The 144,179-nt window shown below is 42.8% G+C and overlaps 2 protein-coding genes across 4 annotated transcripts; both read left to right on the forward strand.

Annotated features, from left to right (window-relative positions):
• The first annotated feature begins 19,305 nt into the window (after positions 1-19,305).
• Positions 19,306-21,045, forward strand: LOC147890996 (uncharacterized protein At4g28440-like). 3 transcript variants are annotated; one of them, XR_015542590.1, is made up of 5 exons: positions 19,306-19,388; positions 19,523-19,582; positions 19,696-19,946; positions 20,108-20,494; positions 20,658-21,045. XR_015542590.1 is itself a non-coding variant. In XM_087389463.1 (4 exons), the coding sequence occupies exons 3-4, from the start codon at positions 19,718-19,720 to the stop codon at positions 20,296-20,298; spliced, it is 420 nt and encodes a 139-aa protein (XP_087245589.1). In that variant the 5' UTR covers positions 19,306-19,388; positions 19,523-19,582; positions 19,696-19,717; the 3' UTR covers positions 20,299-21,045. The 3 variants fall into 3 exon arrangements, 2 of the variants coding, with proteins under 2 accessions (XP_087245589.1, XP_087245590.1); XM_087389463.1 differs by having other exon boundaries at positions 20,108-21,045; XM_087389464.1 differs by having other exon boundaries at positions 19,312-19,388; positions 19,709-19,946; positions 20,108-21,045.
• Positions 21,046-46,154: 25,109 nt separating this feature from the next.
• On the forward strand, positions 46,155-111,409 carry LOC147890997 (GABA transporter 1-like). Its single transcript, XM_087389740.1, has 7 exons — positions 46,155-46,324; positions 46,479-46,709; positions 53,273-53,370; positions 53,690-53,876; positions 110,178-110,308; positions 110,484-110,717; positions 110,915-111,409. Exons 1-7 carry the CDS (start codon positions 46,192-46,194, stop codon positions 111,293-111,295), a joined length of 1,395 nt encoding a protein of 464 aa, XP_087245866.1. The 5' UTR covers positions 46,155-46,191; the 3' UTR covers positions 111,296-111,409.
• Positions 111,410-144,179: the final 32,770 nt, after the last annotated feature.

Genomic DNA, 144,179 nt, shown 5'->3' on the forward strand with positions numbered 1-144,179 from the left:
GGCTTGAGTCTTGCTCCATCACAGTATTTACTCAAGGAAGAAAGGTATGTTTGAGCACCTGTGTTGGCAATAGTCACAACATGTCTTGTATGCTTACGAACAGCTTGATGACATACTCAAGATTCCCTTGTTTAATGGGAATATATATAAAAATTATAACTTAAGACATTGTTCAAACATGTCGTGAAATACTGTGTGACTATCTATTACTTTGCTGTAGTAATTTTTGGGATTTCATGGGTGAATTTCATTTGTAGTCTAAGTTCTCTAGTAGTTTTGGAAATTAATGATGAATTTAATAGATATGAGTACTAGATCTAGATATGTAAGTGATTGAAAAAAATTTGGGACTCTATTCCTCATGTAATTTTATGGACAACAAACAAATGAAGAAATAGGGATTTATTTTAAGAAGTAATAGAAAGAGATTTCCTTACACATTCCTGTTAGATTAATCTACTATTTAATCTCCCCCCTCCCACCCCCCCTTGTGTTTAGACCTGATAATAACTAAATTTGGAGCAAGGTAACCATTCAGAATTTTGTATATACATTTTTTCCTAATGTTTTGGAAGTAGTTCCAAAAGTACTTACATTTTGGAATGTGGAATAAGTTGGAAAGGAAAAATGAGACTATTCAATTATTAATCTTTCCTTAACCTCTTATGTTCATATTGGGGTTTGTACTATGTTAAACCCAGAATAAGAAGTGATCTATGGGATAAGCATGGGGTTGTCATGTACATTATTAATATTTAAAAAGGGAGACTTATGATATAGATATGGCATTTTCTCCTTAAGACAAAGTACTGAATTCTCATTTGAAATTTTGATATGAAAATGTTCTATTGCTTTTTTATCTTAAATTTATTCTAGTTTTGATATATTTATGATGCTCTTTCAAGTATCATAAATTTGCAGAATACGTAACATGTAAGGATTTAGTCCTTCAAATATCTTGTAGCACTCCATGGTTTTAGTGCCAACCTTTGATTATGTATTGAGTTATATATGTGCCAAATATTTTCAATGCTAATATGAAACAGTGACATGGATAACAACAAATGTGTGCCAGTATTGAAGCCTGGCTTCCGTAACAAAAGTACATTGTTCTAACTTGTTTTTTTGATGTGATGGTGCCAGGTGAGTTGGTGCAGTTGTCAACTAGGTTTCACAACAACACAAAGCAACTATAGACGCACTTGATAGACGTGCAAAATAGTAGGTGCATCTATAGGCATTGCTTGAATAGAGAAATTACAAGCGCGTCTAATAGCACGTCTAACAGCTCGTCTATTTGTGCATGTATTGACAAGTCTATTAGCGCATCTACACTGAGAAAATATGGGCCTGTCTAACACTACGTCTGTCAGCGCATCTATTTGCACGTGTATTAGCGCTTCTATTAGCACATCTACACTGAGAATTAGATGTGTATTTAGACGCAAAACAGAGAATACAGAAAGTGAGATTTTGGTGTACATCACTACTTTCCAAACATTGCCCATGATTACCAAAGCACATAATTTTAACAAAAACATCAATGCTTTTTTGCAAGCCCACATATACAAGAATTAAGTGAGGTGAGGAGAATGAGACAATATGTAAAATAGTTTTGCCAATATCAATGATGGGCTACAGTTCAATCTCATCCTCAATGAGATCAACCCTTGCCAAACTATCTACTTCAAAATCCAAACAAGTGTTTAGATCTACAAATACATTCAACCCACTACTACTTGTGCTACTCATGTGCTCATCGAAATCAGCATCACCAATGGTAGGCTCGTCCTCATGAGTAATGGCCTCAATATCTGTATCTCCTATCTCATGATCATCCTCCTCTCTCGTATCACGGTCATCATCACCTCCATGGCCATGATCATCCTCCATACGCTCCATATTAGTAAATGTACTATACATCACTTTGGAACGTGGCATAATAGGTATGACATGCTACCATCTATTATTATCCACCATTGGTTGATAGACAACCTAATTCAAACACAAATACAATCATGTTATTTTCCTTGCATCGAAGGTATCAAATATTTGAAAGCGAGTATTTTTATATGTGTGCACGGTACCTATTCACCCTGTTGCGGTAGTACTAGTGTGTCCTTCCTACTTTGCTAAAACTTTGGCTCCCTCAAAGCTAGCAATGACGCCGCAATCTTGTGTGTTTCTCTTATCATCAATCCGTTGTGTTCGAAAATGCTTGCCCTCACACCATATAGCATTGAACATAGTGCACTACACCAAGAAAAAATCAATTAAATAAGCAATCTAAATTATTGAAAGCTCCTAACTTATGCATAACATTCTATATACCGACGTTGCTCATGCATCCCCTACATACTCCCATTCTTCCATTGTGATATGCATCCCCTCGTCTTTCTCTGCTTTCTCGATTTCGTCATGTAGCCAATCCACATGAATATCCTTTGGAAGTGCTCTTAGATACTGAGGGTATGGCACATGAGATTTGTGGTGTGTACGAAAGAGGGCCCTTTCTTCTTGTCTTCTTGCCTTTGCATCCTCATATCTTGTCACCCATCTTTTCATCACATCACTATTAAGCACGCAATAGAGGTTGATATTATTAAGCAACTCTGTGTCTATTACTTTGTTGTGTCCTTTCCCTTCAGGCACAATAGAGGTCATCCTTAGGTCTTCATCATCTCTCCATAGTCGTGGGAGAGAGCTATTCACATCAACAAGAAACTCAGAAATGTATACAAGTGACTCTTGTACCAACCAACCCTCGTCCATGCTACCTTTGGGTCTTGCATTTTGTCTCACGAAGCCCTTCAAGGTCTTCATGAAACGCTCGAGGAAGAACAACCATCGTGCATGTATAGTACCGCATATAGCAATCTCATCCACCAAATGCACTATGAGATGTAGTTGGCTTGTGAGAATAGAACGTGGAAATGTCTCCTCCACTAAACAAACCACCTCCACTAACATAACTCGAGCATTCTCAAGCATGGTGGGATCTATTTACTTTGAGCTCACATACCTAGAAATGAAAAAGTACACCATATTAGCAATATGAACACCTTGCATGGAGCATTGATACGCATCATATTTTCTATCATGTAAAGTACCTCACAAGCTCGCCCATCTTGTAAATATAATCCTTCATGTCCTTCGATGCAGTACGAGAAATGCTAGTAGGTAGTATGAACTGAACACACGAGGAGGTGGTTGATTAGTTGCTTATAATTCACTCACAAATTTGAAAGGAAAAAGATATTATGCACATAAAATACTTACTTGGAGCATCTTGTGCCAATCATGAGATTTCAAGCCATATAATTGCTCTACACCTCTTTTCTTGCTCTTTGTAAAGGACCCCTTCAAACACCTCATGCATCCAGTGGGAGTACGAATTGTAGTAATAGCGCGCTTCACCGCCGCCATCTCTAGCTTTGATAACCTTCACGGTGCATGAGGTAAAAAAACACGCCCATTTGGTCTCTCTTGTGGCCAAGCTTCACGCATCCTCCCTGTGGTACGTAGATCCTCCCTTATGCCTACGGAATCTCGTGTCCCATTCAAATGCTCCCAAATGGTAGATGCCACATTCTTAAAGATATGCATGGGATCAAGCAGGTGATTGATCTTGAGGTGGGACCAATATGGTAAATGATAAAAGATGGAGTATCTAAACAAAAGCTGGTGTTAGCGGGCAATCTTTATTTCTAGCCAATATAGCACACAATAGTTACAAACCCTTACCGGCTCATGCCAAGTGGTGGAGGAGTCGTGGAACCATCCCAAATTCTCATCCAATCTCCCGCAGTGAGTGATTGTGGGAGGACTTCATTCCAAGGGACAACGTCTCTAGGATGATCAGGTGGGAGAAATCGATCGTGATTCTCATAGATGACCTTATTTAATACATCCGCTCGTGAGGCAACAAGCGAAGGACCACAAACATTACATGCATGGTAACTCGATGTAGTGAGACCTGAACAATAGATGCAATTCCTATATTTGCCTCTCTTTCCTTCTCTCTTTTATCCTCTCTTTCCCTCTCTTTTCGTAATTTTTCTCTTATCTCCTCTCTTTTTTTCTCCTCTCTTTTCCTCTCCTTTCTCCTCTCTTTTATTCCCACTTTTTCTCTCTTTTTCTCCTCTCTTTTCCTCTCCTTTCTTCTCTCTTTTATCCCCACTTTTTCTCTCTTTTTCTCCTCTCTTTTCCTCTCTTTTCTACTCTCTTTCCTTCTCTCTTTTTCTCTCTTTTTCTCTTCTTTTTCTCTTCTCAGCTCATCAGTAATCTTCTTTTTTTCTTTTTTTCAGTTCATCATGTGGCCAAGAAGCTCTTCAAGCTCACCTGATCTTCGGGAGACCATCTTTCGGGAGTTATATAACCTTTTGGGGCACCCTCCCAATCCTGGGGAGTTATACGGCTACATGACGGGTACTCTAAACACCCCCCAGGAGTCCGCACTACAGACTCCAAACCACCCCAACCCCACACCAGCTGAGATTATCCCAGCAGAGTCAACAAAGCCCAACCGGCTACACAGTCAAGCCCCTTCCCCCATGCCATCAGGAGGTCCTTCTATCTCGTAGAGCCGTCGGCGTACTCCTATGCAATCGAGACTCGGTTCTCCAGCTACGAGTGATCCACATAGTCCCATGCAGTCTCCAGCTACGAGTGGCCAGCGTACTAGCTCGACACGACACAGTAGCAGGCGTAGTAGCAGGGAGAGCAGTGGGGGATGCATGGCATAGTGCTTTGGGAGGGGTGGTGGTGGGGACGAGGATGATTCAGATGATTTAGACATGCCTCTAGGTGATGGTACGATCTTCTATGACATCACTCAAACAGGAGGCATCTTGATGGATGCACGGGGGAAGGACATCATGGCCTTCATGCGCTCTGTAATTGCTAATAATTACAAAGATTGCTTTATCCACTACAAAGACCATCCAAAGAGGTTGACTGATGAGACCCTCGCTGCTGTTCGCTCTAGGTATCCTAACCCCCCCAATGTTCAGTTCACAGATAAATGGGCCAAGTCAAAGATTGTTACGATACTTGGCAATAAAAGATCTTCGCTTAAGAGGCAGGCACTAGCGAAGCTTGCCAGGCTCGAGGGAGGTCAACAACCAAGGGGCCCGCCCCACACCGCTCACAAGCGTGAGTGGAAGAAAGTAATGAAGTCAGCGAGGGAGGAACCCAGTCTGTAGCACGTGGAGGTACGAAGGATCCAAATGGAGCAATATGGAAGCGTGCATTTTGGAGCAAGGGGTGTTGAATCATGGGAGGCCCAATTTGTAAGTATCGATCTCAAATTATATTATTTATGTAGTTTATTAGGAGGTTGTTTCTTTGTACTAACCCCTCCACAAATTGTGTCATCTTGCAGCTTGATATCATGGGCAGGTACCCTACTCCTGTCGAGACAAGCTACCACCACCACCATCGCAGAGGAGATACATGGAAGCACTTCTATAATGATGGGTTGATTACTAAGAAGTATATCCGGGCTACTGGAGCATCCCCCGAGGTATTTGAAAGTAATTAAATAATGTCAATATTATAAGTAAAGATTTGATTTTTCATACATTGATATATGTTGTCCCTTGTTTACAGGCCCCTGCACAAGAAGACGAGGAAGAAGACGAGGAAGGAGGCGGAGAAGGGAGTGCAAAAAGGAGCATAGAAGGGAGCGAGGACGTGGAGAACTTAGATTAGTCGTAGAAGTAGTGCCAGCTAATCTTTTTTGTACTTAAAGCCACTGGCTTGGCTTCGTGCCTCTTGTATATACACTCCTCTTATTTTTGGTACTTGAAGCCACGGGACATGGCTTAGGTTCGTGCTATATGTACATACAAGCACTTTTCGAGCTATGAATTTATATACTCTTTTTATTTTTTTGGCTTTCAATTTTCTTGTGCAACGTTCTATCAATTAATGCCTTGTGAACTAAACGTTTTGGAGTTGTAATTTTTTATTTGGAATTGTAATTGTCGGCTATAGACGTGCTTGCAAGAGTGCTAATTAAAATGTGGTTGGCTGTAAGAATTGAATTACACAATGTGGAAATGGGATTCATTTGAAAGCCATTAGAGAAGAAGACATAAAGAGAAAATACTAAGTGGATAGAGGACTAGGGAGAATTTTTTGGGAGGCAGATGCATTCTTGAGTGAGGGTGTGTACGAAGAGGCTCAAGAGAGAATTGATGGGTATATAGCATGTGGTTGAATTCCCACTATATTCTCTTCATATATAGAATACAAACAACTACCTTTCGTGCTATTGTCTCCTTTGATATTATATGGGTGTTATAATCTTTATGTAATGAGTCATAATACACATTGCATAGATAATTCAGAGAGAGAAAAGTGGAGTGAGCTGACAAAGAGAGAGAGAGAGAGAGATTTTATTAAATTCCTTTGAAAGACCAAAGGGTCTATGAGACTAAAAATGACCTAATACAATGAGCTGAGGGGTGGAGCCTCTAAACAGGCATCAACACCCATGATGAACATAGGAGAAAAACCACATAGAGATATGGATTATTAACAGCCACAGCCACAGAATGCATGGTAATGAGTGATTAGAGGAGATTAGACTTAAATGGCCCAAGATCGACCTTGCCATCTGGGTTTTGAGCCTCAAGTGGATTAGGACAAAGGTAGGCATCGAGACCATCTAGATTGGCAAGGTTAACACGTGCTATTTGGGACGGGCTAGTAGGAGCACCTCCTAATGCCAGGTTTGTCTCAAATTCCCTGATAGGAGAAGCTCCTAATTCCAAGATTGTCCCAAACGCTATTATATGGCTAATACAAGTGCTATTTTCCACACATGGAGAAGCGTAACAACAAGAACTGCAATAGAAAGAGGGAAGGAAAGGATAGAGAAGATGCCTTGGCACCCTGTGGGCCTAACAGCCTTGTGAATGTAAAGAGAGGGAGAGTGCAAAAAGGAATAGGGTTAGCCCTCCCTTCAAAAGGTGACTTATATGAAAGGCCAAATGGTTGCTTTGGTCTTCATTGTTTTATGCCCAAGTTTGGAATACAATCTCCCTCTTCTCTTCCAAGAGTATTTTTGGGTGTTCTCTTGTTTCCTTTGTCGTGCCTTTGTGTTTGCCACTCCATTGCCCTTCACTCTCTCCTTCCCTCCTTCTACCTCCCTTCTCCCCTTCTCCCTCTCTTCTCCCATCTCCCCTCTCCCCCTTCCCTCTTTCTTCGTGGAAACACATTGCAACAATCCATGAGCTGCTTGAGTGACACATGCGGATGGCCTGTGCTTTGCCTCTGCTTTGCGTTGGTCTCACAAGGAGTATCTTGGAGTAGAGGCTCCATCAGCATTCCTTCAAGATCCCCGTGACATGTGAGTCACCATTGAGACTACACATCTTTGGCATTGTTTTCCATGGAATTCAAGGTATGCTTTTGCATTGCACTTGCCTTCTCTTGTCATCTACCCATTGCACATTGTTTCAAGCTTAACTTGGAGCTTTGTTAGTGGAGTTGTAGGAGTGGAATGAGTGAAGAAGTGTGAGTTTTGGAAGGAAAAAGAAGAAGCTGTCATTTTCTATTGGAAAGCATTTTTTCTCATGGGAAGCTTGTTTTTAATGTTTGTTAGTGTTTTGAAGTGATAGGTATAGCTTCGATTTCTGATCACGTACCCTTGCTGTAGTCTTTTAATTTTCTGGTTGCCTCTAACAAGTCAAGGGATATAACGTTTAAATTCAATAAGAAATTGCTTCTCTCTAATATGTTATGTAATCAGGTAAGGCTAACGTGGTCCCATGCCAACAATCAGGTTTCTAATCCTTGTGAAAGGTGGGACACTGTAATTAGAGCTGTGGGGAAGCTAGCAATTGGTTGGTCAAAGAAGGAGAAGTCAAGTAGATGGAAGAGAAAGGACCTCATTGGAATCGGAGAGTCATTAAGACAAGCTGTCAATTTGATGCCCTTGGATCCCCATGCTTGTACTTTGCTGTCCAAATTTGAACAATTATTATATGATATGGAGCTGAAGGATGCTGAACAAGAAAGACTATATAGTGGACAGATTTGGTTGGAGTTAGGGGGATGCCCTACTAAATTCTTTCTTCAAGCTGCCAAACGGAAACAACAATGTGAAGCAATAGACAAGATCTTGAGGGCAGAAGGTTTGGTTGGAACTAATTTTTGGCATATTGCTAAGATTTTTAAGTCTCATCTAAGGGACTTAGTGGGGTCTCAAGTGGTGTAGGATGATGATTGTAGAGCTGCGGTGGACAGTAACCTGATGGGAATAGATGCCAGGGTCTTGAATTCACAATGGACTAGATTGAGTATGCCCTTCATGGAGATTGAACTCAAGGATGCCCTGGGTAAGATGGAAAATGGTAAGGCCCCGGGGTTAGATGGACTGACACCTGAATTTTTTGTTGACTTTTGGGATATAATAGGTTTGGACCTAGTGACTGTGGCTAATGCCTCTGTTGAGAAAGGTTCCCTCTCAGTTGATGTGAATACTGACCTCATTAAGCATTTTCCTATGAGCGGTAAAATAGGCTACATGTTAACGTCTAGCGCCCTATAACTATGCTAAATACCTCGTATAGAGTAATTGCTAAAGCTCTATCCGAGATGTTTGCTCTCGTGGCTGATAAGAAACAATGCGGGTTTGTAAAGAACAAAGACATTTTTGAAAATATCCTTAATGTGGCTTTGGATTATGCAATGGCATTGGGGAAGAATTGTATTTTATTTGGGATGGATTTGGATAAGGCCTACGATAGGATTTTATTTTGGGAGTCCTTGACAAATTGGGATTTTCATTTGGCCTTCATTAAAAAGGTATCTATCTTGTTTGGAAATGCCTCAGCTACCTTGTGCTTTAATGGCAGGGTGGTGGGCTGTTTTAACTTTACCAGGTCAATTTGCCAAGGGTGTCATATTGCTCCCCTTCCATTCACTATTTGTTATGTCCCCCTGATCCATGGTTTGAAATAGGTTGGGGATAGAGAGGAGTTAGGTGGTGTTCTGTAATTGGACTAAGTTGTATGCGTTAAGGTCTTCCACTAATCCTCCCCCTGATTGGGTCTGCTCGCTATCAATTAGATGGATTCCTCATGGAGAAGTTATAAAGTATCTTAGGGCTCCGATAGATTTAGGAAATTATAAAGGGCAAGCTAAAGGGCTAGTCAAGGCTGAGTTTGGGTTGGAATGCAGGGGCTTTGGTGGTGAAACATGTTCTCATGGTATTCACTATTTATGTAGCAACAGTTTGGCATTTCTGTTGGGTTCAATGGTAGGATATTGAAAGACTGTTCAAAGCTTTTCAATGGGCAGAAGATGGGGGTAGACGTCACATGCATTATATTACTTGGGACCCTTTGAAGCTCCCCAAGTAGGTAAGAGGACTAGGCATCCCTAATAGCTACATCAAGAATGTGTCATTAATAGGTAAATGGGTCCCTAAGCTGTTCAACGTAGATTTACCTTGGATAGAAGTGATTAGGTGGTTTGTAGAGAGCTATAAATGTCAAAAAGTTAGTGTTTTGATAGGCCTCTCTTGGTATGAGAGCTTGTTCTCTGATTTCCCCGCTCAGGTTAAGGGGTCCGCTTTGATTTCTGGTTTGGTCTCTGCTTTGAAAGTGGTGATTGGCATATGTTCTTGGAATGGTGTTGGTGGTTTGAGGGGTGAGTGCAGCCTTGTTGAATCTATATGGTGCAGTAAAGCCCTATTGGTGGAGGAACACTCGGTAGCCTTGATGGATATTCCTTGTGCATGGGGGATGTTTAGAAAGGGGCTGAAATGTTGGGAGTAGATTTGGGACTACCATGAAGGGTCATGGATGCCATTAGGTGATATCAGCTGCAATTTCTCCCTTAGTGTAAGGGAGACATCATTTCTCTTCATATTATTTAGGAGGCTTCCAAAGCAGTGGCCGACCAATACATGCTTATCCAAGGGCAGCAAGATTAAGTAATGGTATGTGGGGAATGCACATTTGTCTAAAATTTCTACTAAGTGTATTTATAGGCATCTTGTGGAAAGGTTGCAAGTCGGAAGAGATCTAAATAAGATCTCGGGGTTGTGCAAATTTGTGAGTTGGAGGAGGAGGTCTAGTGATCTTTGGATTGGGTGTAGGGTTGGGAAGATTGACTTTTTGTTATGGAAAATTTTGCATCAATGGCTGCCTATTAGGGCCAAGCAGGCTAAGAGATTTCAAGTTTTCCCCTTGTGCTCCTTCTGTGGGAGTTCACTAGAAACCGTTTTGCATATGTTCTGGCGATGCTTGATCTAAAGGGGGCTATGGTTGTTTATTGAGAAATCAGTTCGTGCTTCAATCTAATGTCTAGTTTCTCCGTGGGTTCCAATTGGAGGCTGACCTTCTTGGGTGACTCTACAAGACTGCCCTCTACTCTAAAAGCCTGCTGGCCAAGTCATTGACTCATACCTGGGCCACCTTTAATATAGGGTCTGTTTGGGTCAGACCTGCCCCCCTTTTATAGATTAAAGCCAGCTAATTTGTTCTATTTTAAAGTATATTAAAAATTGTTTTTGTGCATATGGAAGGAATCTTGGGAGAGCCCTTGCCACCTCCTCTATTAATAATGAAATCAGAAGTTCTTGGAAAGTAGTACTTAGTTACTAATATGACTATTGAGTAGAGGTAAGGAAGTTAGAAGAGATGCAAGAAAGACACATGAGAAGAGGGCTAAAAGTCTAGGGTTGATTTATATAATTTGAGTTTATTCAATTTGAGGCATCTTGATAGTGTTTTGAGGATGAAAATATTCATTTATACTAAGCCTAAGCATAATTGAATATATACAATGATACTCTAGAACAAAGCTCTAAGAATGGGCTACTACACATACATTTTTGAAGGATATATTTTTTTCATTAAACGTTGATCGTATTAGACTTGTATTAGATGATGGGGGGGTTGGTTACCAAAAACGACCCTCTACAAAAATTGGATATTTACATGCAATGATAATGGAGTATCCAGTGTTTGAGATCCTTACTACCATGTAGTCAGATGAAAAGGACAAATTTCCAAATATTAGTGCCTTGTTTAATGATTGTAAGGGTAGTGAGTCCTTGCTTGCACTTAAATTTGAGCATATGCTTGTGAGGCAAACATCTTATATGGCAATATAGATTCCAAGAAAAACATGACATGCAATATCACATACAACAAGTTGATCTTTTAGTATTGCACCACACTCCACTCGTGCATAGTATTAAGTATACCTAAGGGAGACCACAGACCCATAGGTGAAGCTAGTTAGATATTGTCTCAAGAAATGTGGTAGTGCGACCTTCTCTCAAGAAATAAGTAAAGTTGTTTGATTTTGTGCCTACAAGAGTGCTTGTTGCCTACATTTTAGCCACCCATGGAGGATGTTCATCACCCTTTCCATCAACATATGGATTTTTAACTATTAAGTTGATTTTAAGTGGCTAGTCTTGTCCCTTAGATTAAGTTGCTCTAAGAGTGAAGTAAGTAATGCCTTTCTGATAATTTGCGGTAGCTTGACACATTGTGACTACATTTATAAAAGTCCATGAAGGAAGTTAGTAGTAAATACAATGTAGAAATGCCCACATACATGAGCAAGATCATATATTAGGGTATTTCCACTTTGAGCTTAGAGAAGACAAAGTCACACTACTCAAAGGCTCCCTGTACTATGCTAGATATGGGAATGAATGCATATATATATATATATATATATTTACATTACTCCCCATTTAATAGTCATAATATTAAAGGCGCTTATGCATTCCCTTTTGGACTCACACACACATGTGAACTTGTACCAATGTGGAGGGAGGCATAACACGCTCTCACCATCGCTAGATGGTTAGGTATGGCTCGTTGAAGATGTCAATTCAAGATTTGGGTGAGTGATCCATTCTGCATGATCTCTGAGGCGAGATTCGTAGAGGACACATTGGCCTTGACCTTCTATTGCTGGCGCGGCAATGGGAATGTTGTGGGGTGTGAGACATGCCCACTAGCACCTCCCCAACCCCATCTTCTAGGGTGTGAAACATGACCACTGGCATCCCCCAACCAGTGTTCACAAGACACATGTTTCTTAACAAATACAAAAACCTTCGAGTTACAAAATTTCAAGGGAAAATATTAATGAAATGCCTTGAAATTTGCAAGTTTAAAACCTTTGATTTTCAAATTTGAAGGCTAATTTCCAAAATTTGCCATTCATCTAGCTCGGGTTTCTTGGGAAGAATGCCCCCATCCTAGCCTTATACACAACTAGCTTGGGTTTCTTGCCACTCAATAAACTTAGTGGAGAATGAAGGCCAACGAAGAGAATGAATGGAGTTTAAGGTAATGATATTAGCTAAGGGGTCATCCACGTTCAAAAATTTATAACATCGAAACCATACCTGCTTCTGAACTGAAACCAATTGCAAATCACTTCTAATTTTTTGAAGAAAATTCTCATGAGCGCAGGGAGAGGGGGGGAGCTATGTGAACGAAGGGAGAGAGGGGTGTGAGGACACAACAGAAGCTGAGAGGGAGAGAGGAAGCTTGAGAGACACAAGTTTTGGTGGGTGCAGAACACCCTAATGTGTTTGAGTATTGTTCATAACTGAGGTTAAGGTACAGTGGCCTTTAACCCCCACAACCTCCCACTTAAAAGCCAATGCGCCTTTAAGGGAGAACAACCAACGAGAATACATCCAAATTGGCCCATCAATACACGACAATACTCAAACCGCTGACTAGGTAGACTCTTTGTCAGCATATCTACAGGCTTATCATATGTATGAACCTTGACAAGCTCTATGCGCTTGTCCTCAAGTAACTACATGATAAAATGGTACCTGACCTCAATGTGTTTGGTCTTCGCATGAAAGATCGGATTCCGTGCTAGCTGAACAGCACTCATGGAATCACTATGCAATGTCGGTACACTTGTATGAATCCCCAAATCTCTCACTAGCCGATCAAGCTATATAGCCTCCTTGCAACCCTCTGTGGCTGCAACATACTCGGCCTCTGTGGTAGACAAAGCAATGCACTTCTATGCATGAGACATCCACGACACTGTACCACCTGCAAAGGTGAACACATAACCACAATTGGATCTCCTGCTATCCACATGCCCTGCATAGTCGAAATTGTGTTCCCAAATACACACATCTCTCCTCTGCCAAAGCAGATACATAGCTCCTTGGTACCCTTCATGTACCTCATGATGCACTTAACTGCCTCCAATGCCTCTTTCTTGGATTAGCCATATACCGGCTAACAACTCCCACTACAAATGCAATGTTCGGTCTAGTAGCTATCATAGCATACATAAGACTCCCAACCGCTGACAAATAAGGAACATCATGGCCCTCTCCTCATCTAATTTAGGACTATCTGCCTGACTCAGTTTCACATATGGAGGCAATGGAGTACTTACTGCCTTCCCCCCCTCCATATTGCAATGCTACAACACTTTTGTAACATACTCCTTCTATGAAAGCCAAAGGAGTTTCCTACTTCGGTCACGCGTGATGCGCATACCAAGAAGATGACCTGCAGGTCCCAAATCCTTCATGTCAAAGCCCTCACGCAACTTGGCCTTGAATGCATCAAGCTCATAAGTGTTCTTGCTAGCCAATAACATATCATCCACATAAAGTGCCAGGAGTATCAGACTATTATCCTTAGCCCTTTGAGTGTAGAGGCAGTGATCAATCTCACTTCTTCTGAAACCCTGCGACCGAACGAAAGCATCAAACTTGTGATACCATTCTCTAGGCGCTTGGTTAAGGCCATAGAGACTCTTTTTCAGCTTGCAAACCAAATGCTCTTTTTCCTTTTCTTCAAAGCCTTCTGGCTATATCATGTAAATTTCCTCATGCAAATCCCCATTCAAGAAAGCTATCTTGACATCCATCTACATAAGCTCCATATCCTCTATTGCCACAAGTCCAAGTACACATGTAAGTGTGGTCATCTTCACAATCGGAGAGAATATCTCATCAAAGTCCACACCCTTCTCTTGCTTGAACCCTTTAGCAACCAAAGGGGCCTTGTACTTAGGCACATCATCACCTACGACCTTCATCTTGTAGACCCATTTACATGGCAAAGCTTTATTTCCATGTGGCAAAGAAACCAAGTCCCAAGTCTTATTCTTTATGAGTGAACTCATCTCTGATTGCATAGCATACTCCCACTTGCACTGATCCTCGCGCATCATAGCCTCTGTGTGGCAAGAAGGCTCCTCACAATTAGTAAGCATCACATAGTCTACCCTCGGAACAAATCTCTCAGGTGGTCTAGACACTCTAGATGTTATTTTCAAGGGCATTTCAGCTTGCTGTCCCACTTGCATATCAGCCAGATTTGGCTCATCATTGCCACCAATAGATGATCCATCATCTGCCCTTGATTGTGTACCTATGGGAGTACTTGGTGTCACCATTTCATGCACATTCGGTGCATGGACAACTTGCTGTCTATCAACATATGTAGGTGGATTCACATCCTAGAAAGTGATTCTCCTCATTTCCACATCTCTCATGGGTGTCTTATGCATCTTCTTCTCATTGAAGACCACAACATGGCTTCATATGATTTTCTTTGCTTCTGGATCCCAGAGACGATAGCCCATCTCTCCACTTTCACCATAACCCAGAAAGATGCATTTCCTAGACTTAGGATCCAGCTTCTTTCGAAGCTCTTTTAGCACATGTGCATATGCCTCACACCCAAATATATGCAAATGAGAGTAAGAGGGCTTCTTGCCACTCCATGCCTCTTCAGGAATTCCACCATCCAATCTCCTACTATGTGATCTATTGATCACATGCACTACAGTCTTCATTGCCTCAGCCCAAAAACCACCAGAAAGACTTGCATTGGAAAGCATACATTGCAACCTTTCCTGAATGGTGCGGTTCATCTGTTCTGCAACTGGATTCCGCTTTGGAGTACAAGGAGGCATGAGGTCCCTCTTAATCCCATGTGTATCACAGAAATGCTGAAAGTCATGAGAGATATACTCTCCAGCATTATTAGTCCGTAGGCATTTAAGCGTTCTACCTGACTGAGACTGAATCAGCCCATAAAAGAAGGGGAAAGAAAGAGCTTGAAAGGCTTGATTGGTGCATTCAGACGTATGTGGTCCCATGCCTACACGGTCATTAGGCAAGGCTAAATACTATGTGACATTCATTGATGATGCAACTAGGAAAGTGTGGGCTTATGCTATAGCTCAGAAGAGCGATGTGTTCAAGGTATTTCAAAAATGGTTGGCTTTGGCTGAAAATTCCCATAGAGACAGTGCTCACAAAATTCAAAATCAGAATAACTCAAATGTGGTACATAACCCAAACGGCATAAGAGTTTCATTCCATTCTGGTTCATGTGCCCCAACCTGCAATGCTACAAAGAAGTACTTGGCTGCTCGGTTATTGCAACAACATGATCAGACACCCCTGATACATTTAAGGGATACAAAGTCCCACACTTGGCACCCCTGGCGAAAACCATAGAGCCGTTCTGAATTTTCCAACTCTGAAAGCCAAAAGTGGTCTGAAAGCTAGCATCATCTGGTTGACCCGTTGAAATAAGACTCTTGGTCAACTTAGGCACATGTCTCACATATTTCAAAACAAATGCAGACCCATTTGCAAAAGAAAACTTTATGTCACCTTTTCCCACTATGTCACATGCGTAGTTATTTCCAAGATGCACACAACCTGTCTTTCCATTGTCATAAGTGGAGAACCATTCCCTATGGGGAGTAACATGGAATGAAGCACCATAATCGTGGGAATATGCATCATCTGAAGTGGTGAGCAAGTCTGCAGGTAGACTAGACATGAAGAGAATGTCATTGTCACCCGGGGGATTCACTCTTCATGAAAGGGGGACGTCACCTGCGTGCATGAACTTCAAGAAAACCCCCTATTTAAGATCCATGTAGGATGATAAAACACCCCTATTTAAGCTTATAAGATATCACCAAAATTCTATTATGTCCCCCCTTTCCTTAAATCTACGTTCTTTCTCAAGCATTTAGATCACACAATAAGAAAAAATTTAGATTACTTTCCCTATGACTATTTAAAACCATACACAAAACCAAACTTGTTTGGACTAGTTATCCAAGGTAGCCTATACTATGTCCCCCCTCTTAAATATGGCATGGCCCCCCTAACTTAAATTCAATATTGGGAAAAAATAAAAGGCCCCCCACCCCTAATGTATAAGCTTATGCCTCATTAAAAAAAACCCCCCTATTGTATACTCACGTGATATCATAAGTTTCCTCTTGTGAATCCCCCGAGCATTGTCACTATCATCAGTAACTACATTAATCTCCTCAATCTACATTATTCCTTTGTCCTCCCTTGGACTCTCTTCCTTCTTATTTGCACCCCAATTTGCATTCTTTTTCTTATCCTTTTGCTCTCTTTTCAGCTTGTAGCAATCCTTTTTCATATGGCCCTTCTTGCCATAGTGGTAACACTCAATGTTCCGTGCCCTAGATTTGCTACGAGACTTCCCTCTTCTTGGGACTTCCCCTTGAACTGTGATTTGTCCCTTTGCACATTTAAGGCTGCATCCTGCTTGTTGCCATCCATAGACTTCCGTCTAATCTCCTCGGCCAATAAGCTACCCACAACATCATCAAACTTCAGTACTCCACCAAGTGCAGAGTTTTTGATAGCTGTACGGAGGTATCCCATGAGGATGGCAATGAACATAAGAGAAATATTGCCTTAGTCCCTGCATCAAAATTCATCTTCTGAGCGTGAAGCTGGCTGAAAATAATACTGAATTCATTCAAGTGAGAAGCAATGGAGACCCCTTCCTTCATCTGCAGCTAAAACAACCTCTTCATGAGGTAAAATTTATTAGAGGCAGTTTCCTTCTCATAAGTGGCACACAATTTCATCCACAAATCTTCCATAGTCTGCTCATTTACTATTGTGAAATAAACTAACTCTGCAAGATGAAGTCTAATAGTAGACTTTGCTAATGCATCCAACTCATTCCAATCATTCTCAGACATATCTGCTACAGGCTTAGCTTCAATCCCTGCCAAGGGTTTAATCTGCTTCTTTTGAATAAGCACATCCCTTATCTGTTCTTTCCACAAAGAAAAGTTTATCCCATCAAACTTTTTAATACTGAAAAAATCCTTGCAGACATGGAAGAGGATGCCATGATGCAAATGAAACAAAATCCCAAATGCTAGTACCTGTAAAAGAGAAATCACACCAAATACCAGGTGCACCCAATATGACTGCTTTAATGAAGGATAGTGTCACAAAAAATCAAGGCTCAAAGCATCAAAATGCATCTGACTCATGTGCATATACTATGCATCCATATGAGCAAATCTGGCCCGAAAGAAAATGTCAACCCATAATGACAAAACAATGGCAAATATAATGCCAATAAGAGCTAAATGCCTCAAGCATAAACACCATCCATGGGCATAAGCATCAATAATGTCTCATCCAAAAGATCATAGCACAACTTGTGCATACACTGCAATATGTCAAAGCTGTCCCTCAGCATAAAATAGCATCTATGTGCTAAACGTCCATCAATACAGCATCCCACAAGGCAATTTGGGCCTATCAGCGCATCCAACAAGGATCACAATGCATCCAAATGGCCTGTAAAGCATCCACTGCAACCCAATGCCAACCACAAATGAGCGCACATGGCTCAGACTGCAACTAGAGTGATCTGCATAAGGTATATCCAAGAAATCACGGCCTTACGGCAATGGCCGCTAGTAAAAGTAGAACTTGGGATGTCTCAAAACATGGGCGTCACTGCATAATCGAACTTCAACAAGACAATCTGCAAATATCTCTCTTCTGCCACAACTCCAAAATCTCATCCAAGGATGGAGTAAGATCTAGTCAACCCTTGCATTTACTTGCAAAAAATGAACCTTAGGAAACTTAACCTTAGCCAAAATGCCATATGGCAATCAATGAGAAGGTCTTGGAAACTTTGAGAAATTTCCTTTAAAGAGACGACGGAAAACACAGAGAATCACAACTCCCTCGATTCTTCACGGAATGGCAAGCAGCTTTGTAGACATATGTTTCAGGCAGTCCTGGATCCAACGGGACAGACAACTCTGCAAATGGAGACCCGGATGTTGAGATCCCACTCACACAGGAAATGGTGAACTAAAGACGTCGGAGTAGACAGAGATTCACCACAGCTTCAAAAGTTCACGGAACCGGAAGTAGCTTCTCAAGTAGAAGTTTTGGACAACTCTAGATCCATTGAGAGTGCCAGAACTGCAAATGGTGGCATGGATATGGAGATCCAACACACGAAATCAGGCTCGCATGAAATGAATTTCGTCACTTTTTGCAGGAGCTGTAACTTTTCACTGAAAACTCAGATGACAGAGATGTTTCAAGTGAAAATGTAGCTCTCAATCTGATCTACAACTTCCTTGAAGACTTCAAGTCGAAATTCTATCTCTAACTCTGGATATTTGTGCCACTATATATGTGTGTCTGAGAAGATTTGCTTATATCTTGCGCCTTCAACTTTGCAACCCAGCAAAACAAATGCCCAAGAGGATTTTGCCCCTTTCTCTCCAACTGCTATAGCAGCTCCTCCTGCTGAACAAGGATCTTTTGGGATGCACCATTCTTTCTCAGGGCTAGAGGCTGAACCGGGTTGCTCACGCTACCGCTAAGCTCTACTACTAAGCTCTGATACCAATTGTGAGGACATAACGAAAGCTGAGAGGGAGAGAGAGAGCTTGAGAGATACATGTTTTGGTGGGTGCAGAACACCTTAATCATCTATTTCATCCATATATATATGTGTTTGAGTATTGTACATAACCGAGGTTAAGGTACAGTGGCCTTTAACCCCCACAAGGGGGAGAGAGACTAACGTATGAATGGGCATAGCGGAGGAGAGGAAAGGAGAGAGCAAGTGACTGATGTATTAATGGGCTGAGCAGAGGAGGGCAAAGGAAAGAGTGTGTGCGATTGAGAGAGAGAGATTGAGGTATGAATGGGAAAAAGGGAGAGAGAGTCCTCAGGGAGTGAGAGAATGAGAAGCTCCTCCTCTCTATAACATATTAATGGGCTTATTCACCTTACTTTAATAGCCTCTCCCCGTCCCACCAAGACCCATTTTTCAATATCGTGGGGACCTAGTTAAGGATAAGATTAAGGAAGACCATCATGAGAAAGAGGGGGGATAGGAATAATGATGAGGGATTAGGATTAAAATGGGGTGATTAAGAGGGTACTTATAGACTAAGGGGGTACTTATGGAAGAACAAAGAGGTGGTTGCTGATCATTTTGTTTTGCAAAATTTTTGCGACCCCCGGTTTTCGTTGTGGCTTCGTGTTGTTTGCAAATCGGATTTTTTTCACGGTTTGCCTCTCTTGATCTGCTTGCCTTTTCTTTTTTCGATCACGATTCGGTTTCAATCGGTTCGCTGCTGCTTGAACGCTTGCATTTCTTGCCCGATTCGCTGCTTTTATTGAACTCCTGGATCGGGACTGCAGATTATCAGCTTCTCAACTTCCCATTCGACGATTTTCATCGCTTTTGCGCTTCTTTTGCAGGTAAGATTCTCAAGTTTGCCAAGCGAATGTTAATTCTGTATGTTTTTTTCGGCCGCATTTGCTGCTGCTTGTCTCTTCTGCCAAGCATCAATGTTGAATCGGTGGTTTTCTAGGACGTGATTTCAGGCAAGCGATATGGCTGCACGCAATGCTTATCCGAAACTGAGGAAGCCTGTGTTTGTCAAAGTGAACCAGTTGCTGCCGGGCACTTCGGGACACACACTTGTTGTGAAAGTCGTGAGCTCTAACTTAGTTGTCCAAAAGGCACTGTCTAATCTGAACAACGTCCGCCATGTTCGGATTGCTGAGTGTATTGTGGGCGATGAGACCGGGGTTATCGTTTTCACTGCAAGGAACGAACAGGGTTTGTTCATCTTACCTCTGTCTTATTCCGGCTCTGACATCTAGACGTCCTGTGTAGAATTGTGTTTGGTCGCGCATTCTTTTCACAGTTGTCTGCATTATAATTGTTCATAGCCTTTCTCAGAATTTTTTATTGCCCGAGTTCTCCTTTCTGCTCTACAGTGGACTTGATGAAGGAGGGCGTGACTGTGATTTTGAGGAATGCAAAAATCGACATGTTCAAGGGGTGCATGCGTCTGGCAGTGGATAAATGGGGAAGAGTTGAGCTTTCAGAATCTGCTGCTTTTGTTGTCAAGGAGGATAATAACCTTTCTTTGGTTGAGTATGAACTCGTCAATGTAGCTGACGAATGACAGAAGTATGCAGTTACAAAGGGTCGGTTTGTGTTGGTAATTCTGATAACCGACTCAAACCTTAAAAGTGGGCGCAATCTTTTTTTCTAAAGAGATTTTTCATGTCGTAAGTGTTGAGATTGGAGGAATAAGCTGGCAGCTATCAATTATGGACAGTGGGAGATTGGTAATCTGGAGAAACGTCTGCTGAAGCAAGGTTAAGTATGGTTCTCGGGCAAAACTTATTGCGGCCCTTGATTCGCTTATATGAGGGATGTTCTAAATGATGCAGTTTTTTTGGCCACGTGAGTGAATCTGCTGAAATTTTGCATAGAAATTGGCTGAATTGCAAGATGCGCTTGCCTATTTTGAAGGATCAGGAGGAGAGTTGCATATTTAGGAAAAGGAGACACTCTGGCTGTTATTTCTGGTCGCTAGAAGACTTGGGCGTAATTATTCCAGAGACTTGGAGCTGAAGTTTGCAAAAGAAAATGACAATTTTGCATGTTAGTATTGTTACAAGTTGCGTTTGATGTCACAATGGATCGCAGTGGATCTTACAAAGAGTTTCAGACGTCATACAGAATCAGCAGTTGATGTTGCTGTTATTGCAATAGTGGTGAGTTTAGGGTGGAACTGGCACGGCAGCTGGGAATTGAACTGAAATAGTGTTGAGGAGTATTTATCTGAGTTTTTAGTTGATTGTATGTTCATGAAACAAGATGTATCTGAGTTGTATTGTCAGCTCGCTGTTTTGGGCGAAGGAACTGGGGTTTTATACATGTTGGATACTTAGCAAGTCTTAATAGCTTTATTTAGTTGGTGTCTTGTGTTTTTATACAGATCTTTCAAGAGTCAAGCCTGATTTTTCAGCTGTGGTTTACTAAAGAACGGGTTTTGGATTGTACTAATTGGCTTCTCCCTCTCCCTGGCATTTAGTTTTTGAGCGGTTTCTGTTCCTGGAGATTAATGTGTTCGTTTTTCAAGGCATTCTTTCTCTTTCAACCTTGGCCTTAATTACGGCTTTGTATATTGCATGTTATTTGATAATGTCTGTTGCACCGCTATTGCTGGCTCGACTTCTTTTGTCAAACCTGCCAAAATTTGGCTTCTGTGACTTGTGAAGAATCCATTCATTTCTTTAGCATAGCATGTAGGAACAATCAGTGGATTTTGGGTTTTGGGGAAACTTCATTTTTCTTGGGACAGCGGTGTAGGAGCAAGCAATGGATTTGGGGCCGTCTGGGAATTTGGTTTGTGAACTCGTGCATGCATGCATATCAAAAAGCAATATGAGGTGTTGTTATGCATGCATTGGTGTTATATCAGTGTTTGATTATCAAACAGAAGTTTGTTGCTTATAGTGCTGAACGTGTGTTGGCTGCTCCCAGAGACAGTTGAAACCTCCCATGGGCTTAAGTTGTATGTGTATGTAAAGTGTAGAAAGTACATCAGGCTGCTGACTAGATAAAGCATCTCCAGCAGCAAAACTCTCTCTCTCTCTCCACCTCTCCACATATGCTTGTGTTTGATCCCTGATTGACGTCTGATGAGTTGTTTTGGCTTAAAACTCTCTCCTTTCTCAAGAAATCCGCCATGCTCTCCCACTAGGTTTTGTAAACCTAGGTCACAGGTGGGTCTTGGTGGTTGAACGTTCATGGTTTTGTGTGCGTATGTTCAATCCTTGATTGACGTTTGCCGAGTCGTCTCGGCCGCCTCTCTCTCTCTCTCTCTCTCTCTCTCTCTCTCTCTGTGTGTGCGTATGTTCAATTCTTGATTGACGTTTGCCGAGTCGTCTCGGCTGCCACACTCTCTCTCTCTCTGTCTCTGTCTCTCTCTCTGTGCCTCTGCACATGCGTGCGCTCATCGATTTCTCTAATATCGACTCTCACTCTCTCTCTGTCTCTCTCTCTTTCTCCCCCCTCGCCTCCCCCCCCCCCTTTTCCCTCCCCTTCATTGCCCTCGAGTGTCCCCTCTCCCTCACTATTCTCAACCCCTTACCTATTATCTAGGTCTCTATCTTTTGCATCCCTCCTCAACTGCACTTTCAGATAAATTTTATCCGTCCTAAGACCCCCATCCTTTGAACTGCCCACTACTTCAAATATTGAATTCTTCCTCTTTCCACGTGTCCTAAAGAAAAAGCTTGTACATATGTACTAGCTTGAAAATGTCAATGCAAGTGCCACTTCGGACCATTATTTAATAAATAGCTAGTTCGTGAAAGACTCCAAAGGGATTTTCTAAATGAATCTTACATGCAACATATAAGCGATGGCTCATTATCACAATTGAGTAGGGTAGACTTTCACTAGACAATTGGTTAATGTGGTCTAATTGGTTAATGTGGGCGAGCTCTAAGTTGCATTAGTTAAAAGATGACACGTTTATCGAGGTATCTACTCAAGAAGATTCCTTTCTTTCAACCTTTGTAGGGTTTGGGATGTCAAATACCTAGAATGTGGTTGGAAAGCAAGGATAGCGGGGATATGGGGGCTACCTCCTTTGGGGTAAATTTTAGTTTTTTCTATGGAAGGTGCTAAGTCACTATATCCCACTCTTTAAGGGAAACATTGGAAGTTCTTTAAATGTGGATCATCATTTTGTCCTTTGTAGAGGTAGATTAGAACCTTCTCCCACCTTTTTTGGTCATGTCTAGTTGTAAAAAGGTGTGGTTCAAGCTGCAAGCGTTCCTTAAGAGTATAAGGCTATGGCATTAGTTCGGCATGGAAGGTTGAGTTTGTTATTGGTTGCTAGGGGATGTGGTTGGGTTTCCCTCTTCTTTGCTTTGGCAGGTTCGGAGGGTTGCACCCACTTCCTTTGTAGGGCTACATCCAATCCCTTTATGCTTAATATATAAATTGATCTTTATTATTATATATTTGCCTTCTCTCAAAGGTGGAGAATTGCCTATTACTAAGTTGATGACTTATGTTTGACATGACACTTGAAATTTTGAGGCAAGGAAGATGCACCACGAATTTGAGCCCAATGTAGAGAGGCTTGGATCTCCATAAAATATGAAGGCGACACCATATCAAGCAAAATTTGGATATTGGCAAAATATATTGTAGTATGGTTGCATATGGGCTTCTAAGGTTGTTGGGGTTTAGTTTAGGGAGGTGGCTTTTGCTAGGCTCTTGCAGCTAGCAAAGGAATGGTTGTAAATTCTATGTATGAAGCTCATTAAACATATGGATAGCTATGCCAGTCCCTTTCTTGGAATGAATATATATCCATTTGCATTTAAAAATATATATATTCTTAAAAAATCGAGAAGACGGACAAAAAAAATTGTGAACAAGGTGTCATTTTAGCAAAGGAATGGTTGTAAAATCTATGTATGAAGCTCATTGAACATATGGAGGGCTATGCTTGTCCCTTTTTTGGAATGAATATATATCCATTTGCATTTTAAAAAAAAAATCTTAAAAAATCGAGAAGATGGACAGGAGAAATTGTGAACAAGGTGTCATTTTAAATGAAATGCACACATTGAACTATTTTGGATCGCAGTGGGTCTTAGTTAGATGTTATATAGAATCAACAATTCATGTTACCATTAGTGATAATGAAAATATGGTGCAATAGTGGTGTACTTTGGGTGGAACGGGCATGGCAACTAGGAATTGAGCTGAAACTAATGCTGATGAAACAATATTTATTTGAGTTTCTAGGGAATTGATAGTACGTTGATGAAGTAGCAAGTATCCACGGTTGTATTGTCAGCTCACTGTACCCTGGCGAAAGGAATTGAGGTTTTATACATGTCGAATACTGGTGTTAATCCCTGACCTACACAGAATCAGACTTAGAACTAGGAAACTAGACACCCTAGTTGGCCCAACAAGTAGCCAAGCGCCAAGAAGTGGATCTGTGAGTGGCAAGGGCAAGCAACAGGTCACTACCAGAGTGGCCAAATAAGAGTTAGCAATCGAGGAAGGTTCCCAGATAGGAGTTTAGCAGATCGGCAATTGCTAGAGCCGCTTAGTAGATGGGAACTGGTCTATAAGAGTCTTGATGTAACAGAGAGATGGGCTTTTGGGCTCGCAAGTGTCTTGTATGAGAGGCAAGTCCAAGTGATTGGAGTCCTGTTGTGAGGGATGCGTGGTCTGCCTCGAGTCGAGGTGAGAGTCTTTGCAGCCCTCGGCTATTTGTATTGGCCAATGCCTTTTGGATTAACACAAGTACTCTGCAATTAAGTTGTTTACTAGCATACTTCCTTATCTTTATTCATTCCACGCGTCTCCATAAAGTTTTCACCGAGGCAACACAGACCCCGTTAGTACACAATGATGTTGTGCAACCAAGCACCAGTTAGGGACATTTGTGATTGGTCACTGAGGAATGCAAGAGGAGGCATCTTCCGACCAAGCACTCTGCACACAATGATTGCCAAGCACTAGGCACCGGGTGATCTCAGGGGTGAGTGGAACCAAGCCTCAACTTTGGCGATCATATTGGGGAACGACGTGTTGAAAGATTTGAGTGGGAAATTGAGTGGATGGAATATACAAGTCTTAGCTCCGAGTGCATAGACAAAACAACCAAGCAATAGTTTATGCTAGCCAATGATGAGTTGTGGTTGTTACTTGGTCGAGCACAATATTTCGGGAACATCTCCGAGTGTCTACTGTTGATTTCAAAACCTGATAGATCTATTTGAAGGCTGGTGTCTAGATCGAGGAGTGCTCCCAGGCAGCCCTTTGTATCATCTAGGTAATCAAATGTGTCTAATTCACATGTGAAATGGAGACAACAATGGACAGCTAGGAGAGAGGAATACATGCATCAAGGCTATAGAGGGCGGAAATATTTAGAGAGAGAGAGGCTGCAATGATTTTCGAACCAAGTATTGATGGGTTGGAAAATATGAAAGGTGTAGCTGCAAACTCCTAGCAATGGCTTCGCCAACCTAGATGAAGTGCCAATCATGAACCAAGAGGAGTGGGTTTTGATTTCTACACCAATACCAAGAGTGAATTGGTTAGGGGAAGCTGCCTACAAATCAGGAGGCAACTTTTAGGTGGTGGATGGAAGACTATGAGCCGTCATCCACAGAAAGTCTCTATGTTGAAGAACTCGAAGAGCCCATACGCAAACCGAAGGCCTGGAATCGGGTCGACAAGGGAAGCGTTCGGAGGACAATATTTGAACCAAGAACAAAAACATGATTCTATTTGTGAGTTAGAGACAGAATATGAAAATGTGGAATCTCGATGAAGTGGGCCGTGGTTGTGACATCACAAGTCAAGAACTATCTCAAGGTGTGGTAACTAGGCAAAGTACCCCAAGCCTTACTATACCAAGGAGTCCTACCCTAGTCTCAGCAAAGTACTACGAGTCCTTCACATCGAGTACCAAGTCCCAACATCCCCTCAAACACATATTCGAGTTAGAAGACCACCGAGACGACCAAGTCCAGTCATGCCTAAGATACCAATGTATGGAGGGTCAATTCCAATTGTGCCGAAAGTACCACTGCATGGGAGATGGGTTCGACTTGAAGGAGTGATTCCACTAATCTATGGACATGTTCATACTCGGCATGGAGCTCCACCTCATCAACAAGAGGAAGAGGATGAAGAGCCTCCTAAAGAGCCAGAGCCAGCAGGAATTGTAAAGCCCAAGGTGACCTCTGCAAATCAAGGTAAAGTTTCAAGAATACAAAAAGGGAACAGTGTGGGGGTTAAAGGCCACTGTACCTTAATCTCGGTTATGTACAATACTCAAATCCATATATATATGGATGAAATAGAAGATTAGGGTGTTCTGCACCCACCAAAACTTGTGTCTCTCAAGCTCCCCCTCAACCTCTCAGCTTCCGTTGTGTCCTCACAACTGGTATCAGAGCTTGGCAGTAGAGCTTGGCGGTAGCGTGAGCAGCCCAGTGTAGCCTCTAGCCTGGAGAGAGAGTGGTGCATTCCAACTTCATTCCATGTTACTCCCCATAGGGAATGGTTCTCCACTTATGACAATGGAAAGACATGTTGTGTGCATCATGGAAATAACTATGCATGTGACATAGTGGGAGCAGGTGACAAAGTTTTCTTTTGCAAATGGGTCTGCATTTGTTTTGAAAAATGTGAGACATGTGCCTAAGTTGACCAAGAGTCTTATTTCAGCGGGTCAGCCAGATGATGCTGGTTTTCAAACCACTTTTGGCTTTCAGAGTTGGAAAATTCAGAAGGGCTTTATGGTTTTGGCCAGGGTTCCAAGTGTGGGACTTTGTACCCCTTACATGTATCAGGGGTGTTTGATCATGTTGTTGCAATAATTGAGCAGCCAAGTACTTCTTTGTGGCATTGCAGGTTGGGGCACATGAGCCAGAATGGAATGAAATTCTTATGCCATTTGGGTTATGTACTGCATTTGAGTTTTTTTTATTTTGAATTTTGTGAGCACTATCTCTATGGGAAGCAGACTAAATCAACCCATGAAAGAAGGGGAAAGAAAGAGCTTGAAAGGCTTGATTTGGTGCATTCAGACGTATGCGGTCCCATGCCTACATGGTCATTAGGCGGGGTTGAATACTATGTGACATTCATTGATGATGCAACTAGGAAAATGTGGGCTTATGCTATAGCTTGGAAGAGCAATCTGTTCCAGGTATTTAAAAAATGGTTGTCTTTGGCTAAAAATTAGTCAGGTAGAACGCTTAAATGCCTACAGACTGATAATGGTAGAGAGTATATCTCTCATGACTTTCAGCATTTCTGTGATACACGTGGGATTAAGAGGGAGCTCACATGCCCTTGTACTCCAGAGCAAAATCCAGTTGCAGAACAGATGAACTGCACCATTCAGGAAAGGTTGCAATGTATGCTTTGCAATGCAAGTCTTTCTGGTGGTTTTTGTGCTGAGGAAATGAAGACTGCAGTGCATGTGATCAATAGATCTCCTAGCAGGAGTCTCAGATGGTGGTATTCCTGAAGAGGCATGGAGTGGCAAGAAGCCCTCTTACTCTCATTTGCGTATATTTGGGTGTGAGGCATATGCACATGTGCCAAAAGAGCTTTTGAAGAAGCTAGATCCTAAGTCTAGGAAATGCATCTTTCTGGGTTATGGTGAAAGTGGAGAGATGGGCTATTGTCTCTGGGATCTAGAAGCAAAGAAAATCATATGAAGCCATGATGTGGTTTTCAATGAGAAGAAGATGCATAAGACACCCATGAGGGATGTGGAAATGAGGAGAATCACTTTCCAGGATGTGAATCCACCTTCATATGTTGATAGAACAGCAAGCTATCCATGCACCGAATGTGCAGGAAATGGTGCCACCAGGTACTCCCACAGGTATGACTGAAATTCCCTTGAGAAGAGCATCTAGAGTGTCTAGACCGCCGCCTGAGAGATTTGTTCCAGGGGTAGACTATGTGATGCTTACTAATTGCGGGGAGCCTTCTTGCTATAGAGAGCCTATGATGTGTGAGGATCAGTGCAAGTGGGAGTATGCTATGCAATCAGAGATGAGTTCACTCATGAAGAATAAGACTTGGGACTTGGTTTCTTTGCCGAATGGAAAGAAAGCATTGCCATGTAAATGGGTCTACAAGATGGTGGTCACAAGTGATGGTGTGCCTGAGTATAAGGCCCATTTGGTTGCTAAAGGGTTCAAGCAAGAGAAGGGTGTGGGCTTTGATGAGATATTCTCTCCAGTTGTGAAGATGACCACACTTAGATGTGTACTTCGACTTGTGGCAATAGAGGATATGGAGCTTATGCAGATGGATGTCAAGACAACTTTCTTGCATGGGGATTTGCATGAGGAAATTTACATGATACAGCCAGAAGGCTTTGAAGAAAAGGGAAAAGAGCATTTGGTTTGCTAGCTGAACAAGAGTCTCTATGGCCTTAACCAAGCACCTAGAGAATGGTATCACAAGTTTGATGCTTTCATTCTATCCCAGGGTTTCAGAAGAAGTGAGATTGATCACTGCCTCTACACTACAAGGGCTCAGGATAATAGCCTGATAATCATGGCACTTTATGTGGATGATATGTTATTGGCTAGGAAGAACACTTATGAGCTTGATGCATTGAAGGCCAAGTTGCATGCGGCCTTTGACATGAAGGATTTGGGACCTGTAGGTCATATTCTTGGTATGCGCATCATGCGTGACCGGAGTTGGAAACTCCTTTGGCTTTCACAGAAGGAGTATGTTACAAAAGTGTTGCAGCATTTCAATATGGAGGGGGGGAAGGTAGTAAGTACTCCATTGCCTCCATATGTGAAACTGAGTCAGGCAGATAGTCCCAAATCAGATGAGGAGAGGGCCATGATGGCCAAGGTTCCTTATGCATCAGCGGTTGGGAGTCTTATGTATGCTATGATAGCTACTAGACCGGACATTGCATTTGCGGTGGGAGTTGTTAGTCGGTATATGGCTAATTCAGGAAAGAGGCCAATATTGGGAGCAGTTAAGTGCATCATGAGGTACATGAAGGGTACCAAGGAGGTGTGTATCTGCTTTGGCAGAGGAGAGATGTGTGTATTTGGGTACACAGATTCTGACTATGCAGGGCATGTGGATAGCAGGAGTTCCACTTCTGGTTATGTGTTCACCTTTGTAGGTGGTGCAGTGTTGTGGATGTCTCGTGCACAGAAGTGCATTGCTTTGTCTATCACAAACGCTGAGTATGTTGTAGCCATAGAGGGTTTCAAGGAGGCTATATGGCTTGATTGGCTAGTGAGAGATTTGGGGATTCATACAGGTGTACTGACATTGCATAGTGATTCCATGATTGCTATTCAGCTAGCAGAATCCGGTCTTTCATGCAAAGACCAAACACGTTGAGGTCAGGTACCAATTTATCAGGGAGGTACTTGAGGGCAAGCACATAGAGCTTGTCAAGGTTCATAAAGATGATAACCCTGCAGATATTGTGACAAAGAGTCTACCTAGTCAGCAGTTTGAGTATTGTCGTGTATTGATGGGCATTGGATAGTATGCTCATTGGTTGTTCTCCCTTAAAGGCACATTGGCCTTTAAGTGGGAGGTTGTGGGGGTTAAAGGCCAATGTACCTTAACCCCGGTTATGTACAATAGTCAAACCCATATATATATGGATGAAATAGAATATTAGGGTGTTCTGCACCCACCAAAACTTGTGTCTCTCAAGCTCCCTCTCACCCTCTCAGCTTCTATTGTGTCCTCACAAACCGTATATTAAGTTGCAGATCTTTTTACGCGTTTGTCATATTAACAAGGCTAAGACCAAGGAGGAGCATATGAATTACTTTCCCTATACCTTGGGGAGAACTGCTCAAAGGTGGTATAACCAGTTCTCATTGGTTATTTCTGGGACTGGGAGCATATGCCAAAAGCCTTCTTGAAGCACTTCAGAGAGGAAATCAACAAAGAAGATGCCCGTACCAAATTGGGTGAGCTCAAGCAGAAGGAAGGTGAGTCCATAAAAGTTGTGTCCTAAGTATGCGGGCTTTCATCAATGAGCTTAGTTCACCATCGGATGATAAGTCCTTGCATGCCTGGCTTTTGATAGGTTGTACCTAGGTAGATAATCAATCCTCAAAAATTGTTAATCCTTCCAAAACATATAGAGACTAGTTAACTGGGCTGTGGCCTTGGAAAATGTGGTGGTGCCAAATCCAAGCCGAAGAAAAAGAAAAATAACAATGATGATGAGGTCGATTTTGAAGAAGAAAAAGATCAAGTCTACTGTCAAACAGGCTTTGAAGGAGATGGGCTATCAAGAAAAGCCAAGTTCCAATGAAAAGTGGTGCAATAATTGTTGCAAGAAGGGACATACGGAGGAAGACTACCATACAAGGTACTGTAATGCACGTACTAGTCCATGATGAGACCAAGTGTTGTTTTGCTAAGAACATATTGCAAATGTGAACCAAGTTACAATTGATACGAAGCCCAAGGAAGGATGACCACCTAGGGCCAAGCAAAGTAGCAACCAGGGAAAGAATGATAAGGGTAAAGGACGAATCAAATGCTTTTGTTATGGTGAGAATAATACCTAGGTCGAGTGTAAATTGTGGCAGGAGCATATTAAAATGATCAAAGACACTCTTGAAAGTCAGGAATTGGACCCTAGTTGTTGGGCCATACTCATGGATGTTAATGACTCGGTCAACACCAATGCAATTATCCAGTCAAAAGGTGCAGTCATAAGTTTAGAGTCATCATATGTAAATGTTAATGACTCGGTCAACACCAAGGTAATTACCCAATCAAAAGGTCCAACCATTACTTCAGAAGAGGACTCGCCGTTAGACATATATCTAGAATGGAAGTCACAGAAATGACTAGCGTCCAAGTTGGCCCAAGAACTAAAGGGGAAAGCACCAGTTATTGACTGGCAGCCCAAGCCAAGTTCACCAGTGCTAACAACAAAGCCTAGTGGAGCTTCTAATAGCAATATACTGGGGCGTGCTGTCCACCAACACGAGACGTGGCCAAGGCATGGCAAATTTTTAGGGACATGAAGATCAGCTTGACCATTGTTGAACTGCTGAAGGTTGGTTTGTACTGCTATAAGTTCTTTCTACACAACAACTCCAAGATGAGGATTAAAAAACCAAGGGTGTAAAGTCCCTGGTGACCATATCAGCCATTGATATCCTAGGAGTAGATGAAAAAATACATGTCATCTTAAGAAGTAGATAGTGTCTGGTGTCATTGTTGATGGAGGATTTACAGTAGTTACCATCATTTTAGAGTCTATCGTGAATTGATTAAAATTTAAGCATTTGAGGCCATCACCATTCAAGGTGCAGATGGCAGATCAACAACCAGAAGAGGCAAAAGTTATGTTGCAAGATGTTGGTATTACAATTGGTGGGATCCATTATATAGTAAGTCTATTAGTAGTCAATACATGTGAAAGAGAATAGGTAACCAATCCTATTGGGTTATTCATCACTTAATAGTGCACAAGTAACACGGGGTAGCAACTGACACAGTCTAACATTTCGACGCCTGACAAGATCTTCCAACAACTGGCATAATTAATGCACCAAATATGATCCAAAATTGGAATCAACCCTTAACCTAATGCATGTGGGATAAGCGAGCTAGCATACGCTATGTTAGTAACCCAATGCATGCTGCATTAATAGCCCAGTGCCCTCTAGGTTAGCAAAGTCAACATTGGGTTACAAAAGTCAATGCTACATTAATAACCTGACATATGCTGCATTAATAATGCAACATATGTTGCATTAACTTTGACCATGTTGGGTTATCTTTAATTCCATCATTGTCCTTGGACCCTGCCTTGTGAAAACACATGCACTTGAGAGCAAGGCAAGTCCTAGGATGCATCCTTGAGATTGAGGATAGTGCCTCAAATACCCTCCTATCAATCTATACACCTAGCTCTACATCCTTAGGGCCAACAAACTCAAAATTTGGTTCTTACACCTTACACAAACCACTACATGTTGATTTTTCCAGCTTAGAAAAGTCCATGAGCCTAGATAGAGACATGGGAGAGCCCTCCAACATTAGAGCTTCAGTGGCTCCAAGCACCAACTTTAATCATCCCCAGTATCCCACTCCTTCCATAACAGCTAGATTAAGGGAAACCTTGTCCAACATGATGGGGAGGCTTGGATTAACTAAACCAACATACATGCTGAACCCATTTGCCAGGTAGAATAGAGTGCTGGTAGAACCTTAGGTGTTACCCTAGCCATCGATGTCAGAATCAATATTTAGGGAAGCAAGTCCCATTGTATGTACTGGCCATGAACTGCCACCATATCCATCCTTTGATGAAAGCCAGTCATATAGCGGTCAATTAATCCCCAAAATCCCTCAAAACTTTCAAATGCCGAAACATAGTGGATGAAGGAGTAATCCAGAAGGTCCACAACGAAGACCTCCTACATCCAAAGTTCCGTCATTTCCTACTTGGACACAAAACATGGGAGGTATGCCATTCCCAGCAACAACCGGCCCTTATAGGCATATGCCTGGGGTGAAATGCCACTCCCCAAAGGCCCTTCAACCCAACCTATTAGGCCCAATCAACCCCAAGTCACAATGCAAACGCCTATTGGTTCAGATTCCTCCAATCATATATTTGTACAACAACCAAATACATGGAGCCCTCCAATGTATAGAGCAGGGTCTCCATATCCTCAAGTTCTTTCTACTCTAGAAATAGTATTTTGTCGATGAGGCAATGAGCATCCTAGTGAAACTAGGAAGGGAGAACCTAAGGCCGATCCCTATTGCCTCTTACTTTACCTACACTAACAAATCTGTACAACCAGGTACAATTAACAATACAAGGAGCCACTCCTTCCATCCTATGGAAATTTAGGGCTCAAAAACTCTCGTTACCCCCACCTGTACTGGAACCTCAACCACCTCTACCGCTGCGAATCACTCTTATGAACCAAGTTTTAGTGGAGGAATACCTAGTAATTGGAAAGAATCAGATCATGCCCTTAGTGGGAGTACTCATTCTCAATCCAGTAACACTATCAGGTAGTCCTATAAGTCATTATGTTATGCAAGATGACCAATATATCCCCATCTACCAAATGGCATCCATCTCTATTAACAGCCATTGAGCATGATAATAGATCATGTTAATAGCCATTGAGCATGTTAACGGATTTGGCCCATCCAAACCGCAAGGATTTTGAGCCACAAATGGCTCAAGTTCAAAGTAGTCATCGCAGGGATCACACAAATTGGCAAGGATAACACAAGAGCCATTTGGATATATATATGGATAACACAAGAGCCGTTTGGAGACAAAGGAAAGGTTGAGATAATTAGAATATTCCTTGGTGCCATATGGGCCCAAGTGGCTATAACAAGAGAGAGAGAGAGAGAGAGAGAGAGAGAGAGAGAGCGAGAGTGGTACAAGGAATAGGGTTGGCCCTCCCTTCAAAAGGTGAATTGTATAAAAGGCCAAGTGTTTGACCTTGGTCTTCATTGTGTACTTTGAAGGAATGGAATAGAAGCTCTCTTTTCTATCATTCTCTTGCATTGAGTTTCTTTGTTCTTCCTTGTGAGTTGTCTTGTGATTGCCATTACTCCCTCACTTCCATCCCTCTCCCTCATGCTTTATCCTCCTTCTCTCCCCCTCTTTCCTCACTTTCGCTTTCCACATGGAATCTCTTGCACATGATCTGGTAGACACTTAGGTGACAAAGTGGGATTTTTGTGCACATGGAGCTCCCACAAGGAGTTTCCTGAGAGTAGAGTCTTCGGCATCATCCCCCAAGATCCCCATGACATGTGAGTCACCTCTGAAGACTTCACAGTCTCTCAAAATGTGAGAGATATGAACTTGACAAGGAGATCACCAATTGATTCCATACGTGTTAAGGTCCTCATTCCTTGAAAGCCTATCCCTACAAGGACACCCCATTCACACTAGCCATGACGCCTTCAAACACACAAGCACCATTGTGCATTGGGTGTGGAGTTGGCCACCTCTATAAGGATTGTTCAATGCAGAGACTAGCAATGCCAACTACTGAACCTAAGAATGCAACTCTCAATCTTCTTAGCATTGAGAGAGGCCAAGTGTCCTCAGTACCCTTAAATGTAATTACAATAGCCCAAGCTAATGCTTTCAATAAGGAACTTTGTAATAAGCAGGCCAAAAGAGATAAGCCTAATACATCACATCATAGAAAGCCTAGAGGTCCTCTGTTGGCAATATGGGCCTTGGTGTGTGGTCCAAACCCCACTCGTGGTACCTTTGGTAATATGAATGATTGAAGGGGTATTGGAGCCCCTTGATGCATAGGTGACACGTGGATATATGAACACTAATAGAAAACCAGGTAAAAATGGCAATAGGAAAAGGCACCCAATTTTCATTTTTGCCATTTCTTATGTATGCAATGGCAACCATTTCTCAAAGTGCCATTTATTTGGTAGAAATGTCGGTTAGAAATGGCAACTAGTTCTTGAGTTGCCATTTCTTAGGAAGAAATGACAAATTTTTCTTTAGGAAGAAAGGGCAACAGAGGAAATGGCAAGATTTCTTAAGAATAAATGGCAAATATTTTTTGATTACCATTTTTAAGGTAGAAATGGCAGCACAAAATGGCAGACGTTCTTGATTGCCATTTTTCTTAGGAAGAAATGGCTATTTCTTGATTACCATTTCTTAGATAGGAAGGGCAATTGAAAATGAAATCCTTTTCTTAATTTCCATTTCTTTCATAGAAGTAGAGATAAACCAATAGGTTAACATGATCAGAATCCAAGACCTAGTACCTTGTGCAAACTCAGTAAATGATGAGTATTATAAATCCTTTAGAATATTGCCTCATTTATCCTACATTTTTGGGCATACATGTAACTTGAAATTAATGAATATTTCCAATTTCCTTCTTTGTATTCATAAAACAAGAACTTCTTTGCATAGTAGTTCCGGACTTGATTGAACTTGGATTGGTGCATTTATGTTCACATGTATGACTTTTTCAAATAGGAGGTTGCAAGTTTCTAATGCCAATTTGATGCCCTTTCCAGGGACCATTGTTATTCAAAAGCACTTGCTAAGCTCCCACATCCTCTTATCATTAAATCCCCATTCCAATACATGGCCTAAGCTCTTAAATCTACGTGCAAGCTTTCAATATGCAAGATTTATGCTACCAAAGCTTCATCAAACATAAAATTTTGGCCACAAGCCAATCAACATGAAAAGTTCAAGGACATATAAGTAATCTAATTAAAACCCATGCAAATTTGTATGCCCATCTGACAATCATTCCATGATGGTAAACAGATGGGAATTTCATGCAGCTATGCACATGCATGCACAGAAATGGGAAATCTCACATTCCCATAATTTCGCAACACAGCCTAATGGACACGAAACTTTGTGAGTACATGATGGTTACTCTAATTAACACCCTTGTCAATTTTCATGTAATAAAACTATGAAAATAAAATTAATTACTTAAGAAAATTATGAAGCCTGACATTGAGTAATCATTTACAGACTCCTGCATTCTTTGAATTAGAGTGGTCCAGAAGTCTGTATATGCTTGCTCAATGTCAGGTTGTTGAAGCTTCATGTGGGTGGAAAAGAGAGAAAGAAAGAGAGGAAAAGAGAGGGGAAACAAGAGGAGAAGAGACAAAAAAAGAGGAGAAAAAAGAGGAAAAAAGAGAGGAGAAAAGAGAGAAAAAGAGAGGAAAAAAGAGGAGAAAAAAGAGAGAAAAAGAGAGGAGAAAAGAGAGGACAAAAAAAGAGACGATCATTAAGAATCACTTGAGTTTATTGAAGAAGATCAAGTATCAGGTGAACATATGATGCCAGAGCACAATGATGATATAGGAGATCAACTCGGTATAGAGTTGGAGATAGACTTGTTTGGCATGCTGGACTTGGCTTAGGATGAAGCTGTTGATGTAAATGCTCTTCATTGATTTTTTTCATCTCAAACTTGGACATGAATATATGATCTTCAAACTTGATGTACATGCTCTTGTACTTTTATTCTTTCAAAGTATCAAACATGTAAGAAATTTTTTTTTAAAATCATTGGGAAAAACTCTCTTTAAAGGTCGGTATGGGGGAAAACACTCTCTGTAAAACATCGCTATAGGAAAGTGTCTCAGAGTCGTTATATAACGACCTTTTACAAGTCTAGTAAATGTCACTATATACCCACCGTTTACAAGTCTAGTAAACGTCGCTATATACCAACATTTTATAAAAGTCGCTATATACCAACGTTTTACAAAGGTCGCTATATACCAACCTTTTTAAACCCACCTTTTGTACCGACGATTAGCGCACCGTGCGCCCTAAATGTCGGCGCTTAACCATCGAAATAAGGCCTATGTGTAGTAGTGTACAAGTGAAGGTGCAGTGGAAATGGAACAATCAAATCTTGTGCTGGCACTGCACTATCATTTTGGAGATGTCCATGTCGTTGATTTGATGCAAGAGATGGGAATTGGATGTGGGTGAAGGTGGTGGTTCCAAACCAATGCGTACCTCACTTCAGAAAGAGTGATGGTGCTCCACACTGCGGGATTGATTGGTGCCAATGGGGGTATGGCAGATAAGGGGAAAGGTGGTGCGGTCGCAAAGCGGGCGAATTGGGAAGTTATATATGATATGCTAGCAAATAATTTTAGGAAGATGGTCACTACGAAAACAACATTAATTCAACAATTGCAGTGGAATAGTCTCTGAAATGTGTGTTTTTTGCTAGAGCTGTGTTCTTCGCATTACATATGCCACCTCGCCTATTGTGGTGCCCATGGAAGCTAACCATTTTTTGAGTAGGAACTACTCCAAGTACCAGACCCCCTTTGCATCATTGGGTAGATTCCCCATCCCTTAGCGCCCACCAACGCATTGAGAGTGCATCCTTCCTTGGGGTGCGATGATCTGGGAATGCATGGAATGTGAGCAGTGCCCGTTGCAGGGCTATGTGGACTACACAAAACCACATCAATAGCAAATGGTTAGACGCATGAAAATGAGCATCAGGTGTGCCAAAAAAGACGTCTCTATTGGGCGGGCTGGAGGGATCAAACACCGATGAAGTTGGTGGTCCTAGTTCTAGCGATGTGGCATAGGTGTTGTGACCCTCACTTAAGCGGAGATTGAGGATCCTAAAGAAATAAATCAAAATACATCTTCTCTTCAAGTGTTTTGGATGAATAGTTGTATTAAGGGATACTAGAGATTTGTTCTTCTTGCAAAGGTTCTATGCCTTGGCTTGGCAAAAAATGATTGTAATGTGCTTGCATGCATCTGACTTCTATTAGGTGACTTGAGCATTGTGGATTTGTACAGTCCCCTTGAGTGCCATGTGTTAAGGCATTAACAATATCAGGGGGTTCAAGAGGGGATACCAAGGGGTGCAAGGAACATGAAATTGCTAGAAAAGTAGACGACGCTTGTCAACCGATCACCTTTGTCCATCCAGTTAGTGTCTATGGACATTGTATCATCATTCCATTCCTTGCAAACTATGAACTAGAGATGGGTCTTCCTCTTGCATTCTTTGGGTTCTCAATTCCCTCTATGTATTTCAGTTCCATGTGAATATATCTCTCAGTGTTCCAGTATGTGATTTTTGGTGATTATCTGTAGTGTCCTCCTCGTTAGATAGGGGAATTACATTAAGCAAAGGCAAAGTAGGTACACAATTAGAAAGACCCTCACATCGACTGCCCTTGTGTCCTGCCTCACCGTCGTACTGCACCTTGTGCACCACCCTATGACTCACCTCCACCTTATTTCATTCTTGATCCTAGCTATCACCAAAATGATGGCACTTATCTTCCACCACCAAATATTGGGTGAAATGCTGCTAGACCTTCAATGGATTGGCAACCTGCCCAATTTTGTATTAACAAACAACATTACATGCGTTCACCACAAAGGGAGTTTATTTGTACATTGTATATGAGTCACATGCCCAGGTTGATCATAGCCACAGAAACATCTTGAGGACTTTTGGGATGGACAAGAGAAAGTTGACTAATTTTGAGGTTAATTTTCAGATTTGCCCGATGTATGTGAAGCTTGCATGATGGGCAAGCAGCATCGGCAGCCCTTTCCTAAAGAGGCCAGCAGGGCAAAGGCTCCTCTAGAGCTCATTCACACAGACCTCTGAGGGGTGTGCAAACATGTGTGTGCCCATATGTGGTCTACCAAGAAAAATCCAATCGATGTATGGGTAATAATAAATTTATGTGTAGTCATGATGGGTATACCCATACTAGGATTGTCCAACACGAAGGGTAGCCATTTCCATTTCAATTGTAAGAAGGGAGACTCATTGTAAGGTCCCAAATTTTGAAAAACCTTGTTTCTCCACTCAAAATCTCATTTGTTTGAATGCTATCACTGAAGTGGACTCTTCAATGGAGGTATAAGATTCAATAGAATGGGATATAGAAGGAAATGAGCATGATTTATTGGTGTCTTTACTCCCAAATAGGATGTGATAGTACAAATCATCTAAGAATCCATGTACACAAGGTGGATCAAGATTTGTTTGTGCTAAGTACATGTTGGAAGATCACAATAATTCAATCTCATCCTAGGATAACTTAGAGTATGTGTTAGATATCAATGCTCCACTCTCATGTAACTACGTGGGAACCAACTAACTCTACTTGTAAGCCCCCCATATGAGGAGCAGGCATTTGAGTAGCTCGGTTATCCGGTAGGTCCTTGTTTGGACACCAGATGGGGGCCATGTGTGGCTTGATGGCTGGACGACTTCAGATAGAGTTAGCACACCGCCAACTAGGCTACATGCAAGTGCGAAAAGGCATCCCTTGACTGACCGCACTGAGGGTAGACGGAGCATTTCCCGGGGTAGCCCACTCTCGGGTTGCGGGGCCCGTTTGGAGCCTCAAATGATCATGGATGGCTCTGGGCTGAGCGGTAACCATAGGTTAGTTGCTTTGTTTTGCACACCGGTTCTATCGTTTGGTCGGTGGCCAATCTCGGGACCGACCCCCAGTCGACCGTTTTGGGCAGACTGGGTCGGTCACCCAATTGAACCTAACTGACTACGACTAGTGGCTATATAAGAGCAAGCCCGTGAAGCCCATTTTATCACCGGCTACAGCAACCCTGATTCCTTAGCATCCAGCCTTCGTCTTCTACTATTTCCAGCACACCATCGAAGCTTCTTTCACAGGAGCGCACGGTTGGGAGGCAGCGCCATCTATTGTATCAGTTCTACAGTAATCAAATTTTTGATTCTCCATACTATCTTGTTTTCTCTCTTGCGTACGAGATCCTGTTATCTATTGAGCACAGATGTTGTATTATTTTCTTACATGGTATCAGAGCCTGGACTCTAGCAAGAAGATTTGGTAGTGTGTTTCTGTTTGCGAGCAGATTTGTGAGAGATGGCCCAGCCCGCAAGATTGCGAATCCCACCGTTCGGTGAAAGTGGAAAGTTGGATGGCTCTAACTATCCACTCTGGAAGTTCAAGATGAAGACCATCCTAAGCGCATACGAGCTTTGGGACACTGCTACTAGGGTGGACGTGAGGCCGGTTATGAGACCGGATCCAGCCAATGCAGGACAACAGATAGTACCAACTGCGGATGAGATTCTCGCGTGGACAAGAAGAAATGCAGATGCGCTGTGTTCTAATGTCTGCAGTGTTAGTGATTCCGTCATGGCGTTAAATCAACATGTCACCACAACGGAGGAGGCATGGACGGTCTTGAAAAATCAGTATGAGACCATGAATCAGATGCGGATTCAGAATCTGGAGACTCAACTCGCGAACGAGAAGTTGTTTGAGTCTGAAGCGGCAGAGAAGTTCATCACCAGGGTGAAGAATCTGTTCGATCAGATGACTGTGATTGGCATCACCATCACCAGCGAGAATCTAGCACGAAGGTGCATACGGATTCTCCCACCAAAGTACGACGGTCTTGTTACGACGCTGAATACACAGAATAGAAATCTGCCCCTCAACTTTGAGGATTTCAGTGCAATGCTTCTAGAGGAGGAGATGCGTCAAAAGACGAGGACTGGAGAAGATTCGGCTTTCTGGACCGGATCAAAGAAAGGTAAGGGTAAGGACTCTGGTAACCCATCTTCTTCTGATGATAAAAAGAGAAAGAAGAAGATCAAGTGCTTCTATTGAAACAAGGCAGGGCACAAGCAGAATGAGTGCCGAAAGAAGATTGCAGATGAGAAGAACGGAGTAAAGAAAGAGTCCAGCAACAGTGCGCAGGCAGTACCAATAGAGCTGTTCATAGCAATTGAGGAGATTTGCACGGAGGCAGTTCATGTACCTGCAGATGAACCGTGGATCATTCACAGTGGTGCATCGCGCCACATGACTAGTTGGAAGGATTGGTATACCTCTCTATAGCTGGTAGGGAATGACATCCTGGTAGCAGTCGGCAATGATGCAAAATGTCCAGCAAAAGGAAAAGGTACGATTTCTCTCAAGTCAGATGGAGTTGTAAAACAGTTGTCCGATGTTCTTTATGTGCTAGATATCAAGAGGAACTTGTTGTCCGTTTCTACGATCACGGATCGGGACCTCAAAGTTCAATTCGATAAGAATGGTGCATAGATTCTGGATCTTCAAGGGAAGGTTGTTGGTAAAGGTACAGGCACAACAACATTTACGAACTCTCAGCTTTCAATGCTCGAGCGGATGTGAAGAACACTAAGCTGTGGCATGAGAGGTTTGGTCATCTAAACCTTAATTCTTTGAAGGAGATGCATAAAGTGGAATGATTGCAGACCTACCAGAAATTTCAGATCTGTCCGCCGATGTATGTGAAGCTTGCATGATGGGCAAGCAGCATCGGCAGCCCTTTCCTAAAGAGGCCAGCAGGGCAAAGGCTCCTCTAGAGCTCGTTCACACAGACCTCTGTGGAAATATGGAGACGGAAGCTTTGGGTGGTTCCTACTACTTCATGACGCTGATCGACGACTATAGTAGAAGGATATGGATATACTTCCTAAAGACAAAAGACGAGGCTCTCGGTAGGTTCAAGGAATGGCATGTAATGGTTAAGAAAGAATCAGGGAGGAAGGTGAAGAAGTTGAGATCAGATAGAGGTGGAGAGTTCACATCGACTGAATTCGAAAGTTATTGCAAAAGTCACGGGATCAAGAGGCAGAAACCCCCGCCACATACATCACAGCAAAATGGAGTAGCAGAACGCAAGATGCGCGTCATCTGCGAAATGGGCCGGAGTATGATGAAAGGGAGAGATTTGCCAAAGACTTTCTGGGCTGAAGCATGTAACACTGCAGTTTACATCCTAAATCGTAGCTACACGGAGGCTGTGAACGGGATGACATTGCAAGCCTTTTCTGGTAAGAAACCTTGAGCTACACATTTCAGAGTTCTTGGATGTGACTGTTTTGTGCATGTCCCTGATGCTACCAGGACCAAATGGGAACCGAAGAGCCAGAAGTGTATTTTCTTGGGCTATAGTGAAGAGGCGAAGGGTTACCGTCTCTTTAACCCTGTTACCAAGAAGGTAATTGTAAGTCGCAATGTGGTCTTCTCAGAATAGCCGCATCAATTGGAGGAGGATGCTTCCTTCCCAGACAACCAGGACCAGGATATCCATCTAGTACTGCCACCAATAGCAGAACGAACTCCCCCAATGGTGCTTGGAAGGATTCAAGACAAAGAAGATGAAGAAGAGCCTACAGAACCACAAAGGCAACAGCCATTCCCGAAGTGGGTAAAGCAGCTTTTGGACGACAGAGAACCTCCAACAATTTGGAGGAACCATCCGCGGTCCAAGAGATTAGAGGAGCAAGGAAGGGCGCAGGAACACTTGGTCAACTATGCTTTGATGACAGAAGTGATCCGTGCTGATGAACCCAAGTGTCTTGAAGAGGCATAGGGTGATGATAGGTGGATGGAGGCTATGCAGTCGGAGTATGGCTCCATAATGAAGAACAACACTTGGGACTTTTTGGATCGAGCACCAAAACGCAAGGTAATCGGAACCAAGTGGGTGTACAAAACCAAGTACAAATCCGACGGTACGTTGGATAAGTACAAGGCTCGGCTCGTGGCAAAAGGATTTGCACAGGTACATGGTTTTGATTATCAGGATACTTTTGCTCCCATAGCTCGACTAACCGCAATTCGCAGTGTTTTGGCTTTAGCTGCCTAGGGAAGTTGGCCCGTGTTTCAGATGGATGTGAAATCCGCCTTTCTGAATGAAGATCTCAAGGAGGAGGTATACGTGGAACAACCACCAGGTTTTGAGATCCTCGGTTCAGAAGGTAAAGTCTGCAAACTAAAGAAGGCACTTTATGGGCTGAAACAGGCCCCACGAGTGTGGTACCAGCGAATTGATGCCTACTTTCTGCAAAACGGGTTCAAGAGGAGCCCATCTGATGCAAATTTGTATATCTTCAAAGAAGGAGGCAGGTGTATGATCGTGGTCCTTTATGTGGACGACCTTGTCATAACAGGGAACCATGAAGAGAAGATCTCGCAGATGAAGCATTTGCTAGGAAGAGAGTTTGAAATGACAGACCTCGGACTGATGCATTTTTGTTTGGGGATTGAAGTTTGGCAGGAGCCGAAACAGATCTTCATTTCACAGCTGAAGTATGCTGGAGAGATACTGAAGGCATTTGGCATGGCTGAGTGCAAGACAGTTGGTACCCCTATGGAGGTTGACGCGAAGCTGTCAAACGAGGATTCATCACCACTGGTGAATGAAGCGAAGTATAGAAGGCTTGTGGGCAGCTTGATTTACCTGTGCAACACACAGCCAGACATCAGTTTTGCGACTGGTGTACTAAGCAGGTTTTTCCAATAAGCCCCGGGAGAACCATTGGAGGGCAGGGATGTGGGTGCTGAAATACATCAAAGGCACACTTGATTATGGCATCACCTATACCAAGGGCAACATCTTGATCGGATTCTGTGACTCGGATTGGGTATGAGACGTGGACAGCAGGAGATCAGTGACAGGGTACTGTTTCTCACTTGGATCTGGAGTTGTGTCATGGGTCAGCAAGAAGCAACCCACAGTTGCTCTTTCTTCTACCGAGGCCGAGTACAAATCTGCATGCTTTGCTTCTTGCAAGGCAATGTGGTTGAGGAGGACTTTGGGGGACATGGGTGCAGTGCAGAACAAGCCTACGCAGTTATCATGTGACAATCAGAGTTGCATGACGATTACAAAGAACCCGGTGTTCCACGCTTGCACAAAACACATTGAGATTCAATATCACTTTGTACATGAGCTCATCATGGATGGAGAGGTCGACTTGGTGTACTGTCCGACTACAGAGAATGTTGCGGACATCTTCACGAAGGCTCTTGGAAGAGACTTGCTGGAGAGGCATCTTCATCGACTTGGCATTGGGCCGAAAAAGTAAGTTCACTTGCGGGTGGACATTGAGGGGTGGTGTTAGATATCAATGCTCCACTCTTGTGTAACTATGCGGGAACCAGCTAACTCTACTTGTAAGCCCCGCATATGAGGAGAAGGCATTTGAGTAGCTCGGTTATCCGGTAGGTCCTGGTTTGGACACCAGATGGGGGCCATGTGTGGCCTGATGGCTAGATGGCTTCAGATAGAGTTGGAACACCACCAACTAGGCTACATGCAAGTGCGAGAAGGCATCCCTTGACTAACCGCACTGAGGGTAGACGGAGCATTTCCCGAGGCAATCCACTCTCGGGTTGCGGGGCCCGTTTGGAGCCTCAGATGATCCTGGATGGCTCTGGGCCGAACGGTAAACCATAGGCTAGTTGCTCTGTTTTGCGCACCGGTTCTATCGTATGGTCGGTGGCCTATTTCGGGACCAACCCCCAGTCGACTGTTTTGGGCGGACTGGGTCGGTCACCCAATTGAGCCTAACCGACTATGACTGGTGGCTATATAAGAGCAAGCCCGTGAAGCCCATTTTATCACTGGCTACAGCAACCCTGATTCCTTAGCATCCAGCCTCCGTCTTCTACTGTTTCTAGCATGCCATCGAAGCTTCTTTCACAGGAGCGCATGGTTGGGAGGCAGCGCCATCTATTGTATCAGTTCTACAGTAATCAAATTTTTGAGTCTCCATACTATCTTGTTTTCTCTCTTGCATACGAAATCCTGTTATCTGTTGAGCACATACGTTGTATTATTTTCTTACAGTATGTTGGTCCTTCTTCTTCATAGAAAACTTGAACTAGGGCATATCGTGAACATTAGGGGAAAAATATGGCTACCACCACACCTAAAGAAGGTGGCCCATATATTGGCCTTAAAGATAGATTTTCCTCACTATCAAACAACTGGGTCCAAAAAAATGAGTGGAGAATACCTTGATATTGATGATCTAGATAAAAATGGACCAAGAATATCATTATGGAAGAGGTGGAGTAGTCAAAGGGCAAGGGTATTGACATATCAAATACTTTTGCAATGTAGGTGAAAAATAATGTAACTTGATACAATATAGTAGACTATGTTCATCTAAAAGAGAGTTGTTATGACCAAAGTAAGAGCTTTTGAGTGTCATTCAATGGGCTACTTCAAAGCCTGACATATAATATTTTTAAGCACATCTCAAAGAGATCATTAAGAACGTACTTGGGATTGAACTCCTCTTGAGGGACACAATCGAACATTCATCATGTAATTCCCTAATACACATGGAAAGGTAAATGGAATGGACAATATGGAACACCAATATGAAGGTCACAATTTCGATAGGATTTGGACAAGACCATCAAGAATAAACATGGAAATCACGTTTGTACTAAGAGTGAGCTATTCCACTAGTTAAATGCAATGCTATAGGATATCATGTCCTTTTCATGAGAACACAAGAAGCACTACTTATCTTTTTATGGAAGGAATTAAAGAGTATGGAGCCCATTATTCATAAGAGCCTTCTCTCCATCTAAGGATATTAAAATTTTGTTAAATTGATCCCCGCAACATGAAAAAAGTCATAAAGTGTATTGATTAGTGGAAAACAAAGTAAAGGAGGGGTAGAAATCAATGAAAAGTCTCTCCACACTCTCTTTAAGATTGATAAGAGTCTTCTCTTCATTTAAAAGACTTAAGTTTTTGTTAAAATAGATTCCCCCAATGAAAAAAATTCAAAAATGTATTAAGTAGTGGAAAAGGGAGTAGAACAAGGGTGGAAATAGGAATTTAACTTTTTTCTACATGTGAAGAGTCCATATCCCATAATGTTATTGATCACAAGGGAGGAATTATTAGGACTCTGCAATCCAAGATTTATACGGAATAAGTGCACATGCCCATACGAAAAGTTTAGTACAAACATCATGGAGGACAAGTAGTCGACAAGAAATTAAAAAAAAAGATAAGGAAGAATGAGAGAAGATTTTGTTGCTTCAAGCATATCTTTCTCTCTCTTTTTAAAGAACTAGTGACGGTGGCGATGCCACACCTTCATAAGAAAGCATGATAATGGATAGTGATCTATAGCATTGTTGGAATGGTCACAAGGCATCCACACCTTTAGCATATTAAAGTTCCTTGAACCATGGTCCATAGATGAAATTACTCTCATGGACAAGTGCTTGCTAATCATCATGTCTCTCGAAGCATGGTCCACAATATTACTCTCAGTGTATCAGGGGCTTACGTGTTAATGAAATAATAAAAATTGTGAGAGAATGCAAAGATAAGAGGAGATCTATCATCATGGAAGTTAGTACTATATATTTAAGTGAAAGCACCTTTCTCTTTCATTGAAGTAAAAGTGTTCCAACATTTGTGCTCTTTTGATTCTATAGCATTGATTATCCACTCTTTAAAAGTGTTTTTTCCTACCATAAAGGTTTCGATTTATTAATAAGAGGAAAAACTAGATTTGAGTCATATGTAGGGCCTTCGCACGTGGCTAATGGGACTTCGGATGAGTTTAGGATGGGAATCTATTTGTCATGATTACCCGCTTCCTAGTCGAAGTGGTCTACGATGGGTTTAGGATGGGAATAGTTACTTTTTCTCCCATCATGGACCATGGCCTCAAGGCCTTGGTAACAAGAATGGGATTCCCTTTTTTAGGGATTGGAAAGCATGGAATAATGGTATGTGTCCATGTCCCACCTCTTAAATACATGTAATGATGCCATGTGTCCTCTTTCTCCTAATGGCATCCCTCATTCTTTTGACTCTCAACACATGAAATGATGCCGTGTGTGCTCACCTACTAACCCATCCCTAAACACATGAAATGATGTCATTTGTCCTTTCCACCTAACCCATCCCTTGTTCTTCTGACTTTTATCACATAGTTGTATTTGGATTGGGCCACTTTTTCCATTCCCATTCACATGTGCTAAGACTGATCCTTAAACATTTCAAAGCTAATCTCATCTATCATTAAATTATTCCAAAGCTAATCTCAGCGAGACTCGTTTTTTTCGCGTATATATTGCCATTGGTCCTTGCTTACACCCTCTCGTCGCCTCGAGTGTATTCTCAAGTATGGCGAAGATGGGCGCTACCGTCGCTAGTAGTGAGCTTGGCCAAGCTGAGAAAGGAGCTGCAGTAGAACTGCACGCCCACAGTGAAGCAAATCTCAAGCATGCTGGCTTAGAGATCGTCTTGGAGTCCAAAGGCACGTTCATTTGATATTTTTTACGCTCTGTTGTTGCTTCTCATGAACTGCAAATCTGCTGCGGGATGCTCCATAGCTTGCACCGACAAGTAGCCGAAGTTATAAGTTATCACTAAAACAACGAGCAAATCTGATCTTTGAGGCCGTGCTGCAGGAACATGGGCGCACGCCAGCTACCATCTCACGTCTGCAACGGCAGGCCCTCCACTTCTGAGCTTGCCTTTTGCTGTAGCAGGGTTAGGCTGGGGCGTAGGCATATTTGCTTTAGCGTTGGGAGCTCTTGTCTCATTTTATGCGTGCTATTCGCTATCACGAGTGATGGAGGAAATGGAGGCTAAAGGGAAGCGTTCTCTACGGTACCGTGATCTTGCTCACCATGTCCTAGGTATGTTTAAGGTCTTTTGAAGTTTTCTAGGGCATAGGAGCTCTTGAACATTAAGATTGGTTTCTCCTTCCCAATAGTTGCCTTTTATTATGTTATAATTGCTTTTTGAAACCTCATTGCTTTCGATCATATGAAAAGGACATGGGTTCATACTCGCTTGTGCTAATTGACTTCTCATTTTTTGTAGACATACTAGTGGGTTTTCAGGCTCAAATTCTCCATAATCAACATTGAATATGGTTAGCATTTCAATTAAGGGTAATGTATGGATTTGTTACTCATTAGTTTTAAGGGATTTAGAAAGCTTTGGCACACTTTTATTAAATATATCTAAATGTAAGACAACTCCTCCATCTGTCAATAGGCCCATGCCCTCTTTACATCAATTCTCCCCTTGCCCATATGCATACACCTTTTGCTTTTCTCTCCTCTCCTCTCCTCTCTTCTCTTCTCCTTTCACTAATCAATGGAGGAATTTATTCTACTTTTGGTAAAGCTACTTTAAATTATGCCCTAACAGGGTATGTATTGGTTTTACTACCTTGTGTATATAGCCTAGTCTTGGCAAGACTCCGAACCCCACCTTAGAGAAACATGGTCTCAAACTGTAATGTAGTACATATGAGGAGAACAAAGGTAAAGCTCTATTCATAGAGAATAACTTTCTTTTTATACCAGTAAGTTATCATTGAAACCCCACATACATGTGGTTTCAAAGAAGAGCTTTCAAGGTCATGACTTTTTAAAGAGCTAGCTTTTTATCTTTATCTTATCTCTTAAAAATAAAGAAATGGAATAAACAAATAACTTAATAGAGTATTTGGGAGAATGTAAATACTTTCATAATCAAGTGATATAACTTATTTAAAAAAAAGTCGATTATAAGTATTACAAAGTTTGAAGAGTCAAAAGAACAGGATGTGATGATAAGTTTTACAAATACATATCAATTCAGTGACCTTTCTCTACTAATCACTAACCTTTCTCTATTAAATTTTTTTCTTAATAAGTATCCATATGATTAGTTCATGAAGTAGTAACACTCATGAACTAATAGTATACTGTATGGTTGATGGAGAAGTTTTTTAGGGATGAAGGTTGATAATGCCATTTTATTGCTAATTAAAAGGCATGCTAAAATGTCTTGTATTTAGGCTAGAAGGAAATTAGGTAAGTTAGTCAACTTTACTCTCTGTCTCTGTCTCTCTCTCTCATGATGTTCCCCAAAGGCTGAATATAAATCTTATTTTCACTTTCTTAATATACGTCACATGGTATATGCTTCTCGGCTATACCAATCCATAGATCTCTCATGGATTTTTTCTATGTTGTAATAGATTTGTTTTGATGAAACATTTCAATAAGATGTTCCTTTATCATATTCTATTCAGCTATGAGCACCTTACCTTTTTAAAGTAAAAAACCTTAAATAGGATATTTTCCTCCTTAAAACACATTAGCAACAATATATTTTCATTATGCTCATCACAGAACTACAACTATTCTTGCATATAGCTTGACCTAAGGGGAAATTTAATTGAAAAGTAGCTTATCTAAAATAAATAAAAAAACTCGACTAATTTTTTAGGTGAAAAGAGGGTGATAGCCCAATCAGGTTAAGTTGAAAGAGATAGCTTGAATATTTCATGCAAAGGGGGGGACTTGAACTCAAGACATTCTTTCATAACTAATAAGATCTTTCTACTAGGTTGCCCTAGGGAGGTCACTAAGAAATTGTAAGATAGCAAGTGCGATCAATGGTAGGGGTTTTACATTTTTATGGACCTACAAAAAACATACATACATAAGGAGTTCTTTAATTAGGAAAGTGAAAATTTTCATACATAAAGGATACTTTAATCATCCCATAATTTATAGAGTGGGTGTATATAGTTATAAAAATACGTAGGTAGGGGGTTTTTTTAATACCCCTTGATTGCACGTGCTATATGGGGCTTTTACATGGTGGCCCTATCGGGCACGTTATGTGATGTTGTGAAAAGAGTACGGTATAAGGGCTTTACATTCTTACCCTCATAATAAGATGGGAGCCCCTCCCCTCATAAATAGAGGGGTTTCCTCTCCTCTCTTACCTCGTCCCCCCTCCAAGTCTTTCCCATCGGGCCTCCCTCCCTTCCTTTTTCACTAATAAGTGCATGTTTGAATTTGAAATCCTATTCAAATCCATTTTTTCTAATTAGAATCACTAAGATATTTGAGCTTCTAGTATTTGCAATCATTCCATAGTCACGTTAGGAATAGTGTAAATTGCACTATTGTAAAGAGGACTATAAAGGGCATATAGACAAACCCTAACCCTAAGGAAAAAAGCTATATCTCTTCATCTTCTTCTTCATTATAATGTAGTGTACAATTTTTATGTGTGTCTACTCTTATATTACTCTCTCCGATGTCCTCCAACATGGTATCAGAGCCTATGCTTCCTTCAAGTGTCTACACCTAACTCAATCATACTACTGCGCATCTTATACCTTGAGAAGAGAGCTACACTTTTGCTTTTCATTACACCTTGATCTATACTCTCTAACTCAAGGTATCTTAGCTCGAACGTTTAGCTTCTTTTATGTTAACAAAATCGAGTTTTTTTTCTAGTTCTTACTTCTCACATCTCAGTGTAAGCAATGGAGAGTGGTTCTTAGTTGTGTAAAAAGCTTTAAGGTGTTGAGAAGGATAATACATGTCTTGAGTTTGTATTCCACCTTTTGTTGGATGTCATTCACTATCCATCTTTACAAAATATCCCATAATTTGGAGGACTCAAAATATGTTGTTGAGAATTATTTTATCCTTTTAAAAACCCCTTGGGAATGCCACAAACCTTAGTGGGGCCTCTCTCTCTCTCTCTCTCTCTCTCACACACACACACACACACACACTCTCTCTCTCTCTCGCTCTCGCTCTCTCTCTCTCTCTCTCTCTCTCTCTCTCCCCTCCTCCTCCTTCCCTCCCTCCCTCCCTCCCAATTCATTTTGCGTGTACATAGGAGAGGACTTGAAAAAGAAAACATTCTCTCTCTCTCTCTCTCTCACACACACACACACACACACACACATGCGTGCATGTGCACATGCACGAACATGCACACGCACACGGACATGCACGCACTTGCACATGCACATGCACGCATGCACACACACACACACACACTCTTGCGGACGTGCACACAAATGGATGCATGCACTCACATGCATGCGTATGCGCACACACATACACATACACACGCATGCATACACACATACGGATGCATGCACACACATACACACACACACATGCATGCACATGCACACACACACAAAATCATTCATTAATTCACGTGCACACATGCACACAACCACGCATGCACATACATGCACACACACAGGCACACGCATGCACAGGTGCACATGGGTACGTATACATAGAAGCACACGTGTATGCACCCACCCACACATACATGCATGCACACAATCATTCATGAATGCATGTGCACACATGCACACATCCATGCATGAACAGGCATACACACACATGCACACGTGCATGTGGGTATGCGTACATAGAAGCACACGTGCATGAACCCATGCATGTAAACACATGAACACGTGCACACACACATGCACCCATAGATGCACATACGAGTCCATGCGTGCATGCACTTACACACACACACACATACACACATGCATATGCATGCACTCATGCATGCGTGCAGACATGCACATGGTCATGCACGTGCGCACGCACGTGTGCAAGTGCATTCACACACACATAGAGCGCGTGCACCCACATAAGCACACACACATGCACACACACATGCATGCACGCATGCGCACATGCTCACACACACACACGTGCACATGCACATGCATGCACTCATTCATGTGTGCACACATGCATGCGGTCGCGCATGTGCGTACGTGCATGCACACACACACACAGACATAGATGCACATACTCACACACACACACACACATGCCCATGCACGTATGTGCACACACACACACACACACATGCATGCACGCACGCACACACACACACATGCACACACACACACACACACATGCACACACACACGCACAACACACACACACACACATTTAGTGGTTTGCACTGGTTTCTCTCACACATGGACCCTTAACATGGTCATCTAGATCCATAAGGTAGGGGATCCCATTATCAAAAAACTATAGGACTATAATGATTGGGCATGTCTTCTCCAAGATTTATCCTTCACTGCTCAAAACTCAGGTTAAGGCATTATGCATAGCATGAGCGATTCCACTAGATAGGCATGCTTCAAGCTAATCGTGTGCCTGTAGACCACATCTTCACCTTGAGAGCAACCATTGAGGAGGTATGGCATAGAGATAGAGGTTTATTGTTTCTTTGTGGATTTTTGCAAGGATTTTGGCATATTCCCATGGGATTGAATTTTGATCCATCTACAAGACTCAGGTTACACTCAAGACATTATGTGGGCAATCATGACACTCTATGAGTGGGTATCAGGTAGAGTAATTAGGATGTGGATTCGGTGAACATAGAAGGTCATGAGTATGATTGGGGTTGAGAACAATGGCCTTTATTACCAACTTAATTTGGCTGGTATATTGATGGGATTGATTAATTCGTTGAGACACTAGGCATTCTTGGATCACCATTAGTTGGATCCCTTGTCCCAATTCTCCCATATTTAGATAAAGTGGTCTTACTCTTTTCATTTGCATAGGTCCCTCTTGTAACATTTTAATACAATCTAGAATTTCTATGAGACACATGTTTCAAAGTTCAACCTTGGGAAAACCAAGGTTTTGATCGTCATCACATCTAGGTAGTTACAAAGTGAGACACTAGGGAATTGGTGGAGAATTGTACATTATTCTTACTGCAGATCCCTCTTCTCAAGAACGGCCTTCATGGTTAGATCAAAACTATGTGGGAGAGATTAAGTAGAGAGTATGTTGCACTCACTAGACTTGAGCAATAGTTTCTTTAGTTTCACTTTCAAAATCCTAGGACTAAGGCTCATCTCTTTGATTCTATTTTTGGTCTAACTAGCATGTATGGTAGCCCCTTTTTGGCTAGAATTATTAGAGCTAGAATTGTCCTAAATAGAGAGGCTACTACTCACCTACATGTTATGTATTAACCTATTGGTCCCACATAAAATCCTCCAGGAAGAGTTTGGGGCCACTCCCCTTATCTTGATGCAGCCTTTCAGTATATAGCTCCATATAGTCAAACCCTTTAACTCCATAATATTAGGATAGAGCATCCTATTAGGATCCTATTTTGGTTGGACCTATACTCATTTATAGCACTGGTGATAGAGGGAGACTAGAGGAGTTAATAATCTTGGACATGTAGATGGTTTGTAGGCCTTGGAATCCATATGCGTAGATTTTTACCTTTTCAATATAGCCTAGAGGCCCCATCAGTACCACTCATTTATCATGAGGAAGAATAGGTCATCAAGGAGGATATCTTATAGCCCCAAACGTATAGGTCTTGCTTAGCTCTTTATGGGCATTTAGTAAAGCTTAACTTCTATACAAATCATGGAGGGTTTCATCCATCCACTTGGATATACTTGGATCCATCTCCCACATGCATTGAGGATCTTGATTGGATAGTTTTGGGTGTCCTTGCATTGATTGTGTTTTGAGTCAACATGAATAGAGGGCACTCCCCATGAGGGATGTATTTGCACCTTTGCGACATGCAAGAGGTTGAGTCAGAGGAGAGTTAGAGGAGCACTTTACTTTTACGATGCACCATTTACTATGAGATTCAAGGGTGACCCTACAACCTATTTAGGTATGGATTTGTACCAGTCCCATCTTTCTTGGTCCACACACTTACTACAAGATCCAAGTATGATACCAGCAGCCAAAAAAGGGAAGGGAAAGGATTCAAATCCACTAGATACAAAGCATGTATTTGTCCACCTAAGCCCTTGAGATCATGAGGACTTGATCAATGCTTCAACTATAGCTCTCTAGTGATCCATCGCTATTTCCTATTCATAGATGGATTTAAACCACTCTCTTCTATTTTGAGAAGTGATTTTTATAGCACCTCTAGCTCTCAAGTCATAGCCATCACCTATTCAAGGATGGATGTGGAACACCCTCAAGCAATGGTTAACACCCTCAAGCCATAACCATTGCCTATTCAAAGATGGATTTTTATAGCACCTCTAGCTCTCAATCCATAGCCATTGCCTATACAAAGATGTATTTGGAATACTCTCATTTATTTCAAGGAGTAATGTTTATAACACTTAAGTTTAAAGGGGGACCTCGTTGCATGAAATGTATTCTTATTTTATGATGCTTATCCAATTATGGGTATATGTGATTTGTTTTCTGTTATTCATTCAAACACACCATAGCATTCTAGCATTTGCCTAAATTGATAGTTTACTTTGCCCTCACAATGCCCTATAGGTGTAACATGGGTCTACATTTCCAAAAAGATGACTTTTATATAAAAATAATTAAATTTTTTTAATTATTAATATGTACAAAGAAAATATCTAACAAGATATGTTTTTTTATAGGTTCTGCATTGGCCTTTAAAATTATTGCACCATTACAATTTATGGTGTGCTTCATAGCTGTCATAGCAGGCACTTTACTAGGAGGAGAGACAATGAAGGTATTTTCTTTTTTGAACAACATTTTGAAAGAAATTACTAATGCTTAATTTTTTTGTAAGAACTTAGATATTGAATTTCTTTCTTCTAATATTGTTTTCCTATAACAAATTTTAACTACTACATACACTTTATTTCATTTCCTTGTTTAAAGAAATACCTCTGCCATTTTGCATCTCTCTAGCCCATTATTTAAAATAAATTTCTAAACGAAAAATTCTCTCTTGATTCTTTTAATAAAGTAAAATTAAGTTCAATAGAAGTTGGATGTGCATGGACAACTTTCATAAATAAACGTAATGTACTTTGTTCAATGTGCAGCAAGCTTATCTAGTTACACATGAAGGTGGACATTCCAAGCTATATACATTCATCATAATTTTTGGAGCTCTCACCTTGATCTTGTCACAAGTTCCTTCTTTTCACTCATTGAGACACTTCAACTTTATATCAATGCTACTATGTCTTGGATTTAGCATTTGTGCTCTCATTGGATCCCTCTCTGCAGGTAAGCCATTTGACTTTGTACCTAAAGGTGGGTTAAGAAACATCATTTTTGTATGAAATTTTTAATGGGACCAACTTGTTTCTTAAATTTTTTAGCATAACGATCATGTGTGTGTGTGTGTGTTTGTGCACACGTGTGGGCACATGCATGCACATGTGTGTGTGTGTTTGTGCACACGTGCGGGCACATGCATGCACATGTGAGTGTGTGTGAGTGTGTGTGTGTTATTAACTAGGAAAGAAATCGAGGCCTGAGGCTTGACGCTAGGCATGGTGATGCTTGAGGGCCATGGAGGAAAAGGGAATGTGAGGGGAGAAGCATTAACATGGGAATAAATGCATCCTCCCATATGCATGGTGTGTATGAAAAAGTCTCCGATGTGGGCTAGGTGTGTTCGCACTCTCAATTGTGTGCGACAACCCTTTGCCTCATTTTTTCACATAAATCAAACCCCATATCCCAAGTCTAAGATACTCCCTTGGTCTCTTCCCAATTTTATAATACATTGAAACATCTAGGAGGACAAGTGGAGGGTTGGCACAAGAAGTCTTGCCACCTCATCCTACTTTTCCCATTATTTAACTTGCACTCTTTGACTATCTACACCCCCCTCCCACATGGGTCTATCCTACATGGAGGGAATAATCCAATATAATATCCATCTCCATCTATTTTATATTACTTCTTCCATGGTTCTTGGGCCATGTCTCACTAAATGCAGGCATGGGACCGCCTAGGTGGAGGGGTTGCACATGGAGGAACCAAGCCACCTTAACATTTTATAATATTACTACCATGGATTATGTACAACACACCTTATGGGTACTCTTACATGGAAGGGTGGCACATAGTCATGCCCTGCCACCTGAACCTGGGCCCTATGCACACCATATTTTATTATACTATTGCCACACATACAAGCACACACATATATTTATGCCTTTTACCTTGGTCAAATTTATCCATAACAGTTCCCCCCCCCGGGCAGGGAATGCACATCATTTCCATGCCTGGGACCATCATGTACAAAGAAGGGCTTGAGGTAACTCTTGTTGATCACCTTCTTGCCATATGGCTCAGGCACCTTCTGTACTTGTACAGACAGACCCATTGCTACATTCCTTGATGACTTTGTATGGACCGGTCCACAGTGGAAGGAACTTTTTGTCCATTTGGTGGTCCAATCTATTATCAAAGCATAGCACAACATCCCCCTCAGAAAAGTATCTTTCTCATCCCTTGCAAATCTTAGCATCCAAGCGGGCCTTTTGTCGGTTCTTTTGGATCTTTGTTTGATGTAGGGCAAGGTATCGGGTTTCATCTAACTTCTCAAGTTGTACCAACCTGGCCTCTACATGTTCATCTTCTGTCATCCTCTGTTCTTGTGCCAATCTCAAGGCCGGAATCTCTACCTCTAGTGGTAAAACTGCCTCAACACCATACACCAACTCAAAAGGAGTGTGACCTGTAGACGTTTTATGGGTGATGTTGTAAGCCCACATGGCTTCAATGACCTTCTGATCCCACTGGCTCTTGTATCCTGCGACCATTTTTCCCATGGATTTACAAAGGAGGCCATTGGTCTGCTCCGTTTGTCCCATGGATGTTGGATAATAGATGCTAGAAGTGCGATGATCAATACCCATGCGATCCATGAGCAACTCCACTGCTTCATTTAAGAATGGACTCCCATGGTCAGATACTATTTCCATGGGTGTCCCAAACCTTGTGCAGATACGTTCAAATATGAAATTTGAAACTGCCTTACCATTTGCAGTGGGGAGGGCGATAGCTTCGGCCCATTTAGTGACATACTGAGTGGCTACCAAAAGATACTTCTTTTTGCGGGCAGTCATGGGTAGGGGCTCGACAAAATCTATTCCCCACTTCTGAAACGGATGGATGGACATCACTGGGTGATGTTGCCTAGGATGCAAATCCTTCCTACCAAAGAATTGGCATGGTTCACAAGTTTTGCAATACATAGTGACATCCTTGAACAAGGTCGGCCAATAGTACCCAGCATGTAAAATCTTCTTAGTTGTATAGTCACCAGCATAGTGGCCTCCACAAAATCCATCATGATAATGCTTCAATACCTTAGGTACTTCATCTGCATCAATGGCCCGTCTTAGTACCCCATCCAGGCATTGACGGTACAACACTCCATCAAAGAGAGTGTAGCACCTACTATCTCTATAGATTTTCTTTCTCTCATAGCTAGTACTTTCTGGAGGAAAGGAGAAAGCGGTCAGAAACCTGTAGATACCACCATACCATGGATCCCCAAACTCTATGGCCACTACAAGGGTTACATTGAGGCACTCCTCTAAATCAATCAAAGCATTCTTCAAGTTGGAACAACCTCCTTTTACAATTTTGAAAGAAAAATCATATTCTTGTTAAACTGCCAACCATTTGGCCAACCGGCCCATGGGATTTGGTGATTGAAGAACCTGCTTTGCAAGACCATTGCTACAGATTATAATGAAGGACTTTCCAGCTACATAATGCTTAAATTTCTCAATGCAGAACACCAAAGACAAAGCATGTTTGTCAGCCTCAAAGTAGCATCGTTCAGTTTCGAGCAATTGTCGAGAAGCAAATCGAACGGGATACATGAGCTGATCCTCCCCTTGCTGGAGAAGAATACTTGCTAGAGTATGCTCACCAAACCCAAGATTGATATGGAAAGTCTTTGACCAATTAGGATTGCGTAGAATGGGTTCTGAAGCCAGATCACTCTTGATTTGTAGAAACCCATGATCACAATCCTCATCCCAAGAGAAATCAACCCCATCTTTTAATAGCATGGTCATGGGTCGCATCAAAGTAGCATATTGATCAATGAAGTGGCGATAGTATCCTACTAGATTGACAAATGAGTGTACCTGATGTTTGGTTGTTGGTGGGGAGAGCTTCAGGATATATTCTACCTTCTTGGGGTCAGGCTTGACACCCTCGGATGAGACAATATGTCCCAGTAACCTCCCTTAGTAGCTCCAATGGTGCATTTATCAGGGTTGAGACTGCCATTCACATCATTGACCCTTTGGAAGGCCAACCTAACCTTCATGACATGCTCTTTATGTGCTGATAATATATAGAAATCATCTAAAAACACCTCCAAGAAAACCCCCAAATAAGGAGCAAACACCATCTGCATAAACCTTTGAAAGGTAGTAGGAGCATTGGTGAGGCCAAATGGCATTACTTTGAATGCAAACGTCCCCCAGGGTGTGGAAAATGTGGTTTTAAGCACATCCTCCTCAACAATTCTGATTTGATAAAACCCGGATTAACCATCACAGAGTATACATCTCATGACCACTTACCTTCTCAAGAATGAGGTCTTGAAAGGGTAGAGGATGATGGTCCCTCTTGGTGGCCGCATTGAGTTTCTTATAGTTGATGCAGACTCGCCACTTGTTGTTTTTCTTTGGGGTGACTACCACTGGTGAAACCCATTCAGTATTGTGAACTGGCACAATAAACCCAACTTCTACAAGCTTCTGCAACTCTAAGCGCAAAGCGTCGGTTTGTAGGGGCCCTAATCTGTGATACTTCTGAGCCACTGGCTTAGCATCAGGCTTTAGCTCTATCTTGTGTTCTATGGTAGTCACATGGCGAAGGTGGCAGTAGCTAGTTGCAAAGAGGTTAGGGAAATCTTTGAACATTTCTAGGAACTCATCTTTCTCACTCGGAGTGAGGTCACGGGAAAGCATAGATTCAAGTTGTTGAGGACTAGCTGTCACCTTTTTCGCGGGTGGCGGGGTCGGAGACAATCTTTGAACATTTCTAGGAACTCATCTTTGTCACTCGGAGTGAGGTCAGGGGAAAGCATAGATTTAAGTTGTTGAGGACTAGCTGTTACCTTTTCCACGGGTGGCGGGTTGGAGACACCCCCATCATGTAAACTTCTTCCTCTGAGAACTCCTCCCCTCCGTCTGAATCTTCCATTGACTCAGACAGCGAGGATGACAGAGTATCATTGTCTTGCTCCTCTTCTTGTTCTGGTTCAGTGGCACTTGGTTGCATCGGGATCTTCTCCTTTGAAGCACCAAAAGGCATGTGTCTTGTCTTCCAATAGCTAATTGCATCACTCTTTCTCAACCACGGTCTCCTGAGAATGGCTGGGTAACTCCTGCCTGTATCTTCAATGTCCACTACATAGAAATTGACAGTGGTGGTCAACCCATTGAGAGTGATGGGAAAATCCTCAATGACTCCCAGGGTGGTGAGTCGTCAACCATCTGCTACCTTGATTCGAGTGGAGGAACGCCTTGTGCATTTCAAATTCAACTTCTTCATGATACGAGGCACCATGACATTACATGCAGCTCCCCCATCAACACACACACTTTTGACACGACAGTTATCTATGATGACATCTACTGTATGCGGTTGCCGATCAACTTCCTTAGAGATAGGAGAAATCTCTCGTACCTCTCCCTTTTTCTTGCTCTTTCTTGTTGAGAGCCCTTGCTGCAGCTCACGTCTCACCTTAGGGCTTAATGCTATTAGTTAAGGAAGCGTGATGCTCAAAGACCGATGAGCAAGGTCCTGAACGACCAAATAGTCTTCTTGCCCTGAGCCGATAGGGAAATACGAGGGCGACCACTTACTCCTGCGAGATATTTTATTCTTCTCTGTTGGTGGGTCTGCCATCTCAGCATCTGAGGGCTCTAAGAAGGACACCTTCTTCCTGGGGCGGCCCAGTGGTCCACGGTTTGGAGAGGGGTCCGAGGTGGTACGACTTCTCTTCCCGAGGTCAAGGACCTCTACGTTAGAATCCTCAGTGCCTGATTCACTCTTAGAAGATTCACCCTTGGGATATTGGGACATTCGGTGTGATAATGACACTTTTGGTGGCACTCATAGCACACAACATAGGCACGTTCTCTTGGAGGGCGATTGGCTTGATTTCTGATGCCCATCATCTCAAGCCGAAGATCATTCAGGGCCTTGGCTAGGTCATTGAATCCGGGTTCTTTAGCAGGAGGGTCCGAGGGAGTAGGAAGGAGGGGCACTCGTGGGTGAGGTTGGGGAAATCTTCCAGGCAGAGGGTGAGGATATACACCTTGTTGAGGGTAAGCATCTAAGGGAGGACCATACATTTGAGGTGGAGGCAGTGGATACATCCCTGATGAGGGGTGGAAGTATGCCCCTGAGTTGGACCCCCAGGTTGTTGTTGCAAGAATTGAGGGGGTTGCGGAAGGACAACTATCTTCTTTGAAGCGGGGTCAGACTGAACTTTATCAAACTTTTGAGCAATCTCTTGTGCTAGCACCATGGTCTCGAGATTCTCCCATTTAAGCTTGAGGCAAAATTCATCACTTGCTCCTGCTACAAGGTAGCTCAGCACATGTTGAGTCATTCCAGCTCAAAATCCGGCATTGTCCTCTTGCGTGGCAATTAAATGGTCCAGGAGCACGGTCGCTCGATCTACATATCAATGCACCGTCTCAGCTTCTGATTGCTTTAGGTTTGCCACTTGCAGGTACACATTCTTCGGCTCCTCTTCTTTGCCAAAATACTCAATCATAGCTGCTGTCAACCTTGGCCAACTTTGGCAAATGTCTTCGGCCTACTTCTCATACCACACTTGAGCCAAACCCTCTAGAAATGTGGGAAGAACCAACATCCATCTATCTTCAGTAAGAAAGTTGAGAGAAACACAACGGCGCTTGAAGGCCACAAGATATTTTCTTGAACCCGTCCACAGAACACGGGAATGTCAGCCATGCTTGGAAAATGGAAAAGAGAGAGACGAAATGAGGCTTATCTATTGGCAAACAAGGGAAAGAGGTAGCTTGAACTGAAAATCAGGTGAAGATACATCCAAAAGCACACATAGGCAGGGTAGGGTGTGACTGGTGTATTGTGAAATACTATATGAGAAGAATCTTCAACATAGAATAGCTTATAAATAATTTTAAAAGGACCAACCCTCATGATATTGCATCCATCTTTACAAGCGAGGGTTAGAGACATGGCGCTGCATGAGGTTGTTCATCAAGGCAAACAAGAATGCCATGACAAACGTCAACAGTTGGAGAGCTTGCACATCACCTTTTGTGAAGAGAGTGGGAGAGAAGGAAGGAGTCTCACTTGCAGCTTTCTCACATACACAATGGGGGAATATACACAAAGGTGGAAACTGAAAACAGTTTTCCTCTTCTTAGTTGTGAAAGCCAAAAAGAACTCTCTAAGTGCAAAAGGAATAGGTGAACCCTATATGTGGGTCTCAAACCAAACTCAGCTAACTAAGGTGGCATACTAACTGAGCCACTAACTAGAGTACATAAAGATAGCTGTCATCCAGCTATTATTCATGGGCGGTGTACCAACCGCATCTACAACTAACAAGTCGGTGATATAAATGCACAACGGTCACCTTGGCATATCACGAGTGGAGTTTGATATCTCAACAGTCCCCCTCGAGCTCAATCCCAATTCCTGCACACCAAGTAGGTCTCTGAACTTGCGCAGCTTCTCTGCACCCAATGCCTTCGTGAATATGTCAGCCTTGTGTACTTAGAGAGTTCTTTTTGGCTTTCACAACTAAGAAGAGGAAAACTATTTTCAACCTCCACCTTTGTGTATATTCCCCCATTGTGTATGTGAGAAAGCTGCAAGTGAGACTCCTTCCTTCTCTCCCACTCTCTTCACATGGTATCAGAGCTTGGTTTGTGGTAAGGAGCTCGAGAAAGCAAACCAAGTTCGTAGTGTCTTGGTAAGAGGATCAGTATTGCTTTCCTTTTTCGAGTTTGGGAGCAAATCTCTGTAGGTAGCACAGCCGGAAAGTGCAAGAGTGCACTGTCTCAGATTGGGACACCCTTCACAGTGCGACAAGAGGGCAATATATGCTGTGGGTAAGGGTAAAGCCTTTGGTGATATTATTTTTTTGATTCGAGGCCATTTTGGGGCCCGTTTTGGTGGCGAAAGCTTTTCGTAGGCACTCAGGAAAGTGCCCTGTTTTTGCTGTGTGACCACTATTCTGTAGGTCAGTGAGAAGTTATCGCAGAAATTACATCATATGCCTGTGTGCAGAGATATTGGGAGTGACAGAATCATTCTTATTGCCTGTTGATGCATAATCGTCATTAGGAAGTACTGTGTGGTCAAATACCACTCTCGTCAGTTTTGCAGATTTGCCCTTGTGAGGCAGAAGTTGTGTTTTTTTGCAGTGATAGAATATTTTGCAGTGTTCTATAATGGCATCTAATTCTCTTTCACAGATTGTCACTGAAAAGCTTGACAAGAACAACTTCCAAGCATGGAAGTTTAGAATGACAAATTTCCTTAAGGGAAAAGGCTATTGGGAATTCATTAGTGGAGTTGAACAAAAGCCAGTTATTCCTAATGTTCCCAATTAACAGGAGTTGCTGGCATTTAAAGGCTGGCATGAGAGAGCCAGAAAAGTTATGTATTGGCTGTCTATCAGTATTTCAGATTCTATGATTGTGCATATTTAGGATTCAAGCACGCTGAAGGAGGTGTGGGATACTTTGACAAAAATGTATAGCACAAATATGCAAGCCAGGAAAATGCAGGTCAAGTAGGAGTTCCATAATGTGCAGAGAGAAAATATGAGCATCAATGACTACCACATGAAGGTGAAGAAGATTGCAGATGCACTTGCTTCCATTGGGTCGCCAGTGGAAGATGATGATGTTGGAATACTGAAAGGAAAGTGTTGGAATACTGAAAGGAAAGAGTAGAGTTGACACAAATTCAGAATACTTGCTTATAGAATGAAGAAGAAAGAGGTCCTTAAGTAGGCACCTCATACAAGGTCACTGACATCACTGATGACCTCAAAGCTCCACAATCATCTCCTCAATCTGCTCCTAGATTCACTCAATCATCCTATGTGGCTTTTCCACCACCTAACTGTGCTTGTGGGCACCTAACTGTGCCTCTAGCACTCACACATAGAAACATAAGGTGTGCCTGAGGCATACACCTTGAGATATCCCAACAAACCCCCCCTCAAGGAAATGCCTCAGGCTATGTCAAGGATACATCTAGTCTCATAGTTTCTCATGCCATCTCATGGTGGTCAAGGATAAATCTATGGCTAGGTTCTCATGCTAGCAAGGGTTCCCTTGGGTGTAAGGTAAATAGAAAGGGATACAAACAGACCTTCCAATGGTTATCTCCCTTGCATGTACATGCACACAATGTCTGCAAGAGGTACCATGGAACAAAACATACACATGGCCTACATCATAAGGTGACCAGAGGTGTTTACAAAACACACACAACACAATAGTTTATTTTCATTCATTTTGGAGGACTATCCAGGCTGAGTACCTTGACATAAAAAGAAAAGAGATCTGGAGCATACATAGAGATGAGTTTAAAATGCATAATCTTCAAAGGATGCCTCATCTTGTGGAGGCTCATTCACTGTAAGTAGATTTGCATTTTCTGTCTTTGCTTTGTCTCTGCAAAACTTCTCACTATGGTTGTTTTTGCCACAGTGCTTGCATGAATTTACTTTGAAGTAGTCCTTTGAAAGGTGATTTGTCTTTCCACAGTGATTGCAAGGAGTATACTTGCCCTTCTGGAATTTCATAACATAAGCAGTGTCATTGCCTTTTCTTAACTCCATATGTCTTTCTTCTTCTTGGAGAGTTGAGATAATGCCTTCAAGGTTTGGATTGGGAAGATTCTTCAAAGTGCTTACAATGTGATCAAAACTTTCAGGCATACTCTTAAGTAGTACTGCCATAGCATCATCAGGGGTGATAGGAGAGTTGATAGAAGCTAACTGAGTCATAAGACTCCGCATATAGTTGACATGAGCAGCTAAAGTAGTATCACTTGCCATCTTTAATTCAAAGAAAGAGATTTTAAGTGATAGTTTAGATATGTGAGAGCTTGCACCAAAAATCAAATCTAGCTTCTGCCATGCTTCCGATGGAGACTCCAAGTCAGATATATGATGTATGTAATCATCACCCAAAGCTAAAGCAATTATACCATATGCTTTTTCTTCTCTTGCTGGATCCCTTGCCGGTCGTGTCGGAGCTGAAGATTCTCCAGCATTTGAGGCCGTAGAAGAAGCTGAAGGAGTAGGTTTGACAAGTCCCCATAAGTTCTCCCGCATCAATGCAAATTTTACCTTCATTTGCCATGTATGGAAGCCCTTTCCATTGAACTTCTCAAGATTATATAAAGTAGCCATGAGAGGGTCTAACCCAGATATTGGGCAGTGTCTATCTCTCTTACAAGGCAAAAAGAACTGAAATACTTCCAAAGTATAGGCACTTGATGTAGCAAATAGTAGTGACTAGTTTTCAAACAATGATGCTACTTTTTGCATGCTTCATAGAAGTGAATGAAATAAACACTTTCCAATCACAACCAAGTCTAGCAAGTCAAAACAAAACTGAAGCAACACTTGTAGTGAAGTTATTGAAAACTTCAAAAGACCAGAAATGCTAGAGTAGCATTTTATGTAGCATCATCTTCAAAACTTGTCCAAAACTGTCAAAAATGAAAAGCTGAACTTGGAGGGCTTGTAGCTCATTCTTCAAAGCAAAGAAAAGAGGGCTTTCTGAAGCAAAAGAAAGCTCATATACCAGAGAAGGTCCAGCACAGAGGTTGGACGAAATGGTGCGCACTTTTGCCCGGGAGAGTTGCTAGAGGCTGAAACTGAGTTTTGACGATTTCTCCCTCGTTACTGAACCAAATGACTTGAAAAATGGCTCAAAATCTTCGTCTTAAGGTCGCCCATCTACTCCTAAGAGGGCTCAGGCAATGGCGGAGCAGGCAGGGAGTATTGAGCAACAGAAGAAATTCGCTGTTTGGAGAATGGCAGCCACCACAGACGTTTTTTCTTCAATTGCTTGCAGGTGGAAGTTCGCGCATACTAGAGGAGTTTCCAGCTCAGAGGGTTTGGGCAATGGTCGTTTGTAGATGGAGAACCAAGCTCTCAAAGATTTTGGGAAGAAAGAGGAAAATGGAGAAGAAGAAGATGATGATGTGGCAGAAATGGGCTCAAGGGGGATCAAATGGCTCTGATACCATGTTGGAATACTGAAAGGAAAGAGTAGAGTTGACACAAATTCAGAATACTTGCTTATAGAATGAAGAAGAAAGAGGTCCTTAAGTAGGCACCTCATACAAGGTCACTGACATCACTGATGACCTCAAAGCTCCACAATCATCTCCTCAATCTGCTCCTAGATTCACTCAATCATCCTATGTGGCTTTTCCACCACCTAACTGTGCTTGTGGGCACCTAACTGTGCCTCTAGCACTCACACATAGAAACATAAGGTGTGCCTGAGGCATACACCTTGAGATATCCCAACAGATGATTTAGTTTCTGTGACCTTGAATGGTCTAGGAAAGGATTATGCACAGTTCTGAAAATCCATTGCTGTTCGTGAGAATTTTCCTGATTTTGGGGAGTTGATTGCTCTTCTAATTTTTGAAGAGCAGAGAAATAGTGGTGCATCTTCTTCAGGAGGAACTTCAAAAGAAACTGTCTTCTACTCAAATGCTGGAAGACGTAGAGGCAGAGGTAGAGCAGGCCGATCTGGAGGCCATGGCAGAAATCAGAATATGCAGCAAATTCAAGAAAAGAAGTCCTATGGAGGAGGACGTGGTAACTTTAGAGGCAAGGGGAGCCTAAGAGGTTGTGGTGGATGACAGAGAGGCCAAAATGCAAACAGCAATGTTGAATGCTACTACTGTGATAAAATGGGTCATATGGTTAAAGACTGCTATAAAAAGCAGAATGACATCATGACTGGAAAATTGTAGCAAGGCAATTATGCATTCTCTAGTAGATAGAGTGATGACAGAAATGAGCATCTATTTATGGTGCAGCACATGACCAATTCTATGACAAGTGCAGAAGAAAGCAATGATGTGTGGGATGTTGACTAGGTGTGTCAAACCATATGACAGGTCATGTAGAATGGATGTAGGATGCAAGGAAAATGGAAAGACTAGGATTTGTGGAGACTGGTGATGATACTGCACATCCTATTGTGCAGATTGGTAAAATTCCTTTGTCTATGCAGGATGGGAAAAAGAAATACTTGTCTGATGTATTTCATGTCCTGAATATCACCAAGAACCTGGTTTCTATTGGTCAAATGGTTGAGTAGGGCTTGTAGGTCAGATTTAATCCTCATGGATGCTTTGTTGAGGATATGAAAAATAAAGGCCGCTTGATAGCAAAAGAGAAGAAGGGCAGGATGTTTACGTTGGATGTGGACATGCCTGAATTGAGTGCAGCAATGTTTGCACAGGGACCGGTGTAGTTGCAGATATAGATATCTGGCATAAACGCATTGGTCATGTTAATGTACAACGACTTAAATTAATGCAAGCCCAAAATATTGTTGCAAGATTTCCTAAGTTCAAGGTTGTAGAAATGCATAATGTATGTGAAGCCTGTCAATTTGGAAAACAGGCAAGGAAACCATTTCCTAGACATGTTCAAGAGAGTAAGAGGCCATTGGAATTAATCCACTCTGATGTGTGGACTTCTAAAGCTGCATCTATTGGAGGATGCCATTATTTTGTCACTTTTATTGATGACTACAGCAGAAAAGTTTGGGTGTATTTTATGAAAAAGAAAAGTGAAGGGTTTGGGCATTTCAAAGCTTTCAAAGCTATGGTTTAAAAAGAAACAGGCTTGCAAATAAAATGCCTAAGGTCAGATGGAGGGGGAGAGTACCTCTCAAATGAGTTTGCAAGGTCCTTGTAGGAGCATGGCATAAAGCAGCAATATTCATGCAGTCGTACCCCACAGCAAAATGGACTTGCAGAAAGGAAAAACAGACATATTGGAGAGGTATCTCATGCCATGCTCAACGAAAAAGACCTGCCAGATTATTATTGGGCTGAAGCAGTTGCTACAGTAGTCTACATAATGAATAGGACTCCCACTGCAGCAATACATGGCATGACGCCAGAGGAGAGGTATACTGGTAGGAAACCAGATATTTCTCATTTGAAAGTTTTTGGTTGCATTGCCTATGTTCATGTGCCAGATGATTTGAGATCCAAGTTGGATCCAAAAGCTGAGAAGTGCATCTTTATTGGTTATTGTCTGCAGTAGAAAGGGTATAGATGCTATAACCCTTCTACTCGTAATTTTACAGTGAGCAGAGATGTTTTTTATGAGATGAGGAGCTGGTGTAAACCAGTAAATGTGATTGATGATGTAGATGCACAAAATGGTAATGCTGCACAGAATTCACAGCAGCAATCACAAAATATTAGTGGACCTATAATGTCCTCTAGTAGTGGTTCACATACTTTGCCATGGACAAGCAGATTGAGATCACGAGGATCTCCTCAAAACAATGCAGATAATGGTATGCAAGTATCATGAAAAGGAAAAGAGAAAGTAGATCATCCCATGGTTGATGTGAATGCAGGTCACTCTTATGTGGATGGTGAATCAAGTGGCTCAAAACAGAGCCTTGATGATGAGTTGGGTATTTCTTCTGTTGTTACACCTGGAGTAAGGAAGATAAGGGATGTTTTGAGAGCACCTAGTAGTGAGCCTATTTTGCGTAGGTCTACCAGAGCTAGGTATCCTGTGGATAGGCTGAAATATGATGGATTTAAAGCCATTCACTATGCCTATATGGTCAAAGTGATACATGAACCAGAACCCACTTCTTTTGAGCAAGCCATGGGAAAATAAAAATGGGAGAAAGCCATGGATGAAGAAATGGATGCCTTGGAAGCAAATGCTACATAAGAATTGGTGCCTTTGCCTAAAGACAAGAATCAATTGGCTGCAAGTGGGTTTATAAGGTGAAGCACAATGCAGATGGTTCTGTGAACAGATACAAGGCAAGATTAGTTGTCAAGGGGTATGCACAAACATATGGCATTGATTATGAAGAAACATTCAGTCCGGTTGCAAGGATGGCAACCCTAAGAGCATTCATTGCTATGGCTGCATCAAAGGGATGGTCTTTACATCAGATGGATGTAAAGAAGGCTTTCTTGCATGGTGATTTGCAAGAAGAGGTCTATATGGAGCAGTCACCAGATTATGTTCATGCTGTTCATCCTGAGTTTGTTTGCAGGTTGAAGAAAGCCTTGTATGGATTGAAGCAAGCACCTAGAGCATGGTCTGATAAGAGAGGACAGTATCTTGTCACTATTGGCTTTCAAATTTCCAAGGCAGATTTCTCACTGTATGTGAGAAAAACAGAGAAAGGTATTATGCTGCTTGTCATTTATGTTGATGATTTGAAGGATTTAGGAGAGCTGCGTTACTTCCTGGGCATTGAGGTGATTAGATCCACAAGTGGGATATGGCTCTTGTAGAGGCAGTATGGATTGGACATGCTGTCCAAATATGGGATGACAGGCTGTAAGGCTATTTCAGTTCCTTTGGAGCAGAATGTGAAGTTGAGTGCAGATGTAGGTGAGCTTCTGGAAGACCCTATTATGTACAGACGCATAGTCTCTGCATAGTAGGAAGTTTGATTTATATGACTATTACCAGGCTAGATTTGAGCTATGCTATTGGGTTGGTAAGTCAGTTTATGCAGGCTCCAAGGAAACCGCATTTGGATGCAGTTAGACGCATACTGAGGTATGTGAAGTCCACATTACAGTATGGACTATTTTATGAGACTGGGGTTCAGATACAGCTGCACAGATACACTGATGCTGATTGGGCTGGTAGTATTTTTGATAGACGATCTACCAGTGGATATGTGTTCTCTTTTGGGAGTGTTGTAGTCACTTGGAGCAGCAAGAAATAGCCTACAATTTCCTTGTCAAGCATGGAGGCTGAGTACAAGGGTGCAGCAATGGCTGCATGTGAGGCAGCTTGGTTGCATAAGCTACTTTATGATATGCATCAGTCTACAGATGGGCCAATTGTCATTTATTGTGACAACATGAGCAGTATACACTTGGCAAATAACCCAGTCTAAAACGCTAGAACAAAGCACATTGAGGTGCATTATCACTATGTGTGGAAGAAGGTTCTAGTAGGTTTTATTGATCTAGTTTATGTCAGCACACAGGATCATAGGTGAACCCTATATGTTGGTCTCAAACCAAACTCAGCTAACTAAGGTGGCATACTAACTAAGCCACTAACTAGAGTACATAAAGATAGCTGTCATCTAGCTATTATTCATGGGCGGTGTACCAACCGCATCTGAAGCTAACAAGTCAGTGACATGAATGCACAACGGTCACCCTGGCATATCACGAGTGGAGCTTGATATCTCAACACCTTTAGCTTCTTCCAGCTCTTGTAGTCGCCATGCTATTTCTTCAAGGGATGTGCGGTCTGGTATCCTTATTTTGAGCAATGTCCTTGAGGACCTTTCTGATGATCTTCTGAAGTCGGTAAACTTGTATCAAATATGCCCAACACTTAGTTTCATGATTACCACAACCTTTGCATTCCTTACAAATGATCACCCTCATTCATGGCTTGTGGCTTTGTTGGGGCGGTGCTTCCACCCGCTTCATGCGTGATTGAAGTACAAGCTTCTCGTGTTAAGAAATCAGCAACTAAATTTTGAGCTCGAGGGATATGCTGAATTTTTACCTCTTCAAATTGTTGGCAAAGTTCCAATGCTTGTTGATGTCATGGAACCAAGCCTTTGCTCCGCACCTTCCACCTTGCACTAACTTGTTCACACACGAGTTGAGAATCTCCTTGCACCTCAAGTTGCTTGATGCGATGTTCTTGCACCTTTTGTAGCCCAAAAATGAGTGCCGAATACTCAGCTTGGTTGCAAGTACTTGCTGGTGCAGACTTGCTATAACAATACACCTCTATCAAATTGGAGGAGCCAAGATGTCATCACACCAAGACTAAAATCCGGACATCCCAAGTTTCTCGGTAGTCCAAGATAAGTAGAAGGAGAGGGTGGGGAGAAATCAATACTTGAGCAAGACGTTCAGCACCAAATAAACTTGCAATCGTTTGTTGATACTTTATCTTTAGAACAAAAAGAATTAAAACTTGAAGCTCAAAATGTGGCACAAAGGGTTGATTAGGTACAAAGGGATTCCTTGGTTGAAAAATTACCAACCGTAGCCACGAGCCCTAGAAACCTTTGTAGTGAAGTCGAGAAGAAATCATTCCAGACGAGCTTGTCCACAGGAATTAATAAGAAGATGCGCCAAATCTGCCCCCAAGCTTGTGGATCATTCCACCCTTGGAAGAATGTCACCCTTTTAATTACCTCTGATGGAGCAAGTAGCTCGGTCACCGCACAATGAGTAGAATTGGAATCAAAGCCCTCCCAGTGTATCACTAGTTCTTCACCTTGAATCATCCACAGTGTATCATCCCACCCGTTGTCTCCTTGAGCAATGCATTGTACAATCAGTTGTTGAAGATCGACATGAAGATCAAGAAAGAGATCTCAGCAATTGGTAGCCGTAATGAGCGGAGGACCAAGCACCAAATCCTTGAACTCGTCGTGAAGTGACATAAATATCCACCCTCCTCGTATGGCGTGCATCCAAGGAGTGAACTTGAAAAAGTTCAGAATCTACGATCTAGTATGAGATATCAATAGAGCACATGAAATGAAGTACTTTTGCCTTTTACAGCAAGAGAAAACTTCCTACGGTTAGAGAGTTATAGTTCATGAGATTTCACCATATAAGGAATATCATTACACTTTCATCACTTCCTATTTGCTGGCCCATTGGTAAGTCTTCCTTTTGTGAATGGGGAGGTCTTGGGTTCAATTCCCACTCCTTAAAAAAGAGAGGAGAGGAGAGGAGAAGAGAAAGAGAAGAAGAGAAAAAGGATAGGGACACGAGATGTTTTGCAGAAAATCTGTCACGACCAGAAGACGCAGGAACCCAGAGAATCAGTCGCGATCTGTCTACGATGCATAGATGCACGAGCCACAAACAGGGGTGCACGAGTGTTGCAGTTTTGGAGATGCACCTGGTACAACTAGAAGATTCGCTAGCCAGAATACGTGCAGATGCGCAGGAACCGTGAGCAGAAGGCACGTAGACTGGAAGCACAAAAGCAAGGAGTTTTACAACCGCAGAGATGGAGAACTGCGAGCAGAAGACACGCAGATTGGAGGTGCAGAAGCAGAGAACCGCACACGGAAAGTGCTGCAAAACTACACCCAGTCGTAGGAGTAACGAATTTTACGCCACTAGTCGTCGAAACTTTGATCCTAGTAGCCACACCACTTCTATTAACTAGGAAAGAAATCGAGGGCTGAGGCTTGACGCTAGGCATGGCGATGCTTGAGGACCATGGAGGAAAAGGGAATGTGAGGGGAGGTGTTAACATGGGTGCGAAAAGGGCTTAAGAGCGGTAGGAATGAAGAGGGGGACTATGGCACAAGGGGGAAGGAAGAGGGGAAAGAAGAGTATGTACATGATGGGAGGTGGAATGTAGAGATGGAGACATCAAGGGAAGAGAGTCATGCTTTATTTGAAAGGAAGGATGGGGGGGAAAATCAAAGTACTAGCTAGGTGGCTTTACAAGAATGAGAGTGTCCATCAAGGAATAGCCCCCTCCTTTTATAGCCAAGAGAGGGGGTCTCTCCTAATAAATGCATCCTCCCATATGCATGGTGTGTGTGGAAAAGTCTCCCATGTGGGCTAGGTGGGTACGCCCTCTCAATTGTGTGTAACAACCCTTTGCCTCATTTTTAAACATAAATCAAGCCCCATATCCCAAGTCTAAGATACTCCCTTGGTCTCTTCCCAATTTTATAATACGTTCAAACATCTAGGAGGACAAGTGGAGGGTTGGCACAAGAAGTCTTGCCAACTTTCCCCATTATTTAACTTGCACTCTTTGACTATCTACACCCCCCCCACATGGTCCTATCCTACATGGAGGGAATAATCTAATATAATATCCATCTCCACCTATTTTATATTACTTCTCCCATGGTTCTTGGGCCATGTCTCACTAAATGCAAGCATGGGACCGCCTAGGTGGAGGGGTGGCACATGGAAGAATCATGCTACCTTAACATTTTATAATATTACTACCATGGATTATGTACAACACACCTTATGGGTCCTCTTACGTAGAAGGGTGGCACATGGTCATGCCCTGCCACCTCAACGCTGGGCCCTATGCACACCATATTTTATTATACTATTGCCACACATACAAGCATACACACATAATTATGCCTTTTACCTTGGTCAAATTTATCCATAACTCTGTGTGTGTGTGTGTGTGTGTGTGTGTGTGTGTAGCAATTATCGAGCTACTGCCTTCTCATAGAATCTTGAACATTGTACATCAAAAACTAATTCTTTGTTGTTGTTGGTTGGCCAAACTCTTGAAGCATATCAGCCTTGACATCCTTATTGTAAGCTATTTCTTCTTGAATCAATGGCACCTGAAACAACAGAGATATAATTCCTGGGCTTGCCACCATACCTGGAGCTATAAGTCCTCCCATCTTTTGAAATTCTTCATACTGAACTATTGCCTCAGGTTGCGCCTTCCAAACATTCCATGGTAGACTGGCAATTCCATCAAGACATCCTCCTCCAACCAATTCGAATGGAACTTCATGTCCAGCAAAATTCAAAAAATTTTTAATGCACTTTGCTCGAATGGTTTCTTCATCGATGAAGAAATAGTTTCCTCAATAGAATTGTCTTCTTCTTCTTTGGCAGTCATCTCTACCTCTGGCTTTGGCTCAACTATCTCCTTTACCTGTGGACTCTTGCGTGTTGGCTGTAGCGCACGCTTCCTCCCCATGTTCACTTCTATCTCAGCAACCTCACTCAACAATTGTAAATCAACTTCTTCCACTCTAGCGACTTCTAACAACAGTCGAAGATCCGCATGAAGAATAAAACCCTATGAAAACAGAGCCAAGCTACCATCCATATAGTCAGCACAACTCACAATACTCCTTAAGATTACATTCCATTGCACTTCGACAAGTTGAGTAGATTCAGAGCTCTCCCACACACAAGTCTGAGAATGCAAGCGCCAATGTACTACATTCTAATGCCACCGTTGGTCATCGCTTCATAGGATAATTGCACCCCTTGGTCGACTTCTTGGTCCATGCAAAATATCATCTCCAGGTGACCCTTTCGTATGACCACCTCGCCTCATGCCAAATATCACCTCCACGTGCAAATGTACAACACTTTTTAGGATCTTAGTCGAACCTATGTCAAACATGAGTTAGAACTCCCCCGAAATCAAATTCAGATTGAACCCCCACCGGATCATCTGCAGGTTGGATCAGCTTCCGGAGATAATATGTGTGTCGGCAATCGGTCGAAACTCAAACTGGTCAGATCATCCTACAGTTGGACCCCAGCTAGAGACTACAACATCCCTCATGTAGCCCTCTATCATTTGCTTAATTCTCCAAGAATATTGCCACAATCTTCTCATGCACGAATGAAACTATTCTGATATTCCTCCATACTGAGAACAAGGGAGTCAGATTTGTGAAACCTGCCAGCCTTGTACTGTCAGCATTACTTTTATATTCTCCACTTGACAAATGCAAATCATTACTGCCCCCATGCTTGTATTTTTACATACTTTGGCTCCAACCACCTTCTGCTTTGGTTGAGTTCAAGGATCATTCCAAAAATATGGTTTAAGCCTAAAACCATTGACTGGCTTAGGAAAGGTATTGCCATGCAAATCACTTACTAGAAATGTTCCTTGGCTGAGTACTTCCACAATTCTATAAGGTCCATCATATCTCAATCTCAATTTTCCTGGATGAGGTCCAAGCTTAGAGTTATACATCAACACCAAATTACCTCTTTTGAATAGTTTGAATTTTATATTCCTATTTATTCAAGCTTGTCTTCTTCTCTGAATGATCTTCGAAATGCTTGAACTAATAATTCTATCCTCATCTAACTTCAACAATTATTGCTGAATTTTGAAATTCATGGATTCTTCAGGAGACAACTTGTGTTCTACAGCAATCCTCAAGCTCCCCATAATAAACTCCATTGGAACAACTGCCTCTGTGCCATATACCAATCTGAAAGGAGTCATACCTATGGTTACTTTGAAGGCTGTTCTAAACGCCCACAAAAATTGAATCTAGCTTCTGATCCCAATCCTTAGGATTATCCTCAACTTCTGAAAATTTTCATAATGATCTTATTTCAACTTTCAACCTACTATCCACTACCCTGTGGATAGTATGCTGTAGATTTCTTATGCAACATCATGTGAGTCTTAGCTAGCTTTCAAATGACCTTATTAATAAAGTGAGTACCCCTAGATTAGACACTATCTCAATTCGTATTCCAACACTTCTTCACTTATTACCTTTCAAATCTACTGCCTCAACCCACTTAGTATAATAATCAGTAGCAACAAGTATGTATTTATTATCTGTATACTTGGCTGCTGGCTTAATTGGGCCAATAAAATCCAAACCCCATTTTTGAAAAGGTTCAAGTGGAAGAATTGGTTGATGAGGCATCCTCTCCTTTGGTGAAGGTTTTCCATCTCTTTGACATGCTAAACACTCCTTTGCATATTGATGAGCATATTTAAACATTGTGGGCAACCACATGACTTCTTGCATAATTTTTCTTCCTGTGACCTCCCCTGAGAAATGTCCTCCAGCACTTCCAGCATGTGCCTCTATCAATATTGCCTACTGGTCATGAACTGGCACACATCTTCTAATTACTTGATCAATACCTCTTTTATAGAGCACACCAGCAATAACCAAATAAGGCTTACTCAGTAACACCATTTTCTTTTCTGATCCCTTGTCCAAGAATCAAGCATCAATCCATCAGTAAGGAAAACCAACATCCGATCATACCAATCTTTTGGATCATCCATTTAGATCACGAACAAGTTTGCATGTGGTAGCTGATTTGGAACTCCAATAGGATCTTCTCCTGTGATAAGTCTACTCAAGTAATCAGCAATTGCATGCTGTCTCCCCGGTGTATGAATTATCTGATAATCAAATTCCTACAACAATAGCATCCACCTTGTCTTCATGTTAGTTGTGGTTTAGTTACCAAAAATCTCAAAGCCTGGTGATCTAGATGAAATGCAACCTTATAGCCTATACCATTCCCAAAGCTTCTCTTTCAGTGACTGCATAATTCTTTTTAGCCTTTGTGAACACTCTGTTGGCATAATAAATAGGTCGGAACCATTTTTTATGCTTATTTTGCGTCAATACTTCTCCAACTGCCACATCAAAGGCATCTACAAATACATGAAAGGGTAACTCCCAATATAGAGGTTCTAGGATAGGAGTTGCTACTAACATCTTATTTAAAACATTAAATGCTTGCTGCTGCTCCAATCCCCATACATATTTTACTCCCTCTCTTATCAGTTTGGGGAGTGGCATACATACATGTGAGAGATACCTCAAAAATTTGCTATGCCATTTGATTTGGCCAATAAATCTAGACAATGCTTTGACATTCTTAGGAAACAAATATTTTTGTATGATAGATACCTTCCTTGGATCAATAGCCATTCCATCCTTAGATATAATGTGCCCCAATAGCACACCTCTTTCCATAGCAAAAGCAAATTTACTTGGATTTAAGCTCAAATGAGCCATCTGACATTTTTCAAAACATAATCTGAGATGATTTGAATGATCTGATCTTTTACAAAAAACTGTAAAATCATATAGGAATACTCTCATGAAAGAAGTAAGGTAATCTGCAAACACAATGCCTACCACATCCACTTCAAACAATGGTTCTAATGAAGGCTTTCTTCTTAAAAAATAATCCTCTTCTAACTTTGCTACCATATTAATTCCCTCTGCCTCTATGGGTTGCATGCATCTAGGAAGAGTTCTCTTTGAAGTCAAACTTATTTTATACTTTTTCTTTCCCTTCCTGACAGTAATCCTTTCAGCTCCCCAATCCTGCTTAGCTCTTGCAGCATAGAGCCAAGGCCTCCCAATAGCATAGAGTATGAACTTTCTTTTTCCTCCATTCTTAGTATTACCAAACTTATTGTAAATGTTAGTCCCCGTATACTGGTTTTGCTGACCTCTCACTATACCCAATGGTTGGATTCTTCTCTGATCAACCATCCTGACCTAAAAAGGTGCTGGGACCAATTCATTCACCAAAGCGCTTATACAACTCCTCTGGCAGTATATTAACACCAGATCCCCCATCAATGAATACTTCTTGAATTATTTGTCTTTTGTATTCCACATCTACTGTAGGTACTTTATAATCAACATTCTCCACCATGGATGTATATGTTTCCACATCTTCTTCATCTTCCATTCTTACTCCCACTTCAACTATAGAAGGTTGTTCCTTATGGAAATTCTGGCACAACTGTTCTTTAAAATTAGGTATTAGGTTGAGCAATTGATCAAGTGTTATGTGAATCTTTGAGGGTCGCAATTATCTAAAAAATTCCTCTTGACCTTCATTATTTTTTGGCTTTACTTTAGATTCTTGTACTTACTCCATGCTCAGAAACTTCTGCTCCCATTTAGGTGCCTTTTTTCTTCTTTCTTACCTTCAGTTTTCTCCTTACTCCTTTCGACTGTGTTCTGATCACTGTCCCAACCAGTCATGCTAGGTGTCAGATTTTCCTTCTCTGTTGTGTCACTCTGGGCATCCTCTTCTTGAAACTGATCTTTTTTTTGCTTTATTTTCTTGGTTTCTACCATTCTATCATTACCCTTATCAATGTCATTATCTTCCTGTAAGAAAACAATACAACGTCTGTGCTCAACAGATAACACGATCTCGTATGCAAGAGAGAAAACAGATAGTATGGAGAATCAAAATTTTGATTATTGTAAAACTGATACAATAGATGGCGCTGCCTCCCAACCGTGCGCTCCTGTGAGAGAAGCTTCGATGGCATGCTGGAAACAGTAGAGGACGGAGGCTGGATGCTAAGGCATCAGGATTGCTGTAGCTAATGATGAAATGGGCTTCACGGGCTTGCTCTTATATAGCCACTAGTCATAGTCAGTTAGACCCAATTGGGTGACCGACCCAGTCCGCCCAAAATGGTCGAGTGGGGGTCGGTCCCGATATAGGCCACCGACCACACGATAGAACCATGGCGTAAAATAGAGCAACTAACCTACAGTCTCCGTTCCCATCTGGGATCATCTGGGGCTCCAAACGGGCCCCGCAACCCGAGAGTGGGCTGCCTCGAGAAATGCTCCGTCTACCCTCAGTGCGGTCAATCATGGGATGCCTTCTCGCACTTGCATGTAGCCTAGTTGGTAGTGTGCCAACTCTATCTGAAGCCGTCCAACCATCAGGCCACACATGGCCCCCATCTGGTGTCCAAACCAGGACCTACCGGATAACCGAGCTACTCAAATGCCTTCTCCTCATATGGGGGGCTTACAAGTAGAGTTAACTGGTTCCCGCATAGTTACACGAGAGTGGAGCATTGATATCTAACACTTCCTTCATCTGATCTACATCTGACTCTGCTGTTGGATTGTGTTCTGACTGTTCTCTCGTGATGACTGTCGGAACTGTGTCGGATCCGTGTTTCCTTTACTGGACTCCTCTCCTCTATCTTTCTTTGCTTCATTTGCTATGTATATAGCCCTTAAGACTGCATCCTTGACTTCTTGCTATTCCTCCCATTCCACCAATTATTTCGGATCAAATGCCAGTGGATGTTTTGCATGAACTTGAGCCTTAGCTGCCGCTCTTGTAATTACCAAGGCCTTAGCATTTGGCTGAACCATGGACACCTCAGCTTCCTTCCGACATTTTGAGAAATCACACTCACATTTAGGATACTGAATATCATGTTGACCATGAATCTTTGTGACTATTCTTGTAGTCTCCTCCTGGAAGATCTCTTTGGACTCCTCCTCAATTGTCTCCAAGATGACCACATTTACCCCTGCTAGTGGTTGTGGTGGTGGGTTTGAATTGAGTATGGGGGTGAAATTCACAATGGGTATGCCTCTTTCATTTCTATGTTTACACCACAGTTCACACTGCGGACCTTGACAATGTCCATCCTCAAGCCCACAATCCATGCATGCTTGACTGTTTTGTCTTTGCTATGTATTCCAGTTCTAGTTTTGTTGTCTTCTAGGTGTTGCATTGTTATATCTTGGGTTAGCTTGTGCTCCCACTTGATTAACCGCTATTGTTTGGGCAGCTTGTACTACTGGCTGCAGATGAGGAGGTAACCTCCCCCTATAACTTAGATTATACCAACAATTTTCTTTATCATGATTATCTTTCCCACAGTAGTCACATGGTACCTTTTCTTTCTTTGATTGTACTCACATTCTTTTCAGTTGTTCCTTAATCATCTTCTCAAGTTTAGAGTCTCCTTTAGGACTCCTTGGCTCTTTTTTCTTGGTTTTTGCCTTTGTTTTGGGCTTCTTGTATTTATCTTTTTTCTTCCTCTTCTTTCCTTCTAATTTCTCATCCGATCTTTGTCAGAATTGTCATCTTCTAAACTATGACTCTCTTCACTATTGGAGTCAGAGTCTTTCTCTTCTTCTGATTCAGAATCAAAGTCATTGTGCTTTTTCTTCTTTACCTTCTTTTCTTTGTTCTTTGATGCTCCAGATCTTCTTTCTACCCTTTGAGCATCTTCCACCAAGTTATTGAAATCATTTGCTCCAGCAAGTTGGTCACGGCCTGCTACTGTGGTCTGCAACTCATGTTGATCCCTTTGCAGAAATAATCTCCCGGATGTTCTTCAGAAGGCCTCTATGGTGCTGCCAACCTGACTTTCTGTGCATAATCATCCACTAGCAAATCTTTTTGCTTCATGTTGCGAAGCCTTTTAAGCACTGCCTCTGATGTTTTTTCCTTGCAAAATCTTCCCAAGAAAGATACCTTCAGTTCCTCATATGTAGCAAAGTGTGGTAGCCCATGCTGAATGAACCAGGTCATTGCTTTCCCCTCCATTGTGGTTGCAAACTGCTCCTTCTTTACTGCATCTACTAATCCCTAGAAATCGCTTGCAATCCATCGGGTTTTGAACTGCCCTACATGATTATCAGGGTCTTGTAACTTTTTCCCTTTGAACTTTGCAGCTTTTACCAGTGGATTTGGATTTGCCATGATGACAAGTGGTTGAACAGTTTGTCTCCTTCTTGGTTGAGGTGACAATGGATTGAACAAATTTCTTTGGGCTACAACACAAATTTGTGCTGCCATATATGATCTATAGGTCATTCCGATGAAGAATTTTGATGGTGACTCCTGGGTCAAGCTTGAATTTGCTTCCTCTGCTTCTAAATATTTTGAGCTCTGAGTAGAATCCGTATAGGATCCTTCCCTTCTTGGAACATAGTTGACATCCTCATTGCTTTCACCATCTTGTTGTTGTTGTTGGATATCAGTTTGACTTGAGGCTTCGGACCTAACCCTCGCCCTAGTCAAATAAGTGTGACCTCTTTGGGTAGGAGTCTCTTGTTCTCCTATGTCTGACATTCGCCACCCGCTCCTCCATGAAGGTAGTGATCACCCTCGATCGAACTTCAGTTGGAACTTCTAGTCTTCTTTACATGCTATCTTTCACATTCCTTTTCCATACTTTACGACCATAGGCTTCTTGCTTTCGATCATCTTCTTCTAGAATGGGAATGCCTTCTTCCTTCTTCAATCGCACCTAGCCGTCTTTCTTACGTCATCTTTCTCCTTTGAAAATTGAATCAAGATCTTCACCAACACTTGATTCACACTTTTTGCTTGCCCATTCCCTTGTGGGATGCAAGCCTTTATTCTTTTCATCTTGGTCTCTGGCTTCATCAAATTGCTGTGGCTTCCATCCATGTCACTAACACCTTCTAGCACGGCATCAAGCTTCCTTGATTCCTTCCATCCGATAAGCTCTTTTAAATTCAAACCAACTACAGGATCGCCAAATGTGTTCAAGGAGTTTTTACCCAGAGCACTTCTACATCAAACCTTAAGTAAATACTCCCAACTTTGACACAGAATCGGAATACAATCAGATACAAGTCAGAACCAATTGCAACTCTAAAATGCATTGTAAATAGCATATAAAAAGTAGAAAATGATCTCCATTCATTTATCATTGTTGGATTACAACAAAAGATTGCAGTAAAACTAATAGGCACAACATCATTGCAATCCAATTCATCTTTGAGTTCTATTCTATTCACAAGATTCTCTAGCACGAGTCTAATAGTTACATGCACATAATTGAATAACTACTTTAGGACGTTGACCATAACAATCAACCCCTCTAAGTATTATTTTGTACTAGAGCTAGCTATAGGTGCCTAGTTAACCCCTAACAATATGTGTAGCTTAGGACCTCGGGTCGTATTCTGGTGAGAGATGTAGGCTTAAGTGTGATAAGAAAACATAGTGCATGCATGTGTAAAAAGGAATGTACATCATCATTATTGGGGTAATAAAGTCTTTTGCCTTCATTGGGGGTTGAAGGGTGTAGGAGGATTTTAAGGGTTAGAGGGAGGTTTAGGGTTTAGAGGTTCTAGGGTTTAAAAGAAGGTTTAAGGGTCTAGAGGAGGTTCATGGTTCAAAAAGAGGATCCAAGGTTCATGGTAGAGTAAATGGCGGAGAACTCATGTCCCCTTTTGTGGATCATGGAGGTCAAGGGTTAAGAGACTAGGGTTCATGGGGAGCATAGGAGTGGGAGAGGAAGAAGGTGTAAGAGCAGAGGGGAGGAGGAGGAGAAAGGAGGGGGAGGAGGAGGAGGGAGGAAAAGGGAGGAGAAGGGAGGAGGAGGAGGGAGGAGGAGGGAGAAGAAGAGGGAGAGGAGGGGTTGCAAGGTTGGAGGAGAAGGGAGGAGGAGTTGCAAGGTTAGGACATGCTTTTGGATGTGGAGTGCAAGGAAGCATGGAAACTTGGAGACAATTTCTTGGAATACCAAAGCAGAACTCAAGACAATGCCCCAAAGAGTGTGGGCTTCATTCCATTATGGGGTATTTATACAAGTTGGAGGGCTTCCCTCTCTGCATGTAGGAATTGTAAGACATTCTCTCTCTACATGTAGAACTTGCATCTAGGATGCACATATAGAAGTTACATGTTGCATGTAGGAGTTGGATGTAGAAGTTGCATGCAGAACATGCATGTAGGAGTTGCATGCTAGGTTTCATGTTTGAATTTAGGAGTTGCATGTACAAACTACGTATGTAGAACTTGTTGAGATATCGAGCTCCACTCGTGATATGCCAAGGTGACCGTTGTGCATTTATGTCACCGACTTGTTAGCTGCAAATGCAGTTGGTACACCGCCCATGATTAATAGCTGGATGACAGCTATCCTTATGTACTCTAGTTCGTGGCTCAGTTAGTATGCCGTGACCTTAGTTAGCTGAGTTTGGTTTGAGACCCACATATAGGGTTTTTCTATTTCTTTGTACTAGAGTTCTTTTGGCTTTCACAACTAAGAAGAGGAAACTATTTGCAGCCTCCACCTGTGTGTGTATTCCCCCATTATGTATGTGAGAAAGCCGCAAGTGAGACTCCTTCCTTCCCTCCCACATGGTATCAGAGCCTGGTTCGTGGTAGGGAGCTCAAGAAAGCAAACCAAGTTTGCGGTGTCCTAGTAAGAGGACCAGTGTTGCTTTCCTTTTTCGAGTTTGGGAGCAAATCTCTGCAAGTAGCATAGCCGGAAAGTGCAAGAGTGCATTGTCTCAGATTGAGACGCCCTTCGCGGTGTGGCGAGAGGGCAGTATATGCTGCAGGCAAGGGCGAAGCCCTTAGTGAATTTATTTTTCTGATTCGAGGCCATTTCGGGGCTCGTTTTGGAGGCGGAAGTTCTCCACAAGCACTGAGAAAAAGGCCCTGTTTTTGCTGTGGTACCACTGCTCTGCAGGTCGGTGAAAAGTTGTCGCAAAAATTGCATCGTATGCCTGTGCGTAGAGATATTGGGAGTTACAGTTACAGAATCATCCTTATTGCCTGTTCATGCAAAATCATCACTAGGAAGTGACTGTGTGGTCAAATACCACTTTTGTCAGTTTTGCAGATTTGCCCTTGTGAGGCAGAAGCTGTGTTTTTTGCAGTGACAGAATATTTTGTAGTGTTCTGTAATGGCATCTAATTCTCTTTCACAGATTGTCACTGAAAAGCTTGACAAGAACAACTTCCAAGCATGGAAGTTTAGAATGACGAATTTCCTTATGGGAAAAGGCTATTGGGATTCATTACAGGAAATGAAGAAGAACCAGTTCTTCCTAATGTTCCCAATCAACAGGAAATGCAGGCATTTAAAGGATGGCATGAGAGAGCCAGAAAAGTTATGTACTGGCTGTCTATCAGTATTTTAGATTCTATGATTGTGCATATTCAGGATGCAAGTACGCCAAAGGAGGCATGGGATACTTTGGCAAAAATGTACAGCACAAATACACAAGCCAGGAAAATGCAGCTCAAGCAAGAGTTGCACAATGTGCAGAGAGAAAATATGAGCATCAATGACTACCACATGAAGGTGAAGACAATTGCAGATGCACTTGCTTCCATTGGGTCGCCAGTGGAAGATGATGATTTAGTTTCTGTGACCTTGAATGGTCTAGGAAAGGATTATGCATAGTTCCGGACATCCATTGCCGTCTGTGAAAAATTTCCTGATTTTGAGGAGTTGTTTGCTCTTCTAATTTCTAAAGAGCAGAGAAATGGTGGTGCATCTTCTTCATGAGGAGCTTCAAAAGAAACTATCTTCTACTCAAATGCTGGAAGAGGTAGAGGTAGAGGTAGAGCAGGCCGATCTGGAGGCCGTGGTAGAAATCAGAATATGCAGCAAACTCAAGAAAACTAGTCCTATGGAGGAGGACGTGGTAACTCTAGAGGCAGGGGGAGCCAAAGAGGTCGTGGTGGATGGCAGAGAGGCCAAAATGCAAACAGCAATGTTGAATGCTACTACTGTGGTAAAATGGGTCATATGGCTAAAGACTGCCATAAAAAGCAAAATGACATCATGAATGGAAAATTGTAGCAAGGGAATTATGCATCTTCTACTAGACAGGGTGATGACAGAAATGAGCATCTATTTATGATGTGTGGTGTGTTGACTCAGGTGCATCAAACCACATGACAGGTCATGCAGAATGGATGCAAGATGCAAGGAAAATGGAAAGACCAGGATTTGTGGAGACTGGTGATGATACTGCACATCCTATTATGCAGATTGGTAAAATTCCTTTGTCTATGCAGGATGGGAAAAAGAAATACATGTTTGATGTATTTCATGTTTTGAATATCACCAAGAACCTGGTTTCTGTTGGTCAAATGGTTGAGCAGGGCTTGCAAGTCAGATTTAATCCTCATGGATGCTTTGTTGAGGATATGAAAAATAACGGTCGCTTGATAGCAAAAGGAAAGAAGAAGGGCATGATGTTTACGTTGGATGCGGACATGCCTGAATTGAGTGCAACAATGTTTGCACATGGGACCGCCAGATATTGATATCTGGCATAAACGCATTGGTCATGTTAATGTACAACGACTTAAATCAATGCAGGCCCAAAATATTGTTGCAGGATTGACAAAATTCAAGGTTGCAGAAATGCATAAGGTATGTGAAGCCTGTCAATTTGGAAAACAGGCAAGGAAACCATTTCCTAGACATGTTCAAGAGAGTGAGAAGCCATTGGAATTAATCCACTCTGACGTGTGGGCTACTAAGGTTGCATCTATTGGAGGCTGTCATTATTTTGTCACTTTTATTCATGACTACAGCAGAAAAGTTTGGGTGTATTTTATGAAAAAGAAAAGTGAAGTGTTTGGGCATTTCAAAGCTTTTAAAGCTATGGTTGAAAAAGAAATAGGCCTGCAAATAAAATGCCTAAGGTCAGATGGAGGGGGAGAGTACCTCTCAAATGAGTTTACAAGGTTCCTGCAGGAGCATGGCATAAAGCAGCAATATTCATGCAATCATACCCCACAACAAAATGGACTTGCAGAAAGGAAAAACAGGCATATTGGAGAGGTATCTCGGGCCATGCTAAATGAAAAAGATCTACCAGATTATTATTGGGCTGAAGCAGTTGCTACAGCAGTTTACATAATGAACAGGACTCCCACTGCAGCAATACATGGCATGACGCCAGAGGAGATGTATACTGGTAGGAAACCAGACATTTCTCATTTGAAAATTTTTGGTTGCATTGCCTATGTTCATGTGCCAGATGAGTTGAGGTCCAAGTTGGATCCAAAAGCTGAGAAGTGCATCTTTATTGGTTATTCTCTGTAGCAGAAAGGGTATAGATGCTATAACCCTTCTACTCGTAAGTTTACAGTGAGCAAAGATGTTGTTTTTTATGAGATGAGCAGCTGGTATAAACCAGTAAATGTGATTGATGATGTAGATGCACAAAATGGTAATGCTGCACAGAATTCACAGCAGCAATCACAAAATATTAGTGGACCTGTAGTGTCCTCTAGCAGTGGTTTACATACTTCACCATGGACAGGTAGATTGAGATCAGGAGAATCTCCTCAAAGCAATGCAGATAGTGGTATGCAGGTATCACGAAAAGGAAAAGAGAAGGTAGATCAGCCCATGTTTGATGTGAATGCAGGTCACTCTTATGTGGATGGTGAATCCAGTGGCTCAAAACAGAGCATTGATGATGAGTTGGGTATTCCTTCTGTTGTTACACCTGGAGTAAGGAAGACCAGGGATGTTTTGAGAGCACCTGGAAGTGAGCCTAATTTGCGCAGGTCTACCAGAGCTAGGTATCATGTGGATAGGTTGAAATATGATGGATTTACAACCATTCACTATGCCTATATGGTCAAAGTGATACAGGAACCAGAACCCACTTCTTTTGAGCAAGCCATGGGAAAATAAAAATGGGAGAAAGCCATGGATGAAGAAATGGATGCCTTGGAAGCGAATGCTACATGGGAATTGGTGCCTTTGCCTAAAGACAAGAATGCAATTGGCTGTAAGTGGGTTTATAAGGTGAAGCACAATGCAGATGGTTCTGTGAACAGATACAAGGCAAGATTAGTTGTCAAGGGGTATGCACAGACATATGGCATTGATTATGAAGAAACATTCAGTCCGGTTGCAAGGATGGCAACTGTAAGAGCAGTCATTGCTATGGCTACATCAAAGGGATGGTCTTTACATCAGATGGATGTAAAGAATGCCTTCTTAGATGGTGATATGCAAGAAGAGGTCTTTATGGAGCAGCCACCAGGTTATGTTCATGTTGTTCATCCTGAGCTTGTTTGTAGGTTGAAGAAAGCCTTGTATGGCTTGAAGCAAGCACCTAGAGCATGGTCTAACAAGATAGGATAGTATCTTGTCACTATTGGCTTTCAGATTTCCAAGGCAGATTTCTCACTTTATGTGAGAAAAAAAGAGAAAGGTATTATGCTGCTTGTCATTTATGTTGATGATTTGATCATCACAGGTGATAGTGATGAAGATATCCTACATGTGAAAATGCTATTGAAGCACAAGTTTGAGATGAAGGATTTGGGAGAGCTGCGTTATTTCTTGGGCATTGAGGTGATTAGATCACCAAGTGGGATACGGCTCTTGCAGAGGCAGTATGGATTGGACATGCTATCCAAATATGGGATGACAGGCTGTAAGCCTATTTCAGTTCCTTTGGAGCAGAATGTGAAGCTAAGCGCAAATACAAGGAGCTTCTGGAAGACCCTACTATGTACAAACGCATAATAGGAAGTTTGATTTATATGACTATTACGAGGCCAGATTTGAGCTGTGCTGTTGGATTGGTAAGTCAGTTTATGCAGGCTCCAAGGAAACCGCATTTGGATGCGGCTAGACACATACTCAGGTATGTGAAGTCCACATTGCAGTATGGACTATTTTATGAGGCTGGGGTTCAAATACAGTTGCATGGATATACTGATGCTGATTGGGCTGGTAATATTTCTGATAGACGATCTACCAGTGAATATGTGTTCTCTTTTGGGAGTGCTGCAGTCACTTGGAGCAGCAAGAAACAGCCTACAGTTGCCTTGTCAAGCACAGAGGCTGAGTACAGGGGTGCAACAATGGCTGCATGTGAGGTAGCTTGGTTGCATAAGCTACTTTACGATATGCATCAGTCTACAGATGGTCCAGTTGTCATTTATTGTAACAACATGAGCAGTATACACTTGGCAAATAACCCAGTCTATCATGCTAGAACAAAGCACATTGAGGTGCATTATCACTATGTGCGGGAGAAGGTTTTTGTAGGCCTTATTGATCTAGTTTATGTTAGCACAGAGGATCAGGTAGGTGACATATTCACGAAGGCATTGGGCGCAAAGAAGTTGTGCAAGTTCAAAGACCTGCTTGGTGTGCAGGAATTGGGATTGAGCTCGAGGGGGAGTGTTGAGATTGTAAGAAAATAATACAACGTCTGTGCTCAACAGAGAGTCAACAGATAACAGGATCTCGTACGCAAGAGAGAAAACAAGATAGTATGGAGAATCAAAATTTTGATTACTGTAGAACTGATACAATAGATGGCGCTGCCTCCCAACCGTGCGCTCCTGTGAAAGAAGCTTCGATGGCATGCTGGAAACAGTAGAAGACGGAGGCTGGATGCTAAGGAATCAAGGTTGCTGTAGCCACTGATGAAATGGGCTTCACGGGCTTGCTCTTATATAGCCACCAGTTGTAGTCGGCTAGGCTCAATTGGGAGACCGACCCAGTCTGCCCAAAATGATCGACTGGGGGTCGGTCCAGGCCACCGACCATACGATAGAACCGGTGCGCAAAACAGAGCAACTAACCTACGGAGTCCATTCGGATCCGGGATCATGTGAGGCTCCAAATGGGCCCCTCAACCCAAGAGTGGGCTACCCCAGGAAATGCTCTACCCTCAGTGCGGTCAGTCAAGGGATGCCTTCCCACACTTGCATGTAGCCTAGTTGGCGGTGTGCCAACTCTATCTGAAGCCGTCTAGTCATCAGGCCACAGATGGCCCCCATCTGGTGTCCAAACCAGGACCTACCGGGTAACCGAGCTACTCAAATGCCTTCTCCTCATATGGGGGACTTACAAGTAGAGTTAGCTGGTTCCCGCGTAGTTACACGAGAGTGGAGCATTGATATCTAACACCCCCCCTCAATGTCCACCCGCAAGTGAACTTACTTTTTCGGCCCAATGCTAAGTCGATGAAGATGCCTCTCTAGCAAGTCTCTTCCAAGAGCCTTCGTGAAGATGTCTGCAGCATTCTCTGTAGTCGGACAGTACACCAAGTCGACCTCTCCATCCATGATGAGCTCGCGTACAAAGTGATATTGAATCTCAATGTGTTTTGTGCGAGCGTGGAACACCGGGTTCTTTGCAATCGCCATGCAACTTTGATTGCTACATGATAAATATGTAGGCTTATTCTGGCTTATTCTGCACTGCACCCATGTCCCCCAAGATCCTCCTCAACCACACTGCCTCGCAAGAAGCAAAGCATGCAGATTTGTACTCGGCCTCGATAGAAGAAAGAGCAACTGTGGGTTGCTTCTTGCTGACCCATGACACAACTCCAAATCCAAGTGAGAAACAGTACCCTGTCACTGATCTCCTACTGTCCACGTCTCGTGCCCAATCCGAGTCACAGAATCCGGTCAAGAAGTTGCCCTTGGTATAGGTGATGCCATAATCAAGTGTGCCTTTGATGTATTTCAGCACTCGCATCCCTGCCCTCCAATGGTTCTCCTGAGGCTTATTGGAAAACCTGCTTAGTACACCAGTCACAAAACTGATGTGTGGCCATGTGTTGCACAGGTAAATCAAGCTGCCCACAAGCCTTCTATACTTCGCTTCGTCCACCAGTGGTGATGAATCCTCGTTTGAGAGCTTCGCATAGGGGTACCAACTGTCTTGCACTCAGCCATGCCAAATGCCTTCAGTATCTCTCCAGCATACTTCAGCTATGAAATGAAGATCTGTTTCAGCTCCTGCCAAACTTCAATCCCCAAATAGAAATGCATGAGTCCGAGGTCTATCATTTCAAACTCTCTTCCTAGCAAATGCTTCATCTGCGAGACCTTCTCTTCATGGTTCCCTATTCTGACAAGGTCGTCCACATAAAGGACCACGATCATACACCTGCCTCCTTCTGTGAAGATATACAAATTTGCATCAGATGGGCTCCTCCTGAACCCGTTTTGCAGAAAGTAGGCATCAATTCACTGGTACCACACTCATGGGGCCTGTTTCAGCCCTTAAAGTGCCTTCTTTAGTTTGCAAACTTTACCTTCTGAACCAGGGATCTCAAAACCTGGTGGTTGTTCCACGTATACCTCCTCCTTGAGATCTCCATTCAAAAAGGCGGATTTCACATCCATCTGAAACACGGGCCAACTTCCCTGGGCAGCTAAAGCCAAAACACTGCGAATTGTGGTTAGTCGAGCTGTGGGAGCAAAAGTATCTTGATAATCAAAACCATGTACTTGTGCAAATCCTTTTGCCACGAGCCGCCGAGCCTTGTACTTGTCCAACGTGCCGTCGGACTTGTACTTGATCTTGTACACCCACTTGGTTCTGATTACCTTGCGTTTTGGTGGTCGATCCACAAGGTCCCAAGTGTTGTTCTTCATTATGGAGCCATACTCCGACTGCATAGCCTCCATCCACCTATCATCGCCTTGTGCCTCTTCAAGACACTTGGGTTCATCAGCACGGATCACTTCTGTCATCAAAGCATAGTTGACCAAGTGTTCCTGCGCCCTTCTTTGCTCCTCTAATCTCTTGGACCGGCGGTGTTTGGATGGTTCCTCCTCAATGGCTGGAGGTTCTCTGCCATCCAAAAGTTGCTTTACCCACTTCGGGAATGGCTGTTGTTGTTGTGGTTCTGCAGGCTCTTCTTCATCTTCTTTGTCTTGAATCCTCCCAAGCACCATTGGGGGAGTTCGGTCTGTTGTTGGTGGCAGTACTGGATGGATATCCTAGTCCTGGTTGTCTGGGAAGGAAGCATCCTCCTCCAATTGATGCAGCTGTTCTGAGAAGACCACATCGCGACTTACAATTACCTTCTTGGTAACAGAGTTATAGAGACGGTAACCCTTCGCCTCTTCACTGTAGCCCAAGAAAATACACTTTCGGCTCTTCGGTTCCCATTTGGTTCTGGTAGCATGAAGGACATGCACAAAACAGTCACATCCAAAAACTCTAAAATGTGCAACTGAAGGTTTCTTACCAGAAAAGGACTTATCGAATTGAACTTTGAGGTCCTGATCCGTGATCGCAAAAACAGACAAGTTCCTCTTGATATCTGGCACATAAAGAACATCGAACAACTATTTTACAACTCCATTTGACTTGAGAGCAATCATACCTTTTCCTTTTGCTGGACATTTTGCATCATTGCCGACTGCTACCATGATGTCATTTCCTACCGGCTGTAGAGAGGTATACCAATCCTTCCGACTGGTCATGTGGCGTGATGCACCACTGTCAATGATCCACGGTTCATCCGTAGGTACATCTCGGGGGGGTCACTCATCATATGTAACCCTATCACGTGAGTTCAAAAGAAGGATATTTTTTATTTCTAAAATTTACAAAAATAAATATACATAAGGGACTATTTAAAATAGTTTTGGAAAAAATTTACAGATTTGTATAGAAAAGGGGTACATTTTATTAATGAAAAAATTTACAGATAAGGGATTTTAAATTGAACGCACGTGATATAGAGGGTTTATACATAGTGACCCCCCTGAGAGGTACATGAACTACCTCCGTGCAAATCTCCTCAATTGTGATGAACAACTCTATTGGTACTGCCTACGCACTGTTGCTGGACTCTTTCTTTACTCCGTTCTTCTCATCTGCAATCTTCTTTCGGCACTCATTCTGCTTGTGCCCTGCCTTGTTGCAATAGAAGCACTTGATCTTCTTCTTTCTCTTTTTATCATCAGAAGAAGATGGGTTACCAGAGTCCTTACCCTTACCTTTCTTTGATCTGGTCCAGAAAGCTGAATCTTCTCCATTCCTCGTCTTTTGACGCATCTCCTCCTCCAGAAGCATTGCACTGAAATCCTCAAAGTTGAGGGGTAGATTTCTGTTCTACGTATTCAGCGCCGTAACAAGACCGTTGTACTTTGGTGGGAGAATCCGTATGCATCTTCATTCTAGATTCTCACTGGTGATGGTGATGCCAATCGCAGTCATCTGATCGCGCAGATTCTTCACCCTGGTGATGAACTTCTCTACCACTTCAGACTCAGACAACTTCACGTTCGCGAGTTGAGTCTCCAAATTCTGAATCCGCGTCTGATTCGTGGTCTCGTACTGATTTTTCAAGACCGTCCATGCCTCCTCCGCTGTGGTGACATGTTGAATTAACGCCATGACGGAATCACTAACACTGCAGACAATAGAACACAATGCATCTACATTTCTTCTTGTCCACGTGAGAATCTCATCCGCAGTTGGTACTATCTGTTGTCCTGCATTGGCTGGATCCGCCGGTCTCGCAACTGGCCTCACGTCCACCCCAGTAGTAGTGTCCCAAAGCTCGTATGTGCTTAGGATGGTCTTCATCTTAAACTTCCAGAGTGGATAGTTAGAGCCATCCAACTTTGCGATTTCGCCGAACGGTGGGATTCGCAGTCTTGCGGGTTGGGCCATCTCTCACAATCTGCTCGCAAACAAAAACACACTACCAAATCTTCTTGCTAGAGTCCGGGCTCTAATACCATGTAAGAAAATAATAATACGTCTGTGCTCAATAGATAACAAGATCTCGTACGCAAGAGAGAAAACAAGATAGTATGGAGAATCAAAATTTTGATTACTGTAGAACTGATACAATAAATGGCGCTGCCTCCCAACCGTGCGCTCCTGTGAAAGAAGCTTCGATGGTGCACTCGAAACAGTAGAAGATGGAGGCTGGATGCTAAGGAATCAGGGTTGCTGTAGCCAGTGATGAAATGGGCTTCACGGGCTTGCTCTTATATAGCCACCAGTCGTAGTCGGCTAGGCTCAATTGGGTGACCGACCCAGTCTGCCCAAAACGGTCGACTGGGGGTCGGTCCCGAAATAGGCCGCCGACCATACGATAGAACCGGTGCGCAAAATAGAGCAACTAATCTACGGACTCCGATCGGCCCAGAGCCATCCGGGATCATCTGAGGCTCCAAATGGGCCCTGCAACCCGTGAGTGGGCTACCCCGGTAAATGCTCCGTCTACCCTCAGTGCAGTCAGTCAAGGGATGCCTTCCCGCACTTGCATGTAGCCTAGTTGGTGGTGTGCCAACTCTATCTGAAGCCGTCCAGCCATCAGGCCACACATGGCCCCCATCTGGTGTCCAAACCAGGACCTACCGGATAACCGAGCTACTCAAATGCCTTCTCCTCATATGGGGGGCTTACAAGTAGAGTTAGCTAGTTCCCGCATAGTTACACAAGAGTGGAGCATTGATATCTAACAGAGATATCGAGCTCCACTCGTGATATGCCAGGGTGACCGTTGTGCATTTATGTCACCGACTTGTTAGCTGCAGATACGGTTGGTACAGCGCCCATGAATAATAGCTAGATGACAGCTATCCTTATGTACTATAGTTCATGGCTCACTTTGTATGCCACCTTAGTTAGCTGAGTTTGGTTTGAGACCCACATGTAGGGTTCTTCTATTTCTTTGTACTAGAGTTCTTTTGGCTTTCACAACTAAGAAGAGGAAAACTATTTTCAGCCTCCACCTATGTGTGTATTCCCCCATTGTGTATGTGAGAAAGCTGCAAGTGAGACTCCTTCCTTCTCTCCTACTATCTTCATAGAACTTGCTTGTAGAACATGCATGTAGGACTTGCGTGTTGAAGTTGTATGTAGGAATCATATGTAGAACTTGCATGTAGCACATGCATATAGGAGTTGCATGTAGGACTTTCATGTTGAAGATGCATGTTGAGGATTCCTAAGAGAGATTATTCCTAGCCTTATGGAAGTACAAGAAGACCTTTGCTCTGCTACTCTATACACACATTTTGTGCTACCTAAGTCCATGTTCGCATAGAGACAACATACCCCCAGATCCATTTTATTACTTGTCCTCAGGTTAAGGTTTATTGTGATCATGGAGTTGGGATGCCATGCGCGTAACCTAGTGGCTATGGAACTTATGGCATGCCGGTCGATCTTGCTATCAGAGCCTTGGCACCAACAAATTTTGCTCTATTTCCAGGAAGCATGTATCCACCATTTGTTCGAACAGAGATATGTGGCATGCTTCTAAGAAGATGACTCTTTGATACAATTGGTTTGTAGTCTGAGCATCAATCCTGAGAGTGCTCTCAACGGAAGCAAGAATGGAAGAAGGAGAGAGAGAGACAGAGAGCCACAAGTTTTGGTAGGTGCAGAACCACCCTAATCTTCTTTTTCATTCATTTATATATGTGTTTGAGTATTGTACATAACTGGGGTAAAGGCACAGTGACCTTTAACCCCCACAACCTCCCACTTAAAGGACAATGTCCCTTTAAGGGAGAACAACCAGTGAGCATACTATCCAATGCCCATCAATACACGACAATACTCAAACCGCTGACTAGGTACAGACTCTTCGTCAACATATCTGCAGGGTTATCATCTGTATGAACCTTAACAAGCTCTATGCGCTTGTCCTCAAGTACCTCCCTGATGAAATGGTACCTGACCTCAATGTGTTTGGTCTTTGCATGAAAGACCGGATTCCGTGCTAGCTGAATAGCACTCATGGAATCACTATGCAATGTCGGTACACCTGTATGAATCCCCAAATCTCCCACTAGCCGATCAAGCCATATAGCCTCCTTGCAACCCTCTGTGGCTGCAACATACTCAGCGTCTGTGGTAGACAAAGCAATGCACTTCTGTGCGCGAGACATCCACGACACTGCACCACCTGCAAAGGTGAACACATAACCAAAAGTGGATCTCCTACTATCCACATGCCCTGCATAGTCTGAATCTGTGTACCCAAGTACATGCATGTCTCCTTTACCAAAGCAAATGCACATCTCCTTGGTACCCTTCATGTACCTCATGATGCACTTAACTGCCTCCCAATGCCTCTTTCCTAGATTAGCCATATACCGGCTAACAACTCCCACTGCAAATGCAATGTCTGGTCTAGTAGCTATCATAGCATACATAAGACTCCCAACTGCTGATGCATAAGGAACCTTGGCCATCATGGCCCTTTCCTCATCTGATTTGGGACTATCTGTATGACACAGTTTCACATATGGAGGCAATGGAGTACTCACTGCCTTCCCCCCCTCCATATTGAAACGCTGCAATACTTTTGTAACATACTCTTTTTGTGAAAGCCAAAGGAGTTTTTTACTCCGATCATGCGTGATACGCATACCAAGAATATGACCTGCAAATCCCAAATCCTTCATATCAAAGGCCTCATGCAACTTGGCCTTTAATGCATCTAGCTCATAAGTATTCTTGCTAGCCAATAGCATATCATCCACATATAGTGCCAAGATTATCAGGCTATTATCCTTAGCCCTTTTAGTGTAGAGGCAGTGATCAATTTCACTCCTTCTAAAACCCTGGGACCGAATGAAAGCATCAAACTTCTGATACCATTCTCTAGGCGCTTGCTTAAGACCATAGAGACTCTTCTTCAGCTTGCAAACTAAATGCTCTTTGCCCTTTTCTTCAAAGCCTTCCGGCTGCACCATGTAAATTTCCTCATGCAAATCCCCATGCAAGAAAGCTGTCTTGACATCCATCTGCATAAGCTCCATATCCTCTGATGCCACTAGTCCAAGCATGCATCTAAGTTGGTCATCTTCACAATCGGAGAGAATATCTCATCAAAGTCCACACCCTTTTCTTGCTTGAACCCTTTAGCGACCAAACGGGCCTTGTACCTAGGCACATCATCACCTGTGACCTTCATTTTGTAGACCCATTTACATGGCAATGCTTTCTTTCCATGTGGCAAAGAAACCAAGTCCCAAGTCTTATTCTTCATAAGTGAACTCATCTCTGATTGCATAGCATACTCCCACTTGCGTTGATCCTCACGCATCATAGCCTCTCTATAGCAAGAAGGCTCCCCGCAATCAGTAAGCATCACATAGTCTACCCCTGGAACAAACTTATCAGGCGGTCTAGACACTCTAGATGATCTTCTCAAGGGCATTTCAGCTTTCTGTCCCACCTGCATATCAGCCACATTTGGCTCATCATTTCCACCAATAGATGACCCATCATCTACCCTTGATTGTATACCTGTGGGAGTACTTGGTGGTACCATTTCTTGCACATTTGGTGCATGGACAGCTTGCTGTCTATCAACATATGCAGGTGGATTCACATCCTGGAAAGTGATTCTCCTCGTTTCCACATCCCTCATGGGTGTCTTATGCATCTTCTTCTCATTGAAGACCACATCATGGCTGCGTATGATCTTCTTTGCTTCTGGATCCCAGAGACGATAGCCCATCTCTCCACTTTCACCATAACCCAGAAAGATGCATTTCCTAGACTTAGGATCTAGCTTCTTTCGAAGCTCTTTTGGCACATGTGCATATGCCTCACACCCAAATATACGCAAATGAGAGTAAGAGGGCTTCTTGCCACTCCATGCCTCTTCAGGAATACCACCATCCAAACTCTTACTAGGTGATCTATTGATCACATGCACTGCAGTCTTCATTGCCTCAGCCCAAAAACCACCAGAAAGACTTGCATTGGAAAGCATGCATTGCAACCTTTCTTGAATGGTGCGGTTCATCTTTTCTGCAACTGGATTTTGCTCTGGAGTACGAGGGGATGTGAGCTCCCTCTTAATCCCACGTGTATCACAGAAATGCTGAAAGTCATGAGAGAGATACTCTCCACCATTGTCAGTCCGTAGGCATTTAAGCGTTCTACCTGACTGATTCTCAACCAAGGCCAGCCATTTCTGAAATACCTGGAACACATCACTCTTCCGAGCTATAGCATAAGCCCACACTTTCCTAGTTGCATCATCAATGAATGTCACATAGTATTCAGCCCCGCCTAATGACCGTGTAGGCATGGGACCACATACGTCTGAATGCACCAAATCAAGCATTTCAAACTCTTTCTTTCCCCTTCTTTTATGGGCTGATTTAGTCTGCTTGCCATAGAGACAATGCTCACAAAATTCAAAATCAGAGAAACTCAAATGCGGTACATAACCCAAACGGCATAAGAGTTTCATTCCATTCTGGCTCATGTGCCCCAACCTGCAATGCCAGAAAGAAGTGCTTGGCTGCTCGGTTACTGCAACAACATGATCAAATACCCCTGATACATGTAAGGGATACAAAGTCCCACACTTGGCACCCCTGGCCAAAAGCATAGAGCCCTTCTGAATTTTCCAACTCTGAAAGCCAAAAGTGGTGTGAAAACCAGCATCATCTAGCTGACCCACTGAAATAAGACTCTTGGTCAGCTTAGGCACATGTCTCACATGTTTCAAAACAAATGCAGACCCATTTGCAAAAGAAAACTTTATGTCACCTGCTCCCACTATGTCACATGCATAGTCATTTCCAAGATGCACACAACCTGTCTTTCCACTGTCATAAGTGGAGAACCATTCCCTATGGGGAGTAACATGGAATGAAGCACCAGAATCCAAAATCCAATCCTGGGAATATGCATCATCTGAAGTGGTAAGCAACTCTGCAGATAAACTAGACATGAAGAGAACGTCATTGTCACTATCATGTGTGACTGCATTGATCTCCTCGATCTTCACTTTTCCTTTGTCCTCCCTTGGACTCTCTTCCTTTTGATTTGCACCCCAATTTGCATTCTTTTTCTTATCCTTTTGCTCTCTTTTTAGCTTGTAGCAATCCTTTTTCATATGGCCCTTCTTGCCACAGTGGTAACACTCAATGTTCCGTGCCCTAGATTTGCTACGAGACTTCCCTCTTTCTTGGGACTTCCCCCTGAACTGTGATCTGCCCCTTTGCACATTTAAGGCTGCATCCTGCTTGTTGCCATCCATAGACTTCCGTCTAATCTCCTCGGCCAACAAGCTACCCACAACATCATCAAATTTCAGTACTCCACCAGGTGCAGAGTTACTGACAGCTGTACGGAAGGTATCCCATGAGGATGGCAATGAACATAAGAGAAATATTGCCTTAGTCTCCGCATCAAAATTCATCTTCTGAGCCTGAAGCTGGCTGAAAATAATATTGAATTCATTCAAGTGAGAAGCAATGGAGACCCCTTCCTTCATCTGCAGCTCAAACAACCTCTTCATGAGGTAAACTTTATTAGAGGCAGTTTCCTTTTCATAAGTGGCACACAGTTTCTTCCACAAATCTTCCGTAGTCTGCTCATTTACTACTGTGAAATAAACTGACTTTGCAAGATGAAGTCTAAGAGTAGATTTTGCTAATGCATCCAACTCATTCCAATCATCCTCAGACATATTTGCAGGCTTAGCTTCAATCCCTGCCAAGGGTTTAATCTGCTTCTTTTGAATAAGCACATCCCCTATTTGTTCTTTCCACAAAGAAAAGTTTGTCCCATCAAACTTTTTAATGTTGAAAAACTCCTTTTCAGACATGGAAGAGGATGCCATAATGCAAATAAAGCAAAATCCCAAATGCTAGTGCCTGCAAGAGAGAATCACACCAAATACCAGGTGCACCCAAATGTGTATGCCACAATAGAGTGAAATATCACCAAAACTCAAAGCTCAAAGCATCAAAAGATGCATCTGACTCATGTGCATATACTATGCATCCATATGAGCAAATCTGGCCCAAAAGAAAATGCCAACTGCAATGGCAATCCAGAATGCCAATAAGTGCCAAATGACTCAAGCATAAACACCGTCCACTGGCATATGCATCAATAATGTCTCATCCAAGAGAGCATAGCACTATCAGTGCATCACCTGCAATGTGTCAAAGCTGTCCCTCAACATAAAATAGCATCCATGTGCAAAGCGTCCATAAAAATAGCATCCCACAAGGCAATTTGGGCCTATCAGCGCATCCAATAAGAAACGCAATGCATCCAAATGGCCTATAAATCATCCACTGTAACCCAATGCATACCACAAATGAGCGCACACTGCTCAAACTGCAACCAGAGTGATCTGCATAAGGTATGCTCAAGAAATCATAGTCCCACGGTAATGACCGCTACTGAAAATAGAACCTGAGATGCCTCAAAACATGGGCGCCATTGCATAATCAGACTCAGCAAGAAAATCTGCAAATATCTCTTTTCTGCCGAAACTCCAAAATCCCAACCGATGAGTGAGAAATGGGAGTCAACACTTATCCACTGCCATGTGGCATAAATCTAAGGTTTCAAAACCTTAGAATGAAAAATGCATAACAGAGAGACGAAATCGAATACACAGAGATCTATAACTCTAAAAATCCTCCACCGAATCATGCAAGAACTGATAGGTAGGGGTTTTTGGGCGTCCGGAACGCAATGGGACAGACGGTTTTGGAAACCGTGGTCTCAATCACTGGGTCCAACACACGGACTGAAAAACGTTTTTGGAAACAGAGCTGTTTGTAAACTCCACCGGAGTGCGAATGATGAGCAACATAGAAGTTTTAGGACCTCCTGAGTCCACCGGAACTGACAGATCTGCAAATGGTTGCTCCAAACTTGAGTTCCAACACCCGGGCAAAAAACGCAGAAACTGACACAGTGAGTCAGAAATCCAATGAAATGATCCCAGATTCAAGAATGAAGGTGTTTCCAAGCACTTGAAGTGAAGTGGACACCAAAAGCAAGCAATAGTTGCCTCTACAAGTCAATACGGAGTCTCTGTAATCGAACAGAACAGGGAAAAGCTCAAAAAACGACTTTTTCTTTGAAAACTCTTAACAGGCTCTCAAAACCACTTCGCAAAGCCAAAGTAACTTTTCCAAAGGTTCCTCCAAGGTCTCTACACACTCGGATGCAAGTAAAGTCACCCACAAAGCTTCCCACAGAGCTTCTCCTTCCTCCCACTGAGCTGCTGAGCTTCAAGCATTCACGCACACTCAGCTAGATCACCCAGGCTCTGATACTAGTTGAGAGTGCTCTCAATGGAAGCAAGAATGGAAGAAGGAGAGAGAGAGACAGAGAGCCACAAGTTTTGGTGGGTGCAGAACCACCCTAATCTTCTTTTTCATTCATTTATATATGTGTTTGAGTATTGTTCATAACTGGGGTAAAGGCACAGTGACCTTTAACCCCCACAAATCCATTCATTGAGATTGAAACTAAGTGGAGGCAAATGGTGGTCGATGTGGCTGCGGACCTCCAAAATGTATTCCAATGTTTTGCAATGTTTTGCAGAAGATAGCACTTTGGCGAAGGACGCGGTCAATGTTGCCGCACATTATTTTCTCATGCTGTTGAAGTGCTCGGATCAGTGTGTCTTGGATGTTCCATTCTACACTAGAGTATGGCTCAATCATTGGCCAATTAATGGTGTGATCCTCACCCAAAGTGTGTATGTTGGCCTCCCATCAGTGACAGCGTGGAATTGCATAGAACTTGGGATGGGTTCTGAGACATGGAGGTGCACATAGGTAATCTTTCAAGAAGATTACATCAAAGAGCTCGGGGCGGCGCCAATCAAGTTGGGAATCTAATTTGCTGACCCAAGCTTCACTAACTTGATGCTTATGAAGGTTGGTAGGAAAGTTGTCCAGGGTCCATCCACCTCGAGTTTTCATATCAGGATATTTGCTCCAAAAATCCTTGATGGGGTTACAGGGAAGTGGTATCACATCAAAATCATACCCATCATTGGAATTTGGCATGGGAGTGCAAATTGGATTATCTTGATCTTGATATTTAAAATCAAATAATGGGTCATTTTCTGTTGATGACAACACAAGTAGTGTCGGAGGTGATGGTGGGGTAGGGGGAGAACATGGGGACATGGGGGAGAAATATGGAAGAGCGTTAGTTGTGGGAGGGGAATCAGAGGGGAGGGAGGGAAGAACTAGGAAAATGTTTTGAGCAGCTTGGTAATCCTCGAGGGTAGGATTAGCAAGGGAAGGGGAGAATTTAGGTGTGAGGGGCTAGTAAGTTTGCGACTTATTGGGTTAGTTGAAAGTGGTGAGAGGCATGAGCAAAGAGACAATGAAGGGAGTAGATGTTAGGCTGCAGCTCAGGGAAGGTTAAGATGGTGGTAGTAGAAGGGTAAGTGAGGTGATGAGATTGGGCCCATAGAGAGTGGTTAGATATGGGAAGTTAGATTTGAGATAGGCCATGTGTCATCCTCCAACACTTCTTTTTATTGGTGCGATGGGATCATCACTGCAAGGGGGGGATGTTGGTTATGTCATGCCGTGTAGATAATAGTGATGGCTTTTGTAGCAATGGCAACAAACCAGCAATAACCCTGAGGGGAGGACTACCTATGAGGCATAAATATGTGATGAAAGCATCCATCTTGAGTGCTCTAAACCCGACATGTGTAGATAGGCAGAAGATATTTTTTTCATCTTTGAAAAAGTCATGGCAAATTTTTTGTGGAGTTTTTGCCCCTATGGAATGTTCCCATTTGATGTTTGGATTAGTGGATATGATCTTGAGTTGAAGTTTCTTCCATAAGTTAAGCACTCATGCTTTGAGGTGATCTTCTGCTTGTAGAGCAGCCACAAGCTCGTGGTACACCACCATTGTGCATTGTAGTGGGACTTCATTGGTGGTGTCTTCCATTGCCTCATTGTTTTGCACTAGCAATTGGAGTTCAAGATTTGAGATGACTATGTTTTGGGATTGCATCTCATCCATTTTTTCCTTATATTTATGGTAGATGGATGTATATGCCTCCTTAGGCTTTTTCATTTGCAAGGTGACCTACACTTGTTGAGGAATGACTTCAGTGGTACTAGACCATTGGTCCAATACCATTGGTCAAGCACAAGTCTTGGACCATTAGTACAAGACTTGTGCTTTAGAAGTGCTGGCTTCTCTAGCAGTGGCAAGTTGGTCTTTTAAGATTTGGCAGTCCCTTGTAAGATCTTCAATGTTGAATGTGCCTATTGCCAAATATTGTTGCATGTCTTCAAGATTTTCTTGGCAATCCTGGAGCTCTTATTATTTTTGGATTAGAGTGAGTCGGGCTTGTGCTAATTCCTCCATCTGCTGAGAGCATGTGCTGAGGTTAAGTAGTCATAGGAGGTCTGTACGATTTTCGTAGGTTGTATTGTCACTATCAGCTGTATCTGACTTTGGTGGAGGTTGGTCACATCCCACACTGCCTTCTCTTGAGCTTGGAGAGCTTGGTTCATGTGCACTTCTTCAATCTCTTTCTCATCTCTTTGTGCCCAAAGTGCCCTGACCTCTATGGCGATTCCATGGAATTGGTCTTCAATGGCTACTACAATTTGTATTTCCAATTCTTGTACATGTTCCTCCTTTAGTGAATAGTTCTAACATTTGAAGCATTTGGTTGGCTTGATGATGGATAATGACAAACAGTGATGAGGATTGGTGATACTTCTAATACAATTGGTGCCCATGTAGCCATCCTGATGATTCTATAGTACTTGTTGGGGGTTCTTCCAATGGTAAGTCACTCACTTGGGTATAGTAGTCATATTGCTGATCTGGCACTAGCTCTCCTTGTGGCTCATTGACTGGCATGATGTTGACGAGCAGTGCTAGCGCCGATGTAGCCTCAGGCTCTGGCTATTGCTGTTGTTAGAAATATAGTGGTTCCAATTGTGGCTAAGCTGCAGCATCTGGTGGGGCAATTCCTCAATTCCTACCTCCAGAATAGGCATTTCTTCCAAGGTATTTGCATTTTCCAATGTGATAGTAGCAGAAGGCGGTGACGGCTCCCATGCTGGTGAGAAAGGGATGTCTAAATCCTCAATAGGTTTTGGCAATTGGGGCAGAGTCATTTCTCATTCTTGTATCACTTTATTGATGATTACAACCAATAAGTGTGATGTTGGCTAAGCACACTCCCCATTGCATACTTGGAGCCATAAGTATGAACATGAAAATCGATATCCCAATTGGGAGATAAGGATGGGTGTTGTGGTTAGGCACCACTTTAAAAGCTCAAAGGCTTGGTCACACTCTTCTGTCCAAAGAATTTCACTAGTAATTTGTAAAGTGGTCTAGCTATCATGGAATACCACAAGATAAATCTGTTATAGTAGTCAGCATGTTCCATAAAGACCTGTACACCTTTGGAATTTGTATGAGGAGGAAATTCCATGATGATTTTGATTTTTTTCCATGTCAGTTTTGCAATCCCATGTTGAGAAACAATGTGTCCCAAAACAACTCCGTGGGTGACCATGAACTGGCATTTTTAGGGACATGCCATACTCCCTACATTTGATTAGAATTGCTTCAAGACATTTTAAGTGGTATTTTTTGTTTGATTGGATGCACAAATCATCCAAGAATACCTGTAGGAACTTATTCAGAAATGACTTGAAAGCAGTGAACATGACTCTCTAAAATGTGGCCGGGGCATTACATAGGTCGAAGGGCATGACTCTATATGTAAAGATATGCCATTATGTAGAAAATGTTGTTTTTGATTGGTCAACATGAGGAACAATTTTCACTTGGTTATATCCACTAAAGCCATCCAAGAACCTATATATCTCTTATCCATCCAACTTTTCCAACATTGTTTCTGTTAAGGGTAGGGGATAGTGATCCCTGATTGTGGTGGCATTCACATTCTTTAAATTAACACATATTCTTAGCTTCTTGTTGCATTTAGGCACAATGACGATGGGTGAAACCCAATCGTTGTGCTCTATCTCATAGATGAATCCAGTATCTAAGAGTTCTTCCAATTTGACATAGACCATGGTGCCATATTTTGGATTTGTTTGATAAGGTCCACATACCTTAGGGTGCGAGCCTTCCCTAATAGGTATCATAGTGTACTACCACTTCTTGTGAAATTCCCTTCATTTTCTTGTATGACCATGCTAGGTAGTATCGGTATTCCATTAGGAGTACTTTGAGCTTTGTTTCATCTTCCTGTGTAAGCTATTTCCCAATGAATACCAATTTTTCTTCCTCCCCTTCAAGGGCAAGGTTTATTGTGTGAGTTTTGGCCAGTCCCTCATAGATTGGAGTCTCTCCAATGTTATCGGTTTCTTGCAGATCAGATTCTCTTACTGGTCTTGGCATTGCTATGGGAACACTACCACTTGTGTAGTTCTTGAAGTACTCTGGCACTTCTCAAAGATCATCCTCTGATGGTGTTGAACTAGCCTGACATGTGCTATGGGTATTGGGTGGCATAGTATCATTAACCAATTTTCGAGGCTCTTGTGGACTTTCTTTTTTAGAAGTCTCATTATCAAGCTTCATCCGCACGTGGCTTAAGCTTTCAAAACTTCTTATGTTGGGAACTGTGGAGTAACTTTTCCACTCGCAAAGTATTCCCAAGTAAGGGTTCATTTGTTGTGCATACTCCTTCAAGTCCATCGGGGGAACATTCAAGAGGAGGTGTCTCAAATTTTGGGAGAGCTGGATTAGTAAGATATAACTCGACGATCCTAGTTTGGACATGTTTGAACTCATTGAAGTGGTTGGCCTTGGCTTTGGCGATGTCCTCCTACTTTCTTGCCGAATCTTCTGCTATTATTCAACTTTGGGAAGTTTGACCGCCATTAGGGCATGAAGAATGGCTAAATCATTGTGAAAGCCATCGTCTTCAAATTGAGCATTTTCAGCCTCTATTTCAAGGTCCTAAGGAAAATATGAGTCCTTATTATCATGGATAGCTTTTTCAGGTTCACCATTCCAATCAAGGTCAACCATAAAGAATGGCACCTCTAGATCAATTGGTTCTTCATGTGTGAGTGGAGGATTTACTTGCATGATCTTATCATCAATTTGCAAGAAGGTGGGATCTAGTGAATGGCAGTTGTCAATGGTCGCCAATGCTTGGATCCAATTGTTGACACTTCTTTGTGTATCGCCTACTAAGGCATGATGTTGTTGCAGGGGGGCTAATTTTCTTGAGATTGTCCTTGAAGAGGTTTCATCCAATGCTTTAGGAACAATTGATTTTATTGCTTTTGTCCCGACATTGACTCTTACTACGGTGTCACAATTTTGGATTGTCAATCTATCAGTTCCTCAATAATGGAGAACAGATGCCTCACACAACTAAGGACGTCCAAGAAATATTTGATAAGATTTCTTGGGGAGATCCAAGATTGTGAATTGAACAGAAAAGAGGAATTTTCAATTTGTATTGACACTCCATTCATTATTCTTAAGGGCTTTGCATGTGAATCATCTGCAAGGCGTATGTTGAAATTAGCCTTTTGCATTGGTCAGAGACCCCATTCATCATAGAGCTCCTTGGATAGGTCATTCAGCCTTGCTCCACCATCCACTGCAAAGTGATGTTGCATATGTCATCTCTCTCACCCATCTACACAGGGATATCTTCTACGTCTTCCATAGGTGGAGGGGGATTTGCTAGTTCAATCCATCCTTTGAAACTCTCCCAAATATTAGGACAATTCCATAAGAGGATTCCAATGGGAATTGACATAGGGCAACTTACAATGCTAGAGAGTTCAGCACCTTCAAGTTGGAGTGGCAATATATTATGTTGTGGATTTGGTTGCTGGAACAAAGGCTCAATTACAATACTAGGCAGGGCCAAGTGAGGGATTGAATCTTGTATTTGCTTCTCAGCCTAAAATTGAGCTTGTTCCTTTTGCACCCATTGTTGAAGTGCCTGAAATCAAGCCTTCTCCACTTCTGCATTACGGAATGGAGCTTGTTTTATTTGAGGCTTGATAGCGGATGTGGATGAGCTTGGCTGCTCATTGCTTGGCGAAGGGATAGTCACTTGTGCTTTCTATTGAAGAGGTATTCGGGATTGAATTGGAATATTGGGGCCCTTGGTGGCCTCTTTTTGCAGGCGTGTAATTACATTCACAGGTTACGATAATATGCTTTCTAGCCCTAGACTTTGATGGTCCACCCCAATAATGCCGATTGGGACGTCAGGCTTAGCCTCATTTTGTCATGGGACCTTATTTTTCATGGTGCAATCGATATAGGCATGGCCAATACCACAATCTCTATAGAGTGGTTGGAAACTGGAAGGGCTACCATGATGAGGGCACTCTGCGATCCGGTGATTCTCTCCACAATCGTAGCACTTAATGGGCGCTCCATATGTGTTGGGCCAAACTTGATTTCATAGATACTCCATAGATAGGTATTAAACCTTCTGCTCCTTCTACATAGTACATTGGGTACTCAGCTTCATACTCGAATTGTGAATCCACTTCCTCGGCTTGAAGTTCTTGTATTGGAATTGCTGGAGGAGTGGATTTGGTACTCTTAGATATGGTCATGGATTTGGATTCTTGAGTAATTGCAGGACTTGGTGGGTTCCGACGGGAATAGGATTCAGCCTCGGAGCTAGGGGTTCTTGTGCAAGTGTTGGTTGCTTGTACAGTGGGATGGTGCCGGTTGGTATTATTGAGGTCGGGCAGGTTGTTGCGCATGTTGAAGATGCAACTATTTTCATCATTCCCACCGACTATGCAGATGTGGCACCACAACCTTGGTGGTGGATTGTCTTGTGCATTGATCTTGGCTCTTAGGATGGGGCATTCATTTTTTGTATGATTGGCCATGCAGTGTGGACACCAGACATTTTCTCATTGTTGTGGATAAGTCTGAGGTGGCGGCTGAGACATGTGAAGCTTTTGTTCCATGGTCTACATCATTTCTTCTCTTAGCTTCATGGTCATGGCCTCTAGGCAACTCTAGGCGATCTTCATTAGATGTTTCTGCTGTGGACTTGGATTTTCCCTTTTTAGAGTGCTTATCGTGCACATTGGCTCTTCCATCATCAATGCTGGTGTCAAAGTCGATCATGCCATCCTCGATGTCAATGGCTACCGCATGTGCAGCACTAAATGTTTCATAAAACTGCTAATCTTTTTCATGTCTTTGCGGATTTTCTTCCTTAGGCCTGCAATGAACCAGGCCGTGAGGTACTTATCATCAAAGCATGGGTCACATTTGGATAATTAAGCGTTTTATCTTGCCCAGGTACGTGTACATCTTCTCGCCAACCTTGTTTGAGCTTGCTTAGTTGGAGAGATGGATCATCTTGTAGTCTCTCCATTTGAAAGCACTTCTTGAATTCAGTTTGCAGCAAGTCCCGTGTGGCTCTTTCTTCCACTAAGAGGTCTAGGTACCATTCTGGGGCTTCATCAGCTAAGGCCATGGGGAACCATGCGACCTTGGTTTCATTGGATTGATCTCCTCCAGCTCGGCATGTGGCATTAAAATGTTTGAGAAGCCTTGCTGGATCACCCTGTCCATTGTATTTGGGAAGCTCAATTTTGCCCAGGGGGCACCTGCCTTGATTGTTACTATTGTGGCCAAAATTGTTGCGAGGGTTAAAGAAATTGTTCCCATTGGCTTTGAGTTCAAGGTCACCATCATCACGACCATGATCTGCCATGTCGTGTCATGGAGGAGTCAAAGGGATTGGCTGAATTTTAGGGGGGGAATTCGGGACAGAGGGTTCTCGTAGATGTTGGCCAGTGTGTCATTGCATGAAGATTTGTCAACGAGGTGGAACGGGTGCCTGTTCCACAAGTGCGGGTGTTCATGTAGGTGTGTTAGGGAGGTTAGAGATTCAACAATGTTGTAGGGACCATTTTGTTAATAATGTGCCTAGGATTTTCCCATGTGAGTAGGGAAATGTGCTGGTGCAGACGGATCATTAATCGGAGGTCACGGTGGAAATTTATGAGCGAATTAGTGCAAAAAGGGGTCCACTCGAGGGTGCAAATTAGCGAGTTCTAGGGATACCAAAATGGTCTGAAATGGGTTGGAAAATTTCCCCATAGCGTGGTGTTTTTGTGTGTGAAATGGGGGCTCAAATTGGGTTTAATTTGGCCACCAAATGGGCGAGTTACAAAGGGTTAAAGTAGGGTAAAAATGGGGCTCTTTTTGTGTGTGTGGGGGGCGGGGTTCCTTTGGTATTAAGTATGGTGTGAATGGCCCTAAAGTCTAACTGGGGTGGACTAACTAACCTAGTCTACTTCCTCTAACTGAACCAACCAGTTGGTCTAACTATTAGTTACTCTAACTATTAGGTAGAGGAATTACCAGTTACAAGGACAGTTACTCTAACCTAACCTAATTGTGGGTCTAACTAACTATACTACAATTATTCTAACCTAACCATATCCGAACTAACCCACCCTAGGTTATCCTAACCTAACCTAGTTTAATGCTTAGGTTAATTTTAGGGTTAGGTTTTTTTTTGGGCTAAGGGGGGGGCGGGCGACAACCGCCGAGAGGGTGGAGGAGGGACTGAGGGGGTGGGGGGGTGGAAGTCGAGGGAGGAGGGTGGTGCGAAGGTGGTGGAAGGGATTAAAAGTGGGAGGAGGGGCACGGAGGCAAGGCACGAGGACGTAGGCCGCTTCGTGGGCAGTTTCGCCTCTGCGGGTGGCCTGGTTGTGCCACTGCTATGGGCGGCTGGCTTGCAAGACAAGGCCCTAAGGGCCTTAAGAGAGGGGGGGCGGGGTGGCTAGGTGGGGCGGTGTGGGATGGGGAGGGGGGGTGGGAGGTGGTTTGGGGGGGGGGGGGGGGGGGGGAGGAAAGAGGGGTAAGGGTGGAGGGGGGGGGGAGGGAGGGGGGGCAGGGAGTGAGGGGGGTGACAAAATATGAAGAGGGGAGAGGAGAAGAGTGGAGATGAGGAGAGAGGGCATAGCTAGAGAGCGCACCACAAATGACTAATTGTACACTAGATTTAGTTGAAAAAATAGAATATATACAAACCCATTTAGGGTTAGGGTTAGGGGATCTAACCCTTTCCTTTATAGCACTCTATAAGGTTAGTGCTATGCACATATGATCACGTGATGGTGCTATGCACACATGATCACATGATGTTGAGCGTGAACTCTCAACACCTTCCCTAAGGATCAACATCATGAAGTAGGCCTTTCCTCAAGATGATGATTCTGGGGAATCGAAGAAGGACTGAGCATTACATTCCATCACACCCCTTTAATGGGAATGTCCTTCCTCTGCGTCAAACCAAGAGCTAGTCGGTGTTTCTCGAATAGCTCTTTACCGAGTGGTTTGGTAAAGATGTCTGCAACATTTTCTTTGCTATCACAATGTTGCAATGTGATGTCACCAAGTAACATAGGCCTTTCCTCAAGATGATGATTCTGGGGAATCGAAGAAGGACTGAGCATTACATTCCATCACACTCCTTTAATGGGAATGTCCTTCCTTTGCGTCAAACCAAGAGCTAGTCGGTGTTTCTCGAATAGCTCTTTACCGAGTGGTTTGGTAAAGATGTCTGCAACATTTTCTTTGCTATCACAATGTTGCAATGTGATGTCACCAAGTAACACTCTTTCTCTGATGAAGTGCTCTCTGACATCAATGTGCTTATTTGTCCTGGAGTGATATACTGGATTTTTGGCCAATGCTTGAGTCGATTGATTATCACAGTATATTGTTGTTGGCTTGACTCATCAAAGTAATTTGTTTCTGACAATAGTCTTCTAAGCCATATAGCCCCACATGCACCTGTAGTGAGTGCTCTATATTCTGCTTCAGTCAAAGACAAAGAAATAGTTGGCTGTTTGTTTGACAACCATGATATAGCACCTTGACCAAGGAAAAATGCATATCCCTGTGTCGATCTCCTGGTCTCATGATCTCCGACATAGTCACTGTCACAGTATCCCATGCAACTGTGGATGACTTTCTCTATATTCTATCCCAAACTGTCTTGTACCTCTGATGTATCTCAAGACTCTTTTGGCTGCATTCAGTGAGATTGTTTTGGATTTGCCATAAACTGTGCTAGTGAGCTTACTGCATAACAAATATCTGGCCGTGTGATTGTCAGATATATAAGAGATCTGATGAACTGCCTGTAGTATCTGTCATTGACTATAGGCTTTTCTAAATCTTTAGTAAGTTTCAAACTCTGTTCCATGGGAGTGGCTGCAATCTTGCAATAATCTGCCATATGAAACTTCTTCAGGAGACTGTCAACATACTTGAGCTGACTCATGAATGTGCTATCTGAATCTCTCCAGAACTCAATTCCAAGACAATAGTGCATAAGTCCAAGATCTTTCATGTCGAACTCTGCAGATAAGTCCTGTTTCAGTTTTCTGATGAAGCTATCCTTGCTTCCTGTCACAATCAAATCATCTACGTACAAAAGTGCAATAGTAATGTCTTCCCCTTGAACTTTGTAGTAGAGAGTATGATCTGCATTGGACTTCATGTATCCCAGATCAACAAAATACTTGCCGATTCTGTTGTACCAACTTCTGGGGGCTTGTTTTAAGCCGTAGAGACTTTTCTTGAGATGGCAAACCTTATTCTCCTTTCCTGGTTCAACATAACCTGCTGGTTGTTGCATGTAGACTTCCTCGTCTAGATAACCATTGAGAAATGCATTCTTGACATCAAGCTGATACACATTCCATTTGCTGAGTGTCACTAGTGATATCAAGAACCGTATGGAATCCATCTTTGCTACTGGAGCATAAGTCTCATCATAGTTCTAACCATATTGTTGTGCAAATCCTTTCGCAACTCATCTGGCTTTGTATCTTTGAATGCTGCCATCTAGATTGTACTTCACTTTGTATACCCATTTGTTTGCTATGGCCTTCTTTCGTAGTGGAATAATTCCCAAGTATTATTCTTATACAAAGCATCCATTTCTTCATTCATAGCAGTTTGCCATTCTGTCTTGTCTACTACGTCTTCAAAGTACACTGGCTCTTCTGTAGCCATGATGGTAGTCATAAGAGCATAGTTGGTGGTTTCCACCTGAATTGCTTTGTCTTTCTGAGCATATGTCAATCTGGCTGGAGGTCTGCTTTCCCTAGTAGACCGTTTGAGCTACTGTGGCTCTGCTTGGGGTGTTGTTGGCAATTCTTGCTCTTCTTCATCAACCTGTTCTATAGATGACTGTGAAGTCGATGCTTCTATCTCCTGTGTAGGTGAGGTTTTCCATTCTGATTCCTCATCAAAGATTACATCTCTGGAGATAATGACTTTGCGGTTGATGGGATCATACAATTTGTATGCTTTGCTTTCTTCACTGTAGCCAACCATGATGCATTTGCGTGACTTCGCATCCAATTTCCTGCAATGATCATCATGTATGTGGGCATATGCTATGCAACTAAATATGAGGAGATGCCCAATGTGTGGCTTTTGTCCAGTGAATGCTTCATAAGGAGTCATACCCTATATCGGTTCGGTAGGAAGCCGATTAAGCAAGTAGTTTGTTGTAGCTATTGCTTCTGCCAATATTGATTCGGAAGATGCTTTTCACTAAGCATTGCTCTAGCACTGTCTGCTAAAGTCCCATTCTTCCTTTCAGCTCTTGCATTCTGCTGACGAGTATCTGCACATGTGAATTGTCTTCGAATGCTGTGATTTCTGCAAAAGTTCATGAATGCTGAAGACATGTATTCACCTCCTCTATCTGATCTCATCTCGGGGGGGTCACTCATCATATGTAACCCTATCACGTGAGTTCAACAAAAGGATATTTTTTATTTCTAAAATTTACAGAAATAAATATACATAAGGGACTATTTAAAATAGTTTTGGAAAAAATTTACAGATTTGTATAGAAAAGGGGTACATTTTATTAATGAAAATTTTACACAGATAAGGGATTTTAGAAATATGCCTTGAACGCACGTGGTATAGAGGGTTTATACATAGTGACCCCCCCGAGGATCTCATGACCTTGATCTTTCTGCTTGTCTGGTTTTCTACCATGGCTTTGAATTCTTGAAATCTGGAAAACACTTCAAATTTCTCTTTCAGAAAGTAGACCCAACAATATCTGCTATAGTCGTCGATGAAGGTCAAGTAGTAAAGTGAACCATTGATGCTGCGGGTCTGGGCATAACCCCATACATCTGTATGTATCAAATCAAGAATACCTCGTGCACGAGAGGTACTTCTGACAAAGTTGGTTCACTTTTGTTTGCCAAAGCAGCATGCTTCACAAACTTTTTCAAGAAACTGTAGCTTTAGAATCCCAATTGCCATATTCTGATTCCTGAGATCTAACAAGTACTTGAAGTTGACATGACCATATCTCTTGTGCCATTTTGCAGATAGTGGCATCTGTTGCGGTTGATCTAACATGGCATGCTTATCTATACCTATAGCTAGCATTCTATATAAGCGTCCTTCCTTGACACCTTTTGCTACTAGCTGACATCTTTTGGATTTATCTCTGATAGTGCATTCATCACCGTCGAAGATGACTTTGTAATTGTGTTCCGTCATTTGACCTATGGACAAAAGGTTCTTGCTGAGCTTCGGAACATAGAGCACATCTTTGACCAATCCTTTTGTACCAGTGAAATTGTTCATAGGGATAACACCTGCCCCTTGTACCGGATTCGGTGTATTGTCTGCTGTGTAGATGACATTTTTCTGTCCTTCTAATGGTTTCATCTCTGTGAACCATTCCTGATGATTTGTCATATGAGATGATGCACCGTTGTCGATGTACCAAGGATCCTGTTCAACTTGGTCGACTTGATAGCTGAAATCCTCTTTGGGATTGAAATCAATGTCTAGGTACACTGTATCAGTCTGATGCAATTTCTCGCTTGCAAGAAACATATTTCCATGTTCATTTGCAAAATGACTGTGACTAGAATGTCCACTATGATGATTTCCTCTGCCTCGGGAATTCCCTCGATTACTGCTGGATTGATTGCCTTGGTCGTACTGCTTCTTGCAGCAATCTCTTTCATAGTGTCCAAACTTGTGACAGTAGTTGCTACAAGCTAAAAAGAGAGAAAAAGGATAAGAAAAAGAAAGCAAACTGGGGTGCAAATAAGAAGGAAGAGAGTCCAAGGGAGGACAAAGGAAAAATGAAGATCGGGGAGATTAATGCAATCATTGATAATAGTGACAATGACATTGGAGGTTCACGCTTCAATGGCTACAACTTAGGAAGTTTCTTTTGAAGTACGTTGAAGGAATGTGTTACTTGGGGATTGAGGTAGCATGACTGATTTGCAGGTTCGATTGTGGAACATCATTCGTGCAATAATAATCAAAAACACCTGGAGGGTTAGGAATGGTGGTGCTTTTTATCAAAGACCTGCTCCAAAGTATTGGGCTTCCTACGTCCACGAATTGAATAGTGTTCTAGTTTATAGTGGTAGGAAAGGCTCAGATTTCGGTTTGCTTCCTATATGCGGAGCATAGCTTAGCTGTTATTATTTTTTGACTTTTTAATATTAAATATATCCTTTTTGTTGGCGAAAGAAATAAAATTACACCTAGAAATTCACAAAAGGAGGGGGAGCTAACAAACCTTCATCTTGAAAAGTAGTAAGTGGCCTTGAGCTTTTAATTATTTGAGATCTTGCTTGGAACAGGTCTCTCTAAAGATGCTCCGCCCAAAGATTATTCCGTCGAAGGAACGCCCCTCCATAAAATGTTCACGGTTTTCAATTCCCTTTCTATCATGATCAGTGCCTATGCAAACCCACTGATCGTGGAAATACAGGTGCTCTTTTCCTTCCTGCTAAATATGTAAACTAACGATGAATTTTTGTGTTAAAAGTGCAGCCTGAGAAATCCGGTATCTTGTATCAATTCCGTCAATTTAGTAAACTTTGCATGGGAAAATTTTTCATTGGACACTGAAACCGATTTCGAGGGATCTGGAATGAAATTTGCAGGCAACTCTTGCGCCCCCAACACAAGGGAAAATGCTAAAAGGATTTGGCCTGTGTTACGCCGTAACGCTCACCACATTCTTCTCGATCGCTGTTTCTGGCTATTGGGCGTTTGGGAACTCTGCATCGGGCATCATTTTCTACAATATGTACTCATCGGGCAGACTTCTAGTTCCGAAGTGGCTCTACTTTATGGGAAACGCGTTTGCCGGCGTTCAGCTTGTTATCATCACAGTGGTCAGTCTCTGTAATATGTTTCTCGTTTTGGTGCATTTCTGTTGACAGTAATGCACGTAGATTTCTTATTTCGTCTTGTTGTTTACGGTTCCTGGTGCTATGTTCACGGTCTTGGGCTAGGATTTTTTTCTTAATGAAGCTGCAGGAAGCCCCTGAATTTGATAACGAACTGTTTTATTCTGTGAACTGCACTGCAGCTCTACATGCAGCCCACATTTGAGAAATATGAAGATGTTGTTTCGGATGCCGAGCAGGGAAGGTTTTCAAAGCGAAATTTACTTCCTCGCTTGTTCGGTCGATCTATCTTTGTGGTTTCTGCTACATTCTTCGCCGCGATGCTGCCATTCTTCGCAGAGTTCAGCGCTTTTCTAGGCTCACTCGGCTTCACGCCCATCTGCATCATCTTCCCGCTTCTCTTCTACAATTTGGTCTTCAAAACCGAGTGCCCAAGGTTGGTATTATGGGGAAATTATATGATCATGGCAGCCGCATTTGTTGTTGTGATCCTCGGCAGTATAGCCTCGTTCCGTCAGTTAGTCATGAATGCCAAGGCGTTCCAGCTATTCGCAGACGTGTAGAGAGCGAACAAACATAATTCTGATTGTTTAGATCCTTTCCAAGCTGTAAAAGGTGGAAGGGGATAGAAAAATATTCAAGTCTATATAATCAGCTCTCTAGCTTTGACCATCATTTTGTAATCTTTGTCTTTCTTTTAAAAAATGTGGTATATAAGTTCAACAAGAACATCATTTACGCCATGCCCTACAAGCTCCCCACAAGACCATTTATATTATATAAAACTAGATGACAAGTTGTATTAAGAAAGAAGATAACTTTGTGACCTTATGATTGTAGGATTTGTAAATTTCCAAATAAAGAAAGTGCGCTTGAAATTGAATATTGACAATGAGAGTTCATAGTGTTGTGTTTGTTAATTGGAAAGCACATACTCTACATATCACTTTGCATCTATTACTAACCACATGTTTATTTGGGGGTAAAGTTGGCACACTTCTTCTCCAAAAATTATAATAGTATGCCCTTTCTTAGGCACACTACATTTACATTCAACACATAGCATATTACAAAAGTGAGCTTGAAATTGAATATTAAAAATGAGAGGAGATTTTGTTGTGTTAGATAATTGCACTTTGTCAAAGCGAGTTTGAAATTGAATGTTAAAAATGAGAGTAGATGCGTGTTGTGCATAGATGAGTAACCATGAGAAGAAATTCAATTCTACTCATTTTTTCTTTTTCTAAATGCTAATATGAGAAGCAAGCAGCTTCTGACTTTTTAATACTGGATCTCTTCATTTTTGTGAAGCAAGTCGAATGCCGAAGTAGAAGTACTTGCTTTATCTATGTCCTCATAGGTTCAAGGCCTATCAAATAACTCACACTCCATGGATTCAATGGAGTTGCCAATTAAATGACGAGATGTATTACAAAATTGTAATTGAAAGAAAATAAGCTTGACTTTTAATATTATAAATGAGACTCTGAGAAGATGTAATTGTATTAGGTATTGGATAGCACTTTGCATTCGGCATGTAGCACTTTGCATTTAGCACATAATCACACATTTGTGTAGGGAGAGAGTTGGCATGCTTCCTCTCCAAAAATTATAAGATGAAGGACAGTCTTCCTTGGCTCACAAAACTTTGCATTCACCATGCAACTCTTTGCATTCATGTACTATATATGTAATTTGCCAATCCAATCTGTTAAATGTCGAATGCGGTATTGCATGCTATAGCTTGGGATTTTTTAAGGACGTTCTTTCTTATTTTAAAAAAGTTTGGAAACGTTCAGAACACAAAAAATGCGCTTTATTTAACCGGTCAAAACGTACCAATTGATTGGGAAAATATCGCACGGTAATGTACAAAAATACCACATGGTGTGGTGCAACACCGGCCCGGTGATAACTCTTACCATCCAGTGTAATATTGTCATATGAATCGGTGTACCGTTACACCGATCGGTATGTCACATCATACCACGTGGCATGCATGCATTAGCTAGAATACACTAGTCGGTGTAGCATCACACCAGTTGGGGTCTATAAAAGCATATTTGGCCATCATTTTTGCTGATTTCTCTTGATGTTTCCTACAATTCCCCGCAGTTCCCTTCTCGTGAGCTTCTAGCATTGTTTTTTTTTTCAGTCAGGACTGGGTGATGGATCGCTTCACTTGGATGGATTCACCTCATCCTAGCTAAGAGAGGGAAAGAGAGAGAGAGAGCAACCGAGAGAGGAATATGTATTATGTCTAGGTTTCCTTGCTTGTGGTGTGTGCGTGTATGATGTCTATCACTTGGGGTCGAATGATGACTCGCTTCAGCTGGTTGGAATCATCTTGCCCCGAGTGACATGCTATTAGGTAGTATCATGTATGAATATATATGATACTAGACCAAAGCGAGGTGAATCTAGCCTGCCGAAGCCCGACTTTGATAATATTGTATATAGATGTCTTGAAATATACCCGGTTATTGTCTGGATGATAGCTTGCTTCGATCGGCTGGATTCATCTCGATGTTGATCTTCCCAACCAGGTGTGCGATCACACAATCACTCATCTAGATCATCTTGGTTCATTGAATTGCGATTGCTATTAGATGTTTTCCTGTTATATCATTTATAGCCTATCCTCCTTCGATAGGGTTTCTTAAAAAAATTATAGCTTAGCTACATTTTGCATGCACCTCGATCGCTTGTATGAGCCGCGCTATTGCTTGTAGTGTCCACACTATAATTATCTATTAGGAAATCATATAAGCATGCGTGCGTATATTTCAATTTTGTTTCTAGAGAAATTGTGTTGCGCATGTTCTATGCAATTTGATTTTAGTTTCATCGAATCATAGCAATGATTGTTGTGTTGATTACATAATTTCTTTCGCTTTTGTTTTTGTAATGATTTTAAGAGTGCTAACATAATGCATTACGATTAGCGTGTGAATTATTTAATTGCTTCTGTGTGGATTTTCATATGTACACGTCGTGGTAGCAGAACCGGTTGAGTTCTTATGTATGATTGTTGTGTGAATTAGATGTATACCTCTACTTTCCTCATGGAAGCCACCCTTTAAAGAGAGAGAGAGACAAAAACTTGGAGAATTGAGGTGGTGCAATACCTTGTCCGCAGGGTGTGCGTTCGACATATGATTACACAGAGTGAGGAGCAAATAAGAGAGATTCCTCATACCAAGTCTAAGCTGGATAAAATGCAAGAGAACATATTTGCTCAATTTGAATGCAACTGGATCAGGCATGGAGAGGTGCAGCAGATGGAGGAGAAATAGATTGTAGTGAACTTTCTACCTAGAGTGTTGGGTGATATAGTTTTGCAAGGGAAAATGGTAACCCCTTGCATGACGCTTTCACTAATGCCTTGGTATATTTTGCCATACTAATGTTTTTACAGAACATCATTTCCAAGGATCCCAAATTAATTTTGGATCACAAGTTTGGGCATTTGAAAGATAAACAAGGTGAATGATAATAAATCATTTATAAGGCCTGCCCAAAATCTAAAATACCAAAGAAGGAGACAAATTGGATTTGCAGCTCGAAAAAGAGGGTGGAGAGATGATGAAGAGAGATAGAGAGAGAAAGGGGGGGTAAAAATATGGAGGATTTGTAGAAAAGAAAATAGTAAGTGGGTCATAAAATAACTCATGATTTTTCGAAAATAAAAAAATGACGATTTTTCTCTTCTTGGGAATAGTCCTTAATAAGACCTACCTCACAACGGCATGCCAAAAATATAAGAGTATGTACACCAAAATTGAGATCGAAACACTCATATATTGATAGTGAACTTAATAAACCCACAAATTAATGTACAAAATGTCACTATAAAAATGTGAAGGGAAAATTATACATAAGAAGTCTCGTCGATGTCAAAACTATGAATTAGTAGCATTTACATGGATGGCTTCATCTTGAGCCAAGTCTTGCACGCCAATTATGTCTATCTGAAGGTTTACATACAATTGATCACCTACATCATCATCCCCTATTGTATGTCTACCTAAGACTTGATCCTCTAGTTCACTGGCCTCTAGTTCTCCCTCTTCTTCCCCAAAGTCAGTGAGCTCCACCTTCCTCCATTACAGTGTCATTATTGTCACCTTCTTCCTAGCTCATATCATCATCTTCATCCTCTTCCCTAGATCCATCGGCATCATTATTTGGATCTTTTGCCGGCATCTCTGTATCCACATCCATTAGGGGAGAATTGGGGTCTCCAAAGGGCCTCCAATTAGTGTTTCCTAATCTCAAGGGATTAGAGACTGATTTGAGGTGTACCAATGAGAGCTCTCTGAGGTGTGGGGAAATGTCATGTTGAAGTTGACAAATCATTTATGGGAGAGGCCTCTAACCCATAATTTATACCCATGGTCTTCACTCCTAGCCCTTTATCTAATCTCCAATCCAAGGGATACATTCAAATTTGTTGTAGAACACTCCTAGCCATTATATCAAGGTGTAGATCCAATGGACACCATTAAAGGATAGAGGGATCAAATCTGAAACCTTGAAAATGGCAAGGATCTAATGGATGAGATTAAAAGAGAAGGGTGTGTATTTTAAGCCATCCATCTAGAAATATATCTAAGGGTGGGGATGAAAGGAAAAGGCACTCAAATCTAGGCCATTGATATCAAGGAGATCTAAGGATGGAGATGCAAGAAAAAGTCACTCAAATCCGGGCCATCCATTATGCGCCTAGATCTCAGCCATTGATCTAAAGTGCTCCATCTACACCCTCCAAAATGTGCCTAGATCTAGGCCCTTGATTGGATTCTTTGATCTCCACCATTAGATCTATCCTAGATCTAATGGTCCACATCAAATGGCAATCTCTCCCTCTTTATTACACCTCTATTTTGTCAACCTTTGCCAGTTTGAGGTCCACTAAAGGCACCTCCCACCAATTTGAGTAGTCTAGACCTTTGATGCATCCACCAACCACCTCCATCCAAAGGCCAAGGTTGCCGAAATTCAAAATAAAGGTACCCATGCCTATTGAATGAGTGCTATGGGGCCCTTACCCCATGGATTACCATAGTAGGTTCACTTTCTCTTATCTTAATCCATTCCTTACGAGGCCCTTTTGAGACCCCATTTCTCCCCTCATGCCTATCTTCAAAAAAATGTTTGTTTCAAGGAGCAACTTGGATCACGTACCACCATCTTGGATCCAAATGGTCCATATGAAAGACCACCTACATTGAAGATCCAAATTAGGTTCGTGTAATTATATTCATTTATGCTCAAATATATATATATATATATATATATATATATATATATATATATATATGAGAACCTACCAACATTTGTTTTAACAGTGAAGATATTAGCTTTTAATTAATTCGTTGTTCACAATGCTTTGGAAGAACATAGGTATCACTTTTATTGATCCAGGGTCTGGTGGAGTCAATGGCAAAGAAACCACATTTGTCTCTCCTGACTGTAGAATTGGGACCATTGTTGATAGTTCTAAACCATTTGACATCAAGAATGAAAATACTAAGTCTTCTAAAATCAACTTCATAGATGTCACATATGGTCCCACAATAATCTAAGTGCAAGGAGAGAAGATTGGTATTAAAAGCACTTGCTTGGCTATCTTGTACAAAGTTAGCCATGACTCCACAATCATATGTGACTCTCCTTGAATCGATGCGTTCCACACAAAAATGCCGTCCATGTGACCACAATGCAGTGTACTTTTTGTACTACAAAAGAACATGATTAAAACAATAAGGATGAATTTTGTAGTGATTGTGATCATAAATACCCAAATTAAGTAGAAAGGTAAAAAACTTACATGTGGCATACATCCGACTGCAAGCTCTCACTCTCGATTAGTTACGTCCTCCTTCATGTTCGGCTTCATGAAAATCTTCTTGTAGCCAATCATGGGACATGTGTTTAGGGAGAAGAGCAAGGTCCGGTCGATATGGCACCCTCCACCTATTTATGACTCTAAATATCTCCCTCTCATTTATTCTTTTTGCTTTAGCCTCTTCATATCTCTCCACTCATCTTAAATTGCATCTCGAGACTATTGAGGAGAAAAAACTTATTGAATTTCTCTCTTTCCTCTTCGCTCCTCTTTCTTTCAACCTCTTTGCCTTGGGGAACCCTTGCAATGACATGATCATCATCCTTGATGTTCCAAGCATGTGGCATATTGGGATCCATGGATGCAAGAAACTCTGTGATGTATTCTAATGACTCTTCCACAAGCCATCCCTCTTCCATGCTTGCTAGCTCTTTGCCTTACAAATCGCTTCAAGTTTTTCATAAACCGTTCAAAAAAAAAAAAGGCATGCAAAAGCACGTACCTACGCACTCCCCAAATCTTGAATAGTCATGCATGGTCCACATCAAAATTCCCCTGATGAGCATGTTTGCGGCTTGCCTTGAGGCTCTAGAAATATCAAAGACACATATGCCCCTCCATAGGGTCTGAAACTCCTCGATCAAGGGTGCCATGTACACATCCATATTTTTGGCCTTGTACTTGCTCGACGACACAAGTAGGGAAAGCATGAGGTGTCCCTTCTTTATTGTTAGCCATGGCGGGATATTGTAGTTCACCAAGAATACTATATTAGAGAATTTGGGAATCTCCCAAATCCCACTTTCAAGTAATCGGTTACCATTTGAGCATATGGGCATGTCCCACTTTCCAATAATAAAAGGTGAAGATTTAGCCATATGCTTCTCCCCCAGTAAGTCATGTCTGTAGTACTATGCTCCACACTCTAGACAATTAACCAAATTGCCATACTCGCAACGAAACAAAATACAATCATTAGGGCAAGTGTGGATGCTGTCATAATCCATCCCAACCATTGCCAACATCGTATTTGGGGCAGGCAACATCTTTTGGAGAACCTATTAAAATTTGCATATCCAAGAAACTTGTGAATGAGATACTAACTAATTAAAACAATTCAGAACGAGATAGTAAGATCAAGTCTCCAAACCTCATCAAGGTTGAGACACTTGTGTCTAACCATCCATACTTTTCTTGCAAATTCTAGATCGATAGGCAAGCTTGTAGTCTTGACATCCTTGCACCATCATACAATAGTCTTGATGCCAAATCTCGCACCATGCTCTCATGCTCAGACATCTCACCCCCATCTCCCGTGGTACCTCCAAAAAAAAAATCCACCATGTTGCCATACCCTCGTCCTCCTCTAGAGGATAATCCTAAAGATCATCTTGATCAAACTATGGTGGTGGTGCACATGCTCCCTTGCTGCTCTCCTCATCCTGTATAATATAATGACGCAAGGTTAGTGCATGCAACAAGGACAATCAATATAAAAATCCATAAATCATTCAACTATCATTGGTTTACCGATGATGCACTAGCATGTCAACATACATCTTCTTTTGGTGGTGCCTTTCTATATATTTGCAAGTGGCACATGACAATACAATACAATGCGCACAAGGACAAGACAATCTCTCACAAAGCCACTCCAAACTCCCAGGAGGTGGCCCCCTATCCAATGAGCTGTCACTCTCATCGTCTCCACCTGCACACATCCACAACCATCCCCCCAAGTCAATGTTAGATATCACTGCTCCACTCTCGTGTAACTATGCGGGAACCAGCTAACTCTACTTGTAAGCCCCCCATATGAGGAGAAGGCATTTGAGTAGCTCGGTTATCCGGTAGGTCCTCGTTTGGACACCAGATGGGGGCCATGTGTGGCCTGATGGCTAGTCAGCTTCAAATAGAGTTGGAACACTGCCAACTAGGCTACATGCAATTGTGGGAAGGCATCCCATGATTGACCGCACTGAGGGTAGACGGAGCACTTCCCGAGGCAGCCCACTCTCGAGTTGCGAGGCCCATTTGGAGCCCCAGATGAGATCCCAGATGGGCCAAACGGAGACCATAGGTTAGTTGCTCTATTTTGCGCCACGGTTCTGTCGTGTGGTCGGTGGCCTATTTTGGGACCGACCCCCAGTCGGTCGTTTTGGGCAGACTGGGTCGGTCACCCAATTGGGTCTAACCGACTACGACTGGTGGCTATATAAGAGCAAGCTCGTGAAGTCCCATATCATCACTGGCTATAGCAACCCTGATTCCTTAGCATCCAACCTCCTTCCTCTACTGTTTCCGGCATGCCATCATAGCTTCTCACACAAGAGCGCACAGCTGGGAGGCAGCGCCATCTGTTGTATCAATTTATAGTAATCAAAATTTTGATTCTCCATACTATCTACTTTTCTCTCTTGCATACGAAATCCTGTTATCTGTTGAGCACAGACGTTGTATTGTTTTCTTACATGGTATCAGAGCTTGGACTCTAGCAAGAAGATTTGGTAATGTGTTTCTATTTGCGAGCAGATTGTGAGAGATGGCCCAACCCGCAAGACTGTGAATCCCACTGTTCGGCGAAAGTGGAAAGTTGGACGGCACTAACTATCCACTCTAGAAGTTCAAGATGAAGACCATCCTAAGCACATACGAGCTTTGGGATACTGCTACTGGGGTGACCTGAAGCCAGTTGCGAGACCGAATCCAGTCAATGCAGCACAACATATAGTACCAACTGCGGATGAGATTCTCGTGTGGATAAGAAGAAATGCAGATGCGATGTGTTCTATTGTCTACAGTGTAAGTGATTTTGTCATGGCGTTAATTCAACATGTCACCACAACGGAGGAGGCATGGACGGTCTTGAAAAATCAGTATGAGACCATGAATCAGACGCGGATTTAGAATCTAGAGACTCAACTCGCGAACGAGAAACTGTCTGTGAGTCTGAAATGACAGAGAAGTTCATCACCAGGGTGAAGAATCTGCGCGATTAGATGACTATGATTGGCATCACCATCACCAGCGAGAATCTAGCATGAAGGTGCATACGGATTCTCCCACCAAAGTACTACGGTCTTGTTACGGTGCTGAATACGCAAAACAAAAATCCGCCCCTCAACTTTGAGGATTTCAGCGCAATGCTTCTGGAGGAGGAGATGCGTCAAAAGATGAGGACTGGAGAAGATTCGGCTTTCTCGGCTAGATCAAAGAAAGGTAAGGGTAAGGACTCTGGTTACCCATCTTCTTCTGATGATAAAAAGAGAAAGAAGAAGATCAAGTGCTTCTATTGGAACAAGGCAGGGCACAAGCATAATGAGTGCCAGAAGAAGATTGCAGATGAGAAGAACGGAGTAAAGAAAGAGTCCAGCAACAGCACGTAGGTAGTACCAGTAGAGCTGTTTGTAGCAATTGAGGAGATTTGCACGGAGGCAGTTCATGTACCTGCGGATGAACCTTGGATTATTGACAGTGGTGCATCACACCACATGACCAGTCGGAACGATTGGTACACCTCTCTACATCTGGTAGGGAATGACATCCTGGTAGCAGTCGGCAATGATGCAATATGTCCAGCAAAAGGAAAAGGTACGATTGCTCTCAAGTCAAATCTTGGGGGGGTCACTCAGCATATGTAACCCTATCACGTGAGTTCAACAGAAGGATTTTTTTTATTTCTAAAATTTACATAAATAAATATACATAAGGGACTATTTAAAATAGTTTTGGAAAAAATTTATAGATTTGTATAGAAAAGGGGTACATTTTATTAATGAAATTTTTTACAGATACGGGACTTTAAATATAGGCCTTGAACGCACGTGATATAGAGGGTTTATACATAGTGACCCCCCTGAGAGTCAGATGGAGTTGCAAAACAGTTGTCCGATGTTCTTTATATGCCAGATATCAAGAGGAATGGTGCACAGATTTTGGATCTTCAAGGGAAGGTCGTTGGTAAAGATACACGGCGCAACAACATCTATGAACTCTCAGCTTTCAGTGCTCAAGCCGATGTGAAGAACACTAAGTTGTGGCATGAGAGGTTTGGTCATCTAAACCTTAGTTCTTTAAAGGAGATGCATAAAAGTGGAATGATTGCAGACCTACCAAAAATTATAAATCTGCCCGATGTATGTGAAGCTTGCATGATGGGCAAGCAGCATCAGCAGCCCTTTCCTAAAGAGGCCAGTAGGGCAAATGCTCCTCTAGAGCTCGTTCACATGGACCTCTGAGGAAAGATGGAGGCAGAAGCTTTGGGTGGTTCCTACTACTTCATGACGTTGATCGACGACTACAGTAGAAGGATTTGCATATACTTCTTGAAGACTAAAGATGAGGCTTTTAGTAAGTTCAAAGAATGGCATGTAATGGTCGAGAAAGAAACGGGGAGGAAGGTGAAGAAGTTGAGATCAAACAGAGGTGGAGAGTTCACATCAAGTGAATTCAAAAGTTACTGCAAAAGTCACGGGATCAAGAGGCAGAAACCCTCGTCACATACATCATAGCAAAATGGAGTAGCAGAATGCAAGATGCACGTCATCTACAAAATGGGCAGGAGTATGATGAAAGGGAAAGATTTGCCAAAGACTTTCTGGGCTGAAGCATGTAACATGACAATTTACATTATGAATTGTAGCTACACGAAGGCTGTGAATGGGATTGACTCCATTGCAGGCCTTTTCTGGTAAGAAACCTTCAACTGCACATTTCACACTTTTTGGATATGATTGTTTTGTGCACGTCCATGATGCTAACGTGACCAAATGGGAACTGAAGAGCCGGAAGTGTATTTTCTTGGGCTACAGTGAAGAGGCAAAGGGTTACCGTCTCTATAACCCATTACCAAGAAGGTAATAGTAAGTCACAATGTGGTCTTCTCAAAACAGCCGCATCAATTGGAGGAGGATGCTTCCTTCCCAGACTAGGATATCCATCCAGTACAACCATCAACAGCAGACCGAACTCCCCCAATGGTGCTTGGGAGGATTCAAGATAAAGAAGAGGAAGAAGAACTTGTAGAACCACAATGCAACGGCCATTCCCAAAGTGGGTAAAGCAGCTTTTAGATGGCAGAGAACCTCCAGCCATTGAGGAACAACCATCCGAACACCGCCGGTCCAAGAGATTAGAGGAGCAAAGAAGGGCGCAGGAACACTTGGTCAACTACGCTTTGATGAGAGAGGTGATCCGTGCTGAAGAACCCAAGTGTCTCGAAGAGGCACAGGGTGATGATAGGTGGATGGAGGCTATGCAGACGGAGCATGGCTCCATAATGAAGGACAACACTTGGGACCTTGTGGATCGACCACAAAATGCAAGGTAATGAGCACCAAGTGGGTGTACAAGATCAAGTACAAGTCCGACGGCACATTGGATAAGTACAATTCTCAGCTCGTGGTAAGAGGATTCGCACAGGTACATGGTTTTGATTATCAAGATACTTTTGCTCCCACAGCTCGACTAACCACAATTCGCAGTGTTTTGGCTTTAGCAGCCCAGGGAAGTTGGCCCGTGTTTCAGATGGATGTAAAATCTGCCTTTCTGAATGGAGATCTCAAGGAGGAGGTATACGTGGAACAACCACCAGGTTTTGTGATCCCCAGTTCAGAAGGTAAACTCTGTAAACTGAAGAAGGCACTTTACAGGCTGAAACAGCAGGCCCCACAAGCGTGGTACCAGTAAATTGATGCCTACTTTTTGCAAAACGGGTTCAGGAGGAGCCCATCTGATGCAAATTTGTATATCTTCAGAGAAGGAGGCAAGTGTATGATCGTGGTCCTTTATGTGGATGACCTTGTCATAATAGGGAACCATGAAGAGAAGATCTCGCAGACAAGGCATTTGCTAGGAAGAGAGTTTGAAATGACAGTCGGACTGATGCATTTCTGTTTGGGGATTGAAGTTTGGCAAGAGCCAAATCAGATCTTCATCTCACAGCTGAAGTATGCTGGAGAGATACTGAAGGCATTTGGCATGGCTGAGTGCAAGATAGTTGGCACCCCTATGGAGGTTGATGTAAAGCTCTCAAACGAGGATTCATCACCACTGGTGGACGAAGCGAAGTACAGAAGGCTTGTGGGCAGTTTGATTTACTTGTGCAACACACGGCCAAACATTAGCTTTGCAACTGGTGTACTAAGCAGGTTTTCCAATAAGCCCCAGGAGAACCATTGGAGGGCAGGGATGTGGGTGCTGAAATACATCAAAGGCACACTTGATTATGGCATCACCTATACCAAGGGCAACATCTTGACCGAATTCTGTGACTCAGATTGGGCAGGAGACATGGACAGTAGGAGATCAGTGCCAGGTTATTGTTTCTCACTTGGATCTGGAGCTATGTCATGGGTCAGCAAGAAGCAACCTATAATTGCTCTTTCTTCTACCGAGGCTGAGTACAAATCAGCATGTTTTGCTTCTTGTGAGGCAGTGTGGTTGAGGAGGATTTTAGGGGACATCAGTGCAGTGCAGGACAAGCCTACATAGTTATCATGTGACAATCAGAGTTGCATGGTGATTGCAAAGAACCCTGTGTTCCATGCTCGCATAAAACATATTGAGATTCAATATCACTTTGTACGTGAGCTCATCATGGATGGAGAGGTCGACTTGGTGTACTGTCCGACTACATAGAATGCTGCGGACATCTTCACGAAGGCTCTTGGAAGAGACTTGCTGGAGAGGCATCCTCATCGACTTGGCATTGGGCCGAAAAAGTAATAATTCCTCTCTGCGTAACTCTCTATTCTCGGAGCAAGAGCTCACACGATAAGAGGATCACAACACTACATAACTCTCTATTCTCGGAGCAAGAGCTCACACAACATATGGAAAGAATAGAGACGAATGCTAGTAATAGCATGCATACAAGAAGGAGTGCTAGTTAGAGACTGTTTCAAGAAGACTCAAACTGCTTGGAGGACTGAACCACCAACTGTTGTGGCTAACCTACCCATGCACACCCCTCATAGTCACTATTGCTAACCCGCATGGTTATGCAATCTACAGTGGAGGTTGTCGCTATGGTAGCTGTTGTGCGGCGCTGAAGTTGCTCCAGCCATCCATGAGTCAGTGAACCACCAACTAGTGGAATTCCTCCAGAAACACCCATCTCAGTGGACAGGTGCTATCAACACCATCACCTGCTCGGCCATTACCGATGGGGGAGGCGGATGCATCATGCTGAGCTAGGTTGAGGACACCCCACTATGGAACACACTCTCTATCACACCTACATGAGAAGGAGTAAGGGGAGCAAGAGAAGAAACCACTCCTTGCATGATATGAGGGCCTTTTCGTTTCTCCTTCTTGGGTGCTCAACCAGATGAGCCTTCAGACTCATCCTGCAAAGGTCCTTCGGGCTCAAGAGTAAGAATCAATGCAGTATCCTGTCGAGGCACAGTAGACTCAAGATGTAAAGGGAATAAAATCTCCAAAATTTGGCCAATCTTTGAGTTAATAGCTTGCTTCTTATCCACTGTTAGGGGCAAAAGCAGCAACAGCAAAGAGGAACTAGGGGGGGAGTCCTTAGATCATTAGTCCTTAGATCATTAGTCCTTAGATTATTATCATTAATACGTTGTATCTAGTTTATAGTGAGATATGAAAAGACGGAAGTTCTAGGACTAGGCGGAGAACTGAATAGTCACGGCAACCGTCACGGCAACCGTGAAGGAGTTATGTGTGCCGGTTAGATAAGAGAGAAGAGAGCGATCATTGGGGCTCATTGGGGCTCATTGGGGCTTATTGGGGCTCATTGATGAGGATCGGAGCAAGGATCAGTGTGATCAGAAGAGGAACATTGTTATGTATCAGAGAGTACGGTGTTGTACTGCTCGGAGAAGTGTAATACAGATATTCTATTGCATCTATCTTATTGTTTTATCATGAATGATTCTGTCGATCACTGTTCTACTCTATGAATTTTCATACGCAGTTCTGAAGTACGATTACGCATGTAAATCTGTCGCAGTAGTGCGTTTCGAGTTAGTCTTCAGAGTAGAGAGGGCTAACACTTTGGCGACCACGGAAGATTTCCATGTTTGTCGCGGTGGATACCCCGGAGAGGTTGGATGCTCCCCATCTGTAATACTCTGATTCCTCGGTGCGTGGACTAGCGCATGAATGACGCTGGGAGTGAGCCAGGGGGAACATCGCGCTCTCCGGCACGGCCGCGGGAGCCTGCAACTCCAGTATCGGCACGTACAACCCGCGAGGAACGGCATGACAGATATGTGGCTCAACGTGATCTTCTCTTCGGCTTCTTCACGGATAGTGAGAGTAGTAGCCGCTCTGACACACCTCCGCTGATCCCAGGAGAGGAAGGTCCAGTCGTTTCCGGTGTTCAGGAGGAAGGCGAATCCTCCGGATGCAGTAGCCCGTTCGATTTAACAAGTACTCCTCCGAAAGACGAAGCGTCACCGTTGCGGAATTCCCCACCATCGAGTCCCAGGAGACGGGGGGGTGGTGTGCCTGCAGGAAGCGGAGCCCCAGGTCCGTCACCAGATCCCGGTAGGGGAGGTGGAGGCGGTGGAGGCGGAGGCGGGGGTGGAGTTCCGGCGGTAAGTAGCGCGGCTATTCCACCACTGGTACCCAGGATGACGGTGAAGTACCCCAAGTTTTCGGGACGGGATAAGGAGGATGCGGATGCACATATACTGTCATTTGAGATGGCATGGATGGTGAATACGGCTCCACCAGTGCAGGCGACAGATCTTATGAAGATGGCGACTTTCATCCCGACACTGCAGAAGCAGGCGGCAGTATGGATCGCGCAATATGGAGCTACCCATTTCGCCACGTTTGATCTACTGCGGGATGCTTTTTTGCTCCGGTTTCGGGAGGACAAGACCCGTGTTCATGTCCTGGCCAAACTGGGGAAACTGGAACAGAAGAACCAAGAAGTGGAGGCGTATGCGGCCAGGTTTCGGTCGTTGATCCGCCGCCTCGATGCAGCAACTACCCCGGCAGTCCCCATCCAAAATGCTTACTTCATGGAGGGGCTGAATAAAGGATTGAAAAGGTCCCTGGCATCGTTGGATCTGGACGCTCTTTCATTGGAAGAAGTCGTCCAAGCAGCGGTGAGGGCGGAACAAGTTCTGTTTACTTCCAAGGGAAGGAAAGGAAAAGTGAAGTATGAGGAGGCTGAGGGAGACTCCGATACCGATAATGAGGAGGAGTCGGATCAGTCGGATGAGGAGGAGGACAAACGTTCCATGAGGCGGAAGGCTGGAAAAGCGGCAGGGAAGTTATTTCCGGAAGGATCTGCTGCCGGAGCCAAAAGCCGGGATAGTGGAATAGGGTCCTCTTCAAAAGTTCGCAAGGATACTTGGTGTAATCGGTGCCGGAATGCAGGACACTTAGCAGAGGAATGCGGTTTGAATGAGCGGTGGTGTGCGATTTGCCAAACAGCGACGCATACCACGGAGATCTGCCGCTATAATGCACGAATAGCCCCGACACCAGCGGTGGCGGCGGTAGTTGCGGCACCAGCCGCAGCACCAGCCGCGGTACCAGCCGCACCGGCGAAAAGACCTTGGCGGCCGAGAACGGCTGGAACAGGTGCAGATGAACCAGCAGGGGAACGGACGTTCCTATGTTTTTATTGCAATCAACCCAGACATCGAAAGGTAGATTGCGAATTATTCAAGCGCCACAAGGCGGAAAGGGAAGCAACCCGGGGATCCGGAGAAGGCAAGTCCGCACCAGCAGTGAATGCGGTTCTGATTATCGAATGCGATGATGCCAGTCAGCAACAGGATAGCAAGGAGCCTAGTCCGACGTCCGAAGAAGTACCGGAAGTACCGGCGGGTGTCCCTGTTGAAGGCAAAGTGGGAGGAAGTGCGAGCGGAGATGTGCTCGTGGTCACACGATCCCAGGAAAAGGTGCGGGAATACAAGGCCCAGCAAGAGAAGGGGAGACCAACGGCGTTGGACTGGCAGGCACAACAAAAGGTGCGGTCGACGGTCGGTGAATGGGTCCAGAAAACCCCAACGGTGTTACCTAGGCCGAGCGCGGACAAGGCAGTCTCGGTGACGGAGAATGGTGCGAAGGTGGCAAGGCGCCTGCAAGGAGAGCAGCCAGAAGCGACTTGTCTACCTACCAGTCAGAAGGACAGCCTGATGACCGGCGAGGAGGGTGTTGAACCATATGATTTATGGCAGGATTTGCGGAAACAGCAAATACACATGACAATGGAGCAATTGTTAGCATTGGTACCCAATTTCCGGAGTTCTGTCATCAAACAATTGACGGAACCAGTCAGGGCGATGGAGTCGGAGATGGAAGCGGTAACAATGGAAGTGTCGTCAGACGGATCTGCAAAGCCTGAAGCGGAAGTACAGCCTCCTGTTTTTGACGAAGCGGTCCCGGTAATTTTCGTAACACTGGAGAACAGCCGTGTGGGAGGGGTGTTGCTGGACGGAGGGTCTGGGGTCAACATCCTGTCCGAACAAATGCTGGTGCCATTGGGTATCACAAAATGGGAATCCGCACCCTTCGCCGTTCGGATGGCAGACCAACGGAGAGTGCAGCCGTTAGGATTGCTCCGTGGATTGAAAATGGAGGTTTGCGGCGTGAAGTTCGAAATCGCTGCGGTGATTCTCCGGATGGAGGATATTAGCGGGTCATACCCGTTATTGCTCGGAAGACCGTGGTTGCGGCAGGCCCGTGTGAAACAAGACTGGCAATCAGACCGCATCACCATTCGGAAAGGAAAAAAGAAGCTGAAGCTCTCGGTACATACCAAACAAGGGCTGAGGACACCATTCCGACCGACGATGGCGGAAGGTATCCATATGATGGACGGAATGGGGGTCGAAGAGGAGGATGACTACTTCAGTAGGAATACGGAGCTGGAGTCATCCAGTTCCATGAAAGAACCAGTCGAAGGGAGTCTACCGGAAGGCACAGGAGACATGCCGGACGAAGCGGGAGTGGCGGAGGCGGAAAGAGTTTTCGAGCAGGAACTCCGTCGCTCGCGGAGGGTCAAAGAAGACGGGCTCCGGCAGTACAAGTACCGGCGCCGGCGGCTCGAGCAGTTCCGGCGGCGGCAGCGCCAGCAGTTCCGGCGGCAGCCAGCAGCAGCGGCGGTGGCGGACGATGACGGTGGCGACGTCGAGGATGAACCGTAGCGGAGAACCGGTGGGTTCGGATGCGGATCCGGAATCCGATTCACCGGGAGTGCCAAGTGTTAGGGGCAAAAGCAGCAACAGCAAAGAGGAACTAGGGGGGGAGTCCTTAGATCATTAGTCCTTAGATTATTATCATTAATACGTTGTATCTAGTTTATAGTGAGATATGAAAAGACGGAAGTTCTAGGACTAGGCGGAGAACTGAATAGGCACGGCAACCGTCACGGCAACCGTGAAGGAGTTATGTGTGCCGGTTAGATAAGAGAGAAGAGAGCGATCATTGGGGCTCATTGGGGCTCATTGGGGCTTATTGGGGCTCATTGATGAGGATCGGAGCAAGGATCAGTGTGATCAGAAGAGGAACATTGTTATGTATCAGAGAGTACGGTGTTGTACTGCTCGGAGAAGTGTAATACAGATATTCTATTGCATCTATCTTATTGTTTTATCATGAATGATTCTGTCGATCACTGTTCTACTCTATGAATTTTCATACGCAGTTCTGAAGTACGATTACGCATGTAAATCTGTCGCAGTAGTGCGTTTCGAGTTAGTCTTCAGAGTAGAGAGGGCTAACATCCACTGCCCCGATGCCACCCTTTGAGCCTCTGCATGGATGCGCTCCTTCAAAACATGTGCCCAAGGCACTGGTCGTTATTTTGCTACCGCGATCATCCCGCGAGACCTGTGAGTGGTTGTGTAGGTCTTCGCTTGCAAACAAACCAACTCAAGTATCCAGCGATACAAGTACCAAACTTGAACAGCTTTTTGCATGAAAGTGTTGAGCTTGTACTCACCTCGAGAAGGATTGCCAAACTTAGCCATCATTGCCTCCACTAAACACATCACTTGCACAAACAAGCCTCCATCCATTGGCAGACACAACTGCTCATAAATCAATTGAATGGTCAGCTCTTGATGTTCGCCCAAATACTCCATAGATGATCCAAGCCCAAGCTGCTAGCAAAGCGCTAATGCTGCTGGGTGAATGTTCACCCTCTACTAATCGATGCTGCTAAAGCTCTGGATTCATAGCCATTGGAGGTGTGCATCGATGGATTGAGAATCAATGTAAACCAATAGAATGAAGGGGTAAAACTGTGCATGTGCCATCACCATAGCTATGCGAAGAAGCAGAGGGATGCAAAGAGCGCTAAATGCATGGAAAGGCCAGAAGATGAAGGAAACATAGAGAACTGAGAGTGCGATGAGGAATACTAAGCACGCTATAGGTACATGCAAACAAATGACCAAGGATTGCAAGAGAACTAAGAGTGCGATGAGGAATACTAAGCATGCAACAAGGAAATGCAAACAAATGACCAAGGATTGCAATCCATATTGCCAATACCCCTCCTTGATGACAGGTTGTTGCATGGCGGCTGGGATAGGACCTCACAGAAGACTGTTGTCATCATGCACCTTACCCTCTTGCCACATGTCCTCTTGTGATTGCTCCACCGCCTACACCTCAACCCAGGAAATCTATGCCTCATTAGATATTGGAAAGGGTCACTGAAGACTACCATCATGATGATATGGACCCAACCAAAAACCATTAACTGGATGTGGAAGTACGTGCCCTTGCAAGTCCGCAAGATAGAATGATGTAGACCCGCAGTCATGAAATATCCAGAGTGGTCTTGACCATCACAACGTCAGCTTTCCTGGCATCCTCCCTAAACGAGTGTTGAACAACAGCACCAATTGCCCATTCGCAAATGATTTTTTCCTTGAAGCCAAATCCACTCACTGCTTCCGCCTTGCTTGAACCTCCAAAATCGGATAGTAGCTCTCCAATCACATATCATCCACCTGATTAAGGACATCCAACCAGAACACCGTGGACTCCTATGGAAGAAGCATGTCCTCCATCACAATCCGCAAACTAGGCACTATATGTTTGATTGGCGTAATTGCTTCTAGCTTAAATGCCAATGTGAGAATTCAACCCAGCTGCCATGCCCATAATGCAGCTAACAACTTTTTATTCCAATCTGTGCGGTGCTCATTCACTAACAACAAAATTATCCACTTGAATGTATGATTTGTTGATTCAGCCAACCCATTAGCCTGCACGGATAGTAGGGAGAAGACTTCTTGTGAATCACCATATTGAAGGAATTCAACCGCTTTACCGACAATTTCGATTGGGCAACCAAACCGGGTGAACAGTAGAGGCACTTTGCAACCAAATTTGCGGTGTTATCTCATAAATCCCAAGCTTCCACTCATTTGGTATAGTAATCAGTTGTTGCTACCAACCTGTAATAATTTCATGTGCAGGTAGCAACAACAGCTAGCCTGAATGGATGCATGAAGTCCAGACCCCATTTGTTAAATGGTTCCAGTGGTAAGATGGGGTTGAGAGGCATTCGATCGTGATCAATGGGTTGGCCCAACCATTGGAAGAGGTCACAACTCTTTGCAAACCACCAAGCATCCTTCTACATGGTTGGCCACCATAAGCATGCTTGTAGAACTTTTTTTGTGGTTATTTTCCCTACAAAATGACCACCCAAACCCCTGCAATAAGCTTCCATCAGCACTGCCTCCTGCTAATGAGGCTGAACACATTGTAGCAAGGCCTTCGTCAGATGCCATCAATACAGCTGGCCTAATACTACTTCAAAACATCAGCTTCGTAGTGCCAATCACTTCCTTTAGTCTCGATTCATGCACTTGGGCATTATTCCAGTAGTCAGGAACGAGAGCATCTCATCATACCATGACCATGGGCCTTCCAAAACCACTTCAGGCTCTTATTGATTGGATCTGCCTGAAAAATAGCCACCAACTCCACATCAAGAAATTCATCTTCCACTCCCGTTGGCAGCTCCCTAGACTCTAGTTGAGATAAGTAGTCTGCTACTGCATGTTGCAAGCCTAGCCAATGAATAACATCAAAGTCATATTCTTGCAGCAACACCACCCAACGTGCCAACCAACCCATAAGACTTTGTTGTTTCACTAAGTACAGCAATGCGGAATGATCAACATGGAACATGGAAGGTTGGCCCAACAAGTAATGTCGAACTTTTTTGACTAAATAAATCATGCTTAGTCCTTTTCTCTCCATGACAGAATAATTCTTTTTAGCAGTCGAGAGCCGTCGGCTTGTGTAGTAGACTAGGTGATACCATTTTTCCACATCTTCCTGCATCAAGAAACTACTAATAGCCCTCTCCTCGCATCAAAAAATACATGAAAATTCTTCTCCCAATTGGGCAACATCAGCACCGGTGCTCTTGAAAGTTGGATTTTGGGTTGCCGGTAAGCTTTGTCGCACTCTACGGTCCACAAAAATGTCTTTGATTCCACATGAGCAAGTGCATTCAAGGGACTCGCCATATGAGCCAGGAACCACAAATGTCTGCCATGCCATCGGATCTCCCCCAGAAAGCACAAGATCTCCTTAGGCGTTGTTGGTGCAGGCGCTTGCATAATCACCGCCATCTTGTTGGGATCCACTACCACAATACCCTCTATCGACAAGATGTGACCTAGGAGTTGCTCACTACATACCGTGAATGCACATTTCATAGGGTTCAAACTAAAAGACAACTCCCTGCATCATTGAGAACACTTTCGCAAATGTTCCAAGTGCTCAGTGAAGGTTTCGAACACGCTGAGGTCATCCAGGAAGATTCGCATGAAATCTGTCAAGTACGAGCCAAAAATCTCATGCATTGCTCTCTAGAAAGTGGAGGGAGGATTCTGCAATCTAAACCACATGACTATACACACATAGACTCCCCATGACATGATGAAGGCTATCTTTGACTGGTCTTTTGGAGCCATCCTGCTGATTTGATTGTATCCACTATACCAGGAATGAGTATACTTCATGACTCGCCACTTCATCTGGCATGGAATCCATGTACAGTAAAGGAAAGGGATTTGGTACCGTGGTGACATTTAGCTTGCTTACTAATAATCCACACAAATCCATAATTTCTTAATAGGTGAGATCCATTCCAGATTCTTGATCAGTGCTATGAATCCCACCCGCAATAAGTGCTCCATCTCCTCTCACACTTGTTTGGCCACATGAGGATTCATGTGATATCAGTGTATCTTAGTCGCGGCTTCAGATTAACCTGATGCTGGTAAAATTTTAGATCCAATCCTTTCATGTCAGCATAGTCCCAAGCAAACACATCAAAGAAATCCTTTAGCTTGGAGCTATTAGTTCGCTTCAGAATTGGACTGTCAGCAAATTGCTAGTTTTGACTGGCTTAAATGCACCATCATCCCCCAAAAAACCTATATCCAGTGCATCTTATTGCCGTCATGTGATTCAACTCATTCATTCCTCGAATTCCCTCACCTGTTGTTGCAGGAGATCCCACAAATCCATATTAGCTACTGCTGCTTGTCGCTGCTCGACCACCTCCTCTTGGACTTGTGTTGATGGACCCCGCAAAATGATTATGATGTAGGTAGCACTCTGTAATTCCTTCCACATCAATGGTGAATATCGGGACCAAATCTGGGTTACCTTTGAGGAATGCTTCCTCCTCATCATCTTCAAGTCCACATCCGCCATGTTCACAATCTCAGCCAACATTGGTCGAACCGATCTACCAAGGGTGCTACCACTCCCATTGTGACTCGCACTTTCTTCTTGCCTCTCCACATGGAGATGACATTATGCTCCCAGTTCTGCTTGACCTTTTCTTGCTACAACCAAGGCCTTCCCAAAAGTAGACTATACTCCAATGTCAGGGCTTCCATATTTAGCACCATGAATGAGACCAAAAATGAGATGCCCACCACCTCCAAGACTACTGCCCATAAGACTTTGAGTGGTCTAACTCAGCGCTGATCCACATGCGGATTAGGAATGGCATTGGTTCCTAGGACATTCATCCCATTTCTTGGCAAGTCTTCAAGGGGATTATATTGACTCCTGCACCGCGAATGTCCGGCCTTTTGCTTTTGCTGTTATCACCAAAATTCTCATGTCGATTAGAGGAACTGCCGTTATCGAAGAGGAATCAACTTGGCACAGATCCACCTCTTCCCGCTCCGACTCCTTATGGATGGAGTGCAACAATTGATGGTGGAATCCGGGTACCAAGTTGAGCAATCTACCAAGCAAGATCTTGCTTCTAGAATGCATTCCAATCATGGCTCCCTTTGTGGAGAAGTTGCCCGCTTCATGGCTTGATTAGCCACCAACAATGGAGCTGCTTCGACAACCTTCAGACCGTTCCCCGCTGGTAAATGAAGTTTGAACTTCCCTTGTGCACTCTCCGACCACTCTCCGACTCTGGTTGAACAACCGGCTCTGCAAATTGCACCTTGCATGATCCTTTAGGTGCCTTTTCGGACTCGGCTAGCTTCATCAAGGGTGGCTCCTCTGTCACCAAATCTCGGACTTGTTGTTGTACTTGCTCCTATACTGGCCAATCCATTAGCTTGTCGCCTTTCTTGGTGGTCGGCCATTGTAGCTTCGTACCTACATAGGTGATTATACTAATCTCCAGGCATACTAATGGGTCATCCTCCACAATGTGCACCATGGAGGTACTAGCCATCTTTCCCGTCAACTTTTGTCGCTCCGCTTGTTGTCAATCCCATTCCTAAGCATCTAAGCATTCATTTTGCTAATGGCCTTCTTCCAAGTAGAACAAGCATGTTTTCGATCAATTTTGGCCACAAGTGCCACCACCGCATCTGTGATGGTGGCCACTGCCTCGTTGGAACGACAATTGGGGTTGCTCCTCTTGCACCCAAATCCTGCTCTTGACCAATTGCTCGCTAGCCACAACCATTATAATGGTAGCCCGATGTGTTATGGGTGTTGATCAAGCAAACTGCACACCAATTCTCATTGAGGGCGCACTCCACTGCTGAATGACTTGGATTCTAGCAGTGAGTGCACCAAAAGCCTTTCAAACCTTTGACAACTGATCCATCTCTAGAAGCCACTAGAGCGACCTTACCCCCTTTAGAGACTCTTTGGGTCTTCTTCTCCTCTTCCAAGTCAGACTCCTCCGTACTGGTTTCTTCAAAGCTCTCTTCAGAGCTCTCAGCGTCTAAATCTTCATCGACGTCATCATACTTCTTAGATTTTGCCAATTTCTTCTTGGCTTTGCTTTTTGAGGACTTGGGGTTCTTTGCCACCCTGCCATGCAAAGATTCTTCTGCTCGCATTGCTTGTGCCATGACCGTCGTGAGTCCCGTTTGTGTCGGATCTACTATAGCCAACGCCGTTTCATAATTCCCGAGATAACCCTGAAATGAAGTAGTCATTTAGCACCACTTGAGCAGGCCAATTTGCTTGCGGCACATGTTGCAGAAGTAAATTGAATTGGGATGCATAATCCTCCACATCTTGATCTCCCTGATCCAACCACCACAGTCTTTCCAAAGTTGGTGATTCACCTCTTTATAAAACCGTCCAAAGAATGCGGTGCGGATGAGATCATATGTGATGAATTGGTCCACTGCGTACTCTACAAGCCACCTTAATGCCTTTCCTACCAAGGTTGATTCAAACATTGCCTCATGTCGGAGTGGTACCATGGGTGGCGGGTTGTTGACCGCATACACCTTCTCAAATTGTTGGACATGAGCATCCAGGTCATCGGATGTTTTTCCCAAAAACTTAGTATACGTTATGCAAAGCATCTGAAACCATTGTCGGAGATGAGGATGCACTCAACACGATGCGTCCATCTAACAAAACCCATAGCTGCTACCCTAAACGTAGCCGAGGCTGTGAGAGTGAATGTGAAGTTGTTCTTTGATGATGGTCAACTCTACTTGGAGAACCTTGAGGCATAACGTCTCCATGCTTGGTATCAATCCTCCTTCATTGTAATTGTATAGTTGGTGTCAAAGGATCAGATGGACCTTGCGAACATGTTTGCATGCATGCCTACTAGAAAGATAGGTAGTGCAGAATGCACTACCAAGATCACCAGATGAGATTTTTCACAAGGATGTCCGTACTTGCTCGACCATAAGCAGGGTGTTGGGGATTTGTCCGCATCTGATGGAGTTCATCTTGAAAGTCGCAAATGTGATGCCTCACCACTGCAATCTCCTCTTGAACCTCCACCTGAGTACATGCCAATGCACACAACCTTCCATGCAAAGTGCCTCCACAGTGATGATAGCAAGGAGAGGACAACATGAGCTCGCAAACACCCTACTAGAAGCAACTTAATCGCCAGATCGTGAATTCCTTTCGTGCATAGTAAGAATGCACACTCAATGCACATTGTGATCGCCAATGTGTAGTGTCATAATACAGTGCAAATGCTATGGGGAAATAGAAATAAACAACTACGCAACATCCAGTGAAGGAATATAGAGAACACGATAAGAGGATCATAACACTGCATAACTCTGTATTCTTGGAGCAAGAGCTCACACAACATTTGGAAAGAATAGAGATGGAATGCTAGTAATAGCGTGCGTACAAGAACCTGGTTAGAGGCTATTGAAGACACAAACCGCTTGGAGGACTGAACCGCCAACCGTTGCGGCTAACCTACCCACGCACACCCCTCATAGTCACTACTGCTAACCCACATGGTTATGCAATAACACCTCTATTCTCTTTTTTCTCTTCTCTTCTCTTTTCCTTTTCCCCTTTGACACTTCTCTTCTCTTCTCTTTTCCTCTCTTTTGCTCTTTTCCCCTGTCTTCTCTTTCCCCCTCTCTTCTCTTATTTCCTCTCTTCTCCTTTCTTCTATCTCTTCTCTTCTTCCCCTCTCTTCTCCCCACTGTTCTCTCGTCTCTTTCCTTCTCTCTTTTTCTCTCTTTTCCTCTATTTTCCTCTCTTTTCCCCTCTCTTTTCCTCTCTTTTCCTTCTGTCTTTTCCTCTCTTCTTCTCTTCTCCCCTCTCTTTTCCTCTCTTTTCCTTCTGTCTTTTCCTTCTCCCTTTCCTCTCTCTTTCCTTCTCTCTTTTCCTCTCTTTTCATTCTCTCTTTTACTCTCTTCCCCTTCTCTTATTTCCTTCTCTCTTTTGCTCTCTTTTCCTTCGATTTTTTCCTCTCTTTTCCCCTCTCTTTTCCTCTCTTTTCCTTCTCTCTTTTCCTCTCTTTTCGTCTCTTCTCTCTTTTCCTCTCTTTTCCCCTTTCTTTTCTTCTCTCTTTTCCTCTCTTTCCTTCTCTCTTTTCCTTTTGTCTTTTCCTCTCTTTTCCTTCTCCCTTTCCCCTCTCTTTCCTTCTCTCCTTTCCTCTCTTTTCATTCTCTCTTTTCCTTCTCCTTTTTCCTCTCTTTTCCCCTCTCTTTCCTTCTCTCTTTTCCTCTCTTTTCCTTCTCTCTTTTCCTCTCTTTTCATTCTCCCTTTCCCCTCCATTTCCTTCTCTCTTTTCCTCTCTTTTCATTCTCTCTTTTCCTCTCTTATCCTCTCTTTTCCTTCTCTCTTTTCCTCTCTTTTCCCCTCTCTTTCCTTCTCTCTTTTCCTTCTATCTTTTCGTCTCTTTTCCTTCTCCCTTTTCCCTCTCTTTCATTCTCTCTTTTCCTCTCTTTTCATTCTCTCTTTTTCTCTCTTCTCCTCTCTTTTCCTCTCTTTTCCTTCTCTTTTCCTCTCTTTTCCTTCTCTCTTTTCCTATCTTTTCCCGTCTCTTTTCCTCTCTTTCTCCCTCTTCTCCTCTCTTCTCTCCATTCTCTTTTCCTCTATTCTCTCTTTTCTTATTTCCTCTATTCTCTTTTTTCTCTTCTCTTCTCTTTTCCTTTTCCCTTCTCGATCTTCTCTTCTCTTCTCTTTTCCTCTATTTCCCTCTCTTCCCCTCTCTTCTCTTATTTCCTCTCTTCTCCTTTCTCCTATCTCTTCTCTTCTTCCCCTCTAATCTCCCCTCTCTTCTCTCCTCTCATTCCTTCTCTCTTTTCCTCTCTTTTCCTTCTCTCTTTTCCTCTCTTTTCCTCTATTTCCCCCTCTCTTTTCTTCTCTTTTCCCCTCTCTTTTCCTCTATTTTCCAAGAGAGGCCTCCCTCTCATACACCAAAAATTGTAGCTAACATTCTCCAAATTGGAGTACTTTATAAACTGTAAAGGCATTCTTCATCGTTTCTTCGATGAAGTGCTACCCTGCCCTGTGTCAGCTCTCTTCTTCTTCTTATCCCTCACCTCTTTTTTTCTTTTGCTCCTTATTCAAAGGAGCTTTCTTGGGCATATGGCCTTCCTCATTGATCAAGCTCTGCATCTCCTTAATAGAATCCTCAAGGATCTCCTGATCGATCTTGTACATGTCCTCGTTGGGCCCTCGTCACCCTCGGCATGTGCGTTTGGACACAGATGCGCACCAGGGATGGTATATCTACCTGCCCTAAACCCTAAACCCTAAAGTCGCACTTGGGATTGTGTTTGTTTTTGTGTTTGTGTCTGTGTTTGTCCAATTCCCCCAAATTAGACATGTTAGCATGTTGTGACGCCAAAAATTGATATTTTCTATTTGGCATTGGTATTGTTTTTTTCTATGTTTGATAAGAGTTTGAGTATTAGGTGATAGCCTAGCGGCCCTCACTTATTTCTATTTTCTAAGATATTGTATAGGATTGAGAGGATGAGTGGAATGGATCATTGTAAATACCATGTGTATGAATGATAAATACCTTGGTATGGGGTGAGAGTTATTTGTGATGGGATATTATGGGGTTTTTAGAAAATAGGAAGAGTGAGTCATATAAAGAGGTGGGCTCATGTCCATGTGTTCTAATAATATAAGAGAGGCCACATGCCAAGCATGTGGAAGGCATGTGGAGGAGTGTGGAATCAAGAGGAATCCTTCTAGAATTCCTATGTGGAATAAGGAGGATATGGACATATGGAAAAGAGAGGGTCCCTATGGGCTCCATGTGGGGAGACTCTTGACTCAAAACTCATAGTCTGCAAATAGCTCCTCTCCTGCATGTATATCATCTATGGATTCAATACAAATGTGACCATATTCTGCAATATCTATGTTCATCATGGGGTCATACCAAGGTGGAACATTAGGGGAAAATACATAACAAACATTTGGCTTTACATTGGTATTTCTATTGCTGTTAATAAATTCTACCACATTGCCATATTGAACATCACCAACAATATACACCATATCCTTCATAGGGACAGTAGGGTCCTCTTGGATAGAGTACTTCTTTAGCCTTGGATGAACTCTACATAATTCCTTCCAGTCTCTGTAGGAGTACTTGTCACCTCCATAATGGAGAATAGTAGTCCCTCTCTTGATGGAGCCATGCACAAACAAGCCCAAGCTTGCACCTGTAATGGTTGACTCATGCACCTCGAAAGCCACATTTTTTATCCAGAACACTTCATTGATAGGGACAGGTAACTTTGGTGGTCCAAATGGATCTCGTTATGGTATGTACCTACTCAAGCTTGATTTGAACGTATATCTATCTACATCACAAAAGACAAATTCAATTAGCTACAACAACAGTTATATAGACTTGAGATAAAATCAAAAAACACTTTGACATATGTACCTTCATGAAAAATACGCATTCTGTAGTCGGTTTATGTAGCCCTTAGCAATGTATTTCTTGATATAGCGACCTTTGTACCCTAGGTCTATAGCCAATTGAGAAACTTGCATAGCATTCATGCTAGAGAGTTGCGGTGCATTCTTTAAAAGTCTTCTACATTTGATGTCTCCATATCCTTCCATGCATCATTGGTCCCTATGGAAGTTGAGGAATATAGAAATATTTTGATTCTTTAGAGTGTATTCAACAATGTCGAAGCACAAAAGCATATGAAACTAATAAATAAAAATAAAGTACGAACATTATCCATCGCCGTTCACTGATTCCATTGTCTTTTTGGGGAATGGCACTGGTGCCAATCTCTCTAAAGGTCAATTGAGAATGCAAATAGTGCAACCTTTCTCTCTGAACTCATAGAGAGAATGGCAATAGTGCCATTCTTCTCTTGGGGTGGTGCTAGTGCCATTTTACATATAAGGTTATGGAGAATGCCACTAGTGCCTTTCTCTATATACTCATTGGGAGGAGAGAATACTACTAGTGCCTCCCCCCATGTCCCAAAAGAAATGTACAATGCATGATCTGAAAGCATAGATACTGTATTACTTTGGTCCAATAGATTTGTAGAAAGCACCCAAATCCAAACTTTGGTAGCATAGTTAATACTATACAATTTTTAATCTCTGTAATGCTTTCAACTAACATAGATTCAAGAAAGGAACATAACAGTATTACCATTTCTACATAACCACAAAGAGAGAATGGCACTAGTGCCATTCTCCATATGAGGTCACATAAAATGTTAATAGTACCTCTTACGTATAACCCGACATAGGGAGAATGACACTAGTACCATTCCCCATGTCATTATGGCACACAATTTTATTATACCTAATGTTTAATCTCTTTAATATAATGAGAGTATGTGCAATCAAGAAAATCCATAAAAGTCATATTATTTTGAAACTGAATACACAAGGCATAAATGAGTAGCTAAAGACCTTGCTCCAAATCTTCCAATGTAATCTTTGGGATAGCTTCAAGATCTGCTTCAGTTAAAGGTCGCAAGTCTTCAATGTGATGCTCACCCTCTTTAATTCCTTCATCGATAGGTGAATCAGCTCTATGTGTCTCAAGAGGCCTCTCAAACAAATCTTAATATGGGGATTATTTGATGCATGTGCCACACACATAGCCTCCACCTCTGTCGCCTGTTGGGATGTCTTCACCAGTGAGATCACTTTTCTTTTGCTTCACAATGCTTGTAATGTTGAGATATCGAGCTCCACTCGCGATATGCCAGGGTGACTTGTTAGCTACAGATGCGGTTGGTACACTGCCCACGAATAATAGCTGGATGACAGCTATCCTTATCTACACTAGTTCGTGGCTCAGTTAGTATGCCACCTTAGTTAGTTGAGTTTGGTTTGAGACCCACATATAGGGTTCTTCTATTTCTTTGTACTAGAGTTCTTTTTGGCTTACACATCTAAGAAGAGGAAAACTGTTTTCAGCCTCCACCTTTGTGTGTATTCCCCCATTGTGTATGTGAGAAAGCTGCAAGTGAGACTCCTTCCCTCTCTCCTACTATCTTCACATGGTATCAGAGCCTTGTTCGTGGTAAGGAGCTCAAGAAAGCAAACCAAGTTCGCAGTGTCCTGGTAAGAGGACTAGTGTTTCTTTCCTTTTTCGAGTTTGGGAGCAAATCTCTGCAGGTAGCATAGCCGGAAGTGCAAGAGTGCACTGTCTTAGATTGAGACGCCCTTCGCGGTGTGGTGAGAGGGCATTATATGCTACGGGAAGGTGAAAAATTTGGGAGCAAATCTCTGCAGGTAGCACAGCCGGAAGTGCAAGAGTGCACTGTCTCAGATTGAGACGCCCTTTGCGGTGTGGCGAGAGGGCATTATATGCTGCAGGTCGGTGAAAAGTTGCCACAGAAATTGCATCGTATGCCTGTGCGCAGAGATATTGGGAGTTGCAGAATCATCCTTATTGCATGTTGATGCAAAATCGTCACTAGGAAGTGACTGTGTGGTCAAAAAAACCACTTTTGTCAGGTTTGCAGATTTGCCCTTGGGAGGCAAAAGCTGTGTTTTTTGCAGTGACAGAATATTTTGCAGTGTTCTGTAATGGCGTCTGATTCTCTTTCACAGATTGTCACTGAAAAGCTTGACAAGAACAACTTCCAAGCATGGAAGTTTAGAATGACAAATTTCCTTATGGGAAAAGGCTACTGGGAGTTCATTACAGGAAATGAAGAAGAACCAGTTCTTCCTAATGTTCCCAATCAACAGGAAATGCAGGCATTTAAAGGATGGCATGAGAGAGCCAGAAAAGTTATGTACTGGCTGTCTATCAGTATTTCAGATTCAATGATTGTGCATATTCAGGATGCAAGTACGCCAAAGGTGGCATGGGATACTTTGGCTAAAATGTACAGCACAAATATGCAGGCCAGGAAAATGCAGCTCAAGCAGGAGCTGCACAATGTGCAGAGAGAAAATATGAGCATCAATGACTACCACATGAAGGTGAAGAAAATTGCGGATGCACTTGCTTCCATTGGGTTGCCAGTGGATGATGACGATTTAGTTTCTGTGACCTTGAATGGTCTAGGAAAGGATTATGCACAGTTCCGGACATCCATTGCCATCCGTGAAAAATTTCCTGATTTTGAGGAGTTGAATGCTCTTCTAATTTCTAAAGAGCAAAGAAATGGTGGTGCATCTTCTTCAGGAGGAACCTCAAAAGAAACTGTCTTCTACTCAAATGCTGGAAGGGGTAGAGGCAGAGGTAGAGGAGGCCGATCTGGAGGCCATGGTAGAAATCAGAATATGCAGCAAACTCAAGAAAACCAGTCCTATGCAGGAAGGACGTGGTAACTCTAGAGGCAGGGGGAGCCAAAGAGGTCGTGGTGGATGGCAGAGACGCCAAAATGCAAACAGCAATGTTGAATGCTACTACTGTGGTAAAATGGGGCATATGGCTAAAGACTGCTACAAAAAGCAGAATGACATTATGAATGGAAAATTGCAGCAAGGCAATTATGCATCCTCTAGTAGACAGGGTGATGACAGAAATGAACATTTTTTTATGGTACAGCATATGAAAAATTCTGTGACAAGTGCAGAAGAAAGCAATGATGTGTGGTATGTTGACTCAGGTGCATCAAACCACATGACAGGTCATGCTGAATGGATGCAGGATGCAAGGAAAATGGAAAAACCAGGATTTGTGGAAACTGGTGATGATACTGCACATCCTATTGTTGGCAAAATTCCTTTGTCTATGTAGGATGGGAAAAAGAAATACTTGTCTGATGTATTTCATGTCCCGAACATCACCAAGAACCTGGTTTCTATTGGTCAAATGGTTGAGCAGGGCTTGCAGGTCAGATTCAATCCTCATGGATGTTTCGTTGAGGATATGAAAAATAATGGTCGCTTGATACCAAAAGGAAAGAAGAAAGGCAGGATGTTTACGCTGGATGCGGACATGCCTGAATTGAGTGCAGCAATCTTTGCACATGGGACCGGTGTGGTTGCAGATATTGATATCTAGCATAAATGCATTGGTCATGTTAATGTACATCGACTTAAATCAATGCAGGCCCAAAATATTGTTGCAGGATTGCCTAAATTCAAGGTTGCGGAAATGCATAAGGTGTGTAAAGCCTGTCAATTTGAAAAACAGGCAAGGAAACCATTTCCTAAGCATGTTCAAGAGAGTAAAAAGCCATTGGAATTAATCCACTCTGATGTGTGGACTACTAAAGCTGCATCTATTGGAGGCTGTCACTATTTTGTCACATTTATTGATGACTTCAGCAGAAAACTTTGGGTGTATTTTATGAAAAAGAAAAGTGAAGTGTTTGGGCACTTCAAAGCTTTTAAAGCTATGGTTGAAAAAGAAACAGGCCTGCAAATAAAATGCCTAAGGTCAGATGGAGGGGGAGAGTACCTCTCAAATGAGTTTGCAAGGTTCCTGCAGGAGCATGGCATAAAGCAGCAATATTCATGCAGTCATACCCCACAGCAAAATGGAATTGCACAAAGGAAAAACTGGCATATTGGAGAGGTATCTCGGGCCATGCTAAATGAAAAAGATCTACCAGATTATTATTGGGCTAAAGCAGTTGCTACAGCAGTTTATATAATGAACAGGACTCCCACTGCAACAATACATGGCATGATGCCAGAGGAGATGTATACTGGTAGGAAACCAGACATTTCTCATTTGAAAATTTTTGGTTGCATTGCCTATGTTCATGTGCCAGATGAGTTGAGGTCCAAGTTGGATCCAAAGGCTAAGAAGTGCATCTTTATTGGTTATTCTCTGCAGTAGAAAGGGTATAGATGCTATAACCCTTCTACACGTAAGTTCACAGTGAGCAGAGATGTTTTTTTTGATGAGATGAGCAGCTGGTATAAACCAGTAAATGTGATGATTGATGTAGATGCACAAAATGGTAATGCTGCACAAAATTCACAGCAGCAATCACAAAATATCAGTGGACCTGTAGTGTCCTCTAGCAGTGGTTCACATACTTCACCATGGACAGGTAGATTGAGATCAGGAGAATCTCCTCAAAGCAATGCAAATAGTGGTACGCAAGTATCACAAAAAGGAAAAGAGAAGGTAGATCAGCCCATGTTTGATGTGAATGCAGGTCACTCTTATGTGGATGGTGAATCCAGTGGCTCAGAGCAGAGCATTGATGATGAGTTGGGTATTCCTTCTGTTGTTACACCTGGAGTAAGGAAGACCAGGGATGTTTTGAGAGCACCTGGAAGTGAGCCTATTTTGCGCAGGTCTACCAGGGTTAGGTATCCTGTGGATAGGCTGAAATATGATGGATTTACAGCCATTCACTATGCCTATATGGTCAAAGTGATACAGGAACCAGAACCCACTTCTTTTGAGCAAGCCATGGGAAATGAAAAATGGGAGAAAGCCATGGATGAAGAAATGGATGCCTTGGATGCAAATGCTACATGGGAATTGGTGCCTTTGCCTAAAGACAAGAATGCAATTGGCTATAAGTGGGTTTATAAGATCAAGCACAATGCAAATGGTTCTGTGAATAGATACAAGGCAAGATTAGTTGTCAAGGGGTATGCACAGACATATGGCATTGATTATGAAGAAACTTTCAGCCCGGTTGCAAGGATGGCAACCGTAAGAGCAGCCATTGCTATGGCTGCATCAAAGGGATGGTCTTTACATCAGATGGATGTAAAGAATGCCTTCTTGCATGGTGATTTGCAAGAAGAGGTCTTTATGGAGCAGCCAGTAGGTTATGTTCATGCTATTCATCCTGAGTTTGTTTGCAGGTTGAAGAAAGCCTTGTATGGCTTGAAGCAAGCACCTAGAGCATGGTCTGACAAAATAGGACAGTATCTTGTCACTATTGGCTTTCATATTTCCAAGGCAGATTTCTCATTCTATGTGAGAAAAACAGAGAAAGGGATTATGCTGCTTGTCATTTATGTTGATGATTTGATCATCACAGGTGATAGTGATGAAGATATCCTTCATGTGAAAATGCTATTGAGGCAGAAGTTTGAGATGAAGGATTTGGGAGAGCTGCGTTATTTCTTGGGCATTGAGGTGATTAGATCACCAAGTGGGATACAGCTCTTGCAGAGGCAGTATGGACTGGACATGCTATCCAAATATGGGATGACAAGCTGTAAGCCTATTTCAGTTCCTTTGGAGCAGAATGTGAAGCTGAGCGCAGATGCAGGTGAGCTTCTGGAAGACCCTACTATGTAGAGACGCATAGTAGGAAGTTTGATTTACATGACTATTACCAAGCCAGATTTGAGCTATGTTGTTGGATTGGTAAGTCAGTTTATGCAGGCTCCAAGGAAACCGCATTTGGATGCGGCTAGACGCATACTCAGGTATGTGAAGTCCACATTGCAGTATGGACTATTTTATGAGGCTGGGGTTCAGATACAGTTACATGGATACATTGATGCTGATTGGGCTGGTAGTA

Source organism: Dipteris shenzhenensis, chromosome 18 (assembly GCF_047967505.1).
Source record: "Dipteris shenzhenensis isolate YYH24624 ecotype China chromosome 18, Dip_SZ_1.0, whole genome shotgun sequence".
NCBI classification, from domain to species: domain Eukaryota; kingdom Viridiplantae; phylum Streptophyta; class Polypodiopsida; order Gleicheniales; family Dipteridaceae; genus Dipteris; species Dipteris shenzhenensis.

Excerpts from the sequence above, each read along its gene's own strand:
- LOC147890996 (XM_087389463.1), top strand. The coding sequence starts at position 19,718 with ATGGCTGCACGCAATGCTTATCCGAAACTGAGGAAGCCTGTGTTTGTC. Across the intron at positions 19,947-20,107 it reads CACTGCAAGGAACGAACAGG|TGGACTTGATGAAGGAGGGC; the intron begins GTTTGTTCATCT and ends TCTGCTCTACAG.
- LOC147890997 (XM_087389740.1), top strand. The coding sequence starts at position 46,192 with ATGGCGAAGATGGGCGCTACCGTCGCTAGTAGTGAGCTTGGCCAAGCT. Across the intron at positions 110,309-110,483 it reads CACTGATCGTGGAAATACAG|GCAACTCTTGCGCCCCCAAC; the intron begins GTGCTCTTTTCC and ends TGAAATTTGCAG. Across the intron at positions 110,718-110,914 it reads AGCTTGTTATCATCACAGTG|CTCTACATGCAGCCCACATT; the intron begins GTCAGTCTCTGT and ends ACTGCACTGCAG.